Genomic DNA, 121,896 nt, shown 5'->3' with positions numbered 1-121,896 from the left:
AATAACACTCCAATAACAGGATATTTACAAGATGATAACCTTTAATACTTGTGATGTAAAAGATCCCTCATCTACCACCAACACATTTTAAACGGGCAGCAGGAGACGTCACCAAACCAACTGGATACAGTATTACTCAGTTACTGTAACAGAATTACTCACACCACTAATCAGTACACAATTCCTACTTGTTTCCTTATCCATCCAAACCAGGAAAAACTATTTCACTACAATTAGTGTATTAAATTATATGCACCAGCTTAAAGAATGTGGAACAAACTATCACACCAATAGCCAATGCATTAGGGAGTATCTTCACTATGAAGAACACATGTCTATGCTGGTTCAAGGCATCAAAATACCTTTAAAGGCTTTGGCTAGTGATGCCAAAGCTATATACGTTATTTACAATCTGGATACAGGCGCCAAATGTATCAACTGTTACCTACATATCTGACAGGGCCAAAGACATATTCAAGAGATCCAAAATGTACGCATCATAATCTGGAGTAAAAACAACTTGCTCATTTACATTTGTACTTCGATCTATTTAAAAGGTTTCTTCATAGTACAAACCTTTATTATTAGCAACAAATGTGAACCAATTCCTTTTACATCAAACATCTTATGTGAACATTAATGGAGTGTTTAGTCTCCTGAATATGTTTTTATTGTGGAGAAATTGTTGCAAAGGCCTAAAAACCTGCATAAGGAAGATCTGTCTAAACTGTATAGCACAGCAGTCTTTCACTTTCAAGATCTTCATATAAATCTGACATTAAATAAGACTTTTAGAAAATATATGTATGTATATAATATATATACAAATATAGGAGCCATTACAAGAAAGCAAGAGGATGAAAATAATGCAGAAAAATATTACAATATTTCTATATGGATGGGGTGCCATTACACAATATTACTGTATTCAAGAAATTATTATGTTTTCCTATTTACACTAAAATTTTACCGATTACAAAATGTATGAAAATTAATTACAAAACCAGCATAAAATATTCTAAATATTTGTAGGCTGATAGCACGAAAAACAAATCTGACTTATTCCTTTACCAGTGACTCATACATACAGCAATTTCAAGATTAAGTATACTGTACTGTATTTGTATATGCTATAAGATTTTACCTGCAGAACTGAATATTATATCAAATACATTACAGTACTTTGTTCATATACTGTGTGTATATACAGTATATATACAGTACACACACACACACACACACACACATGCATTGGTATACAGTATAACTGAATACAGATCAAATTTGTTTGTCTTTTCTTTAAAGATAGGAACACTTTTTTACCACATGATTATAAAACTCTTAATTTCAACAAAGAACATCCAACAAAAGATCAAATGGAGACAGCAGTAAGTTCATGTATTATTAATAGTAAATAAGAAATGTTTAAATAATTTTTGATTGATATAAAGTACTTTTGCATAGTAAATATATTTTGTATATAAAAATCATAATTTCTTCTAAACATCAAAGCCAATTTTCAATTACATAAACCATACCAGCAGCTGTACATTTTAATGACATACAGTTCTTTGCAATTATTTTTATGAAAAAAAAAGTAAGAGAAGTATTAATAGTTCATTAGTTGCAATATACAGTATATGAGAAACAAAACAATACAAATTTCAGATGCTACAGGATCATATGCTGGGTACAGTATAAAGCTGTTCTATTTCCAGCAACATTACACGAGACAATCCCACCCAGTAAATGTAAATTTCAAAAGAATATTGAAGAGATGGTTGTGAATTTCAGCTTTTTCCTGAGTAGAACTAATTAGTGAGCCTTACAAAGGCATGTACAAGTAAACTTAAATGGTGTTATTCATATCTTAGTACAGCACTAGCCAAGTTTCTCTTCATCTACCAAGTACAGTATATTGTGTAGGCAAAAAAGTTTCACACTCAGTGTGGCTGAAGGTTTGATAAGATTACAGGATGGTAAGCATATCTATGTATTTTTTCATGAATGACGAGGCATGCCAAGCCAATAATAAACATTCAGTAACTCACCTTCACATTCTCAAAAGCTGATGACCTATAATGCTAAAGTCTGCAAACTTGGCTTGAGAATTAAATACAGTGACGCATAAGGAAAATAGACTGCCTATTACCCGTTTGACCTCAATGTGAGATGCTTATGTTAACAGGGTGATGAAGGACAAAGAACAAAGTACTAGCAAGTCATAGTTAGTGGGGTGTATTGTATAGGTGTGGAATGCAAAAAAAGATACTCGAGAAATATCTAACAAGTTGATCCAAACACAAAATATCCGTAATAGGGTAATGATAATTGGAGTACAAGCTAATATAAAGCAATCCATGCTTTACCCAGCCTTTAGTCACCACTCAATTCCTTCATGCCCCTTTGCTGTCTGAGTTAATTCATCTTCAGTTATACAATCATCAACAAGGTTTTATTTTCTCATATCGACATACTTACAACCTAAACATCGCTTGTATCTGCTAATGTACATCTTCCATGTATTACAGTTCTTATACTTCATGGTGCATCAAATAGTCAAACAATAAAAAAACACCACCTTTCAAGCACGGTATCCAATTATCCTTGCACTACTGTATGTTTTTCCTCTTAATATGGCACTGTGTATTACTTTATTACTATATCTTATTTTTACAAAGCTTACACTCTTGATTCCTGCCACTGTGCAACATGTAGAAAAAAGGTTGCAAGAGTGAGGGAAAAAAAATCAACATATTGCCTGAACTACAAAAAATACAGTACAGTACTGTACTTCTTAGGATCTCGAGTACGGGTATGTTGAAAAAGTCAAGTCCAGGTGACAGGATGCAAAATATTCAGTTACGTATATAATTATTGGCAGATATTTTTCCTTCAACTACCAACTATTTACAGGTAAAAAGAAAGAAAGTTAATATATACACAACATATACCAGAAACAAATAACATGCAGCAGTAAAACGTCAGCTGACCAACGTGTGTCTTTTATATTTCACTCATCACAATAACAGTGAGTCTTTAGTTGTGGGGAAAAAAATAAAAAATCTTAATTGTAAAACACCCAAAACACATTCAGACAATAATCAGAAACAAATACAAGAGGTTCATTGAGCCACCCAAGTCAGCATGTCACCTTGAGATAACCTATGACCATGTTGGATGCAATTCTAATATGAATGAATAGACAACAGATGGCTGGTGGGCAAAGCAGAGATTTGTGTTTAAACAGAGAAATATGGAATAATGTGAATAGTATAACAGAAATAATTAATTCGAGAAAAGAGTAGTGACATTACCCACGATAATCATACCAGTAGAAATTCACGGAGAGCCCGGGAAGAAGCGGTGAAGAAGTGAAGAAAGATAAAATTGAGAGAGAGAGTGTCATCATCATCATCATCATTAGTAAGGTAGTCCACCCGCTTAACTGTTGAACTTTGAACTGCACAAGCAACTAAAATCTCTCCCTATCAGTCATTTTATGAACCTCTCCTCATCTATGTTCATCTGTTCTTATGAATCAATTTTGAGTTGGTGAAGAAGTTATCAGAATGAGGATGATGTGCTCGGATGCTTTCAAAAACATGCGACAAAGTGGGTGATAAAATCCAGTGGTATAGTTAGGCTTGGCTAAAACAGCAGACAACAGGCAGGAAGAGGCACACTGACTAACGAAAGTCCTGTTGTCTTACCTGCCTCTTCATGAACCCAGAGATTCAGAGTCCTGTGAAGTTTCTGAATCTCTGGGTGTAACATAAAAATTAATATTTAAACATTGACAGGTTTAAGCATAATGTAATTGTATGTTTAGTAAAGTAGTTTAAATTACCTGTTAATAGTTACCTACAAGCCATGAATTCTAAGGAGAGGTTAATTTTGGTAAAAGCTTAATGTGTACAGTCAGCAAAGAGTGTGTCATATTGTATACCTAGTTTCCCCAGACTAAACCCCCAGCATCAACCATCAGCAGTGTCCATCCTCCAATAGCCACACAACACCAAGGTCTCTGATCAAGTACGTATGGTACAATGACTTCTATTTAATTGAATATATTGAGAGGCAAGTCAGTTATATCGAGGGACAGTTATATACGATGCCTCCATCTAACGAACTATATAGAGATGAAAGTCCATTTTATAGAGGGTCAGTTAGATGTGAAACCTCTATCTAACAGATTATAGGGAGGTTTCACTGTAAAGGTGTATTAATGCTCCTTGGTCAACAAGTTACAAGGGCAGTTTGCAAGATTCTTAACTCAGCTTCCGGGGCTCTACATGTGGTAGTTCATAAATGAGCACAATAGCTAAACTTTAATTTTTCTCACTAGTTGTACCATTTCCTCCACATTACTTAAGAAAGCAGTAGTTTGGTGCAGTCAATGTAATCGAAAAGTAGGTACTATTGTACTCTGTTAAACTTGAGAAAAAACAATTTCACTGTACTGTACGTAATGGAAAGCATACTTTGTTGATGCTACAGACTGTGGTCTTTAATGATGACCTCTGTTGTGCATTGAGGTAAACTCATAGGGGACATTATATTTGTAGATTTTACCATTATTTCATCATTTGTCAGGCAATGCGACCACAGCAGTGTGACCAACTCATAGTTCTTGTTTTTTTCTGCAACATTTCAAACATTCTGAGAGATCTCCAAGAAATTTGCTGAAATATTAAAACATCAAATTTTTTAACAACGTAATGTAAAAGTACATGGGGTGGGGGGAGCCCAAGACACTGCATAGCAAAACTTGGGACACTTCTGGTCATTAAAGGATACTGCAGACTACAGTATTTACCAGTCTGCTGCATTCATCTTTCAAAATTTGCTGCTATACCTAAATATTTTGGACACACTGAACTAGAGTAATTCACAAAGTATAACTGCAACCCCCCCTTCTCCCACACACAAAAAAAAATGATAGGGTGGATGAAGAGAACTTTAAGGAATGGCAATCCAATATTAATGTTGTTCATAGTCGTTGTATTTTGGCTGAATATTATTGTGTACAGTACAGTGGTCCCTCGGTTAACGAGCACAATCCGTTCCAGCAGGTTGCTCGTTAACCGAAAAACTTTTTAACCGAAACCATTGTTTCAATGAGTTTTTGGGTAATTGGTTCCAGCTCACCAAAAATTGCCTAAATTCAACAAAAAAGGTAGAAAAGTACACTTACTTTGAGGTGTGTATGTAGAAGGCTCCTGGATGATGATGATAGGAATTAGAATGGGGGTGGAGGAGAAGGGAGAAGAGAAGGCATTGGGGTGGAAGAGAAGTCACCCCATGGCACCATTTCACCATTAAATTTTAGTTCTCTTGGTGTAATTCAAGATTATTTTCTTTAAATCAACACTGCACTGCATTATATATTGCCAATATGTAAAATAAATTACAAAATGACCAATAATTTGCTTGGAAACACAGAAAAAAAGCATTTAGTTGAAGAGAGTCTCAAGCAAGATGTTACCTCCACTGAAAACAGAGAGACTAACGCCTGTCTGGTGCGTTAACAGGCTGGATGGCACGCCAGAAACTAGTTTTTTTACCTTCAATTATGTTCAATAATTGTTAAAATGACTAAAAAAGTTAATATTAAACTTTTAAAATTATTGAATAGTATAAACTTATTGATATTTACTAAAATAGTAAGGAATTTAAGCCCTAAAACCGATTACTGTATTGGCGGACTAATACTACAGCTGGTGGACTGCCAAATGCAAGCGAAAACATGTTGAAGTCGGCTCGTAAAAAACTCGTTAATCGAGGGATTGCTCGTTAACCGAAGTTAAGAATCTTATGGAAGGTAAATCGTTAACCGAAATCTCGTTAACCGAGGCGCTCGTTAACCGAGGGATCACTGTACTGTATTCACATCCCCTTTTTAATTCATGATGTTGGTGGTGCAGTGGTAGTGTGCTTGGCTCTCACTACTGTGTCCCAGGTTTGATCACCATGTTGGATGTGAGATGATGATCTATTGTGAACTTCACTACCAAACATGGCAGGTTTTCTCCAGGCACTGTACTCTGGTTTCCTCCTGTACTAACACTGGACAATAAAGGTCAGAACAGAGTACAGACTGATGAGTAAGCTAGTAAGAGATGTAAAAAAAAAATGCACTGCTCACAGTGAGTGAATTAAACCAGACTGCAATAATGTACTTGGACACCCTTTTCAATATGTTACTCATTACCACTACCGGGTACTTAAATAATTCTTCTTTATGTATTCTCACAGTTATCACAAGCTTATTGTTTCAATGTTAAAAAGAATGGTAAAAATGGGTGTAGTTGATGGTGGTGGCTAGCGGGTGTAGGGTGATGGGTGGTCGGATGGCTGAGAGGAAGAACATGCACACAGCTCTCAATTGTATGTAATATTATATTTTATGTACAGGTATGTATGTATGTATGTAATTTATTTTTTTATCAAGTTTTAAGTGTTTCTGTATGAAAAAAGTCAGCCCAGCTGGAAACATTTCCCTGCCTGAATTTAGTGATTCTTATGGGAAAATTAGTTTAGTTCTGTATATTAAAATTTTTACACACCACAAGAGCCTTTCATGAGTGGAACAAACCATTGCAATAGATGAGGACTACCTGTCATAATTTCCCTACTATGATATTTAGCATCTTAAACAAATAGCATAGTCCATAGCAGTGAGTTTATTAAAAAAAAATTCTATAATTCATGCAAACTTTGATATATTCCTCAGCACAATAAAAAAATATAAACAATGACACATTCTCAGTAAAAAAATAAAGTACCGGTAATTAAAAAATACAATAAAAAATAGTTCCTCACAATACAGATAAAACACGCAAATAAAATACTGTACAGTTATATTCGTATTATAAAAAAAATTAAAAATGTACTGCACTCATCCTAAGATAAAAGACTCGGCACCAACATGTATTCTTATTAAAGCAGTTTACTGACAACTCTCATAGTTCACACAGAAAGTTTTATCAAATTTAATGAATTATACAACGTATTCACTATTTTAGGTAGCTTCCATACACACAGTACCGGTACTTAATTTCAGGCAACTTACATGTTTACATCGTGTCAGTCAGTTTCTATGTAGACTTTGTTTCAGGTAGTTTCCATGCAAACTTTATTTCAGTCAACTTTTTGAGAATTTCATATATTTACATGGCAGCAAATGGTAGGAACTGTTCTATAGACTTTCATGACCTGTAATGAGAGCAGAGTGTAAACCGTATCAGGTGATCTTATAATAGTTTAGCAATTTAGGAAAGAGAGGAACAGAGAGCAGACACTAATGGCTTAGAGGTGAGACACTACCATAGAGACTACAGGATAAAGCTCTGTAGCGTAGGAATGGTTATGATCAATAGGTCAAAACTGTAAAACTCTTATGTTTCAAGATACAGTACAGTGAAACCTCCATATAATGGACTTATCTTTCCATATATATACTACTGTATTCTGTTATGTGAGGGGGGGGGTTACATCTAATGGACCCTTGATATAATGGAGTTTTGTCTCTATATAATTCATTAGATGGAGGTTTCACATCTAATGGACCCTTGATATAATGGATTTTCCTCTCCCTATAGTCCATTAATAGAGTTTTTACTATATGTTTATAAGAAGACTCATATAATGCTATAGTGTACTGTATACAGTACATGAAATATGAATACAGCACTGCCTAACTTTAGCTGCATTATGGAGTACAGTACTGCATTTTCATCTCCAAATTAACAAATGCGTATAGTGTAAACCAGACAAAAATAAATATGTGAATACCAATTTGTACAACTGAGAAACATCACAATTGACAAGTACATGACGTGTTTGTAGACTCACACACTACTACCAATAACACTGAGTAAAGTGTGAACAATTACTGGATGTCATTGCAGTTCCACTTTCTCAAGTTTTAGTGCATAATATAGGAGGCAACTAACAAGAGTATAATGGAAGAATCACTATTGAAAGCAGAGTACCATTGTTAGGCAATTTATCTGACATATTCAGTTACCATTGGGTTCACCGGTTCTGTCCACCACTCAGATCATGAACCCAGATTGTAATGTAACTGTTATGTAAACATGGAGGGCCCTGCATCATGAAAATAACAAAAAAGCTCCATTAAGTATTATATATATGAAATACTGTATTGTACTGGCAATATATCCGAACAACATCAAGAAATCTAGCCTTTGAGCTTCTTATGTTACCTAGTTTGTAAAATGATAAAATAGTTTTCAAGGAGTTGAAACAATTTATTCTTTACCTTCGAAGAAAAATAAATAAAAATAGCTACAATGAAGGTACTGTATTCCTTAATAATTGTTGTGGAGTAAAATATATCTAAGACAGCAGCAGGTATTGCAATGGAAGAAGAACCCACAATCTGACAATTTCAGTCATAGAGTGAATATAAAATTCATCTACACTAGTTTATATTAACTTTGTGGCTTCATTAAAAATTTATTTTTTTGTTTGGTACAATATAAAAAAATAGGTGGGTGGTTGGAGAGAGGATGTCTGAGAAGGAGATGGAATAATGTAGTGAGGGAAATACTGGATGGGAAGAGGATAAGAGATTTAGGAAGTACAGTATTAGTCTTTGGAGACATATATGCTGATGAGTGTTGTATAAAGTGCTAAAGGTGTACCAGATGGCTATCCTTAGGCCTTGCTATGAAAAAGGAACAACATAGTAAGACATGTCTGGTCAGGCAGCATAAGAGAATAACAGAGACTGAGAGGAGAGCGTGTGTGTTGCTCTTGATTCTGTCCACCATTCGTTGTTGTGGGTGAAGCCTTACAAGTGAAAACACACCAAGAGCTACATGCTAGAAAAATATCTAAAGATCACCCACCAAGCAGACACTGAAGAATAACTCAAGACATTATGAGGAAAACAAAAAGTGATAATGTAATCGTGCACAGTCACTTGGCAGATAAAAGATAAATTATTTTTCCCACTCTAGGGTGAGAAGTGATATAGTTATCCTACACTTGCTTGGGCATTCCACTACTCTATTCTGTGTAATTATATCACAGAGGTAAAGAGGAGTAATCTTTAGGTAGACAATGAGTGACAAGTAACCCAAGTCGGGTATTCTGAGGTACAGTAAAGTGATCTACGGTTAATTCTGCCAAGGACGGTATTGCCCAATTTCAAGCTTAACAGCTAAAGTGGATCACAACATAGAAGACTTGTTCCATTAACCCTTTAAGGGCGGCAGACATCAAATGATGTTTAGGTATTTTGGCCATTGTTTGGGTGTGCTCGTAGCTGTATTGTTGTCTGGTTACTATGACGATGCTGACAGCTCGACCCGGACACCGCCCACCCACCTCCCAATTCAACTCGTGATTTCTCTATGAAATTATTAGTGTTTTCGTATTTACTGACTGATTATGTTTTTTACGCAATTTACTCTGTTTTCTACATAGCGAAATATACCCTGTCCTGGACGGACAGTACACGTAAAAATACCCACCAATAAAGGTTTAACTATTGGTTAATGAGAGATTCTGTCTCCAATAATCTTGGTCGTGACATGTCACCTGAGAAGGATTCATAATTAGATGTAATACACTTTTTTTTTTTAAATTACTGGACAAACGAGATGTTAATTTTCTTAGGTTTAACAATAACCTCTATTGCTGTTTTACAATACTGTACTAGGTGGTATACTTGTACACGAGATGTAATAACATACCCTAGGTCTTTACTTGATGAGAATCATTAATTTCTTGGCCAATTTAAACTTTGGTCAGCTTCCACTGCCCAAGCCTGGTAAAGTAAATACTACTGTTTAATCTGGATGATAAAATTTTAGATATAAATGGTTGAGTTGGTGAAAATTAACAACAATAGTAATATTAATAATAATACACTTGTAATAATAATAAAAATAATAACAATAAGAAAGAAGTAATTTAATTTTTTTCAGTTACCATTGAGATATATCTTGTGAGCATCAGATGATCTTTAAGTTTAGTTAACATTCACTAATTTTCTCTGGCAACGGTGTAACAGTAAACACCTAAATCCTAAGCCATCCCTCATGTCTGATCTGAAACTCATTATAGTTTTCATTATCCTCTAATTCTTGTACTGTACTTTATCTACCTATACTGTAGTTCTAAATTATATTATCATATATTTATAATGTATAAGTGAATAGGGACAGTGTAGTTTGGTGAAGTGAGAATGAAACAGACGGTGTAGTGAGCTATGCTGTCTGTACGGTCCTTTGGCTGATGTAGACCTGAGGATAATTTTTACAATGCTTTCTATCAATGGTCCTTCCTTAGTCCCAACTCTACATTAAACTTAAGTAGATTAAGTTGTATGCCTATTAATAAAATTTTCCTCGATATAGCTTGTACTAATAAAAAGTGACATGTAATTGGGAATTTTAGGCAAAACTGATATGTTATGGTATATGGCAAGATCAGAAATGAACCGAACATGGAAAAAAAAATTGGGGCATGTGTTTATGTGTTTGAGTATTCCTGTATGTATGATCGTGTGTGTGTGTGTGTGTGTCTACATTTGTGGAATAGAGCCTTGCAGTTTCTAACTTTAAAATTTAGGACTTAGGCTCACCTAGGATACTTTGGGGCCATCATACAAATACTGTATCTGCTGGCATATAAATCAACCTTGGAAACTTTCTCTTCTCCCGAATATAAAACCATAAATTCCAGGTCAATTTGAAGGTGAGAGACATCAAAGTTAATGATGATGAACCCTGCCGGAAATATGCCTCTGATGGCATCGTCGGCTATCACTGACCAAATTACCCAAATACCAATCATTATCATCATCATCTCTGGTATAAATGGTCGCTATTTAGAATCCTCCATTTCCGTATTTACTTTCTATTGATATTATAAGTTCTCCATGAACAGTACTACAATAGTCTGAACTAATTCTACAACTATTAATTTGAAACCGCCTTTTGTAGTTCATTCTATTTACTTGGGGTGTCATGAGCAGTCTTTGAGAGGGTCAGGTTAGTGGAGTGATGATAAGTCAGGATCCTGGCTGTCTGGAGGAGTGGTGATAACTGGGAGGAGCTTTTTAACCCTTTAAGTCCAGAAGGGTTAAGACATCGTCATTAAAGGGTTAAACCATCATCATCATCGGGTTAATCCATCGACATCGAAGGGTTAACACATCACCACCAAAGGGCCAAACCATCGTCGTGAAGGTGTTAAACCATCATCATCAAAGGGTTAAAGAGGCTAGAGAACAGGGACCTGACATAACAGCAGCCTCTGATTGGTTCTAAGGGGAGAGAGAGTTCCTTTATAGCTCATACCACTATACAATACTCTACTGCAGCTTTTTATTATAGTACCAGTATTTATTAAAACACTGCTTAGGTAGTGTTTGGGGGTTGACTTATACGCTGATATTGAGATCGATATTCATAATTTGGGGAAAATCTAAAATCTTAAGACATGTGGTATGAAATTAAGATGGTCTAACCTATGCCATAACTAAATCATTGTTTGTTTACCTCCATCTAATCTTGGAGTGGAGTCAGCAATATTTATTTCTATCCTGTTTGCATTAGTACTGTGCATGGGCTGCGTGACATAGCTGCCAAAGGTAAACCGTCCTGTGCCGAATTGTGTTCCAATATACGTATCTCAGAGAAAAAAAAATGCTATATTGGTGTGTATTCTGATCTGTGCTACGTGGAATGAACCACTGAGTGTCATTACAATTAAGTCTGTAGTGCAACGCAATAAATATATGTACAGTATGTGTATATACCATGACTTTAGTTTTTCCTATTTACATTTTGAAAGACTGAATATTAGAAAAAATACAAATTGACCACCCCTAATATGACCTCACCAAAAATAGCATTCGTCAGCCTCAGCAAGTTAAAAGTTTGTCAAGTACAGTGTATGTAAATGATAAAATGGAATCATGAACTGAAATAAATGAAACTAGAGTATACTATAGCCTACCATCCAGAGAGCTGGACCATGAAGAAAACAGATGAAGGTGTGGATATACAGAACAAGAAGCCTTCGTCCAGCATGTGCCAAACTAACCTAATTTGAAAAAATAAAATAAAATAAAAATAAATCTCACTGAAATTTAATATTTTTTAATTTAATGATACATCCAAATATGGTGGGAAGGTGGCTGCAGTGCATAGAACCCAATGAAGATGAGAAATGCTCCACATATCCATTATTTAGTTATGTTGTGGAATTTGCATGTTAAATGTCTCATAGATAGATATCTTATGTGTTTATCATTTAATGTCTTTAGATTTTCCATATATTCTTTTGTTTACTTATCTGACAAAATTTTTTTCAAGTTTTGTCTCATCCCAAAATGTGTTAACTTGGCGTTGGTGCATCAATTACTGACTCCACATCCAGCAGCCGGAAAGAGGGACATGGGGTCTTTGCTGCTAGGACATACTAATCATAATCTTAATATTATGGATTTTTCAAAGGTAATTTATAAGTGAAACTTCTATATAACGGACTTCTCTCTCCATAGAATGTGTTAGATGGGGGGGAGGGGTCATATCTCACGGTTTCTCGATATAACGGACTTTCTTCTCCTTATAATCTGTTAAATACAGTTCTAGATGTTTCACTGTAACATTATCTAAATCCAGTCTTTTACAAGTTTTCTTCATGCATTACCATAAAAAAATTAAGTAAATGTCATACATACCAAGATATTTCGAACTTATGTTAGAAAAATATATAATTAGAGGACCAGCATCTTTTTTTTTATAGCAAACATGATGCTGGTTGACTCATAAGTACAATCAACACAAACTAAGCCATTTTTGTGAAGTATCAATTGGTAAAGCAGTGAAGTTCTAGTGAGTGTGTTGATACTTGTTCAGTGGTATAGTTTGTGTCAATTTCCCTGATGAATCAAACTGCACAGGTTTGCCCCCCAAAAAAATTATCTACAGGTGTATAATTTGTATTTTTTTCTAGCAAATAAAAAAAAGCACACGCACACATAATACTCCATGAAAAAAAAAACCAGATCCTCTATTCCTATAATAATTAATCCAGTTTAGCAGTAATTTACTGGGGAACTTAAGCTCTATTTAACAGTTCCAATTAAGTGTTATTTTCGTGCCGTACTTTTTTTATGTTTTTGTCGCTCATTCAGATCAGGTGCTATGGAAAGGTCTATAGGCCTCAATGGGTATCTCAAGACATGTATGGGATATGCGCAGCTGAGGTACTATCAGTTCCCATGCACCTTACTGTGTCACTATGCTTTATGGACCCCCCATACACACCTGCCTTGACCACCAGAGGCAGTGTGTAAGTTGACCAGCGGGTGAGTCTTGATTGTTTGGCATTTTTTTATTATTTGCTCACTATGATTACCCAATTATACTGAAGTTCTACTCTGTGTGTGTGTGTGTGTGTGTGTGGTATATTTTATTAGGACATAATGATATATATTGAGGTTGTCCCAAGATTTGATTCCTGGTGTAGGGAGGATTGGTAGAGTGCTTGTTGCTATGAAGTACAGTACAATATGAGGGTTAGATGGATGTTAGTATATGGTATTAACACTTTTTATCAGCTTGAGGATATTGTATACACCACCAGTACTATACAATGGCCAGCTGTCAGGTGTCCTTTAGTTTATGACCAAGTGGTTTGTCACGCCTGAATTTCCAAGCAATATCTTAATCAGAATATCTACAATTTACATTACACATACAGTACAGTACAATACCTTAAAAACACAATTCTTTATCCTGTCATAAGAAGGCTCATCTTATCAACTTTCTCAGGAATTTTTTTTTTCAAATATTGCATGAAGACAGATGTGTCACAGTTATTGTAAGTTCTACTATTCTAATTCATAATTTTTTTTTCCATTACAGTAATTTCACTTTTTGAAAACAGTTATCTGGGAGCCCAGAAAACTGCCATTAAAAAAATAATCAACAAACCACTGTTTTGAATAATCTGTTGCACATGCTTTTGTTGTAAAAGCTATCAGCTGGATTTATGTGTGGCAGTGCTTGCTCTGTGATTCTGCGACCTCATTTTAAGTGAAAAGTGCCCAAAGTTCATATTCAAAATTCATGATATCTTTATAATTCAGTGCTAAAAATCCATCATCAAATTTTCACTGTTTAGTTACACAAAGGTTTGCTTTAATTATTAAATATTGCAGCATGTACCAGCCTCTGCCCCTACTCACAGGCCAAGTCAACCTTCCTTACTTATTTACTGAAGTATATTCTGTGTCGGGTCTTATTAGACAACAATCAGTAATGGTGCTACTCCATATGCTCAGGTAACAGAAACTACAGTTCACACTTTAATCTGCCCAGTGCTTCTCCAGTAGACTCTTGAAGCTTTATATTGTTAATGGTCCCTAGTGGTTCCTACGACACGATACTTTTCATTCATCATGTATAAATATGAAACTTAAAACTCATGATATGTTTAAAATACAGAACATTTAGTCATCTAATTTTCACGATTAATTTAAATAAAGATTTCATGATTTAATTAAATAGTTACATTTTCGTTATACTGTACTGTGAAACAATGCGGTGTACCCCAACCTCCATAGGCCAGCAACATCCTCTGTTTCTTTGTTATTAGACATCACGACCAGGAAGTCGAATTAAAATAAGAGCTTAAAGGTTTATTTATTGTAGTGCCTGTGTTGCATTACTGATAAAAGAGCCAAGTTGAACGTACTGACATGTCAACCTAACTGGAACCCTTTTGGACACGTGGTCAAGGCAGAGGCTGGCTGGCTGCCTTCTTAGCTTGTCAGTGCTGTGTTTCAGAAATTGTAAACGTTCAATTTAGCAATGCACACCTGCTGATAATAATTACCTTAAAAATTCACACAGTATTCCCTGTTACTTATAAAGAGAAAATCACCTTGCAGCAGCACTTTGTAAGCCTGTTTCATCTTATTTTCATGTTTTGTCTTTCTAAACTGTTTTGTTAAGGTATTTTTTATGAAAAGTAATAACCAATACTGTGTATGACTTATGTAAGAAAACTCGTTTCATAGCTCTGCAGCCCTACACTGAACTGTAATTTATCTTGGGATCTTTAAGAGAGAAATGCTTCACGGATTCATGGAGAAAAGGCAGAGAGAGAGGAATGACTTTGTTCAGACAACCAGAAAATTCATAAGTCAAGAATGCTCTAATTCCCAACATTTTCAAATTTCTGAGATTGTACTGTAAAAGTGCTGAGCATATTTGTTATTTTATGTTCTACTGCTGCATCCTGTATACCAGACAGTACGGAGATGGATAATAAGATAGAAATTGGGGAAGAAGATTTTTCTAATGCCATTGCCAACTATGACAATGAAAACTGTACTGTACCTGACTTAAAACAGTACACCAAAATTCAGAACTTTTCCCTTTCAACATTGGACTATCAATCTTTTTTTAATTTTGAAAAAATATAAAAAACTTTTTAGATGCAGTCAATTAACAAGGTTTTGATAAAAATTGGCAGATAGCATCAAGTCTAATTCTGGGTGGATTAGATTCTAAAATTTTCATTAAAAAAAGACTAAACTTTGTCAGTTATTTACAAATATATTATAATTCATTAAACATAACATTTAGAATAAGAGGTATTGCACTCTGAAAATGAGTGCAGCAAAATATTGTAATTTCACATCACTGAAGTTCACAACAAATCATACATGTCAAAGGATACTTTTGAATTGTCACAAAATAAATTACCATTATCGTATCACCGGTTCACGCTCTCCTGTGGAAGATGATTCCCCGTGTGTTGCCTCATAGTAGTCCTTTTTAATTAAGCGTGCCCTTACACTGTGCAGCACCACATAAACACACAATCTTCTCTTCTTCTATTGGGAATTTGTAATCGTATGTTATTTCTTCACCACACGCAATTGGCTGCTTGGAATATATTACAATCTTTTTCTGGGTTTCTACTGATATAATTTTTGCATAGCAGTTTGGCTGAAATAGTAAAGGTAAGGATTAGTAAATATGAACATGAGAGATCCTTTATACTACACAAGAAAAGCTCCTTTAATGGTCTACTTATTCATGTACAGTTTTAAAATAATAACAGGTTGAACCTCCTGGTCAGCCACCATGTACAGTACAAACTGGAAGGGTACATACCTGTACTGTACATTTATATACTTATAGTACTGTACTGTATACTGTATGTGCTCATATTAGAGTAAAGGAATACAGGTATATATTGTACATTTATTAAATAATGATTGATAATTTCTATACTGTAATGAAATTCTATGAGAAAAAACCAAAAACCAAAAAAACAATGGTATACCTGGGAGATCAAATAATGTACAAATGATGATAAATTCCTTTTTTTTCTACAATGATTCTGTGAATGATTTTTAGCAGCAGTTATGTCTTCTCAAAAATAATAAGACATCATGGTCTCTGATCAGTAAAGCACACTGCTACATATTGGCTATCCATGACCCCCAACCCCACCTCACTTTAAGGACATTCACTGTTGTTCTCTCTTTATTTCGATCTCTTCCTCTTTTTATCTCTATCTCTTCATCTGTCTATTTCCTTTACTTGTACCTCTCACAACTAGAAAAAAAACAAGAAACAAACTTACATTACAGGAGTGGTTAATAAAGCGGGCTAGATTGCCACACTTTGTAGCATCAATGATAGTTTCCATATCGATACGGAAGAGGTACGACGATCCAATGCCAATTTTTTCGTATTGAATTTCTCTCAGATCTGCAATTATGGATCGTATACTCTGGCCGACGTACTCAATAACCATTTCGTCCGATCCTATTGCTTCCATCGCGAACAGTCCCCAGTCGTGAATGCGTGATTTGCCGAATCTCAGGAGTTTCTTACGGAACTGGGGGAGAAATAATACATCTCAGGCGTGGGTCAAGAAAAAAAAAAACACTTCATACAACAAATAGTTTAGGGATAACTGAACTATTTATCACTGACTTTAAATAATAACACTTAGCCATCACATAGAAGAAAGATGTCACTCAGTTTTAAATGCGCATAGAATAATGATCCAACTGAATACCGTACAAATTCACAAAATAAAACGATAAGAAAAACAAAAACAATTTTCCTTACTTTGAGCTGATTAAATTTGAGCAAATCAGAGTCTGTTTCATTGCCAAACGCTGTGAGTAGTCTTCTCTGGAAGGACCGCACTTCTCTGCTAACAGCCATCTGTGTGAGCTTGGCTTTACTGGATTCCAATACGGCAAGACTCTGCTGTTGTGGATCCTCCGCTGCCCTCGCTGCATGGTCTTGATGGAATGTAAACTGAAAAGAAAATATCTTTGTTAAGTCCAGGAAAAATACTTAGGAGTAAACAGTGAAACCTCCATTTAACAGACTATAAGGAAAGGAAAGTCCGTTATATTGAGGCTCTGTTCGATGTGAAACCCCCAATTAAAGGATTATAAGGATATTGAAGCCCGTTATATGGAGGTCTCACTGTATATTCCTATTTGAATCAAAATGAACAATATTGACAAGAATTCAAACTCCTGAATGAGTCGCTGGTTCCCTGATATCTAAATATTTAATTTTTTCTTTTAAATGCAATTTATCCTTTGTTACAGAACACAAACAGGCTATATGTAATCCCTGGAAATGTAGTCCAAACCCTGACTCACTTAGGGTACACAGCATTACAAGAAATCAATGAAATACACATGAATTCCACAATACTGTATCTTCACCAGTCAAGAGTAACAATAACAGAGAAGCCTGAAGGAACATAAGAGCATTAATGTTCTTGTCATTACCGAACTATCAATAAAAAAAAGGGGGAGGGGGTGTTCAACAGCGTCCCACAGCTCCTTGCGTGTTCTATTTACAAGATTTTTAATGTAGTTTAAAAAAAAGAGAATTAAGAATGATTTGGATAGGTCCTATGAGTGGGAGTCATGCTTATATGATGGCCAAAATACCATGTACAGTATTAGTCTATGCCATAAGAGTATAAAATGTTTGGGAAAGACTCATGAGTATTTATGTAACTACAGTATAATAAATTACTTATAATATAAAATAAGACACTAACCTTATGTTTCTGTTTCTGTTTGGAGTCAACTTTGTAGATGCCTTCAGTACGAGCACAACCAGTTTTATGTATGGGAAGATCATCCATTCTACGCTTTTTTCTAGGTGGGAGTGGGATGTCCGTAGGTGGATGGTCAACCCAGTGAGTGTCATTCAGCCAATAGGACTGACTATCATCTGCCAGCATTCCTTCGTAACTTCTTTTGAGAAGTTCAATATCTTCCTGATCAATGCCTGTATAAAGAAAAGAAATCATTGTAATTTGTTGCCTAATGCATATCATTGAAATAATACTTTCAAGATTGAGGATACCCTTCCATTAAGCCAACATATAGGGGAATTTATTAAAGGAATTGAAGCTGCTGTTAAATAAAAATCAAAAGGTAAGTGAGGAGAAGAGGAACCTTACCAGCAATAGGCCAGACACAAAATATATTAATTGGCATCTTCAATCACTGCTGGGTTGAGAGACAAATGGCATAAAAAAATTTCTAAACTGAACCCAGGACGATTAAACTCTCTTGTAGTGAGGCTCTCTGAATACTGAACTGCAAAGAACTTCATTCTACAGTACACCCTCACTATTTACAGTTCTATCATTCATGGTCTTGATGACTGGCAGGGAATTTTTTGTAGCACAATTTGTGATTCTCAGCCATATCACCACATCCAGCACGACGAGTATGTCACATCTTTTGGTCAAACTAAGTTCCCTGTGTTTTTATGTCCCATTTGGTTTACCCCTTTGTTTTTGGTACAATGGAGAGCCATGGAAACAGGAGACCTGCACTAACTTTTGCTATGGCTCCTAAGATGATGATGATGAAGAACAAGTATGCCACAAGAGAGCTGATGAGTGTTCTCAAGAAGAGGTTGACTGGCACAGCAAGGGGTGGAGGGTTTGCTTGTACATGAGACAGCATACTGGCGAGCGTTAATTTTACAAAAGATAGTTTTAGATTTTATTATAAAAGAGATCATGTAAAGAACGTGAGGAACAGTGTGATGTATATGTACCCTTGGTGACTAGTAGTTAGCGGTGGCGGAACCAATCCTGCTCTTCCCTTGGACTTAATTAAATGAAGTTTGCAAGATCTCTAGGTGTCTAACCCCAAGACTTCTAGAATTTACATAAAAACTGTGTAGCAGCAAGTATACCAAAGAAATCAAAAGCATGTGTTATATGGGTCATCTCCATGAATTTTGGTTAAGATTTACTAAACAGAATTGAAGTTACTAGATGAAAAGTTGTATGATGGAATGGCATACTGAAACAAGTGTAAAGAATGACAGGAAATCAAAGCATAAATGCAATGTCCTTCAATTTTTGTCATCTGATGACGTTACCATAAAAATTCATTTCTCTTGTTCTATACAATTGCCATCTTACCTCGAATGAGAAAAGAGTAGAGAACATTGTATTCTTCCATCTGGTTGCGTGGCTTGAAGCTGGGCAAAGCAGTTGATTTGGACAACACCTGAGGTAATGCTTTTCTTTTGTCAAGAGCCTCCTTCTTGTTCTGCAGTTCTCTATTCTCTTTGCCTCGAGGCTTGGGAGTGGTGAACTTTGTGGCTGTCTTAGAAGCTTTACTCTTGTCAGTTTTAGGCGGTGTTCGGGTGCGGGTGTAGTCGTGATCTGAACCTCCCATGATTCTGTGACCCCTCCTCTGTACATCTTCTATAAAGGAAAAAATATAAAGGAATAATTAGTAAATACTGCACAGACTAACAGCCTTTGCTCCTGAAAATGATGATGTTTTACTTCTCAGATGTTAATTCAGTCTAACGCCCGGAGTTTTAAACACCCTGTTCCGTTGAAGAGGGTCGTCATGTTTCAACCCGAGTTTTAAAAAAAATGAGTCCTGAAGGATATTGGTAAACTCTATACAGTAATAAAATTAATCATAGTCTGACCAGTTAGGGAAAAAAAGTGCAAATTCTTTTTTTTCCTGAAACAAAATAACTTTTTAAGTATCATCATTATCAGCCTTTCTGAGTATATTTTCCCTAAATATGTAAGGTTACCTGGAGGCAAGAATGAGGCATCTGTTCCATCCTTGGGTGCCCATGGTAAACAGTAGCTGTGTTCCATGAGGACGGGCGATCTCTGCTCCTCCCCGGTGGAGCCAGAAATTCGACTGGAAGCCGAAGAAGATGAAGTGCTGGAGGAGGAGGAGGAAGTAGATCTGACTCTTCCATTAACATCTGCACCAGCTAGGGCCATGAGAGCCTCAGCAGCTTCTGCAGATTCTCCCAAGCCATCGTCCAGATCACTCTTTTCATCAGCTGTGTCAGTCTGCACAGACACAAGATGAAATCCGGTCATTATATATACAGTAACATAGATACTAACTTACGATGCATAAAAAAAAAATTTATGTATAAGGACCAGTGACATTAACAAATTCTATTAACATTTTACCGACAATAACTTCATTAGGTAGAAGAAAGAAAATAGTGGGAGATGCAAATCACAATGAGAGTAAATTACGAGAGAAAAAACAAAAACTTGACAAACAGGGAGTAGTAAAGGCCATACCTCTGAGCCCGAGTCATGTACATGTAAAGGAATTTCGGGCACTTTTTTAACTGGTTCCACTTCTTTTCTTCTCTCCTTGGGTTTAAGGGTCTTGATTTTTTTCTCCGCCGCTGGGGGTTTAGTCGGCTTTTTAGGTGTGGCAGCGACTGGCTCTGCTTTCTTTGGCAACTTTTTACTCTTGGGTGGAGGAGGAGGTTTCTTTGTTGGAGTAGGAGTTGGTTCTGACACCTGGTGATTATTTGGAAAAACACAGATTACAGTGTGATCGCAGTAGACAGATTACACATAAACTAACTCTCTGGTACTCAACATTTACAACACCGCAATACATAAGGTCTACCCCATCTGTGAGACAAATGTACTACAGTCTTTTTATTTTCAGATCTAACCACCACAATTAAAACTTTCTTAATCCAATTCCCAAAGTTTTTAAAAGAATTTTGATGTGGTGTGTGACCGAAGAAACCTCGTCAATATTCTAAGTGACGTAAATTTACTTCTTTAGTCACAGCACGGAGGCATAATCACAATCTTCCTCAATGATTGTGGTTATTTTGACTTCTCTAAGAGTTAAGATACACACCTTGGGGGGAGCTGGAGGTGGAGCTGGAGCAGGAGATTCATCCATCCAGGTGTCTTCCAGCTGGTCAGGGAGGAGGTCAGGCAGGGGGGTAGTCGGTCGGTCATGTTCTGGCGTTCGCATGACAGACTCCACTGCTGATCTGACATGAGCATCAAACTCTGCTTCCAAACGACGCAACTCCTGTTCATAATAGAGAGATTTATTATGATGTAAAGTATAAAATTGTTTCCTCTTTATTAAATTCATTTCATTTATAAAGTCTGATGCAGAGAAACACACACACAGTAACAGGGGATAAATAATTCACTCAAGCCTGATTGAAAGCCAATAAAAAATCTGGCTGGATTAAAAGCCATAGTACAACAATTACTGTAGAAATATAAAATAATTTTCTAACACTAAACACAGACCTTAAGCTCCTCCAGTTCCTCCTCCTCCTCTTCACTCTCAGATGACTCAGACTCTGACTCCGATGACTCTGAACTTGAAGACGACGAAGACTGCTCCTCCTCTTCCTTCTCCTCTTCCTCATCCGACGACACATCACTTCTGACTATAAACCAAATTATCTTATCAATCATTTCATACTCAGTAATGATTAAAAAAATTACTTTATGTACAATAGAGTTTATATCATTAAGACTTCAATAATTATCTAGATATTCAGTAATTATCTAGATACAGTTGGTTAATTAAATAGAGAGACAGGTGTTATAATAAGATTCTATAAATGCCAATTAGTCAATAATAAGATTAATTTTTTTAAGCCCCCTTCCATTCTAGTGATATTTCTCATATGTGTATTATTCTTGTTACATCCAGAGCAAGGAAGCAGTTGCACCCTCACTAATCCAAAGCATTTTGATCATTAACTATTTCTACAGCCCTTTATTATTATTGTTATTTATAATTTTTATTAACTTTTATTAGTACAGTGAACCCTCACTTTACGCGGTTAATTCAACCCACGGTGGACCGCGTAAAGTGAGAAACGCGTAAAGTGAACAACATAACATCTGGGATTAATTGAAATAGAGACCGGGCCGACCCCCAAACTCCACTTTTTCAGACACAATACCTACGTTGTAGTAAAAATAACTTCTTAATTTTATGATGGTATGCACACACAATTAATAATTAAGAGAAATATCAATAATATTAGGTTTTTTAACACTTACATTAGTAGAAAAGATGGCTGGGCACATGGGGATGGGGGGTTGGTTCCGAGGCAGAGGGCAGATTATTGGCCCTCACCTGTATCACTTGTATCAATTGTATCACTATCCACCACAGAGGCTTGCAGGGCCTCTTTGTCAAACCCCTCAAAGTCCATATAAGTCCATATCCTCACTATCATTATCACTATCACTGACTTGGGCCGGCTGTGGTGGGTGGCGGGTGAAGAACTCGGTAATGTTTTGATGACTGGGTGACCTTGTGCGCACCCTGCTCGCGCCGCTCTCCGCGTAAAAGGGTACACACACCGCGGAAAGCGAGCATTCCGGTTTCGGCAGGGTACCGCGTAAACGTGGAAACACGTAAAGTGGGACCGCGTAAAGCGAGGGTTGACTGTATTATTAATATTTTCTTTATCATAATTGTTATTTATTTTCATTGACTTCTATTAATATATTATTCTTCTTATTAATATTTTATTATATTTTCACCCCCCAGGACATGATGCGGGTCATTATAAAATGACCTGTGCCTGGGCGGGCTAATGACGGTAAAAAAAAAAAAATTACCAGTTACTTTCTTTAATTCTATGCTTCAGGGTGGCTAAAATTAAGAACTAAATAGAGGTCAAATTTTTAAGTCCCGTTTTCTTGCACACAAACACAGACACAATTTCTAAGCATCTAACTCAGACCTTGTATGTGAGAAAGGAGATACTGTACGGTAATGGCAGCAGAGAAAGAGAGAGAGAAATTTCTGACCTGAATCATCGGACGACCACTTTTGTTTTCTTTTAACGGAAGAAGGCGACGGTTTATTCTTTAAGGGCACAGGAACAAGATCATCTGGTCCAGAATCAGAATCGGTCTCCTCTTCTACTTTCGGTCTGGATTGTTTACTGTCCTCGTCTGACACTATTCCTCGACTGTCTTCATCCATACAAGGGGGAGAAGGCGGTTTGATTTTACGCTGCAAAGAAAACAATGAAGCATAAAAGAAATGCAATTGTATAAGAAATGAGTTATAAAATTAAATAAATATCATATACTGCATACCCAAAAATAAATAAATAAATAAATATATATATATACAGTATATATATATATATATATATATATATATATATATATATATATATATATAATATATATATATATATATATATATATATATATATACAGGTATATATACATATATATATTGCTTTACAACTTTTGAGATATTTCATAGTACTGTACAGTACTGAGTTATCTATAAAAACTGGTTGTGAAAACTTAAGAATGAATGGACAAGAAATACTTACAATTTTTCTAAATGAAGGCAATTTGGGCATGGCAGCTCGGAAACCAAGACCGATGGTGCCCAAGGAATCCAGCCCAAAACCTTCTCGGTTCTCTAATAATGTTGATATCGAGTTTATTTTTTCTATTCGGGCTTGAGGACCGGCCGTTTCTAAATTGGTCTCCTTTGCTTCTGCCTGAGCCTGCAACTAAGAGACGTGATCAACGATGTAAACCAGTACAAATGTTATCTAAATTAGCTAAACATTAACACATACCAATACAGATTTATAAATTAGGTACAGGCATCCGTAGGGGTCCCAGTCCCAAGACTTTGAGAAGTTTTTCTGTAAAAATTACGAAGACATAGAATTCAGCTTATTTGCATGAGTTTACTAAAACACAAATACAGTAATGCAGTGTATTTCAAATTACTAAAGTTTTCACCCAATAGCATTAAATGATTATAAAGCCTTCTAATAACCAACTCAGGCTTACTTAAAAGGTCAAAGGAAGGCACTAGTTTATCCTGAAAATACTATATAGTTTAATTTATGGATAGGTGTCTCGGGGGTTAATGCTAACTACTGTTTCCCAGGATAACCATCAACATATTTGAAATTATGAACATACCTTGAATTTTCTCTCCTGTTCGTCCCACCAAGCTTCAAATGTTTTAAAAGCTGTGGCTTCAATCATTCTCTTATTAAAATCTCGTTTAAGAATATTCTTTAGTTCTTCAATAACAGTATCAAGAACCGCACTGAAAAGAAAGAGTAATTTTTAATTTCACTGAAAGATTATTATTATTATAAAAATAAAATAATAATAAACGGTTTATTAATAGAGTTGCAGCCGGTGGCTGAAAATACAGTATACAAACTTACATTTGATTTAGACATAATGATATGCGTTCAATACATTTACAGGGCTGTGCAGTACATAAATCAGGAGTTGTTTATTATTTTAACAATAGATGGGATGGTGCTATTCTTATATCTATTAGTGCGGGCTCTTATGGGCTGAATTTTGTTGTAGTGGCAGACAGAGAGTGTGTGTGTGTATGTGTATGCGTGTGTGTGTGTGTGTGTGTGTGTGTGTGTGTGTGGAGCTGTTACTCTGGGTACAAAAGAGGTTAACACTGATTATAACTTCAGTATATAGGAACACCTCGGTTGATTTACAAGCAAGATTTACTCCTATCATAATGAAAACAAACCCCAATGATGCAGAAAATAAATATATATAAATCTGTGAATACCAGTACAGAATGTGGTAATAACCATTAATTACTGTATTCACAATTACTGATATAAGACTAAGCATCAATGTTCCATGCCTGGGTACTGACCTGATTACAGTGGGTTAGCAGACATGCAGTCATAAGCAAATATGTTTTTTAATATCTTATTTTCTTATCTAATAACAAAGCAAGTTCGAAAAAGCTTTATTGTCTGCACATATAAACCATTAAGCATCGATGTTTTTTTTTATTTAAGCTGGAGTAAGCTGTGTGAAATCCTTGCCGTAATGTCATACTGTATATGGTACAGCAGCAAGGGCAAGATTCGTACTCTCTCAACTGATGTGGTGTGTTTTGTCAGGCTACAGTTTGTTGCCAGAAATACTTGCAAGTTAGAATGTCAAATTGTAAAACACAAATTAATGGTGCTGGGCAATAACAAAACAGCTGACTACAGTAGGCAGGCAGAAACACTGGCATGAGCTAAACAAGTTCAACAAAGCAACATTTATGCATAGAAATACAATACTGGTACATATTGAATAAATAAGAATTTAAAAACCAGCAGAGACGGCAGAGAATTTTTGGGGGGGGGCTCCTCAAAGCGGTGATTTTGTAAGGAATGCACCGATAAACATAATTCTTTTAGTAAACACATGACTTGTGATAGGTACTGTACAGTAGTGTGAAAGGTCCCAGTATAATTGGTGTTTTGTGATGTGGTTCAGACCCTCTCTTCCTTAAGTACTTTGTCCCTATGGGGAATTAAATTTCAGGTTCTGGACAACTGCCTTATGAGCTGGTGCCTTGATCCCTAACTTATTCGCTAACCAGGATGTTCCAGTACTGTGCCAAGGTGTTAAAATCTATTGATATTTGTTTTAGTCAGTGTTTTCACAAAGTTAGATTCACACTCATAGACACCTGATATTTGTCCCTCACTGTAAATCTGGAGCAACAAATATAAACAATATACTTGATGTACTGCAAAAGACATCCCTACATGTTCAGACAAAGTTCAAGTTTATTTGGAAGTTACAAGAACGAACAAGGAGTTGGCTTGTTCAAAAAGTCTGCTGACTGAACACTTACAACATGTAGGTAACATACTTTGCTAATTGAATCACTTTTACTTTATTACCATTTCATTAATAACCAAATCCCAAGATCTACCAAAAGATGAGCCGGATGTGTTCACCCCAGTCTAACAGAAGAAATGGCCCTACAACACAAAGTTCTGTGCTTAGCTATCACATGGACCATCCTATAAAAGTGTCAAACATAACAAAAAGAACACTTGGTTGTTCACAAGGTCAGGGCAGAACATCCATGTTGAGTAGAAGATGATTCGAGATCTGAGGTGGGTTGGTCAGAGGTACCGGTATTGTATGCGCTTCGTAGGTGATATCACCAAATGACATTAATGGGTTGAAGCACCTCACATTATGATTACAACACAGCTCTCAAACCTCCCTCTTTAGAATACCTTTTTATCCCCTGGGAACCTGGTATGAAGATGAAGGATAAACTACCTATTAAATTTATTTGTTCTTTAGATTCCAGTCACAAGTTTGGGGCCAGGAACCTGGGGGTCTGACCCCTAGACTTACAGACAATACAAAGAAACTCAGTCCTGACACATTTATAAAATCAAATTCACATTTTAAATTATGAATGCAATTTTCAGTTGTCTGCCAAATACAATCAAATGCAGTCCCGACACTATATATCAGGAATAAGAAGATTTATTTGTTAAGATAGTTTTATTCTAAATTAACCTCAACTTTTACCTTAAATCCATTACTCAGATTTTAACCACTGCTGATATTTAAACTAAAAGAAAAATTGGTAGATTGATGCTAAAACCTCTTTTCTTATCTACAGGTACAGTTACATGCCTTCTAAGGAGTCCTGGAGCCCTCAGAAAGGACCTCATAATGTCAGTCTCAGTTAATCTAACAATAATTTGAACTGACCGATTATCCTTCCCTTCCCCAATACCATCAGCCTCAAACATGGGGGACAAGGCATAGCTGTTGTTTGGAAATGCTGAAGATCTATTTAGAGCCATGACCATCCAACTGAACAATATCTTGTGGCAAATGGTTTAGTTACCTGTGAACCTTGGCAAGACTGACCCAACCAAAATGAATCTGAGCAAACCCAAGTCTAGGAGACCATCTATATTTCAGTTCTTGCCAACTAGTCACAGAACCAAGGGAGATGGGAGGGATTCTGAGGTGTCCATTCAATAATTAAAAAATTATTAATAAATAAATAAATACAATCAGCACACAAGTTTAACGTTCCCCTATCACTTGGTGGCAATACAATACAAAAGTGTCCTCACTACAAAAAACAATTCTAAAGAGATTGCCCATGTTGTTTATAAAGAGGTCAATACTCCTCCCATGAATGGATTCTCCCACACACCAATGGGATATGAGAGGGACACAAAACTTCCTCAAATTAATATGAAGATTCTATAATTATAGAGGGCACTTGCCTTAAATTACTTACAGAATTACTTTATGTCCCCAAGATGCCTTAGGAACATGAAAGAGCTTAGAAACAAAACACTGTACACTGTTTTAACCATTGAATAACAAGCCTACTCAACACCTCTTCTGAAAAGTCCTAAAGGACTTTGGATTAAGAATTCTATGGTGGGATAAAGTACTGTATCTACCCATCTCCCATCTTCTTCATGACAGAACTCTCTGGATAATCAATCCAAAATTTTGGAAATGGGAAAATCTACCTGCAATCAGGATCAAGCCAATTTTGTATTTTTTGTGAGGAAGAAATACTTTCTATTTTACTTGCAGAGCACAGAAAGAAACAGAAGACTCCAATTTATTTGTTTTAGAAAAATGGGCCACAATTCAGTATGAAGTTTCACAGCCTGAAGTCACTACCTCATCCATACCACAATGAGGAAATAACCCTGAAATCCCACTTTATACTTCTTGCACATATTACAGTGCCTCACATTGCTAATACTTATGGCAATATGCTTATAGGTTTATCCCCAAGGTCCCACAAGTCCTCCACTCATGTGACATGGATAGTTTAAAAATCCAGTAAAACTTGAGAAATAGAAAGAGGATATTTGCCAGTTCATCTGCAGACCCTATGAATGGGAAACAGTTCTAATGAAGCAGCTACCTGATGGCTGAAAGGTGTGAGTGTATGTCATGGCACTTGTGTTACAAGACCTAAGCAAGCTAAACAAAAAGAAACTCAAACATAATCATCCTTTAGATCCTAAATACTGTACAGTACTTAATGTTCCCTGAGAAGGAGAAAGGATCCAAGATTGCCTGTTCCATTATCATTATAAAACGGGATTACAGTACATGCATACTGGTGAAACCCACATTGGATTCAGCATCCTAACAACAATGGTTGTGCTTCCAAAAGTTTTTAAAATGTCTACACTAAACTGATAAAATTCAAGCCAGATAAGAAAACATATCTTAAATGGAGTACTCCTACGGACAGGTGACATCAGTCTCCCACATAAAAGAAAACCAACTCCCAATAAAGCTTGAAAAGCCAGTTTGTTATTGCACTTTTAGTTAAATAAGATAATACCAAGTCTGATCTTAAATCATTGTTGACATGCAGGTGTATGGTAATGAATATATAACTGTAGTATTTCAAACAAATTTCTCAAAATAATAGGCAAGTTAAGGTAACAGCACCAAAAAATTTAACAATATTAATTTCTAGACATGATAAAGAAAAAAGATGATGAGAGCAACACTTACTTTATAGTTGGGTCGTGATATTCTCCACTCTTGTGAGTAGAATCACCATCTTGAGGTTGTGGGTATCCAGGACCAAAGTAAGGAGGATAAGGACTTTGGCCTGTTAAGGTAGTCCCTGGAGGAGGTTGAGTAATAGTTGAGTAGCCTGGAGGAAGGGCCATGTACCCTGGATTATATCCTGGATACCCAGCAACAAAGTTAGCAGGATAACCAGGGGGTGGCTGCCATGGATACGTAGCTTCCTGTGGTATGGCTGGAGGAGGATACCCAGGTGTGAGGTAAGACTGATACCCAGGTGGTGGTCCATAATGTGAGTAACCCGGAGGAGGAGCAGAAAAAGGTGTGCCTGGGGGAGGTACAGTGGTGCCCGCTGGAGGTATGGGCACGTCTTGATGGAGAATTGGATCCTCCGTCGAACTTAAACTAGATAAACTCATTCTGTCGTCGTCTATACCGTTCACTTGATTTTCTTCCAGCATAGGTTCCGTTTTCACTTCACTTTTTATATCTTTACTTTTATCACTCACTTTATCTTTCTTTTTTACTTTCTTTTTCTTTAACTTTTTTAACCTCTCCCTATTTTCCTCTCTCTCTCTTCTCTGTGCCTCCATTTTTAGTTCATTTCCCTTTTCATGCCAATAAATGTACTTTTCTTGCGAAATAAACGGAGACGGAGGAGTAGATAACGGTTCTAAAACATTTTCAAGTATAGCCCACTTAGATTTACCCTCACCACCACTAGAGTCTTTCGAGCCCTCCCCAACTTCACTCTCACTACCAGTGTCTGAAGAGGAGTCTGTGTCTGAATTTGAAACACTACTACTAGAGGTTGTTTGAACACTAGATTCCTTGTCTTTAACTTTCTTTTCCTCTTGACTTAATCCTTCCTTTTTCTCCTCCTCTTCGTCACTTCCCAGTCCAAGAGCAAGGAACGGAGGAGCCATGCCACTATCTTTATTTTGCAGTAGCATAGCAATTCTTGTATCCAAGTCCAAGTTAGATTTATCTTCCTCCTCCTCAGACTCATGTTTAGGTTTACAGTTAATGGCAGCCTCAATCGTATCAAGCCTCTCCTCAAGTTTTGGTCGAGCAGGAGTAGCCTTGTTTTCAAAAGGACTGTCGTTGTGGGAATTACGCTGGTATTCAAGAGAATGGTACCGAGAAGCATCCCACGAGTGGTGTGAATTGGTCGTGTGATGGTCGGCAGCCGCGTGAGTAGGAACATGAGTAGAGGGATGGGCAACCCAAGTCTGTGGAGGAGGGGCAGCAGCAGTGCTTCCAGTGTTCCAGTGATGACCAGCTGTAACATTTGTAGGAAACCTGCAAAACAAGAGTTCATTAATTTATACATTCACCACAATCTTCGTCTCCATAGTTCCTTTCCATTATTCTTTCTATTTAATTCTGTTATACTCTCTTTCATACTAATTAATTCACTCCTACATAAAAGCCTTACAAACAGCCATGTAAACCTTCTACTTATATTTAAACTGATAAAATCTTTCAAATCAACTGTGTGTGTGTGTGTGTGTGTTTGTTTTACTGTCAATCCTTTTCCTGTTTACTCCAGTGTAGCCAGAAAGGAGAGAAAATACCCACACCCATTCTCTGTTTATTCACTGTCACTTATTCATTTTCACTTTTGTTATAGATGTGTTCTTCTATGGTATCCCCACCCCCAACAAGGTCCAAAATCTGGTTAACTGGGATTACTTTGACACAAGCCGGTACCACCCATCAGCAGCAAGTTCCTTCCCCACAAATCACACAATGCTATGCTCTCCATTCATTCACAAAAAAAAGAAAAAAAAATAAGAAAAAGAAATGTAGGATTGACAAATATAAATGTAGTTTTCTGATTATCCCAAGAAAATAAATAAAAAAGCGTAAATAAATACATACATTATTACCACCTTACCATAACTATGGTATATCACTTGTATCTAATATAAGCTGCATACATACAGCATTACCAGTAGCTGCACACCTTAATTAATCACATTTTCAAGTGGGGACAGACTTACGTTCCTCTGTACTCTTGGTATGAGTAGCCCTGATAATGGTGATACTGTTCATAACTGGTGAAGTTCTGTTGCTGGTACGCATACTGTGGTGGTCTCTGTTCCTGGTAGTAGGAGGTGGGCACAGTTGAACTGACTGATGTGGAGGGCGGCTGGACAACACTACAGCTTGGCTTTCTACTCTCTTCATATCTGAATAAGAAGAATCACAACAGAAAAATAATGTGATGGTTACTTATTCTTCCAAAGTTATATATATACAGGTACTCCTCGACTTACGACCGCCCGGACATATGACCGCCGCAGTCGTATAAAATATTTTTCAAATTACGTATTTTCTAGTACCGAAACGTTTCCGTCCCGTACGACAGCATGGGCTGGGCCGCCTCGTGGTGCACAGCATCCACGCCGTAGCCCGCTCAGTTGGTGTTTGGCCGTCGTTGTTGTTAGTGATCGCGCTGTGTACTGACAAAATTTTTGTTTCTAATTCCCTTTAAAATGGCTGGCAACCATAAAAGTGATAGTTCTCGTGGTGCTGATAAGAAAAGGAGACAGTCAATTACTTTTGAGATGAAAATGAAAATAATAATGCAATATGAAAATAGAAAAATGGTAGCAACCATTTCACGTGACCTTGGCTTCTCTCACTCGACGATATCAACAATTTTGAAGGACAAGGCAGAGGCATTTCCTACGATTAATAAGGAGATGCAAATCTTTGAAAAAATGGATCAAAATGTTGAGCGTTTTGCAAAAGTTGACAGACTGATCCAAGATGCACTTGCTTGCTCCAGGGAGATTTACAATGAAAAGAAAAGGCAAACTATGCAACTAAATTGGACATATATTTTAAGAAGTCCCCCACTGCTGTCTCCTCACGCCCCACCACTGCTGCCTCTTCACTCCCTAAAGATGATCCAACACCTTTAACAAGCAAGTATGTTAGCCTGTCTGAAGAAGGCAAAATTGATGACCCACCCAGCCCTGTCTCCTCCTCTGCTGCATCCAATTAATGTTGTCTCCATGTTTAATTAAAAAATTATTAAGGCCCTGTATGCATTCAACTGACTACATTTAAGGTAAGTGCACAGTAACACTTTATTCATTTTTCATTATTGATTACTTTTACTGTACCGTATTTCATTATAGATTTTCTATGTATTATTTTTGTCTTTTCGACTTACGACCTGGTCGTCGGTCCGGAACCCCGTCATAAGTCGAGGAGAGAATGTGTGTGTGTATATATATATATATATATATATATATATATATATATATATATATATATATATATATATATATATATATATATATATATATATATATATATATATATATATATATATATTATATATATACAGACCAAGCACTACCATCACCTCAAACTAAAACCTTCTGAGGTGTTTAAAAATGCAGCTTCTTACTACTTAACTCTCACATCCTTAAACAACAAAATTTTCATATTAAACTGTACTATATGGAATTAATCAAGAGCATTCTGTATTTTATCTCCCTTGTGTGTGTAGTTTGAATACAGTAATGTACTTGTATATTCAGACGCCATCAATAGTGTAAGGAGTGTACTCTACATAACCATCTCTCCCTCACCTCACTGCCTTATGTTATCTGTCACCCTTTGGTAGACACAGCCCCACAATAACTTACTACAAACGTCTATACAGATAAGATTCGAGTGAAATCATCTCGGGTGAACCAATGTACGTTCTGTGTAGGTTAGTAAGAGAGAAAAGAGCTCATAAAGAACCTAAACAGGAATTGAAAAGACCCCTTACCCTCTAACACACATTTTGCTCTCCTTCAAGCTTAAAGCCACTAAAAACCTCATCCAGTCTGACACTTAAATTAATGAAAGGTATGAGACAGGGTTTTCTTTTCCCTGTTCTGGTTAGTCTCTCACCACATAAAGTTCAGTAACAGGTTTCAGACAGACCCAAAGAAGGACAGGATACCATTCCTGTTCGGTCAAAACTACATTATGAACCTCCAGCAAATTGGGAAAATCTAGGTTCTTCACATTATACAGTGTTCTCACCTGTTACGATCAAATTCTTTCTCAGTATTGCGCCTCTCTCTTTCTCTGCTGGACTGACTGTCATCATCTGAGGCTGGAGGTGGGGGCTTGGCAGGTGGTGGTGGTCTTTTCTTAGCTTCTTTAGCTTCCTCCTCTCTCTTTGCCTCTTCCTCCAACAACTGTCCAACTTCCTCAACTCGCTTTTTACACTCCTCTCCTGTGGTGTATAAATCCAGTTTTTACTCTTGGGGATAAAGATGGTACTATATATACAGGACAAAAAGGAAACATATTTCAATCATCACTTATGAGTGAAAGTAAACTAAATAATGAAGAACTGATGCATGAAATCCCATTTTTTTTTTTTTTTTGCCAAGGGAAAGGAACAAGTAGTCCATTAGATCTTAGCCATTAACTCACCCCCAGACAGAGCCTGTCTTTTCCAGAGGGCCTTGACATGTTTAATGGAAGGCTAAATCATCCAGACGGCCATTGTTCTTTGCTCCAAGCAGCCTTATTACCCAATCGTTGATTCATCCCATTTGATCTATCAACAAACTGAAGTCTGGAAAATCAACTGAATCCCCCAAAGGAATCCTTGCAAAGGGGTAACAAACAAAGCCTGTTTAATGAGAAAGGTAAAGAAAGGTCAAATTTCCAGTCACCAACCCTTGAAAAACTCTCTTTTCAGGGCCCCCACAGTTTGTTCTCAAGAAGGTATAAGAAGGTATTCAGGAAATGATTGACTTATGACACACCCACAAACTCACCTGTAACCTACAGTTATGTAGTGTTGAGTTGGATACCATGGGAAAAATCAATGTCAAACCTAAACACAAAACCTCCAGCTTAAAGTTACAGAATGCCCAATTGCAAGAACCTACATTATATAAGAGTTACCGAACTGTACAGGTGACAGATGATTAATAATCCCTAAGTCCGTACTGGCACCTGAGAAGCTTCACTCTCAGATTTTTATTGAAATCCAGAATCCTAACAACCAAAGAACGAGAAATATACCAAAGAAATAAACTGATGTAATCATAAACATACCTGGTAGTCCTTAGAAAACTGACCAACATTCCTAACCTAATGGACACTGAAGTCATAAAACTGAAAACGTGGACATGGAAGCAATTCTTATCCGTTCTCTAACTCCGAACCCCCCAAAGAAGGAGCATCTAAAGACAAAAGTGGGTAACCAGATAAAACCCCCAAGACTCAGTGAATTCAGGGTGGATTTCTATGCAAGAGTCAGGACCCAACACCAGTCTGGAATGGTGGAGAGTCCATTAGTCAAGAAAGTAGGCTTAATCCTTCACTTTACCATGTCTGCCTAGATTCCACATTATCTAACCAGACAGATAACGAATTTATTTCCCATGAAATAAAAACTGTAGAAGCTACCATGCAATATTCTAATGGTAAAGAAGACCATGCATAATTAAAATCTTCTTTTATCCAAATATTCATAATTTTCCACACATGACAATTTCCAACCATCACTTTCTCAAAACAATGTTCCTTCTCACATTCGAGGACTAACACTAACTCACAATCTCCGAAACAACACACCTACGTCGACAGCAAACCTCGTATATAAATTAATTCTATGTTCAATGAGTATTCCTAAATTTCTTCCTCTCCGCCACATACCCTTCGTAAAAGTCAAGTCTCTCTTTACTCAGTATAACCATCTCTCAGTCAAGAGGTACAGTGAAGCCTCTATTTAATGGACAACAGTACAGCATGCCCTCAAAATTCACAGGGTTAGGTTCTAAAAATGGCCGGGAATAGCCAAATCCATGAATAACAATTACTGACCAGAGGGGGGTTTGGGGTTACATTTTTTACTCGTGCAAAGAAATGTAGATTCCCTTTAAGTGTTTGCCCTTAGGACAATTATATCTTTTACCTGTGCAGTAAGTCCTCGCTTAACGTCAGGGTTACATTCCTAAAAACGCGATGTTATACGAAACAACGTTAAGCGGATCAATTTTCCCCATAAGAAATAGATAAAATACGGGAGTTACATTCCCGAGCCTCCCTTTGTCCCATGAAATACATTACATATACAGAAAGTCAATGCCATTTCTATAGAAAATAGTGCATACATATACAACTACTAAGTTTGTATTGGTACTCACCGATGGGCGGAGGTGGTAGAGCGAGTGTGTGGTGGGTAGTGAAGCAGAGGAGGCGGATGGTGGGAGCGGAGGAGTAGGGTAGGAGCAGAGGGTGGTGAGTCACTGAGACAAGCCAAGAGAGCGTAGCGTGGCCAGACGATGGGGGTGATGCACTGTAGTCCGCGACGACGCAAAACGACATAGTATCGGATCACCAGGACGTTAAACGAATTTTTGGTATCTAAAGTGTAGCGGCATAGTACCGAAACAACGTTAAGCGGGACGACGTTAAGCGCGGACTTACTGTATTGTATATATGTGTGTGTATGTCTGCGCACACACACACACACAAATATATGTACAATACAGGTAAAAGAAATTACTGTCTCTAGAATGAATGGCTCCCTGTTCCAGCTGCAAAACTGCCAACAACTTTAAAACTACCCTTAGACATTCTTGGGTACATCCAGGGTGTCATCCGCGAATAATCGAGGTCCTTGAATTGTCAGGGCATACTGTATATGGAGAGGAAAGTCCATTATATCAAGGGTCTGTTAGATGGGATCCCCCCCAACCTAACAGTTTACTTGGAGAGCGAAGACCGTTATATGGGGGTTTCACTCAGCCTCCTGCCTCTACCTCATTTTACTGATAAGATAATAGTCGAGGTCTTTCAAAACTCAAACAGCAATTCTTTCCATCACAGCAATGTCTCCCTCCTTCTCAGGTTTTATTCCAAGCTCTTCAGAACACCCAAGTCCCTCCCTCCCTCCCCCCATATGACCATCTCTTTCCATACATTCAACAGGTTTTCAAGAGTAGTGCATACCATCACTCATCACTTTTACATTATAATGAGACCTAAGATTTACCTGGGAAAAGTAAGACACTGGAAAATCAAAAAGACTGTGGATACTTTATCTTAGCAGTAACTTAATTCAAATACATTACATTCATTAACCCTTTCAGTCCTAAGCTCAGTCTAGTTTTGCTTTCCACCTGCAATACTGTAATGCCAGAGAATAAATTTTTCAGGATAAATCATTACTGCTACTGACATGGTATCATTATTTGGCTCTTAGCTACTCCCAGATTTTTTTAAATGGGGCAGAACACATCAGAGCATGTACAGCTCCTCCCCGACTTACGACCTACTCGACTTACGACCTGCCTCAGTTGTACCAAAATTTTGTCAAATTACGTATTTTCGAGTTCCAACGTCAGTGGTTGCGCTGTGTACTGACAAAATTTTTGTTTGTAATTCACTTTAAAATGGCTGGCAAGCTTAAAAGTGAGAGTTTTGTGGTGATGAGAAGAAAAAGAGACACCCATTTTAGATTTTCTATGTATTATTTAAGCATTTTCGACTTACGACCTGGATTTGGATCCCTAACCCCGTCGTAAGTCGGGGAGGAGCTGTACTGTACTGTATCTCATATGGGTGTGCAAGACTCTGGCCCAGAATGAACAGTAGTATACGGTTGAAAGGGTTAATACCAGGGATTTCTTATTTAACTAATATATATATATATATATATATATATATATGTGATATCCAGAAATTTCAGAGTAATTTCAAATGCCCCGCCATGAGTGATACTGAGCATTCAAGGTCATCTGAGGGGAGGGAGCGCTGCCTGCTCGTAGCGAGAGATTGCGGAACTAGGCCTATATGATATTAAATGTGATTTACCGAATTAATAATGATGCGATTCATGAAGTTAAGGGACTATTATTGAATTTGAAATTATTATAGATCGTTTAGCAGTCTGAATAATGTTACGGGTGTCCCAAGGAGTTATTAGTTAGGCGGTAAATATATCACGTAGGCCCAAGCTAACGCCTTGAGAGGACACGAGGCGGGTTCTCTCCCAGTCCCGGAGAGCATTCACACAGACAAGACGTTCGCGCGTCCATCAGAACCCACTTGACTGGAGTTGACCGGAGTTTGACTGCGAGAGATTGACTGCCGTTTGAGACTGCCGTTGATGATTGAGGGTGGCGATTGTCGCCATTGGACCGATCAGAGTAGGCCTGTCACTGTTTAGCGGGGTACCAAAGGATCTCTTGAGGGAATCTAGCCGTCTGGGTGCCCAGCTGACGTCGGCTCACAACACCACATGTCCAGAGCCGCTTAGTGAAACCCTCTTGCTAACGGGAAGCTAAAGCTCCTCTCAACTGCACAGGGTCTGATTGGCTCACTCTCTTCCTGCCCATGGACGCACTGGGAGTACACTGAGGCTATCTGAGTATATTAATGGTCACACACTGAGACCGTGAGTCTAGGACTCTAGGAGATACCTAGAGGAACATTTTATCTTCCTTATCACGGGTGTAGTTAACACCATTCCTCAGACTGATATTATCTTGACGTGTGTAGTTTAATATTTCTTAAATAATTTTGATAGTAGTGTTTTTTTGAATGTTTGTGCCATTAAGTGGAACCAGAGTGATACTGTGATTTGATTCTTTTAATGCCTCTAATTCTTCATAATTCTGATCTCAGGTATAACCTTGTTCCCCAGAGCAGTGGTTAGGTTAGGTTAGGAAGTGTACACCTGTTGGGGTGCTATAATTTTGTTGAGTGATATTATTTTGCTGAAAGCCCTTAAGGCCTATTCATTGTAGAGTAGTTAATTTCTTATTTTTTAATACCATTTCCTAAGTGACTGATATTATTTTGTGAAAGCCCTTAAGGCCTGTTCATGTGTGCAAGCAACATTTCTTAATACTTTAAATTTATTGTTGCCTGTGTTTCTAATAATTTCTATGTCATGTATAACTTTTATTCCCCAGAGTAGTGGTTAAAGTTTAAGTTAAGAGGTGCGCATATTGGTGTACCATTATTTGATTGTGTTTGTAGTGTTGGAGGGAATATAAGTGTCTAAATTTTACAGTGTGTCTCATTCATCCCAGTCACAGACGCTATCCTTCCACGGGTCACGGACAGTTCATTTTGTGTAGTAGATTTAAGTGTTCTTGTGCTGGTTCGGGATTTTTCTCAAAGGGGCGCTTCCACTGCCTTTACCATCTATTAAATTTTAATAAACCCCAAGTCAAGTGAGAAATTAAAGTCCAGCAAATTCCGACCGGTTACAAATGGTAGCAGAGCGTAGTTTTTAATGTCGTGACTGATAGTACTGTGGTTGGGATAATGAACGCCATCATGTGTTGGTTAGCAATGGTAGGGATTGAACTCGCACTGATGCTCATCCTTGTGCCCGGACTGAGTTGGTTAGGCTTGACAGTAGAGATGTGTATGAGGAGGAAGAGAACTGACACATGAGTTTTATTGGTGCCTTCGAGAAGGGTGGGAGATTATCACTTACAAATGCGCAGGTTCAGTAGAGTCTCCGAGCGCACATTCAGGTTCAGGGAGAAACAAGGGGGTGAATGTCAGGCACCACGTCCAGCAGTCAGGAAGTGTGAGGTCAGGTGAAATATAGAATGCGTGAAAGTAGTTCAGAGGTTGTCGAGCCCTCAGCTGAAGCAAAGAGCGGCGACCGATTGCAGTTTAGGGTGCATGGTAATGAGAAAAACGGGTTGTAGGGGGTGAGTTGGAGGTTGGCCGGAGTAGGGCAGAGGATTGGAAGATGGTTGAGTCAAGATATGCGTTGAGTAGTGGTTTGCTGTCATGGCGAAGTTGAGTTACTGTCATGGCCGGGATTGGTCTGATTTATATCCAGGGCTTTCTAAGATGGACTGGTACATTATCCAGAAATTGTCTGCGGCATGAGGTTCGAGCGTGGGCTGAGTATTTTTTGACACTGGTACCTACTAGCTCAAAGGAGCCAAAACAAACATGTTTGTTTTGGACTAGTATTGTTTTTGACCTTTCTGGTTCCTCTTAGTTCAGGCAGAGCAAGGAAACATGTTGGAGATGGACTGAGTATTTTTTTTGACACTGGTTCCTCTTGGCTCAAGGGCCAGGCAAGAAACATGTCTTGTTTTGGACTGTGTATTTTTGACACTGGTTCCTCTTGGTTCAAGGGGGCCCAGGCCAAAAGGAGAGCATGTTTGTTGTTTTTAGGCTGAGCATAATTTTGACATTGGTTCTCTAGTTAAGGGCCGGGCAAAGAGATGATGTTCTGGTTGGATTGAGGTTGGGCTGCAAGGAAGAAATGGAGTTGCTAGCTACTGAGTGGGAATAATTACAGAGTTGAAGGTAGTTTGATTGTTCTCTCAGCACATGAGGGCAGTGCTGTCTTTAGGGTGAAGTGGCGGGAGAAAAAAGGAAGCGAATGTGCATTGTAAGGGGTGAGTTGATCCATAGAACTCTTTTAGGGTAAACATGCATGTTTCTCAGCACATGAGGACAGTGCTGTCTTTTAGGGGTCGTTGGCGATATCAGAAATTTCAGAGTAATTTCAAATGCCCGCCATAGTGATACTGAGCATTCAGGTCGCTGAGGCGCTACCACTTTCGTGCTTGAAGGTGCGGAACTAAGCCTATGATATTAAATATGATTTACGAATTAATGATGCGATTCATGAAGTTAAGGACTATTAGTGAATTTGAAATTATTATAGATCGTTTAGCAGTCTGAATAATATTACGGTGTCCCCAGAGTTATTAGTTAGGCGGTAAATATATCCACGTAGGCCCAAGCTATGAGAACTGGCGGGTTCTCTCCTCCCAATCGGAAGCACTCACTGAGCAAAGGCGTTCATGCGTCCATCGACCCACTTGACAGGTTGACGGTTTGACTGCGAATTGACTGGGTTTGAACTGCGTTCGATGATTGAGGTGGCGATTATGGCCAAGTGGACTGATCAAGTGGCCTCATCACTGTTTAATGAGGTACCAAGGATCTCTTGAGGAATCAACGTCTGGGTGCCCAGCGGGCGATAAACTCTAACACCACATGTCCAGAGCAACAGTGAAACCCTCTTGCTAACGAGAAGCTAAGCTCTCTCTCAACTCTTGAGTCGATTGGCTCACTCTCTTCCTGCCCATGGGCACTAAGTACTGAGAGCTATCTAGTATATTGGCATGGTCACACACACACTGGGAGCCGTGGTCACAAACTCTAGGAGATACCTAGAGGAACACATCTTCACTTATCAGGTGTAGTTAACACATTCCTCCAGACTGATATTATCTTGGCGTGTGTAGTTTAATATTTACTAAATAATTTTTGATAGTAGTGTTTTTTGAATGTTTTTGGCTTGCCATTAAGTGGAACCAGAGTGATACTGTGATTTGATTCTTTAATGCCTCTAATTCTTCGCATTCTGATCTCAGGTATAACCTTGTTCCCACAGAAGTGGTTAGGTTAGGTTAGGAGTGTACACCTGTTTGGGAGTGCTATAATTTTGTTAGTGATATTATTTTGTTAGAAAGCGCTTAGGAATATTCATTTGTAGAGTAGTTAATTTCTTATTTTTTAATACCATTTCTAAGTGACTGATATTATTTTGTGAAAGCCCTTAAAAGGCCTGTTCATATGTGCAATTAACATTTCTTAATACTTTTAAATTTATTATTTACCTGTGTTTCTAATAATTTCTATGTCGCCTTATAACTTTATTCCCAAGTGAGTGATTTAAAGTTTTAGTTAAGGAATGCGCCTTATTGGTGTACGTATTTGATTGTGTTTGTAGTGTTGGAGAGAATAAGTGTCACATACATATATAAAATAATATATATATATATATATATATATATATATATATATATTTATATATATATATATATATATATATATATATATATATATATATATATATATATATATATATATATATATATATATATATATATATATATATATATATATATATATATATATATATTATATATATATATATATATATATATATATATATATATATATATATATATATATATATATATATATATATATATATATATATATATATATATATATATATATATATATATATATATATATATGTGTATATATATATAGTACTGCCTCATTACAACTACTAAAGATCATACCAAAAGGATCGAGGAACACTTGTAGAACTTTGCCCATAAGAGTGGCATTATTGAGCTTCTTGACACAATGGCGGGCAGACTCGGGCTCCTCAAAGACGAGCCTCGCCACTCCCAGGTGCTTCCGGGAGAGTTCGTGTGTGAAAATGTCGAGCTGCTGTATAGAACCACACTGGTGCTTATTAACCTGTGAGAGAAACAACAGGTGCAACTGATGAATATAAACTTTGCTCATTTAAAGTAGGGTCAATCCTGAAAACTATTTTTAACAAAGTCAGCAGGGAACAACCTGCCATTATTTGTAAAAAACTAGGAGGGTTTATTCTGTAACCCTTAGGCATTATGTAACTGGAGGCAAGCTGAAGATCACACAGCCCTTCTGTGACCATTATTAGTCAAAACTGAAAGACAGGTGAAAATTTGCTCATAGAATATAGAGTAACAAATCATGATGCTGCACAGTTGTTTCTTTATCATCTTAAGTATCAGGTACAGTACTAGTGCTGCCAGGGTACCTCTTCCTGCCTTCCCTCACCAATGTGGTAGTGACGGGTTTGGGTATGCAAGCATGACGAGGAATTGTGACTGTGTGCTCCTACCATGACAAATGAACCAAGATAAATATTCCATGAAACATTACAAAGGCATATTATTTCCTCTTCCAGGTTCTATCATCACTTCTCTTGATATTATTCTTTATCCAGCACCACTCACCCTTACCTGCTCCCCTACCCTGTGACACCATTACACTTCCCCTAACCTCCCACTCACTGTAATGATTTCATTTTTTATTTTATTTCTGGGTGATTACCACATTACACTGTACCCACCTGTGCCAGATTTTTCCAGGGTTCAGACTCACAAGGGTTCATACAATGAATACTCCTGTTGACTGGGAATGTAAAGATGTACCTAACTCATTGATGAAAGTTAAAGCTCAATATTAACATCCAGAAATTAGGTAATGAAACTCTTATTTAACTGGATATATTCACTTAGTACCAGCTAAGATACTGTATTCAGGTATCACCCTTAGCCAGAGACACAAGTTCCCTACAGGGATAAGTTTAAGTGCCAGCAGTCTTGTGGATTACTATCGGTTTTAGAATGGAATCCTGTTTTTTTTCCCACTGGATTAAGAGCATCAAGTAACACTGTCAGCTCTATCACAGCATTTTGCTGGGAACATTACTGTTACAGTGGTAATGGTAGTACAATAGGTATTTCTATTATACTAATTATATTCTGTGCTATAAGCTTATTACACTAAAACTGTACAAAAAATAAATACTGTACATGCATTCATTATCGTATGAACTTACAATTTCATTATGAAGAAACTGCCGATCTATGTTATCATTGATATTAAAGATGGTGACTTCTAAAGGAGGTGGTGGGCCAACATAATCAGAATCAATCTGAAATTAACAATTTTATTAGAAGGTTATCACAACGGAGGAACGATCTTAATATCCCACATCATGATTAAGTCTGGACTAAGTGGTTCATATAGTAACCCATCACATTCATGTAGCCAAAACCCATTTAGCCCCAAGAACACAGGAGACTGCAACTACTTCACAAATGTCACTGTACATCTTTCTACTCAAACCAGACCTCTTAAAAGGGGTCTTGTAAACAGCAGCCAAAGGTTAATAAGTCATGAACCTACATCAGTTGTACACATCTCACATGATCATCACACAATACTATAATGTAATCATTAAAAATTAAAAAGTTAACACACACACACGATACATACAACTATATCATACAAAATTAATTCACTATACATTAACTGTGATGATATGGATAATTAACAGTCCATATTAATCAAGAGACATAAATCTAAACTACCTTAAAGCGAGGAACAGTAAGGTCCATAGTCTCTGGTCGAATCCATATTTTTGGTTTGCGTGGATCCCGGAGCACAACAGGAGGATAAGTGGGGTCTCCCTCTACGATACCCTCAAATCTGAATAACATAAGCAGTAGAGAACTCACGTAAGGTTGGTCAGTGTACAAGCATATGCCTGAAATTCCTATTACATACCCTGGACGTTTTGGGTAGGTAGACAGGGAAAATATTTTACTTTAAACATTTTTTACTATTTTGTATTCTATTTTTTACTGAGACATAGGTTGTGTGGATTCTGAGCATCTGATTTTGACATCTATAGAATCTTCACAATGATATTCTTTGAAGATTGGTGTAAAAGATCTGTGAGGGCCAAGACACGTTAGATTACTGTTATCCTTTTAGTGTCTACATTTGTCAGACAACACAGCCAGGACAGATGCAGTCATGTTTCTCTTGTACAGTGTCATGTAGTCTCATCAGATTCAAGATGGCCGATCCCATGTTTTAGGGAGAGTTCTTTATTGCACAACAAAATATGAAATAAACTTACACAGATCCTAAAAAAAAATGTTTAGAGTAGGCCAAAAAAACAAAGGGTTGGTCAGAATACTTGAAAGGCAGGTATATTTCATTTCAGTCTTAACCATAAACTATAAATAATGACTATTAATATTGCCACTCTTACCTATAAAGTTTATTGGCACCATTAACAAGCACTGGGTCAATGAGCAACTTGTAATTCCTCTTGGATGCATGTGGTGGAGGAGGTGCATGTTTCTGTGGTCCCCCGTGCTTTGTCGGATGATGAGATAAAGGCCGCTGCTCCATGGTATGGTGCCAGCCCCCTAGGAGGAAAGAATTTAACTTACAAGAGACAATACTGCACTTAAAAATAACAAATTACAGTACAGTATGTAAAAGGAGATTACGTGCACTGTATAATATAGTTGCTGACACATAAAAGTATAAATGTAATCCATAGATCCAGTAAAAATTAATGTTACATAATGCTGTAAAAAAATTACATACATGAACACCCTTTTCTATTCACATGTTTGATGTTTGTTAAAAAATACTTTACAACATAATAATAAAATAATACAGTACTGTAACTATAAAGTTAAACATAGTGAACCTTGATTATCATAAATCACAAAAAATTCGAGTACATGTACAGGACATATGGAGGCTTGACCCAAAGATCTCTTTTTATGGCTGAGCTCAGACTAAGGGACTCGCATGTTATAGCACTAACTCTATGGGTAGATACACCAGGCACATCCCAGGACTAATTTACTAATTACTATTGCTGTAGCTACTCCCTGTCACTACCAAGTTCATATGATGGATCTTCATGTGTATTGCCACACTCAGCATGTACCGTATCCACTGCACATTTGTCTGGATTGGCCATACAAGGTATTTGAGTTCTAAACTTCACTCCTAACCATTCGAGCAGAATACTGTGACTTCCTGTCCACTGGGAGGAAGGAACAAACCAAAATCTGAGCTCAACTATAAAATGGGGTTTCTGAATCAAAACTTCATTTATGACCTAAATTCCTCCCAAAGCACTTCACTGGGGGAGTTAGCTACACTAGTTTTCAATCTTTGCAATTTTCATTTATGGTAACTAAGCACAATGAAGCTCTACTGCATTATGCTGGGCAACGGGGTGACTAATGTCAAACTGATGACCCAATGCCTCTCGGAAATTAAATCTGGAGACCCCCTACGAGGGTATCAATTTTTTACAGTCCCATAAAGCCTAATCCATATGCTTTAAGTGCATGTGTGTCATGATCAAGTCCATACTGACACCAAAAAGTAGGTTATAAGTTATTAAAAGAAAAACCTTACCAACCAAGAGGAAACTTTGAATGTTTCCAAACAACTACAGGTACAAACAACTTCTCCCACTAGAAGTACAAAACTAGGGCAAAAAGTAATACAGTATTAGAAAATCCAGTCATGGGGTATAAAAAACTGAAGCACTGGATACTGTATAAAACTATTCCTCCCCACACACCTTCCTATTTAAACCCTGAGCAGGAACTTGGATAGGCTCTGGATAAAACAATAAGAAAAGGAGAGCAGGTCCTACTTGGCCAGGCAGACACTACCAAAGATGAAAAGGTAATCCCCAGAACCACTTCATCTTCTTCATTGCTAGGATATGGGAACAGATAAAGAGTATTTGCTTTCCTGGATGCCAATCCAAGGAAAATAGTTTCAGCCTTAAAAGAACGTTCCTGAGTGACAGATGAAATAAAGGCTGGCATTTGACAAAAAATTTTCAGACCAAATGGATTATCATTAATACAACTCCCAGCATAAACACACACACACAAAAAAAAAGACTAACATTTCATAGGGTCACACAGGATAACACTCTTCTCACATGCATCCAGGCCAAGCGGGACTCAAACCCTTAATATATTTGGTGAGATACGTACACTCCTGCTGTACCATAAGAGGCCGATAAATGAGGGAGCTACCCTGATATCCTGTTTTATAACTGAGCACAAATGTGACTCAGGTACCTGTATAGTCAACAGTATAAACTTAAAAGGTTATAAACAAATAGTGTTCAATAATGTGTGTGTACCCCGGGTCAGTGACGTACCCCAGGTGGAGTGCTAAACCACCTGCTCTACAATCTCATTCATTAACTAATGACAAATCTAAAACCTTTTTAAGCTTAAAAATTTATATATATATATATATATATATATATATATATATATATATATATATATATATATATATATATATATATATATATATATATATATATATATATATATATATATATATATATATATATATATGCTGATAACCACAAGGAAAGAAGAAAACACGAAGTTCCCAAGCGCTTTCGTGTAATTCACGAAAGCGCTTGGGAACTTCGTGTTTTCTTCTTTCCTTGTGGTTATCAGCATATACCTAGATCACGCGCACCTACAGTGATTTACTTGCATATATATATATATATATATATTTGTATGGATTTTCCAAATACACTGTAGCCACATTTTAGTTCCCATCATAAAATCACCATCTCTGCTCCCCCCCCCCCCAAAAGATGTGTTTTTTGGCACGGATGCTTCTATGAACAACAAATCAGTTGAAATCACTGACCTGTAACAAGAAAACCATAGCACATCTGTATAAGATGATTAGACTGTTTTCACAGCTAGAAGTCAATTCAACTGAAACTCAAGACTTGTGAAATGAATTACCTTTTGGGAGATATGTACAAACAGACAGCTGTAATACCTAGCCACTATGTGCACCTGTACAAGATTGTGAGATGTTATACAGGTCTGAAGTTATTTCTAGTGAAACTACGTATAGGACTTGTTAACTATACATTAATAAACTTTTGGTGAAGGATGTACAGCTGGTCAGACAAGAGTAACTCTATGTTCCCTTTATATTACTATATACTTATATAAGAATATTATTATTAACCCATTCCACACTATTTACTTCCCCCACGCCTCAAGCTCATTGTTTCGTGAATGTATTTTTTTAGTTTATAAAAAAAAAAATCTTCTAAATCTACAGTTTAACCCCACAAATATGGAAAAAAATTTGAAAAAAATTATGTAATTACCAGGTTGGCTGTGGCAGAGTGTGGAAAACGAAGATTGAGAAGCAGTTTGTTGTGACAGATCCATGCACTTACTCCCGGCCTTTCAGTCACTCGTGACTTTGGTCTTGATTTAGTTGTCGCTTAAATGGCTCCTGGTCCCATCTTTCCTTCCCTTGCCCCTTTTGCAATTACACAATATAAACAACTTGATGCCAAATCTATGCCTCTTGCCAGGTATGCATTGCTTGAACACTAAGCGGCCAAGTAAGAGCATAAGAGACTCATCAATCACAAGTTTCTGGTTCAGTTTGTACAAATATCTAAATTTCTCAAGCAATTTGTTCATGACTTCCCCGATCTTGTAAATTCTATCAGTGCCTGGTGGAGGAGATTGTTCAATATCCATGAAGTGTAAAAATTGACGAATATTATAATACAGTATGTCATCAGGCATATTACTTAAGAGAAAATTGGAGTTGACAGAATGATTATGTAGCCATTAATTATTCAGATAATTTTTTTCACGTTTCCCATTAGTATTGACAGTCCATAAAGCACACACATTTCTCCAACAGTTGTGTCATACCACCAGTGAGATTTGTGATGGAGACGGAGAACTTTGTGTCACAACATATCTCTCGTATTTGTTGGTTTTGTACACTATAAGTTGTTCCAATTCTTTATCCATATATTCCATGAAAAAATTTAATTCACTACTTTCTTCTGTTGCTGACACTCTGTCAATAAGATAACAGTTCGTATCATCAAAATTGTAGTCATTAGGGATGAAATCATCACCGTCAGTCCACACAAAAGGTTCAGGTACTGTAGTTGGTGAAGTGCTGTGGCTTGGTGTACCGTACCCTCTCCCTCCCACTCACCTACGCCAGTCATCACGCGCTCGCTGTGTGGGGTGGGGGAGTAGGAGGGGTGTCAACCTCACTGCTTCTATCACTATCATCTCTCTGTTCAGCATCACATGCAGTGATTTCGTAATCACCACCATCACGATCAACACTATCAATGTCACTGTCACTTATCACAACACGACGCCTCCCGTAAAATTTTCGTGGCGTGGTTGGTGGTGGGCAAAGCTTCACCCACCTCACTAACTTTTGGCCCACTCTCATCGTCAAGGCCTGTCACCATCTCATGTTGTCTATGACTGCACCTCAGCAATATCTCAAGCACTTAGAAGGACGATGAGGAAGTGAAAGTGCTATGAACAAACCAATTCTCAATGGCTCATGGGAGCATTAAAGCATCTTTTTGGTTTACGTAATAGCCACACCGCCTCTGTATCATGATCTACCTATACAATCAATGCAGACAGCAGCCTTGCCCCCACCCCCTCATTACCCCCCTAAGCACCAAGATTTAACTTGCACCTGATTGGCCCATGTAGCCTCCGAGCAGCCATTACAGGATGTGATCCCACCAATACAGTTCGAATTGATGGCACGAGAATTGGTGAATCATTTGCTGCCACGAGCGTGCTGGGCCATTAGCCATCCATGTCCTCCTCTGATGCCCTGAGCATGGAGTGGGTTAATAATAATATTAATAATGTAAAAAAAAATAAACAGAATTTACAGATCTTGCACATTACGGTATAAGTTCATCGATTTTGCCTTTTTTACTTAAATAGCACAGTGGCTCCTTCCCACGAGTCCAACACCTATAGCATTACCATGAATCCTCCTAGAATTCCTTTACCTAACCATCCTGGCTAATGTTAACCAAATTAACCTAATAACTCTTAACATAACTCAACCAATCTGCACTTTACTCCTTAAGTTAAATATCTTGTCTAGTGATACTCAAGAGACAATATCAAAGAGATTTCCTCCTACACACTTAAGCTTTGAATAATTAATCTACTTATTTGCTTCACTACACTAACGCCAGCAAAGAACTTTTCATTTTTATTTAATTTTCAGCAATTTGTGATGATGATGAACTCTGCTCAATCAAAACATAAAAGAATAAACTTCTCAGTGGTTTTTAAGTATCCTTCATTTTTTTCAACAATTTCTCTATGACACCGTAGACTTGAAGAGTTTAATACTGTAGTTACTGGAAATAAATATTGAAACATCCTGTGAATCCATTATTCTCCCGGCTTTCCCAATGTGGTCTTGATGTCTAGTTAAGCCATGACACATACAGTACAGTACATACATATATTATGGTTCTCAATTCTCCTCTCTGTAAGTCTGTAATGATACCTCATAAATATTTTGTTCCTCATTTTCCATTAATGTTACCATGTGTCATCCTTTCACCCTCTAAGACTCACTGAGATACATTACCCAAAGCAAAACCATTACAGCACATGACAATAACAAACGGTAATGTTGTTGTTGATGGTGACGAATAATATCTTGCCGGGTAATGACAAATACTTCATCATTTCTTGAAACCATCTGTCATATAGACCAATTCAATATCTGTGAAGTTTATCAAATTCTCCTTATACACGGTATAGGCCTAACTAAACTCTGTCAGATAACATTAACCAAATTTGTAAACATTCTACACCCCGAAACCCTTTTGTCAGTGTGGCCAACATGACACAGTAAACAGTACATATACCATTCATAAAATCATTTCATCATACATTCGACATACAGTACTAATACCTTAAGAAATCATTTATGGTCTTGAATATGATAATTACATCCAAAGATAATTGATTAACTCTAATATTGTACATTACGAGGAGTGACAACATATTAATAATAAAATCAGGATAACTGCAACACTGCCACCATGAAGTAACAGGTAAGCATATATTAACTTTGTTTATATTACATTAATTTATGTAATGTTATGTCTGTATTTCTTTTAGGGCATTTAATACACAGACAAACCTCCTAGATATCCTTAGGTATTCCTTTAAAGGGTAATTATAACAAAATAATAGTAGACACATCAAATTACCAGGTGTAAACAATGTAACTAAAGATACAATGACATGTCACCTAAGGAAGAAAACCAACAGACATAAAAGAACCTGGTGATATATAACTTTATCTCCCTAACAATAATAAATTAACTTAGGTGGAATAACAGCACTATAATGAATGTTCCTCACACCGGCCCTAATCCTACTCACTAACTCTCTCAAATATGGAACTTTAAACCTATATACGTAAAACTTGATCTAAAAAAATGTCAAATAACAATACCGAACAAAGAAGAGTATTATTATAAAACCTCATTAATATTATTTAACAAACCACTCAAAAAGTCTTGAATGTAGCGAGTGAGTCCATGTTATGGCTTTGGGCTCATATGAAGACTTCCATCATGTTAAACGAAATAATTCTCTTGCCAGGGTATCTAAGAACATGATAACTAAAAGGGAAACCACTTACCACGAGTCAGGGCTTACAACTTTACATAAAATGTTTGGTTTGCCATCTCACGCAGTCCATGTCCGATACAAAACACTTCCTAAGCTTGGTGAGCAGTCATCGTATAATAATAAAGTTGACATCTTCTATAATTACACTAAAAATATAACAAAACGCTGTCTAAATTATTTATATATAATAATAAATAATAAAATTTGAAATAGATTGTAATATTTTATTTGATACGAAAACGAGTATATTAAACACAAACCTAAACAATCATTCTTATTGGTTAGGGGAAATACGATGCACCAATCACATGCGAGGGTTGATGAGAGGGGTAGTGACGTCACCAAGTGGGAGGTCCTGGGTGAGGGGGGAGGTGAGAACTGGGGGAACCTCGGACTGAGAAGCACAAGCAAGTCCCTGGCTAAGAGCACATGGGGGGGCATTACTGACTCACCCGGGACTCACACCTCCAAGGTCTCGCTGGTTATCTCTTCTCAAAATCGCGTCTCTGTTTATTACCATCGACTATTTAACATCCTAATGGCTAATTCAACTGAGAGAGAAGATCATGAAATGGATATCAACTCCCCAGAACAAGCTGCAGAGATGGTATAAATTAGCTTTTTTTTTATATAGCCATTTTTTTTTCTTGTCTGTATTAAAATTAGTTGCTGTAAAATGTTGTTGTGAATTATTATAGGGTTATTAGGCCCGGTTAAGAGGGGGAAGTTGTTAGTAAATCAATACAGTATTAACCAGAGGGGGAATGAAGAGGGTCTTGTGGTATGCCCGAGGAATGATTTATAATTTTATACATACTCCACATTGACTCGTTGAGATTATCTATTTGTGATTTACTCAGGAATATTTACATTATATGGACCTAGCTATAGAAATCATCTAGTGACATGTATATTAATAGACATTTTTTTTTTTTAGATTTATTAACGTTTTCTGATAACGGATAATTTCAGGACATAATTTCCTTTGAATTTGGCCAATGTCCGTTCTATTTTACACAAGCCGAGTTGATGATGGTGAAATGGACAAACTTTACAGTATCGTCTCATTTGCCTTACAAGTTCCTAAGCTAAGGTTCACGTTATACCATGTAAATTTTGATGGTATTTTAAAACACAATTGAGGCCTGGCTGGCTATGTAAGGTCTGGTTAGCAGTATAGGGTGTGGGAATGGTAATATAGGCAAGTACAATATAAAGTTGAGTACAGTAACATCATATATGAAGGACTCTACCCTAATGCAACACTTGTAATGTTACAGAAAGGATCACAAAGTGAACCCCTTAACAGAAGATGCTATGGTGTTTTTGAGTGATACCTAAATGAGACAGACAGACTACCAGCAGGAGTCAGTGGGTCAGTCCTGCCAAATTCAGACATAATTGACAATTTAATTTCAACCCCCTTCACTATGGCGACACCACTCTTAATGTTCTAATGCCAGACGATTTTATTCAGCAGAGAGAGGGCCCGTACACAAGTGGTAAATATGCAGTGTTTTCACACCCAAAATTTTGTTGTTAAAAGTCTCTTCATAAAAAATATCAAGATAGTGTGGTGTGGGGAAAAGAATGGAGTAGATACCAAGCTTGTGGTTACCTTCCTGCAAAAGTCAAGAAGCCTGAGCACTGTGTAACAGCACCAGCATTTATCCTGCTTTCCTTACCCACAAGCTTAGTCAGATGCTAAGTACTTGGAACATATGCAGAATTCTATCCTGGAGAGCTTCCATTAACAGATGCTTAACTTTAATGGAATAAAACTTACACATGCCTGCTGGATCACGTGGAAAATTTTATAACAGAAAGTATTTCTTGCTAGCGGATCTTTCTGTCGGTGGTTCCCTACTAGCGGACAACAATAGTGCATTGTGGCCCATCAGCTAATTGGAGAGTTCACTAATTACTGGAACCGGTGCATGCCCAGTACTTGCCAACAGTGCGTAACAGAGACGTGACCGATAGCCAAAGCGGCTAACGAGCCGATCAGTGGTGAAGAGAATAAAAATAAAAGCAGGTAAACCACTGCCTCTGCACAGTGTCAAATGTAAACCCCTCTGAATTACAGTACAGTACTCTACAGGGGTAATGTCTGTTTTGGTTGGAACGAATCTAGGTTTGGTAATGTTCAGTGGTTCATTCCTGCCTAGACCATATATTTCATTTCTTGGAGCACACATGAACAGTGGCATACAGTACATACCGGTACTGCTTGTATTTACAAGTAAATTCATGGTACAGTAGTTTTCTCTTGCTTTTTCACAAGATTTACTCTCCATGCTGTGAAATAAACTTACTAATGGAGCACCTGAAGAATAAAACATTAATGTGGAGGTAACCTAAACATTTACTGACCGATAAAAGTTATAACAAATTAGGTTGAGTAAGAATTGGTCTCGTTCTAATGTGGTTTAGTCATCAGTGGCAGATTAAGAGACTTACTTGGGGATGGGAGTGAATACACCAGTGTACTGTACACTAATGAATAAAACAATTGGAAATCCCCAAAATCTTATTCATTCAATAAGGCACCTGAGTGAGCATTATCTGATCTATATTAAGACTTGTCACATAAGGTCATAACTCCTGTCACCTCACTTCTACAGCCTCTCAGCTTGGTGGTTCCATTGAAATGTTGACACGTTGATTCGAGCCGGGTTGGTGGCTTAAGGATACCATCTGGCCTAGAACTTTGCACCTGACAGGTTATTAATCCTGGTACACTGATGACCTCACTGGTTAAACGTGTATGGGGAGGCACATGAACATGAAAAATCCTGCTAATCTACACAGCCTGTTACAGACATTTTCTTTTACTAAATAATTTTTGTGCACCCTGTAGTGTATTTCTTGTTGGTGAGCAAATACTTTTAGCTTAGTTTAGGAAAGTTAATGATGTGTATTGTGCATTTATGAAATTTTATGTTCTTGGTGTTTTACTTACTGTATTATCAAACCCAGAGAGTTGTGGATGTTGGATAATAACACTCAATATTTTTATATAGTATTTTAAAATAATTTCATTTGAGAGACAAAAAGATAGACAGAAGAGGAATCACTTGTACGAGTAAATTTGATGTGTTCGTGTTCATGTGCTCAGACCAGTGATTGTGTTTGTTTACTCAGCAGGATGTGGCTGTTTCCCCAACTATGGTGAATCGGCTTGACACAACTCCCTGCCAGGTGGACAAACATCTGGATTTTGTTGTTGTTAACAAAAGTTAGTACTTGTGGATTTGTATTGCCTTTGTTTTTTATTAATCATTTACATAGCTTCTTGTTTGTGTTGTGCAGGTTTTAACTTTTAAACTACAGTACTGTACTGGTTATATTATTACAATACTGTATAAGTAATCTCTCCATTAGCCAGAATAATTGGTGCCAAGCGGTTCTGGGTTTGAGAGATTTCTGGGTACCGTACCTGTATTGAAAATATTGCACATCTCCGGAATTTTTCTGGGCACTAATGATTTTTTCCGCATCAGACTGTAGTTGGACAGGCACTGAGCTGTATTTATTTGTGCAGACACTTACAATATACAGTACTGTATTGTAAATAAACAAAATATACCACTGTGTCCACTATACTGTACTCGCCAGCAGATGCTGTCATCTCAAGCTTGTGATACAGGTAGGCCAAATGGTGATATGATACTACAAGATGGCCTGCCTTTGTCCTGTACCATCGACTGTAGCAGGTGTTGCTAACTGTCTCTCTCCTCTCCCTCCATGAAGGAGGGATTGTACACACACTATACTGAACATAGACCCTCAACACAGTAGGCATACACTGTCCACTCTGCTATGTACAGTACTGTACATGTACACTCACTAAAAGATTATTCTGCACCTTTACGGGGTTATACAATATGACACACCAGACCAAGAAATCTAATAGCATTCACCATGGCTTCTGTCGCAGTGATCGTTGCCGATGGTTTCAGAGCCAAGGGTGCAGAATATTTCTATTGTGAGTGTACATACAGTACATTCACACTTACTAGATGCACAGTACAGTATAGGATTCATAACTGTAATCACTTTTTATGTCTTTGAGATTGCTTTAACGGCTTTCTTGGCTGATTATATCCTGGTACAGTAATGTACAGTACTGCTCCACACATCATACATGAAAAATGTGAAAATAGTAGTGAGCTTGCAAACAGGCTTGTACAAATGGCAGCAGACAGTGAGCTAAGAGGAGATTGGCTGCAAGATACATTTGCTTATCATAGGCATCCCATGCAGTCACAGAACTCATGAGTACTCTGAACCTATCCATCCACATGCTTGAAGATTCATTTGAATGCCCAGAGCAGAGATTTTTTTCCTAGAATTTCTCAGAATGCTCACAAAAAATTCAAGGCAATGGAGAGTTCTGGCTAACAGAAAGATTACTGTACTTGGGATTATTATACAGTACAGTACTACACATAATAGTTATAAATTATTTACATAGCTCCTTGTAATTTTATATACTGTACTATCTTTAGTCTTGTTATGATTAATATACACTGATTTAACTTTGTGTAGATGTGAATGGAGTGAAGATTATGAACAGATTTATTAGTTTTTCCCAGTGCATTCATAATTATATTTCTCTTTGATCCAGATGGGCACCTTCTCATGGGAAGTAGTAATCTGAATGGTCGGTACTGGGGAGGATCCCTTTGGTATTACGATGATGCTGCACTTGCCCCGAACGTGGAAAAATGTCTTGTTGGATATGAAGTTGGCTCGGGTGTTGCTGATGGAGTATTTCTTGATGACGAAAAAACAATTCTAATCGGACAAGTAAGAAATTGTGCTTATTAACATTCCATATTCCCTACTTGTGCATTTTTTCCCCTTTACGCTGTAGGGTGGCTGGAATCGAGAGAAAATGCAGTACAGTTTTTCTATTCATTGATGTCATTGTCTTTTATATGGTAGTTGCTGCAACAGGTGTCCAACCATAGTGTCTTGGTTGTTGGGGTCCCAAGATTTAAAATACTGTTTCATCCCTGTTACCCTTACAACTTAATATCACACACCAGCTTCAGTCATTTCCAAATATTTCTTATGTCTTTTCCATCCAGTCTTTAAATATATATATATATATATGTGTGTGTGTGTGTGTGTGTGTGTGTGTGTGAGAGACCTAAAAGATACCCTTTCATTTCTCTCTGGCTGATGTTCATTTCCACAAGTCCACAAGTACAGTACATATTTCACATTCATATAATAACTGCATCTGGGTAGCAAATCTGATTGTATACACTGTTCTTTTCATATTACTGTTTTAATATACTGGATATTTTTTTAGAATGTTGAAATATGACTTTTATTGTCGAGTTATGTACAGTGTAAGGAAATGTACATTTTTTCAGGGTATTGGCTGATTTGAGAGTAGAGGATTCAGTACTCATGAAATATTTCTCAATGTAATAAATGTCATCGCTTGTTTGAATATAAACTAACAGCTTATTTCAGGACTGTGGCTCTGTAGAATTCTTGAAAATATCAACCGAGGAGAACGAAACTATGATGTTAAGCGTTTGTCGTGTGGAGGAGCACCTCGATGCCATTACCTGCGTGAAGGTCACATGCAATAGAAAAACTGCTCTGACTGGATCTGCAGATATGAGGTGATTTGAAACAATGGTAATGGATATATAAAGTAGTAGTACTGAAGGGGCTATACAGTACGGTGAAACCTCCATATAATGTAATTCTTTCTCCATGGAAACAGTAACTGGGGGGGGGGGGTCACATCTAACACCCTCATTATGAAAGACTTTTATCTCAATATAGTTCATAAGATGGTGGTTTTATATCTAATGGACCCAAGGTATAACAGACTTTCATCTCAATACAGGTATACTGTTCTGTAGTTCGTTAGATGGAGGTTTTATGTCTAACAGACCCTCGATATAATGGACTTTCCTCTTCATATAGAGTCCATTAAATAGAATGTTTCACTATGTGTTAATTCTCACATGGAGGGTTTCATGAGGAATATGGCAGTAGTAAGTTGATAAAAGAATTGAAGAAAGCAAATATAATGTACAGATAATTAACAAAGACTTAAGGAAAAATGGACAAAATTTTATAGGAAAGATATGGGTTAGAATTATAAATGTTCAAGCAGGATTTTTTGTTATGTATCTGTTTTAATGTTTGTTTTATGAGTTGTGTCTGGATGAAATGGATTTTTTTTAAGGAGGTAAAGTTTACATAATTTAGGTTGAGTAATGTTATTATAGCGTTGAAGAAAATGTATATAAGAACAGTTTTGACATAGGGAAAGAAGTCTGTGTAGGGGAAAAGCAAACAAACTAGGGAAGAAATCGGTTTGTTTGTAAGAGTCACGCTAATGTTAACGAAAAGATGGAATTTTGTAAGCAACTGCAGTACGTAAGATAATTTATGTGTACCCAATACCATCAAATAAATGTAGAAAATTGCGTACTCATAATTTTTTATTGGGGCTTTGATTAACATTTATTATTTTTAGGTTTAAAATGTATTTGTTTCAGATGATTTCTTTTTTGTTTCCAGCGTAAGAACATGGGATTGCGAAACATCAGTTGTTAGCCGCCTTCTGTCACCAGCACACTCCCAGCAGGTGACTGGGGTTTCTCCTCATCCATCAAATGACCAACTATTTCTCTCTTCTGGAATGGATGGGAATGTTCTCCTTTGGGATTTAAGATGCCAGAAGCCTGCCTCTTGTAAGCCTATACTGTATACTACAGTCAAACAGCCTTCATACACAACTGTGTAGTTTATAATTTTAATGCCAGATGAAGTTGGAGATAAAACAATATCTTTGTGGTGTAAAGTTGTCTAATGAACACACTGAATAAAGAAACAACACAAATACCTCACTCTAACCTCAACTTATTGAGTAGTAATAATTCTCTAATGTTAATTTCTGTTTGCTCTGCAGGTGTATATCGTGATTGGGATGACAAGCCAGAATGTATAACATGGATAAGCAATGGAAATCCTGGCAGCTCTGGGGAAGATCATTTCTTGATAGGCCTACAGAGTGGAAATGTTGCCCTGCGGTGTACAACAAATTTGAACCACAGCATTAATACATTTCAAGCTTTTAATAGACCACTCTACAGACTAATGGCAAATCCAACCAGGTATGATTTTAAACATAAACTATTAAGTATATGGTACTGTACTTGAAAAGCAATAACATGGGTTATCTTGTCTTCCTTGCAAATAATTAAATGCATTAGCAATAAGTGTTGCCTGTTCGCCATATCCTAAGTCGAGTTTGGGTCATATAAAATACCCCCCAAAAAGGGAATCGTCAATAATCAAGACTGTCTGCTTTATATATTCAAAACCTAGATTGTATCCATAGCACCACCTGTCACTGTCAAGGAGCTTCAATTTTTATCTTTGTGGTCATGTTATTATGGCCAGTTCTATTACTCTTGGTCTTAGTTTTAATAAGTTTTAGCTCGTGATTAGAAGCAAGGTGAGCTTTTGCAGTGAATCTACATCTGTCAAATCAAATATCTGTTTTTTTTTTGCTTGTCAGTCTGTCGTTATTTATTTATTCTGAATTTCTGGAGTGATTATCCATTTGATGCCCCACCCCCTTTTTTTTTTTATTCAGAAACAACAAAAGCGGTACATATTCAAGTACAAGTATAGATACTGTACACTGATTTCAGAATAACTGTGTACAAACTCACCTTGGGATCAGTGTATAAACAGAAGAAAAAAATCATGACTTGTTTAGATTAAATTACATATACAGTACAGTACTGTATAGAGAAATGATGCTTGAAGCATTTTGGATTTGGATTACTATGGAGGGATTAATTTATCAAGGTACATATCATGAGAGAGGGGGAAGAGAGATTTTAATATGCAGAACTTATTGTGATGCACAGTACTGGGAGAATGAGATGAGGAGACGAGTGGGTGAACGATTTATGAAGCATTATACTTGTACCGTAATCTGTGAAATTTTATGATTAACTTTATACAATACCCTACACACTTTTCTTGTAAACTAAGGATAGCAATGTGTGTGTGTGCAGTGTTTTTATTTTTTAAAGGCATTTCTAGTTATTTTGTACTGTATAATTCTCTCTCGACTGTTTCATCCCAGTCTTTAGGTTTCTGCTTTGCTACATCTACTAAATATGTATAGGAGTGGGTAGAGAAAGTGAATAGGTAAATAAAAAGATTAAATAATGTGTGTGGCATTGCATGTTGCTTGATGATAATTTTTTCTTTGTTTACTCTTTTCAGACCATCCCAAGTGGCTGTGTGTGCAAATGACAGTAAAGTTGTGGTTATTGATATTGAAAATGAAGAAATAAAACATAGGTAAGAAGAAGCCTGTATCCTTTTTTTTTTATAAGGTACAGTACTTAAAAATTCATAAATATCTGTTGCACAATCAGCAGAGATGTGTCAAGATATAATGTTTGGATAAGTTACAGGCAAGAGAAGGCAAATAAATTAAGATAGTGTGGTTGTAATGATATAGTGTTATGTAAGATAAATCAATTGATATTGGGATAATTTTCCAGGTACGAGGATGACCGCCACAGCGACTTTGTCCGAGGACTAACCTGGACAGATTCCACGTCTCTCGTTACATGCGGATGGGATAAATCAGTCTACATTCATCAGTTATAAAACCATCTTTCACCTGCATTATGTTAAGAGAAGTATAATTTATGTTTACTACTTTCCCATGAAGGAAGGCTTCATACTGGTATGTACTGTATCTCTCTTAAGGTGTACTGTAATAACCACCTAAAAAATTTTGGGATGGATGTTTGACACTCACAATATGGAAAGTGAAGTGATACTCAGGATCATATGTATCTGCGTTTATGAAGATACAATTTCACACAATGAAGTGTAATACAAAAAGATACCCGGTGTGTACTGGTATGAAACATTTAATACACTAATGAATCGCTTGAAACAATAGATTGGCCTGCAACCAATTTCAGATTTGAAATTAGTTTGTTGAACAATGGAAGATATAAATGGTTATAGTACTGCTGTGTTATGCACTATACAGTATTGTACTTTATTCTTTCATACCAAGCTAAATTGTTTTTGTACTATTAAAGAGGAATTTCTCATAATCATGCATACATTTATTAAAAAAGTCACTTGATTACCTAGTCTGATTTATTTAAACCATATCTTATCTTAAGCACAAGGACCCCAGTGAAGTGATTTATTCTGAACCTGAACTATAGTAATATCCTCGTTAACCTGAACAATTGGTGCAGAGCACTTCCAGAAATGAGAGATTTCCGGGTAACGAGAGGACTCTCTCAAAGCAGTTAAAAATTTCCTCGTCCCCGGAATTTTCCAGGTAATTGAAATTTTTCTCAGAATTTCCAGAAAATGCACCTGATTTTCATCTCTCAAACCCAGAAAAACACTACATCCCCGGAATTTTCCTGGTATCAGAAATTTTTTCTCGGTATTTTGAGAAAATTTCAATTCCGGCTATCGGAGAGTTCCGGGTTTGAGGGATTCCGGCTAACGGAGATATTACTGTACTATATCAAAATTTTCTCAATCATACTGTAGAACCCTGTGTAGTGCAAGTCACTGTCCTGTAATACAGTATAGAAAACTGCTATATCCTATGTGAAGTCTTAAATAAATGGGAATAATTACATTACTAAAGCCTATTTTGACCATTGTGCTTCTTCCAAATACTGTATTAATAGAAATATGTTATGGTAGACAAGCCTTAGAAATATAATAATACTTTTCACAATAAAATTATAAGACTATTCTACTCAGTTGTTGGTGGTGATAGAGACTCAAGGTGACAGGAGAAGGGAGTCATACCCTGGTAGAAAATCTGTCAACAATTATGTGGAAACACTGTCTAGTTTTCCATACTTATTAATACCTTACCCAGCGGAAGGGAAATTCTGAGTCTTTAATTTAGTATATGTACCGGTATATAAAAAGAGCAATCCTCACTGGGAATAGTACAAAAATATTTAATCCCCAGTGTGATTACCAATTAACAGTGCATATGGGAAGTAGAACAACATTACTGGCATCCCTTGCTTAACTTCACTAAATGTAGTAACATTCATTATAACTTAGTTCATGAGTCACTATTATGGAGTAGTAAGTGTGTGCAAATAAACTAAAGAAAAAACTAATGAGATAATCTGACAGCAAAGATGAAGATTTTATATCTGCTGTATAACCAACACTTCCTTTAACATTTGAACTACTGACTTATCTATTGTCTCTACAGGTGTTGTTAATATGACAGTAGAAATACAAGCTTATATATCATAGTTTACCTTATTACTTGGTTCAAGATTAATGCAGTGGTCAGACATGTAACAAGGCAATGCAAACTTATTTCATCTGGTAAAAAATATTCTCATAATAGTAAACCAGATATTGCAGTATCCTATGAGGGAAGACAGCAGATGCATACCAGAAGTAAAACTGTCATTCAAGTACTGAGCTTAAGCAGTGATCCTTCAAACTAATGCTGAAGATGGCATCAAAATTGCAAATTGAGTTGTTGCCAGAAAGTGTACCCGAGAGAAATCAAATGGCATTCAGTCTGATTAATTACGAACTCGGAAGATCAATTGTCTTAGAGTTCAATAAATTTCACTGTATTGCAAGAATAGTTCATGTCCACTGTCTTTCATTTCTTTTAATCTAATGATAATAGTTCAGCAGTGTAACTCGGTTGTCTGGCTCGGGACAAATTGGTAACTGTAATGTTAATCACCCTGAGATATTGATTTTGTGATTCATGTGGAAGCCATTACTCTGAAGGGTACTGGATAAGTTACCAAATTCAACAAAAGCTGAGAAACACAATATATCATTGCATACCTGTGGGCCTAAGTGTTAATGGGAAAAAAGGTTGTAACAGTTAGCACTAGTTTGGCCAGGCAGTGAATGGTAGGGATCTCTGTCTTCCTTAACCTACACAGTAACTGACCAAGGCTTGGTAGTCTTGTGAGTTGGCAGTTTTACCTGAAGTAAAATAAAAAACAGATTAATTTGGTAAAACACATACACAAACAAAAAGCCTATATCATAAATATACCACCCATATAACACAGGACATACAATCATATTTATTGTACATTCACCAGAACCAAACATAAATATTTCCTGCACACACACAGACATACAGTCCACTCAATTCATATACATATACTGTACAGTACACAACCTCATTCACACATACACACCTCAGAGCAATAAAATCTTAACTTCTGAGGTCAGTCAACCTATATCTAGTGTCAGGTGAACCCCCTTCCCTTGAACAATCTTGGATCCACTTTTACACACAAACATAGACAAGAAAGAGAGAGCACCTTGTGAATGAGAGGATCCTGGCAGGCTAGACGAATACGTTCAGCTGTTGCTGGGGAATCTAGACGGAAAACTGGATCAAGGTGGTGGTCCTGGCGTGCTGCCCCCACTGCCGCCTTGATGCTCTGGAACACCGATGCTGCCAGCAAGAGTGGCGGCTCTCCCACTCCCTGTCCCAAAAACAACACATCTGCTTTATAGGCTCTTATATCTAAGCTGCCCTACACATATACCAACAGCAAAACTCCAAGCCTCATTAAATAACTTTAAGAATAATGTCTACAACTAATGAAACCATTTTTGAAACAACTGTGAATCCTCACCAAGAAGCCATAAGTAGATAGGTAGATAATTTATTGACCACAAATTATGAATAAAGAGCTTACATGAAGTTCTATCTCTACAGCTTGTAGTTAAAAACAGATATGAAAACAAAATACCCAACTTGGAGAATACTACCAATAATACATTATCATCTCACCTTAGAGGAGAACACTGCCTGTGGGTTAGGAGAATCCTTCAGTAGTGAAACATGAAATTCACAAGGTATGTCTTGAAACCCTGTGGTAAAATTGGAAGTAAAATTAAACACTGGCCTGAATTTTACTAGCCAATCAACTACCAAAAATACCACTTGATCCTATTACTGTGTTGTATTATCATTATATTCTATTTGTAACCCCCTCCTCAAGCCTTTTCCTGCTTCCACTCACTTTATCCATGCATTCTAAAGTTGTCATAATTTAAACTTCTAGAATATTAGTGTTCCTTGTGTGAATTTTATGAACTAGGAAAATGGGAAATGCTCATGAACTTCGTGCAAAATATTTGTGATGCATTAAATTACAGAGTTATGGTGGTGTCATGCCAGTTATGCATCCAAAAGGTGATGCTCTAGTAATTTAAACAGATATCAATGCTTTCTGATCATTAAATACTGTAATATATTATAGTAAAATAAATGGTACACCTATGAACCAAGAAAATCTCATTTATGATATATCAATGAACTCTAAGTATATAAAGATGAACTTTGTAGTTTTGAGTGAACTAAACCAAATGAACACTGCATATATGAGCAGCTTATGTAAGATACCCTATTCAACACTCCCTGACTAGTAGTTATGCCACACTAAATATTTTTGATGGGTTAAGTATTTATGAGTAAATATAAATGTATGGAGGAGATTCTAGGAGATATCTACTGTAAAGAATGGAGGGGTGTACAAGATATGTTTTACCTGGGATCTTGTATGCCCCAGGGCCTCGCGTGAGGAGGACGCCTTCGGGGGAGTAGCATAGTTCCTCCATGGTGACCAGCCCTGTACCCTGCACAAAAGCTCCCTCCACCTGCCCGATGTCCACTGCTGGGTTTAGGGAGTTTCCCACATCCATCACGATGTCTGTCCGCAGGATCTAAAAGAGAAAATGATCAATACCCAACATGATTTACACCTCAGAGGACTTTACTCAGTAGCAGGTTGGGTCCCATCAAGTCTATGGCACAGATTCTAGACTAAATTTGGGTAATAGAACAGCTCTCATTTTCCATACACTGACATCCCTCTCACCTTGCAGACACATGTTAAACCCTTTGTTTCCCTCAATACAGTACTGTACCTTTAACCCAATGATTGAGCACAACCTACATTTGTTTCAGTGGATTCCTGGAGTTGGCTGATTAATATTATTGGAAATTCATCACATGTACAATAAAATAAGTGTAAAAACAACATATAAAGTACTGTACATATTATACTTAAAGGATTATATTCTTCCCATCTACAGACTGACCTCATATTCTGTTCTCTTATATCATAATTCAGTTCTCTTAATGTATTAGTATTGTGCGAGACACGAAATGGGGCAAACATTAATGAGGTTGAGGGCTGGTGATACAATACTGATAGTGAGGATGGGACAACAGTGTGGGTGGAGACTTTACCAAGGATGGGGAATAATGTTGAAGAAGTGGAAGAATGATGATAAGGAGGCAATAGAAAAAGAGAATTGGGGTTATCAAGGTAAATGGGTGATGACTTACTGTGTGGTCGCCAGTGAGACAGTCCACCTCCACCTTGGTAACAGCAGCACCAGCGGCATAATAGTTGAAGGGTCGACCTGTCATGGTCTCAAAGTCGAAGTCTATTATGCATGGATTTCTGAAAACAGAAACAAAACAAAACTAAAATATATTGTATAAGAAGTATGTTAATGATTATTCTATTAGCATTAATTATATATAAAGTATATCAGTAATGTTTTATATAATTAATAAGTACCTGTACAGTATATATCAACTGTACCTGTTGCATTTCTCACCACCTCTCTATGCTTTTGTTGTCAAGTTTATTTTATATTCTGTACCTGCTCTGTACTTTTGGCTGAGTACACTAAGGTTAGATTAGGGTGTTAATATTTCAGTTTGTATGGAAAGGTTGCTGGGAAACAAGAAAAAAATATGAAGAGTGTAATTCCTCTGTCCGATTTGATTTATTCTTAAGATAAGGAATAAATTTTCTTGTATAAAAGCTTTCTCTTGGTGGCTGGTTAACCCAGGCCCCTGTTCTCAACTGTTACTACACAGTTCAGTATAAAAACTGCAGTAAATGTATGAGGCATTGCAATAGTGACAACAAAGTGGTAACAACTGTACATTACTTGTAAAAGCCGGTGGCAGACAGTGAGACCTGGTCAAAGTATGCAGCATTCACCCAGTCCTTCCAGGTGCCTGCAGGGTCCTTGTTTACATAGGGCTGCAAGCGCGACACCAACTCATTACACGCCTTCTGCAGGTGCAATATGTGTCAGCTGTAGTGCTTGGCATACTATATACGGTACATCACACAAAAGCATTTGAAGTTCTTGTAGATGGATGGAGTTACAGTAAACCCTCGATAACTTGGCACATATGGGGCTCTGGCCTTGCCGAGTTATCCCAAATTCCAACTTATCAAGGCATTTAGCCCCTCCTACAAAAATACAACAATGAAAAATTATCAACCCATATATGTGTGCATGTAATTACTAAATGTAAAAAAAGTAACACTTACCATCACTGCAGGAGCAGAAAAAAGCCTCATAGTTGGAGACACAGAGGCATGGTAGGTGATGCAGGTGGCCAGATATGCTAAAATTTTCCCAGCTACAGTAATTTTATATATCTCGGCATTTCCCGAGTTATACTACTAATACCTGTACATTCCGAGACCATATTCATGCCTAGTTATATGAAATACCGAGTTATCGAGAGTTTACTGTATACTATACCCCTGTACTGAAGATGAGCAGTGTTTGACTCAGACTATGGTGCTTGATGTAGATACAGTATACGGTGCTTGGACCTATATTATAAATACAGTACAATAATGTATTTGGTATTTGACAGAGATATGTGTAGTTTGAACAGGTGTGTGATGTCTGAAGTGGAGGTAAATGTGTGAATATATCGAGGACTTTCTTACCATGACGGCCATGCCAAGGAGGTCGGTGGAGACGGAGGCAGCGGTGGCGGTGGTGTTGGGCACCTTGTCAGTGGCAGTCTCACTCAGGTAGATGTTCTCAGCCGACACACCCAACACCCGGGATGCTATCTGCTCTCCACACACACGGCATAGTGAGGAAAAATTTAAAGCTTGTGAGTTACAGGGAGGGAGGGACAACAAGAGACAAACAAAGAGAGAAAGAAAAGTAAAGGGAGAATACAGATTTGCAATTAAATGACAAGTTAAACAAAACATTATTGTGATTTCAGTAAAATTGTGGCTCAAACAGCACAGCCTGGCCATTAAATACTGTACTGCCACCTAGCCACTGACATCATCACTAACACACCATCAAGACAGATGAGGGTTACCTGGATCATCTTTGTATGGAGTCCCTGGCCCATCTCGATGCCACCGTGGGTGAGCAGGATGGAGCCGTCGGTGTAGATGTGCACCAGCGCCCCGGCCTGGTTAAAGAAGCGCTCAAATGCTATTCCAAACTGTGCTGGAGTGACTGCCAGTCCTTGCTTCCTATACGTGTTCTCACTATAATAAGTTGAATAAAAAATAATGGTTAAAGATTCATGTGCAAGAGACTGACTGATAATAGCAAGACAGTAAGATACTACTACAGAAATTAGTTATTTAGCAGTTAGTAATAGTTAGTTGTACTGGAGTTAGAACTTAGTTAATAGTAGTAGTAAAAGTAGTACAGCCTGTAGTAAAAGTAATAGTAGTTACTGGGTGAAACAGTATATCTCCTTCAACAGCCTTTGATTAGGGAACTTAACATTCAGGTGAAAAGTAGGATAAAGTGAGTTACAGATGTGTCTTAAAATATCAAGTAAACTTAAAAATCAGAATATGGGTTAAAGTGAGAGAAAAAGCTAGAATCAGAGACAGTTAATATCAATGAATAATGGGTAAAAGTCAGACCTACCGGTTGAACTTCTGGACAGAGGCTTTGAGGACGTGGACAAGGGAAGTGTCCATAACCTGACGCCAACAGCGAGTGATGGTGCAATGGTCTAGTCTGTACCCTACGATGGTCTTATTCCCTGCCTGGTACATGTTCCTCTCCTGTATCTGAGGTAAGTGAGACAGGTTAGGTTTTCAGCTAAGATAGGATGTGAGTAAATGTTCACCTCCGAAATATTGTTTTTTAGAATACATTTTTTCTCCTTTTCTGCATACAGTTCATATCCACGAATAAAGAAATATTTTCACATGAATATAATCTATATACTGTATTGCTTCCATAAGGTTTATTTGAGATTAAATAAGAATAAATCATTGTAAATATTAATGTTTACTACCATGCAGTAAGCTGGCGATAGATTACTGTTAACAAACATCAGTTTAGGAATTCTTTTTCATGTGTTCAAGACATAAAGTACCAAACTACAGGGTCTACTGTGCTGTATCTGGGTCGTAGTAATATATCTGGTTAGCAGGAGCAGCTACAAGGGCCATGGTGACCTACTTGGCTAGGATCTACCAGGATACTTAATGGCAGCTTACCTGGACAGGGTCCATTTTGAGAAAGGCTGCCACCTGGGATATTATGTCTTCGATGAACATGACAGCCTGTGGTGCCCCAAAACCCCTGAAGGCGGTGTTAGACGGGAGGTTTGTTTTGCAAGCATAACCCGTCACACACATATTCTGGATGCTGAATATAAATACTTGTATTAGTCAATTTATAAAAACTGCTGCAAATATTTTATATTAATTAATACTATATAACATTCCATTCAATAAATCCTTTAAACTTCTTTCCACTAATGAATTCCCTCATACAGGTACCGGTACTTAACATAATAAGAATAGTTAAATACTGTAAATGGACGAGCGAGACCATTCAAGATTAAATATCATGTGAACAGATGTAAACCCTGCCCCTGAACCATTACCATGCTATAAATTAATGTAGTCACCGCTAGAGACTGCCTCATGTCATCATTTTCTCTAACACCCAAAAAACCTGAACAATATGTGTTATTATTGTGTGAACCCTTACCATTGCAACACTTGGTCATTTTTTAGTAATTTACACCAAAATTTATCATATGGACCTTGTCATATGTTAACCAAACCTACAAAGTTTGATGCAAATTCACAAACCTGTTCTTGGGTCACTCTAGGGACACCGACAAACAGGACCGAAAACGATACCCTCCCCAAGTTGTGGACAGGGTAAAAAATAAAAAAAGGACCTAAACCCAAATTTTTGCTGTTTTTACTTTTCTGTGAGTTTTCTTATCGTACAATATTACTTTGGGTTCCAACCTTCACAGTACTTCCGAATTTCTAACAGGGCTGCAAGAAGTTTTTAATGAGATGCCTCTAAGTTTTATACCTTTAACTCATCACAATACAGTAGTACGAAAAATCATCAGCTTTTTATTTCGTTCATAAAGATGTAACGACAAAGATTTTAGACTATGTAATCTCATTCTGTCCTGAATCATATACTATATTGTAAAAATAGCAAGTAAATTAAGAATAGGAAATGGAACAGCTGTGGTGGACATTAATCACTGTAATCAGACTTAAGTTGTAGCTGCACACCACAGAGATCTCACTTCAATTTAGCTTGTAAATGTGATGCTTACTGTGGGAATCTTACCATGCTGACCCTAGTGGCAGGTGGAGTAGTACAGGGTATAATTTTTTACTTCAATTTATAAAACTATTACAAGTGATATAAGATGATTCACTCTCATGAGGTTACATTTTGTATACTAGTATTTATCTTACAGTAGTACAGTGCCTTTGAAATCTTAATACTGTATTAAAAAGTCAACTCACTTGTAGGCATTGTCAAATGTAAACAGAGCCTTTTGCACAAGGAAGGTAGACAGGTCGAGAGTGCAGCCAGCATTAACGTAAATGTGAGCTTGGAGGGCGGTAAGACGTCCATCTGGAGTGAACCCTACTTTCCACCTGCACAGGAAGGGATGCCGCCCTCCTGTCACCAGCGTGTCCTCATGACGCTCCAGCCAGATACGCACCGGCCTGTTTAGCCTAGAAGGAAAATGATACACAGACCATTTTTTTTTAAGTTTCTCTATTTGATTCTTATTTGTATTTAATTCTGAATTAAAGTGAGCAAAACATTGCACCAAGCCAACACCACCATATTCTTTCACTGTAATTGTTTCCTCTGACTTACAGGATCTATTGTACACACGATCAAAAAACTATCTGCACATTGGGTCCGATGATTTCCGAAATGATCAATACACCTGTGCCACAACATAACCACGCCACACATTGTTCATAAGATTAATCTATTTTCTTCTGAATGTGCATTTAACAATACAGTACTGTACTGTAATATATTATGCTCAAGATGTAAAGACAGACTCACCGAGCAGCAGCCACTGCGACAGGTACACTAACAACACTAGTTCGGGTTTCCTTGCCACCAAAACCCCCGCCAAGCCTCTTCACTCGCACCACCACCCTATTGGCTTGGAGTCCCAGGGCCTTTGCCACCAGTTGCTGGGTTCCAGAAGGGTTCTGGGTGGACGAGAACATCTCAAGCTCGCCGTCTTCACCCTTAGGGACAGCGATGTGAGAATTCGTCTCCATGTAGAAGTGTTCTTGTCCCCCAATGCGCATCTCACCCTCCAGGGTGTTAGTGGCCATGTTGAACCCGTCCTCCATACTGCCTCGCCTGATGGTCCACGGCCCCCACCACGACTCCTCTTTAATAGCATCCTGTCCAGCACAAGCAAACATTTATATTTCAACCATCTATTCTATCAATTTATTCATATTTGTTAACTCTGTTCCATCCTTAATTAAAGGTAAAGAGACACAGGTGTATGAAGCCTTAGACATAAATGCCACATATGCTCTTCTATACACAACTAGAATAAATAGGAAATTTTATTTTCTTGAACAATTACTGTATTCAAGAAAATAACATTCAGCCATTTTTGTTTTTCGGTGATAGGTAATAGATTAATAGTAAATATTTATTTCAAATAAGAAGTTTCCTTATGCAGTATCTACATAATATCTATAATCAAAATGCATTTTACCTCAATAGTAATGATGGGGGGGCTGAGGTCTTGGTAACAGATACGGACAAGTGAAGCAGCCTGTCGTGCCCTGGCGTGGTCCCGAGCCACCACCACCCCCACCACTTGCCCCACGCACTCTACCTTCTCCTTCGCGAACACCTGGTCATCCATGGTCGCCACACCCGTCACATTCATTTCACCTGGTCAGTTAGAATTGTTGATTTAATGGAGGAAAATTTCTCTCCGATAGAGTACATAAATGTCTTCCAAGAGTTTCGTATTTAGGGTTAACATTGGTTCATAATAATGAATATCCATTTTCTCTATCATATACGTTTATAAGCTGTGTATACCACCAACAATGTTTTTTGTCTTTAATTCATCCCTGTATGTTTTCTTCACATTTCCAATAGCATTTTTTTTTCAACAAAACATCCCCTTTTATAGACCAAATTGCCTAAACATAAAAGAATTGTAATTTTTTCCACAACCACGGTATACTCTACAGATAGAATCCTCATCATTTTAACATTTGAAAAAGTCACCCACCAGGTAGGTCTCGGGCACAGAAGAATGCCTCCACGCCTTCCAGCTCGAGGGCGTGTGTCTCGTCAATACTGAGTATCTTGGCGTGGGCTCGGGAGGAGATAACGAGGGCAGCATGTAACTCATTCTCCAGGCGGGGTAAGTCGTCCACATAAACAGCCTCTCCTGTCGTCTGTTTGTAAGCGGAGGTGTGAACCACTGGCCGGCCTACGAGGTCATGCTCCTTTTGGTCCTCTGGCACCTGGTGGTCCCCAAGACACAAGAGTTAAATAATCTGCATCAGTACAGTACTTCAACACTCCAATACACAAGCTGATAAGTAAACACAATCCTTCATAAACTCAAAAGATACAATGAACAATCTTGGAAAGACTAATACTGTATTACTAAGGCCTTTTTGAGTTTGTTGCATCTATATTTGTTTAACTGAAGTACCTTGTTGAGTCTGGGGTTGCAATGAGGTCGAACTCTTAGTAATCCAGGTTCTAATCCTTTGTAATCCAAATTTTATTCCCATTTACCAACAAAGAGTAAATCAAAATACATGTAAATACAATCTATAAAAAGTCAATTATATAAAGACTATCTTCGATACAGCGAAACAACCAAGTTCTTAATTTTGCAAGTCACGTTGTAGTGCATAGCTCCAACATAAAGAAATGAAATGCAAAATGTACACACAAATATTTATACAATATATCTATATTCACTTACAGTATATAAATCATCAATATAACAAACTAGAAATATAATCACACAATCTACTTCACTACTAATCTACAAGTTAATGAAACATGTGGATGTGCCCATACAATGATGAACATACAGTAGGCTTTACGAAAGGAAATAAAGGTAGAAATTCCCAACCACTACGAAGATGCAACAAGCCGCCTCGCTCTTCCGCCTCTCGACTAACATTTGATGATCAACAGTCACTCAAGGGCAAGGGCGGATCCAGGGGGGGATCTGGACTCTCTCTTTTCATCAGAAAATTTCAATACTTTTTCTTTAATGCACTATTGTACTCAGTCATTTTTGTATAGTAAAAAGTATTTACTACTGACTTTAGAGTATCTCCTAATATCAAGGGCACATGGCTTCAGAATGGCATCAAAATGCCCATGATATTGGTCAGATTTAAAAAAATTAGCCGGGGCTTACAGGACCCCCCAAATCCCCCAAGCTGGGTGGGCTCACTGCGCTCACCTTGTTCCCCCACCCACAACTTCTTGGACCCCCCTTTTGATATCCCTGGATCTGCCCTTGAAGAAGCACTGTGACTTGCACCCAAACAAGTCCACCTTACAAATAGTGGTGAAAACTCATCAACATAAACCTTACACTTCCCCAAATCTGCATACAAGTCTTCAACGAGTTCACTCTTAGCAGGACATCTCGAGAGTTCACCTGCAGGAACGACTAAAATAAAACGTACCCACCTGCTTGATGGACCAAAACATGCTCTTACCTGCTCGTACAACTATCATAAGTATAACTAAGATATAGCCCCCAAGCCCCCCCCACCTGCTGGAAGGTCTGGGAGGTAGAGGTGGCAGGCCTGTGGTAGAGCCTGATGGCGGTCAGCTGGTCTTCAGTGAGTGGGTCTACCTGGGCCGGCACACACTCACTCAGCCACCTTCGCACGCTCAGGTAAAATTTGAAGAAGAAGCTGCACAATAAACCATTTAGGTTACCGATGTGACATACAGTACATATACAAAAAAAATAATAATTGTGTGATGTGTTCTACTGTATATCAAGAAAAGGCCAACAGAATAAAGGGCGTAGATTAAGTAAACATAACAATATAATACTGAATACATAGTAGCTAAAAAATTTAAAATATCTCATGCATAAAAACTTGATATATTCTTACAAAGTTTCAGACAGATAAGCATCGCATTAACTTGGGAATTAAGTAATCCGTTTGTCCTTCAGGAGGTTATATAAAACTCACTTGTGTGAATAACAATGCTTGATAGCCCTTGGTGAAAATAATGAGTTACAAAGACCTTCTGAAAGGTGTGAGCCAGGCCTTCAAAATACTACAAGGGATAATATACTCATGAAGCTGGCTATCACAGAGATCACATGATGGTAAAAGTTTTAAGCTGCTCAAGACACACACACACTACTACTATTACTACTATGTACTACTACTTTGGTGTCAATCAGAATCGAGTATGACGATCATTCAGCTATGATACAATGATATGAGTTATTAAAGTTGTCACCTTCGTTGATAAGCCCAGAGGTGACTCGAGAGGCCTTACGGGATTGGCAAGGTCGTCCACAGATGTTGCACATGTGGAGGGCTACATCAAGTGTGGGAGGGGCGGCGGCAGCGTCTTTCCAGCAGTGGCGCTTGACTGCCTCAATATGCTGTCAGACAAACTTGAAAGTATTGACACCTTGTGTCGTACTCCTCCAAGCATTAGGGTGTGGAGTGATCACCTTCCAGGTGAGGGGGTCAATTTGGCACATTTTCAGGTTTTTCTTAAGACTTTCCTTATACATTTTCAGTTGCCCGCCAGCATTACGTTTACCATTAGTTAGAATGTGACAAACTACGTTGGTGAAATTTTCAAGTGCCTTGAGGTGCCTCCTGTATGTGACCCATGTCTCGCCTTCATCGACCTCACTAAGGCCTTCGTCTCAGTCAAAATGGAAGCCCTCTGGCGGACCCTCAGCCATTTTGGCTGCCCACCAAAATTCATCGTCATTGTGAGTCAACTCCACAATGGCATGAACAGCAGTGTCCTGCCCAGTGGCACCCAGTCTAAGTTCTTCCCCATCCAAACGGGGGTAAAACAAGGGTGTGTACTGGCACCAACTCTCTTTTACATTTTCTTAGCTGCCTTCCTTACTCGTGCCAGTGCAAATTTAGCCGGCGGGGTGGACATCCAGTACTGGATGAAGGGCCTTTTCAACATACGATGACTCGAGGCAGGAACAAAGGTGTCAGCCGCTTCCATCACCGAACTTCAGTATGCTGACAACCTCACCCTTGTCGCTCACATTGAATGCAACCAACAGAAGATCTTTAACTCCTATGCAGATGTGTATGCACACTTCGACCTTAAAGTGAATGTACAGTCTCGTTCAAGATTCTTCAAACATTGCTTGAGACAGCTGGCAACTCAAGGTGTTTCGTTTACTATAGTACGTAGTATAATATAATACAAAACAACAAAGCCTAACCATTAATTAAGCAACGGGGTACGAAGTAACCAATCACCGATCAAATTTTATATTCATTCATAATTTTTACTACGTACTATAGTATACAAATGGCCTTGAGTTGCCAGATGTCTCCAGCAGTGTTCGAAGAATCTTGAATGAGACTGTACATTAGACTCAGATTCTCTTTCAGAGTGTGGCAACTACAACAGGATCTACCTGCTGTCCATAGCTGGAAAAATTATCACCCGAGTTTTCCTAAGCAGACTTCTTCCTGGGGTGGAAAACTTCTTCCCAGAATCTCAATGTGGCTTTAGACCATCACCTGGCACCACTGACATGACCTTTCTTGTCTGCCAGATACAGGAAAAGTGCAGAGAACAGCATCGTGACACACACACACACACACCAAGATGAAACAACACAAATTCCCATAATGTTGTATGAGTTGTTAGTCACATGGTCATACAATAATAAGTAGCAGTCTGTGTCAACCTCTAGGAATAGACTGGACAAATGCCGGGCAGTTCAAGATGTCCATGTCACCAGCAGCCCGCCCGCTATAAAGTAGAGTAACTTTAGGGAGCCTTCGTCCAGAACACTACTAAGCATACTAAGTTAAGACGGTAAGGTGTTCTTGTACCTCAGAGTGAGAGCTTGACGATATTCCACCATCCCTCCTGGAGCCGAAGGGTCAAGGGGCAGGTCCTCCAGTAGCAGCTGTGTCGCCTTCGGCAGTAGTGAATCATCCCAGGAACAACCCACCAACTCCTAAGAGAACATGACTGTTATATCGAGGGTCCGTCAGATGTGAAACCCTCCACCTTATGGAGGTTTCACTGTACTGTAGGTGTTTATGAAGGAAATACAAACCAAGATCAAGCTTGCATTATGTGAAGGTTCATTACACCAGAATAAAACCAATTTGAAACCTAACCTAAAAATGTGAAGTAATGCTTGTTAAAAATATAATACGTACCAGTGAGTTTTACCGTAAAAAAAAATGCACAAAATGTATAATCTTCACAAGACATGTTATTTCTTACTTCCTGGATGAATAAAAAGAAGAAATTTTGTATAAATTTCTTGAAATGTACGAGTAACAATTTATTTTCGAATATTCTTTTAATGTCTATGCGCATTCAACAGTTTGGTGAACTGGCGAGAAACTACCGCTGAATTATCTTTATCAGGAACGAACCACATCCTTCTTAATGGACCAACAACCTTTATAGTGGACCACAACCTTTATAGTGAACCAAGAACATTTCTAGTGGACCAAGAACATTTCTAGTGGACCAAGAGCATTTCTAGTGGACCAAGAACCTCTACAGTGGACCAAGAACTTTTATAGTGGACCGAGAACATTTATAGTGGACCAAGAGCATTTCTAGTGGACCAAGAGCATTTCTAGTGGACAAAGAACCTCTATAGTGGACCAAGAACTTTTATAGTGGACCGAGAACATTTATAGTGGACCAGCAACCCTTACGGTGGACCAACCTTCATGGTATTAGGGGCTATGACGGTGGTGGCAGCCATCCCACCGAAGACGAGAGAGAGATGGTGGACGGTGGTGGTGTGTGGGATCATCCTCACCTTCATGGCAGCGTTAACGATGGCAATGTCGTCATCACGTCTACGGGACTGTTTGTAGGACTGAATGTGTTCCTCCTGCAACCATCCAGAGTCACTTTAATATGCTGGTACACTCCCTCACTCACCTCCCGAACTATTATGGTGTGTGTGATGTGTACAAGTCCGTTCTCCATTCTTCCCCTGAATTGAACCACGAACCCCGAGATTCAAACTCTTGAATCCGAAGCATTTATGGACAGCATAATGTATCATTCTACTGCTTCAGGTTCACAAGTAAGAATCTTGTTGTTCGTGGTTCAGGTGGTCGAGACGAATGGACTTACATTAGTTGACGTGCTGTACTAACCCAATTCTCGTATACTTTAAATAACCATCATAAAATGCAAACTTGGAATGTTTTTTTTATCTCATTATGTCTTTGAGGTCATTGGGTTCAATGGTAAGTTTCCGATATCAGTCCTGAGTGAGTAGGTGTAGAGGAGCTGCGTCGTACTGTACCTGGCATGTGAAGGGGACGTGAACGGACACCAATACTTCTGTGGGACGAACAGCGTTCCTCCTGTAGCCTGTGAAGAACTTGTCGTCCATCACTACCCGCCGTTCTCCTCCCTCTATAACACCCAGAGAGCCCAGAGATATCACAAGTTTAATTCTATCTTTATAATTTTTAAACGCATCAGTAAAGGATAGATAGAGACGGTAGACTAATGACAACCAAATCAAAATAAAGCAGTTTCTATTCACAAGGCATCTCTACTACCGCTGTATCACCGACATAGTGATTTTTTTTTATTATTCCAATAATGTGAACCAGAACTCACGGAGACTGGTGAAGTTTAGGGACGCCCCGCCAGCCAGCAGTATAGGGTTGAGGTCACTGATGGGTGAGCTGGTCATGATGTTACCCCCGAGACTCTGTAAGACAAATATATGATCTTATTATTATTATATTGTCTTAAGGCTTGAGTACTTACACCAGGTGACCTTAGATTAAATCACAGGTACAATATGAGGGTGTTCAATGATTTTATACTTCAAGGAGTTTATATTTGAGGTCATTTCCAGTCAAAAACGATTCTATGAATTAATATGGGTCAGATTCTCAACAGCTGAACATTTTAAAGTGATTTACACACAATTACAATGTTTTATTGAATAAGTGTTGTAAGTGTGTATAGTTTATTCTAAAAATAAATGTTCAAAATGGCCACCTTTAGCTTGGATTCACATTTTTAGCTCTCGGTAACATTATGGGTAGTAGGCAGCTATCAAACAGGGAGGTACTACCGCCTGGGAAGATATTGGGAGCATAATGTGTTGACCTTATTTACTGCTGTGCCCTATTTGTTTACAAATCTATCAATCACTTGCTTGACAATAATTATTTCCAGTTCCGGAATAATCAGATACAACTTAAGGCACCCAGAGCTACTAAGACCACCCCCATGCACTCCTCTCAGCCCCAGACCTCCATAAAATATTATGGTGTAAGGGTGTGGAACAACTCACCCCAACACATCCCAGCAAAGACTACGCTCCCTTCCTTTAAATCATCTCTAAAAAAATATCTATTGTCGAAGTATTAATATTTCTTGTAACACTTACTATATTTACAGTACCTGCTTTTATTGTACCATCAAAACCGTTTTATCGGAAATTATCATGAAAATAAATAAGTAATTACCACCGCAATAAACATAATTGCCAACTAGACATAATCCTGAAAGATCTGTCCTCTTGTTCAACCTTATTACTGTACAACCCAGGTTGTACTGCTCCCCCATTATACTTATGTTTTAAAATTTCACTGAAATATATATATATATATATATATATATATATATATATATATATATATATATATATATATATATATATATATATATATATATATATATATATATATATATATATATATATATGCTGATAACCACAAGGAAAAAAGAAAACACGAAGTTTTCGTGTAATTCACATCTTCATGGGTGAGTACAGACTAAAGAGAAGTACAAAAGAAGGTGTGGAATGTAGTACCCATATTTAAAAAGGGAGACAGAGCATCAGCGTCAAATTACCGGCCGATCAGTTTGACGTCAGTTGTGGGGAAATTTCTTGAATCAATTATAGCAGATAGCATCCGATCGCATCTAGAGAAAAGCAAATTAATCTACGACTCTCAACATGGGTTTACAAAGGGAAAATCTTGTCTAACAAATCTGCTAACGTTTTTTAGGAAAGTCTTCGAGGTAGTAGATAATGACGAAAATTACGATGTTATTTACTTAGACTTTAGCAAAGCATTTGACAGAGTACCGCATCAGAGGCTTCTGAGAAAAATTAAGGCTCATGGTATCGAGGGGAGTTTTAAATTGATAAAATCATGGCTCACCGATAGAACGCAGAGGGTCAGCGTAGATGGTGTTAAATCTGAGTGGGGCCGTGTAACCAGTGGGGTTCCCCAGGGGTCAGTACTAGGCCCACTCTTGTTCATAATCTACATAAACGATCTAGATACTGGGATCAGCAGTGACATAAGCAAGTTTGCGGATGACACCAAAATAGGGCGGCAAATTAATTCAGGGCAGGATGCAAATGCATTACAGGAGGATCTAAATAAACTGCAGGGGTGGTCTGAAAAATGGCAAATGAAATTCAACACCAGCAAGTGCAGCGTACTTAATATTGGAAGAACAAATACTTATAATGTATACAGCCTGAACAACATCAACCTAGAGAAGTCGACTTGTGAAAGAGACCTAGGGGTACTTGTAAGCCCGGACCTACGGCCTAGAAAACAGTGCGTTAATGTTCGAAATAAGGCAAACAGAGTATTGGGTTTTATATCTAGAAGTGTAAGTAACAAGAGTGCAGAGGTCTTATTGCAACTATATCTTGCGCTAGTTAGGCCGCACCTCGATTATGCGGTTCAGTTCTGGTGCCCCTATTATAGAATGGATATAAATTCACTAGAGTCGGTGCAGCGAAGAATGACAAAAATGATTCAGGGACTTAGAAACCTTCCATATCAGGATAGGTTAAAGAAACTTAACTTGCATTCCCTAGAAAGACGAAGAGTGCGGGGAGATATGATAGAAGTATTTAAGTGGGTGAAAGGAATCAATAAAGGGGATATAGATAAAGTTCTTATAATATCCGAGCAGGATAGGACTCGGAGCAACGGATTCAAGTTGGATAAGTTTAGGTTTAGGAGGGAGATAGGAAGAAACTGGTTCACAAATAGGGTGGTGGACGAGTGGAACAAGCTTAGCAACTTTGTAGTAAGTGCGGGAACTCTGGAAAGTTTCAAAAGGAGGCTAGATAGATTCATGGATGATAGAGAGTGGTAGTAACTCTCGACAGGAGCTGCCATGCACAGGCCAACCGGCCTATTGCAGACTCCTTATTTTCTTATGTTCTTATATACAGAGGAGGGTGAGATCGGGTCCACAATGGTCAGGTATTAGGTAATGACCCTACTAATTTTTAAATAGTACCGCAACGGTCGGTAGTCAGGTCAGAGGGTAAGGTGACCCTCTGACCTGACTACCGACCGTCAGATGCGATACGTGTTGTCTGTCATTCGGTTATGAAATTTGTCAAATAGTTGTGTAACAATGTCTCAACAGATATGTGTAAAGGTGTATTATTATTATTATTATTATTATTATTATTATTATTATTATTATTATTATTATTATTATACCCCCCCCCCCCAAGGCCCTGATGTGGGTCAGTGACCTGTGTGTAACACCACCATTTGTATTATATAAATATTTACCCAAATGTATAATACCAAATTATTCACCAAGTTATTCAACTGTGCCTCAGCTGTTGATGTTATGCATGGCTGAGGTTGTAGTTCCTTTGGGGAGGGAGCGAGGGCAGGCTGAAGTCAGCGCATGTTAGCACAACAAGATATCTGACGCGTTTCCTTAATCACACTCTCGAGGCCTGCTTCTCCCTATCTCTCTTGGTCAGAGAGATCAGACTCATATTTTTTGTTACCCAGAGAACACCTCACTTAAGTGTTCTCCTGTGTACGTACACTAAGACATTTCCCCTAGACGAGAAGGTATAATATATTCTAAACTGAACTAAGGACCTGTGGAGCTATATTTTCTACAATAAAGAAAAAACAAAAAGTGTTTACTTCAGCCCTGCTAATGCCCGTAAAAAGGAAAAAAAACATATACTGATGATACTCACGCACCTGTGTTCATCCACTCATGCACACATGTAACTTCAAACGCCCATTGTATCCCAACCACTGTGATGCGGATCCATGTCCAGAGAGTCAAGCAGTGGCGGACTGGCCCACCGGGATACCGGAAAAATTCCCAGTGGGCCCCAAAGTGATGGTTCCTTTGACTACGTTTTGGGATTAAGTGGGCCCTTTTGGACCCTTTTGAATGAGCCCTTTTATAAGTTTTCCAGGTAGAAATTTTTGACCCAGTCCGCCACTCAGTCAAGGTAAGGTATATCCTATTTATTGGTCATAAGTTAAAGACTGGATAGATCAATGATGACATAGTGTATCAACCAATCATAAGCCAGTTAATAACGGTGTTGGAGCAACTCACGGCAACATTGCGGATCTGCTTCCCTGCAAACCAGTTAAGCATCTCCAGGATGGCTGAAAAGGTCCGTGTCTTGTGTTCTGAAAGCAAGAAAACTACTGTAAAACTCCCTTGTAAATATAATCAACGTTATACAGTATACGTGACACTAGGTACTAGGTAGTAGGCAGCTACCAAACAGGGAGGTACTACCGCCTGGGAAGATATTGGAAGCATAATGTGTTGTCTAATGGTAGACCCTGCTGCCTTATGGCATCACGAAAATTGTGACCAAGTCCCAGGTTGCTGATCTGACTTTCTGCCTCATTTACACACAATTGCAGGGTCTCAATTGTTTCTATTACATGACAAGACAACATACATATACAGTATAGCGTTTCTCACTGTTGATTTTTTTTCATTCTTCCCTCCCGACACCGGTGTCCAGCTAAGCAGAGTCTCCCATAGAGACAACCCAGAATCACATGCTAAGCCTCCCCCAGGTCTCGTGAGTTTTTGTCAGAGCTATCCATAGGATGAGTTACTTAAGTGGGAAGTGTATTCATTTCATGTTGTGTCCGAGAATCAGTGTCTGGTAACGTAAATATAATGTCCTAGTAACTTCGATAGAAGGTGTTAGTGATGTGTCCACGCCATTGTCGTAATTAATAAACAGTTGTAACGAAGTGGTGTTTGAGAAGTCGTCCTTAAGAACGTAACAGATGTGTATTGACGTATAAGATAAGTGTATTGACAGTGTAAATAACTAACCGGCCACGCTACCAAACTCTTCCTCTCTTTACATCCTCCTACTAAATATTCTACCTATATGTAATCTTCTTCATTTGTGAGTTACGTCTCATTACACAGTTAAGGTTGAGCTATTTTGATATAGAAGTATAATTTCTTTTTACTCTTATTCTTTCGCCCCCCAGGCCCCGCTGTGGGTCGATGACCTGTGCCCGGGTGGGCTATTCCATAAAAGTATTTATGGGGATTTATTTCTTGTGTTGTCATCGTCCAGGGCGTCTCACATGACTGATAACATAGATAACCAGAGATATATACAGTCCGGGTCAAAAGTTCGCTCCCTCCCAAAATGAAGGCAGCCTCGACCCCAAATGAGATACGCTACATCAGTTAAGAGGGTAAGTCCGAACTTTTGTCCACGACTGTACATCAATCAACTGATCAAACACTTATGGTGTTCTACTTCAGCTTCTAAAAACAGTTATGTGAATTAATTTATATTTCTTATATTTTGATCATCTTATTGGGGTTAAAGGTCACCTAAATGTATAATTCATGGGTTAAACCGTCAAAGGTCACCAAAACTGTACATTGCACGCCGCTTTCAACTTGTACACTACAACCCTCATTATTTCCAAGTTAGTCTCCTATACCATGGTTACGTAACTCTTCTTAATTAATATTTTTTTCCTTAATCCAAACAGACCTGGCTGAGTTTTGACTTGTTGCCTGAGCACGTCGTATACGGCGGTGAGAGTGACGGACGCACCGAATACCACTCCTGATCCTTGCACCACCACACTCGTCAGCTCGGGAACCTTACTTGGGTTGATAAGGACTCGGTACAACTGATTCTTAAACCTGACTTCAACACCTGGAAAAACAATTGAATAAATTATTATTTTTTTTAAGTATTTCATAGTTGAGACAGGAATAAATATCAACATTGTAACTTGTAATACCAACAGTGCATCTTCATAGAAAAGAAAACTGTTCCATAAGCAGTCTCTGTTCCGTTATGTCCGCTTGTTTTCATCCCGTTCTATCAGTCGAGTCTATACCCGTCCCAAGATCTCATCCTCCGTCATCCACTTCAAACTACATCCCAGGCTTCTATCCCATCTTTGTCCCTTATACACCACACCTCATCCTACTGCCTCTCTCTAACACTACACTCTAAGCTCATCTCCACCCACACTGCTTAAGTCCACACTACACTCTCGCCCTGCCCTATCCCTTTTAGCCTTGGTACACCCTGGTACTGGCACACCCTGGTCCTGATACACCCTAGCCCTGCCACACCCCTTCTAACCCTAGAACACCCTAGCTCCGGTACACCTCACCCTGGTACACTCTAGCCCTGGTACACCCTAGCTCCGGTACACCTCACCCTGGTACACCCTAACCCTGTTACACCCTAGCACTGGTACACCCGAGCCCTGGTACACCCGAGCCCTGGTACACCCGAGCCCTGGTACACCCGAGCTCTGGTACACCCTAGCTCCGGTACACCCGAGCTCTGGTACACCCTAGCTCCGGTACACCTCACCCTGGTACACCCTAACCCTGTTACACCCTAGCCCTGGTACACCCTAGCCCTGGTACACCCTAGCCCTGGTACACCCGAGCTCTGGTACACCCGAGCTCTGGTACACCCTAACCATAGTACACCCTATCCCGATCACTCACCAACTTCAGTGTTGCCAACGATGATCTTGGCGTGTGGGTGATGGTGTTTGAGGGTGACGAGGTGGGTGAAGGAGGTGGGGCGCCAGTAGGTGACCCGCGGACCTTGGAACATCAGTGTCTGTCTATCCAGGTCGTCACTCACCTGTCCACGACACACAAATAGCTTTCAGACTAAGAAACATGCAATCAACCCACAAAGAAAGAAGAAGGGAAGATGAAACAGACTATTGCAGTACCTTCCTTTTTCAAATTATGCAAAATAAATTGTACATCCTTATATCAAGATCTCATTTGTTTGGTTTAATACAGAATCAAAATATATGAAACAAAAGTCAAACAACAATGTGGAGAGTTTGGTCTAGTAACGTCATTCTGGGTGTAAACAAACAACACGTTTCCAAACCTTCAGTTCTGGTGGGAAAATGACCTCTTGGGTGGGATCGTAACGCCTTGGTGGAGTCGAGTCCAAGCGGCCAGTGTTATTGATGTTACCGTTGGTCTTGAGGCTTCCGTTGACTTTACCGTTGACCTTGGGGCTCATGTTATCATTATCACCGTTGATCTTGAGCGTACTACTGTCAGGACAACTGTCTATCACAAAGTTGTCCCTCTCGATCAAGCATTTTGTCTCAGAGTCAGTCTTGTCGTTACCATCACCACCTGTTATTCTCTCGAAGCAGCCGACGTCATTACCAGTCATCTGAAGACCTTCCTGACTCACGTGAACATGTGTCTCGAAGCTTACGTTTGGTTTCACGGCTTCCCTTGGGTCACACCGAGATGTTTTGAACTCCTCGTCAACACAAAGTCCATATCTCTCCACGTCACATTCATTGGTCGTTATTTCTCTATTAGTAAGATTTTCACGTTTCTTGTCTCTCTCTTCCTTCTCTGGGGAAAAGGGGAACAAATTAGTATCACTATCTAAGGTTTGTATTCTGTCTTTCTTTTTCTTTTTTCTTTTTTATTAATTTGGATCATCAGAAGCTTGCCCTTACAGCTTACTTCACTTGGAGACTAATAACCCTAACTAACTTAACCTAACCTAACTGACTTAACCTAACCTAACCTAACTCCCTTCCAGGTAAGTTTAGAGTGGTTGAGATTCTGATGAAATGACAAGGTGGGGGTCGAATCCTCAGATGATCCATTAATTCTTCATTGAATAGTTATGTTGGAGCACACCTTGCATAACCTGGCTGACACAACTATGGTAATTGATGAGGCGTCTCGATATTGTAAGCAGTTTCTTCCGAAGAGGGAAACAAATGTACTACTAATCTTTACATAGCCTACCCCGATACATGAGCTACAATACTGTAATTTGTTGGGAAATGTCAGTCTATTGTTGAAGTGCAGCACCGTTAATCTTATCACCGATTTTCTCAATATTCCTGTTACTGTCATCGTTAATCTTGAGTCTAATATTGTTTATAACGACTGTCTGTTTTAGTCGTGGCTCACTCTCGATCAAAATATTTCGTCTCGGAGTCGTTCTCGTTTTTACCATTGTCAAATTTGGATACGAATTTTGTATACCAATCTCGTTAAAATTCGCTTCCGATGCCTCTTGTCTCACAGATGCTGACTATGAATGGGTTGTGAGGATGAGTAACCACTGTATTCATTGCAGTTCGTGACGAGGAGGTGGATATGTGCCATCTAGATACGCCTTCTCTCATATAGGAAACGTGTTGAGGCTAAGGTACACAGCATTAACAGCCTATAACTGTACACCCGCTTTTCCCCGTAATTATTTACACACTCACCAAGCTCCAAAGAATGTATTTTATAAGACCATGACACGCACAAGCATTGTTTGTCAGGTGACGATGGGCGATGACAGTTCTGTTGATTTGTGCACTATAACTTTATACAGTGTTGACAATCTACAACATGATATAACCCGTAGCAGCGTAGCGCTGCATCCTATGTGCTGTCCGACTAGAAATAACTAGACACAAAAAATTGCACTGACTTGCACTACGTCTCCTGCTGTCACCTAATGTTAACAGCCTGCACTAGTATAACCTACAGTAACAAGGTAGTGACTTACCTGTGGGTGGTGATTTAAACCTGCAGCAGTTGGTGTTGCCACAGGGAGGTAATGGGAAGGAGTTGGTAGTGAGACTGGCAAGACCGTCCAGAATAGGGCGGTATCCGGTGCAGCGACACAAGTTACCTACCAGAGAGACAGTCATGCGCCCACTCTTTGATCAACCCCCTCAAAGATTAAATGTCTTGAATTAGAGTACATCTTTAATTAAAGAGATGAAAACGTATTTTAAAATAACCGATTACTGTAACGTCATAAAAATAGTGGTGAACGTGGCACTGAAATTAAACTGAGACTTTTTTTTTGTAAAGGTATGTTCCTTCGTCTTCAGATAAGGGATCCAGGGTGCTTACACACTTGGCTGGGTGGCCGAGCAAAAGCAAGAGGAACAACAGGGAGGTCTTACCAGTGAGGTAATGGTGAAGGTCATCCAGGCTTGGGACTGGGTTATTCCTGAGGAGGGTGTACACGGCCATCACCATCCCTGGAGTACAATAGCCGCACTGGGAGCCGTGGGCCTTGGCCAGCTTCTCCTGTACTACATGAAGACGTGTCCTCAGGGTTCCCACGCCTTCCACAGTCGTGACCGCCATCCCGTGCACGGCAGCCACTGGCATCAGACAGGCGTTGACGCAGAAATGGCTGTAGGAGGCTAGGCCATTGGGTAAGGTCACCTACAATCTTCTGTTCTTTTAATTCTGCAGCGAGTCATAAAGAGTGGTTGTCATCCACAAGTTATCATTTCAACATAAAAGTATGAGACAGAACTGAGTCAGCCAGACGCTGGAAGGATGAAGGAAATAAAAGCTACAACTGCAACGGGAAGGTAACTAAACAAGTTGAGTAAAGTAAAAATAATACTTTCACTGACATCCCGAAGTCACATAATCAATCTGCGTTGTGTTCTCAGTGAGCGTCAAGGGTGTGGTGGTGACTGCTCCTCAGAGAAGCTGGTGACGACTCCGATGACATCATGATCCTTCTCACGCAGCGTGATCGTGCCAATTCGGTGATTTTAACCATCATATTCAAATTACACACATTAAAGAGTTTATGGCAAAAATGATCTATAATCTTAATATAAGATTTAGCTGCTTTGACTGGATACAGAGTGGTGAGACCTATGTTTATATTTCTAAGTTGAGATGCAAGAACAACCAGGACCTACCTGACGGTGTGACGATCGTGGTGGTAGCAGGAGAGCATCACCGTGCAGGCACCACAGCCGCCCTCACCACACGCCACCTTAGTGCCTGTTAGCCGTACTGCTTAAAAGTTAAGGAAACGTAACAGATGCCCTCAGTGTGTGACAGCATAAATGTAAGTTAAGTCAGATGGTTTTTGGCAGCTAAACTGTAGCCTATGACGGCAACTAATGGCCCTAAATCTGGTCATGAGCATTTTACATATCACAAATATCTAAATTATATATATATATATATATATATATATATATATATATATATATATATATATATATATATATATATATATATTGCAAGTAGAATCTGCCACCTGAAAAGCGAGAAACAAAGTGTGGTACAATCTAGTAAACTCTCTTCAGCGGCGTCACTGTCAGGGTCAACAACTCGCGCCGCTTCAGTTTCATTATTCTTCGCCCTATCACTGTTGGTGCAATTCATAGTATACATTTTTTCATGTAATAGTTTAAGCATAATACCCATTAAAACAACGCGCTAGTACTTCATCAGTATTGTCTGCCGTATACTCTCCGATGACAACTGAAGCCGTCCCAAGTAAAAATTTCGCTTCAACAGTTTTATAGCTGCTACTGAAACTTATATGAGACTTGAATAATGTTTTACAAGTTATAATTGATAACCTGCAATAACAGTTGTGTTGATCGTGGACCTACACCCTCTGACAGCCTATTTGTTACCATGGTCATGCTGCCACACTCCTACTTTTACAAAACTTACATAGAATTAAAACGATAAATTAGTTATTTGGCATTATTAACATTAGGTAAACAGGTGACTTTGTTAATAATAGATATAACTATTTGTAATGATTGAATATCAGACCATAGCTTACAGCCCAGAGAAGTACAACACATATAACAGTGAGTGTGTAGACCTCATGGTCCCTGACATACCGGTTTGACACACCCTGGGCTGGGTCAGGACCCAAGGGACCTGACCTCGTCCGCTAAGTACTTGAATTAGCGCGTGACTTGACCTACAACCACATCTCCAAGACACACCTGGGCATGACCACACCTGGACACAGCTGTCCAGATCTAACCAGTTTAGTGTAAATTGGCGAAGGTCAAACGCCTGCTGTTCCAGGCCCATATAAAGGCCCTGCAGTCCCGTCCACGGCGTCATTCAGGTCATTCGGCTGATTGTCATTCTGTCACTCTGGTCATTCTGATTCTCCCGTTCGGGTCGTCATTCTGCTCACTCGCGCAGAGTCACGCTCTTCCTCCCCCCAGGTCGGGAGGGAGACTTCCCGACCAGACCTCAGCCTCACCAGCTAAACAGAGTCTCCTACAGGAGGCAGCCCAGCCAGCACCCACTGGGCCTACGTCAGGTTGCACGTGAGTCTTTGTCAGAACGATTCCTAGGGTGAGTTACCTACTGTGGGAAGTGTATTCCTTTCATGTTTGTGTCCAAGTCAGTGGCGAGTAACGTAAAAATAATGTGCTAAGAACTCCGATATAATATTGATATTAATGTGTCCGTGTCATTGAGTGAATTAATAAATAGTTGTATCGAAGTGGTGTTTAACAAGTTGTCCCTTAAGAACGTACTATGTGATACATAATATACTGTATGTGTATTGACATATAAGATAAGATAAGTGTATTGACACATATTGGAGAGTGGGAGTATCTTCAGTAGGCTCCCTGGTTCTGTTGACGGTGTTGTAACCGCTTGTTAAAATGAGTGAAAATACTGTGGGCTGTCAAGAACCTAGTAGTCAACAGCCTTGAAACACTGATTTTTTTTAAGAGTTTGATAGCGTCATAACTAAATTATCTATTATATTTCCAACGAGAAGATAAGAACATAAGGCAACTATAAATTTCGATCGTCACAAAACAAAACATATACTGTAGGTCTATGTTAGTTAAGGACATAGGTCTACTAAAAGCCATCTAGGCCTCCCACATAAATAATTAAACTACTATAATCATAAATCCTACAAGAGACTCCTGTTTGAGGAGGTGTCAGTAACAGGGTGAACCACAAGGCCGGTAAAAGGATACACTTGTCACGTAGGTAACACACCAGGGTACACTCGGGGTCCACCTGGTCCTCTATCAACTGCAACACACACACTTGTTAAAACTCTTATATATTATCCCTATATCTCTCTCCTTTTTTTTTTAGTGTTTCTCTGGTAATTTTTTTCTGTGTGGTTAAAATCCCGGATCCCTCCTTAAACTAAGACAATAATCGTTATCCTGAGTTGCCACAGTCCCTGATAGACGAAATGATTTATAAGGTAAATTACTTCCCTAATTCTCAAGAGGACACAACTAGAGTGAGGATTGTTGATAACATATTTAAAAATAAACATTAAAATACCATATTCGTCACAAGCTCTGCATTGGTTAATACATTCTGAAAATTAGGCAATATATTTTTTATAGTGTTTGTTTACGTTTGATCTGCTGGAGAAGTCAGGGCTATCAACCGCACCTCTTTGATGTTCAGGTTGGTATGAATGTTTGAAGCAAGAGATGGTAGAGTCACTTAACGATCAAAAACATATATACAGACAAATTCTCAAATACGTGCAGTAAATTTCAGGGTTTATTACTGGGACATTTCTACAGTGAGGTTGGTGTGGAACAACCGTAGACTTTTATGTAATTTTATGCACATATAACAATGTGATTCCGTTTCGTGACAGTAACTAATCAAACTTCCCTCCCTCTGTTTCTGTATTTGAGAGTCGCCTTGTATAGACACCTGGAAATAGGTATGTGATGATGACAGCACATCACTCTCACGAGAGACGTGTTACAGAATAACCAAAATAAATGGCAGTCTTACCTTCCTGCCATTGACGAAGAAGATGACCTTTGTGCTGACGTTCAAACACCTGATTTCTTCTGACCCTCCACTATCAGCTGACCTTCCACTACCACTATCAGCTGACCTTCCACTACCACTATCAGCTGACCTTCCACTACCACCATCAGCTGACCTTCCACTACCACCATCAGCTGACCTTCCACTACCACCATCAGCTGACCCTCCACTACCACCATCAGCTGACCTTCCACTACCACCATCAGCTGACCTTCCACTACCACTATCAGCTGACCTTTCCACTACCACCATCAGCTGACCTTCCACCACCATCACCCACCACCATCACTCCTCCACCACCACCATCAGCTGACCTTCCACCACCATCACCTGATTCTCCACCACACCACTCACTGACCTCCACTACCACCATCACTGACCTCCCTACCACCATCACCTGACCCTCCACCATCACCTGACCTCCACCACCACTCCACCCACCACCCTCCACTACCACCATCACCTGACCCTCCACTACCACCATCACCTGACCTCCACCACCATCACCCTGACCCTCCACTCATCACCTGACCTCCACTACCACCATCACCTGACCTCCTACCACCATCACCTGACCTTCCACTACCATCAGCTGACCTACTATCAGCTGACCTTCCACTACCACCATCAGCTGACCTTCCACTACCACCATCACCTGACCCCTACCACCATCACCTGACCCTCCACTACCACCATCAGCTGACCTTCCACTACCACCATCACCTGATTCTCCACTACCAACATCAACTGACCTTCCACTACCACCATCACCTGACCCTCCACTACCACCATCCTGACCACTACCCACCATCACCTGACCCTCCACTACTCCACCTGACCTCCACTACCACCATCACCTGACCCTCCACTACCACCATCACCTGACCTCCACTACCACACCTGACCCTCCCACTCACCCTCCACTACCACCATCACCTGACCCTCCACTACCACCATCAACTGACCTTCCACTGCCACCATCAACTGACCTTCCACTACCACCATCACCTGACCCTCCACTACCACCATCACCTGACCCTCCACTACCACCATCACCTGACCCTCCACTACCACCATCAGCCCCACTACCACCATCACCTGATTCTCCACTACCAACATCAACTGACCTTCCACTACCACCATCACCTGACCCTCCACTACCACCATCCTGACCACTACCCACCATCACCTGACCCTCCACTACTCCACCTGACCTCCACTACCACCATCACCTGACCCTCCACTACCACCATCACCTGACCTCCACTACCACACCTGACCCTCCCACTCACCTCCACTACCACCATCACCTGACCCTCCACTACCACCATCACCTGACCCTCCAACCACCATCACCTGACCCTCCACTACCACCATCACCTGACCCTCCACTACCACCATCAACTGACCTTCCACTGCCACCATCAACTGACCTTCCACTACCACCATCACCTGACCCTCCACTACCACCATCACCTGACCCTCCACTACCACCATCACCTGACCCTCCACTACCACCATCAGCCATGTTAGCAGAATCCTCTAACATCTTAGTTATGCTGATCTGGTAACAAGACACTGGAGAACAAGTCAGAATACTTAAGAACAAGTCAGGGTGCTGAAGAACAAGTCAGAGTACTGAAGAACAAAGGATTGCAGAACACAGGTGAGCGTGAGTACGGTAGAAGACAGTCTTCGGATGTGAATGATACTGGCGTCAGTCAGCCAAGTCCCAGCTTTATACTCTCATCCCCCTCCCCCCTCCGCTACCCTTGTTCTGCCCTGTCCCGCCCAGCCGTCCCGCCCTGTTTCGTCACGCTCCGCCCCGTCCCGCCCTAAGGATTTCTCCCCCGTCCTTAGGATCCCAGCCACCTCTTCCTTCATCTTCAGAGTTTCCCTCACTTCTCATCCCTCAACTCCCTCACTATTGGGTCTCTGTCCCCCACTCTCCCATACCTCTCACCTATACTCTCTCTCTTACTTCTCCCTTGCCTTTAACTTCCCCATTCACTCTCTCTCACCTCACACACTCTCCCACTTTCCAGTGATGACCTGACCACCGTAGGGTCAAGACCTATTTAGGCGCTGCTCCTGCTGAGCAGCTCTCCCCCTTGGCCAATGCTCGGCCCATTCCCCACGTCCCTCTCCCCGACCCATCCTCACCACAGGGATATCAACATAATCAAAAGTGACATTTCGTTTCGGAAAGAAGTGGAACCAGTGTTGAACAGTTATGAACAGTGTTTAAGCCAGTGAATTCAGTACTAGACGGTACCAGTGAGAGCCGTGACTCACCAGTGAGATAAGCACCACTGGGTACTGACCGCCATCTCCTGACAAGGAGGTGCTAATCAGTCCACCCTGAGAACAACAGTGGGTCGGCTTCACACATGACTTCGAAATAACACAACGCCACCCAGTAGGGTGGGGATAGGTCAACAACTGCAAATATGTTGCCTGTATAACAAGTGAACTACCGTGTGTTGAGCACTGTGTCGTGTGTAGGTGGAGGTGCCTGCGAGGCAAGGCCTATACCCTTGTGGTCACGCTGGGCCATGTGGTGAGGGTTTGTTTACACAAACCCCCCTCCTCATAGTGTGCCAAGCTAGTTAGTTCTTTTGAAGCTAAAATTGACTTTGATACTGTATCTAACCAGAAAAACAGAGATACTATTAAGAACAAGTGGAGTGTAATAAAAGTGTTTATAAACTGAGAAAACTCCTGTTACCTTAGTCCCCCTGACACCACACTCCCTCCGCGGGAGGCCCGCTCATGGCCTCCCCTCACACCTCTAATACGCTGTAGATGCCAGTCTTCTTTGTCCTCTAAGAGGGTTATGCCTCCCAACCACCGCTGACTTCCTGAGAGTGCCAAGCAGTCCTCGGCCCTCTGACGTAGGCATATAAGTCGAGCCCTATAAATCCACCATGTCTGAGTTGACTGGAGACCCAGCTACTCGCTTTAACTCTCCTGATACACTGAGTGAGCCAGGCGACTGTGGTGTTGACCTTGACACCAACGGAGAGGATGGCTTTCAACTAGTTCAGTCCAGGAACAAGCGGAAGACCGAAAAGGCAGAAAGACTTATAGACCATCAACTACAACCACAACCCCCCATGAGAGTAAGATTATACTTCCCTGAAGGTACATCACCTGAAGACAAGTATCTCTGGCTGAACGATGCGGAAGACAAACACCCAGAGGCTGAGTTTCAGTTCAGAGTCGGTACACAAGATCATGTTCTGATTAGGAACGACCCAGCAGTCATACAGGATCTCCTCACCAATAGCATAAGGGGAATAACCATAGAACAATCATCCCAACCATCGAGCAAGAAAACCATCTTAATCATAGGGCTCGACCAGTACCAGACCCCTACACTACTAGAAGCTCATCCCTACATCAGAAGGACGAAGCGACTCAGGGGCAAGAATGCAGTCATTGCAGACTGGGTTGGCTCGGAAGACCCACCCATGACCATTCGAGTCCGTGGTGCCTATCGGACTCTGAAGGTAACTCTCTATCAGCCCCCTAACCGGAGGTGTTACAACTGTCAGCACTGGGGCCATGTGGCCCGGTTATGCCCCTCGACTAAGCCGTGGTGTGGTCTCTGCTCAAGGCAACATGCAACACAGGTTTGCAGAGATACAGTTGCTCAAGGGGGTGTCATCCAACAGAAGTGTATTAACTGCAAAACAGTTGGAGTTCCTGTATGGCACCCTAACTGTTCTAGAGCTCCTACACCCCTTCAGCGCCCAGACCCGCCACCCAGGCAGGTCTCAAGAAACACTAATGCTGCTAGGGTACTCCCTACGGCCAACCCCTGGCCCGCCCTCCCCACCAAAGCTCCAGGATCATCACCAGCAGTCATCGAAAGATCAGCATGGGGCAACACAGACGTACCGACACAACAGGTAGCTGCCAACACACTCCATGAACACGCACAACGTGAAGAGATCAATGATTTGAAAAATGAAATTAAAAAACTCAAAGCTCAGTTTACAGCTCAAACTGAAATGTTAAGGAGCCTCTGTGATACACTAAAGGAAAAAAACACCACCAACACAGTGCAGCAGCTACGGAAAAATTACAGTCAAACTGAAGACATTCAGATGTCAGTACCAGATGTGGAAACTCAAGACCCACAGTGAAGATGAACAAGCACAAACAGAAAATGGTGGTGATGTCGAGTGTAACCAAAGTGTGTTGTTGTCTGCCACTGACTTACAACAATTGTTGAGCCGTACGTGCTCCAGAAATGTTTCAAAAAGGTTAACTGGCCTTCTGCCTGCTGAAGGGACAGGCAGCGCAGAAAAGAACAGTATCATACAGTGCCTTTTGCTTCTTTCCAAATACATTTCATAATGGCCAGTGTTAATACCAGACAAAGATACAGAGCGGTGAAGGTGATGAGTTGGAACATCTCATCCCTTAGAAAACGATACCCTGACCTACTGTACACCACAAAGTTGTGACTGAGGACATCGATATTGTGTGTCTGCAGGAGTGTATCACACCTTATGGTAAGCCCCCACCCAGTCTGCCCAATTATGTGTATTATGATCCTAGTTCTACTCACACATGTTTGATGTATGTTAAGAAGTCACTCCCGCATGTACCTTTTGTATCCAAAAAGACTACCAACCTTCAGTACCATGGGATCACTATCCACCTGGGCAACTCCACACTCAACTTGCTAAACGCCTATGCTCCCTCAGATCAGCTTCAGTACACAGATCTCCCAGACTTTTTACACACTGAGCCCACTGTCCTGATGGGTGACCTGAATACTAGACACAAGAAATTAGGTGACTCCACCACTAACACCAATGGTAGGAGACTTATCTCACTTCTCAGCGCATATGAAGATGTTCAAATTATAGGTAATAATGAACCAACACACATCTATGGCGGGGGGTCTAGACAAATGTATTGGCTTTAATCTCTCATACACAACTCATAGCTCTGATGTTGTCACTGATCTTATGTCTGACCACAGCCCAATCCAAGCTAGTATACATGTAGCCAATGACACCCCCACTGGTGGTAAACTCAACAGACGTAGAATCACAGTCAAGCAAGAACATGAAAGCCAGTTCATAGACTTCATCCATGACTGGTACAAGGACTACAAGCCTGACAACTACCAAATTTTCCATGACGATCTGATAGATAGGACTTATGCATACTTCACCAACAATGCCTCCACCAAAAAAAGGAGAAAACGTGGTCAGCATAATGGGAACAGGCAACAGCAGTGCTATAATGACCCTGAGCTGAAAAAACTCAGGGCTAGGGTCAGGAGGGTGGGTAAGGGTTACAGACAAATTAAAACACCTCAAATGTTACAATTGTATCAAGCTTCCCTTGCTGCTGTCAGGGAACGTGTAAACGAACTCAGACAAAATGCATGGGAGACATATGTCAACAGCCTGAACCAACACACATCCCTCAGCAAAGCCTGGAAAGACATAAACATAATCAGAGGTAAAAACAGAAGACACGTCTCCCATCCAAACCCTCTGCAAGAGTTGAATGAGCTAATAACATGGGCTCATGTGTCGAGCTATGGCATGTTACCAGCTAGGACTCGGGGACTCTTGATGCGAAGTCTGTAGAGAGAAGTAATCTTATTAGCTTTATGCTGGGCAAACAGCACGATGAGTGTGATGTTCCATATACTGAGTGGGAGCTTGACGCCGCCCTCGCCAGGGGTAGGTCTACTTCCCCTGGAGAGGACGGAGTCACCTACAACATCATTAGACTACTAAGGCGCGTGCCAGGCAATCCATTGTTGGTATTGTACAATATGAGTCATGCCGAGGGCCAACTACCCACATCATGGACCAGCAGTATTGTTGTACCAATACCGAAACCAGGACAGCCTGATGCCTTTCGTCCCATATCACTAACCAGCTGCCTGTGTAAAACCTTTGAGAGGATGGTTCTTGGCAGACTCTTATATAGAATCAGAGAACACATGTCTCCTAACATAAATGGCTTCACCCATGGTAAAGGTGTACATAATTGCATCACCACATTCCTAACTGTGCATGGTGATGAAAGGCACAGATACACCACATTTCTTGACCTAAAAGCTGCATTTGATATTGCCAATAGGCAACTGATATTGTACGAACTAGCCAAAATGGATATAGGAGGTAGGCTGTTACACTGGATAAGTGGTTACCTAACCAACAGAAGGGCTGCTGCACTGTTTCAGGGTTACAAAAGTGAAGTTAAAGATATGCAACTTGGTACCCCTCAAGGTGGAGTACTTAGCCCCACTTTGTTCAATGTTCTTATGAATGCATTATTAAATTTAATACCAGACAACCCCAGCAATATCTCAATCAGCTATGCTGATGATATTCTTATACATACTAAAACTCATCGTGAAATGCAAACCACCCTGAACCATGTATACGCAGCCTGTGAACACCTCGGTCTTATTATCTCCACTGACAAAACTAAGGTGTTCAACAAACAAGCTGGTAACCGCAAACGCGGCCCCGCCAAGTTCAAGATAGGTAACAACACTATTGACTATGTTTCTTCTTTTAAATATCTTGGTGTTTCCGTCCCTTGTACCCTACCTGCCATACAACAGCTAACCCGCCAATGTACTGACAGACTGAGACCTCTTAGAAGTGTAGCGGGGTACAGCCCGCACTATGGTGCTAATATTAGAATTGTTAAAACAATGTACCTAGGCTATATAAGATCTCTGATAGATTACCACGCACCAGCCCTGGTCATTCGTGACGGGAAAGGCGTTGACAAGAAAATGCAAAATAAAACTCTCAAAATTATCCTAGGATGTCCCATGAGCACTAAAGTACTTAATATGAGGAAAGAACTAGGTATACCCAGTGTTCAAGATAGAATAATTGAAGTCAACCTCATGATAGCCCTGAGGCTTCTGCGTGGTGATCCTGATAACATTGTTTCCTTAAAATTGCTAGAATGTATGAACCATGGGACTACTGAGTCTAAATGGATCCAAACTACAGCTACACATATGAAGATGTTTGGACTAGACCACCTGTACAAAGTTGAGACACAACAGCGCTTCCTGCCACCCTGGCGGACAGTTCCCTTCGATATCACAATACCGACATATCCGCCTAAAAAATTAATTATACAAAGCATTTATCTCCAACACACTGCCAAATTGAGAGCTCTTGAACACATACACACTCTACAGACTGATGATAATATCTCACAGACCATCTACACTGATGGATCTCTAAACACCGCCTGTGGGAGGGCTGGAAGTGCTATTGTTGTGACTCAACCTGACGGTAATATAATTGAGAAAGGAGTTAGAATTAACAACTGGGCATCCACTCTACAAACTGAATTAGTTGCCATGCTCACAGCTATTAAATTCATTGAAACCACTGTTACTGACAGTCTCATCATCACTGACTCTCTATCCTCACTACTTGCCCTTGGCACCCTCGACACAGGTTGTCACGCTCTTGTCTCTGAAGCCAGACACAAATATGCGTGCCTTGTTGACCGGGGTGTCAGGGTCAAACTGTTGTGGATCCCTTCTCACACAGGCCTCATAAAACATGACAGAGTTGATGCCCTCGCCAAACTCGCGTCTAACAAAGACACCGTTGAATACAATTTGGGTCTGTCAAAAAGAACCCTTAAAACTGTAATTAGGAAAGAACTTATTGATGAGTTTGATGCAAGTAGACAAGTGCAAACAGGCACTAGTCGATCCATAGGTTACCATGATGAGATGTATCAAGTAAAACATGTATATGGAGCAAGTAACAAGATCACTAGATTACAAGATGTTGTAACCGCTAGATTAAGGTTAGGATATAAGTACCTTTGGCAGTATGTTCCTCAAGCAGATGTAAACAAAACTAAATGTAAAGTGTGTGGCCATACATATGGCCACACACTTGAACACTACGTCCTCGACTGTGTGAAGATAGAACCTTTTAGGGACAGGTCCAAGCACACTGTGTGTGAAATGGCACAACACCTCATCTCTAATGGCAAGATAGCCGACATATTAAGATTGTATCCACTTTTTTGCACTTAGTAACTATATCAATTCTCATGTACAGAACCAAATACGCAATGTGCTTGAATACCTCCCACGTAAATGTGAATAACAAAGTGTGAGGCCAGACATACTGCCTCACACGCCTGTTCTCACGCATTTGTGAATAAGTTACCCTTTATGTATAGAACTAAACAAATAATGTAAATGAAATACTGTGTAACATTCAGTGCCATAATATCCTGACAACGGGGGTTAATTATTATGACCCTTTGTAAACCCTACTCTGTAATTCTTTTGCGCTACCGCTCACAGGATGAGTGTGGGGTGCACAATAAAGTAGCCGCTGCAAGCGGCAAAATCAAAATCAAATCTCCCACTTTCGTTGTTTATTTATCATCTAGTCTTCTTCGAAATTATTTGAATAGCTTTATTTGCAGGACTATGGTGCAGTACAATTTGGCTAATCTAGTCAGGTCTTAACACTGAGGGGTTGTCACTGATCACTGTCACGCTGGACAGAGGTTCATACACAAGAGGAGATTATACAGAAGATGATAATCTTTAGTGTCATATAAGCCGTGGAGGAGGGAGCTCGGGCTGCCCTCTGTCAGTTTCTCCGTCTAAACCCGTCCTGTCGCGTTTCCTCCTCCAAACCTCTCACGTTACCTTTCCCACACCCAAACTAATTCTGTTGCCTTCCACCACATCCACCACATCCTTCAGTTATTGACATGGAAACAGATCATTTAGCCAGAAATATCATCATTAACATGGCTGAGCCAAGTGAGAGCTTGAATCCTCTTAGTGGGACCTCTTATATACTGTACATTTATTTCAATAAATTATCATATAACGTACAGTATCATCTGGAACACGACATTTAACATGGTGTTGGTAAATATATATTAGAGTTTATTACTTTTAATTACATTTATTATATTATTTTACATTTATACTATAAACATAAACAAATTTTTTGCAGCAGAGTATAGATGATAATCAGTAATCTGATACGCGGGTGGAAGCATCGACGAATGTCATAGAATATGATAGAAGAGAGATATGATAGAAGTATTTAAGTGGGTGAAAGGAATCAATAAAGGGGATATAAACAAATTCTTATAATATCCGAGCAGGATAGGACTCGTAGCAACGGATTTAAGTTGGATAAGTTTTGGTTTAGGAGAGAGATAGGAAGAAACAGGTTCACAAATAGGGTGGTGGACGAGTGGGACAAGCTTAGCAACTTTGTAGTAAGTGCTGGAATGCTGGAAAGTTTTAAAAGGAGGCTAGATAGTTTCATGGACGATGGAGGGTGGTTGTAACTCCAGACAGGAGCTGCCATGCACAGGCCAACCGGCCTATTGTAGACTCCTTATTTTCTTGTGTTCTTATGTTTTTATGTGTGTAAACTAAAGAATTGTAGGGTATTATTGGTGGCAGTTTCTGTAATACTATTTTTAGATTACAGTCCACTTCCAATAATAGCAATTAGTTTTTAATTTGTGAAATTTCAAGACAGAATGAGAAACCTGGTGGAATACACTCGATGGACTGAATGAGAAGAAGAAAAAAAACAGGATTGGATACAAAGTCTTAGGATGTACAAAAAAAAATTAAAACAAAATTTCTGCCTCAAATTCGTCAAATGAGGATTGAAAACTTAAATGCAGCACCGCCGTTGTAATTTGGAACCGGGCAAAGCATCGATTTTTAAAATAATCAAAATGGTGCAGTGGTATTGCAATGAAGCAGAAAACTGTAAAACCGAACCAACATCTAAAGTTAAGAGAATGATATGGGTAAAATAAAGATAGAGAGACAGTGTGTAGAGGTAATGAAATAAGTACGCTGTGTAGACGGAGGTAGTCTAAATCGCGAGAAGAAAAGATGGAACAATTCATTTAGGAGATAGACAGAGGTGAGGATGAGGGAATAAGAATAATAAAGGAGATATTTAGTGATGTGGATGCCTTTCCCGTCGTGGCCATCCCGTCAGCTCCTCTGGGAATAAGAGAAATAAGGTGCCATGGATAAGCCTGTTCGCGGGTATATCATCAAAACTGTCATAGAATACGACAAATAACGAGATACATTGGCGTAGTCTTCAAACAGACCACACCTATAGTTCATAAAAAACAGTGATATAGAATTATGAAGAATATATATTAAGGTTTACCCCGTTATTATACGTTTTCTTTGTTAACCTCAATAATAATAAGAAAACGAAAATAGTTCTAGGTAAGATTGTAGAAAACTCGCTAATTTATCTTTTAAAAAATATTAGTCTTAAAAGTAGGGTAGCTGCAATTCCTCCATTTTTTTCATAAGATATTCGAGAGATGAGAAACATTTTTTCCTCTATAAAATATTTTCCTAAAGTGGCTCCTTCTAACAGGATAATGATGTAAATTATTACAGCTGCCTCGTGTAATGAAGACTTCAGTACGCAACAGAAATAAAAGGTTTACCAGACCCAAAATTGTTGACCAGGATATTATTGAAATAGCTGACTCAAAATGACATTGAAATATACACGGACTCGAAGCTGTCCTCCGAAGTGCATATATTGACACAAAGGTTAACATTACTAACAGGATTGTGGGAATTATATCCGAAGAACATACATACACACATTTGTATAAAGAGTTTTTTCTGATACTTTTTAAAACTCTGGTAAGACTTTATTTTGAATTTGCCTAATGCATATGGTGCCTCTAGAAGAATAAAGATGTGGTAATGGTCGGAAACGTACAGCGGAGAGCTACTAGACTTATCTTGCCAAATTTAAATAAGAAATTTCTCCCTTTATTTAAGAAAGAAATGAACCGGGCTTAGTGTATCTGAAATTATGAACCACAGTGGCAAGTAGTCTACGTCAGTGCTTTTGATTGCTCTATCCAGCTAATTAACATAAACTATCATTGAACTATGTCTGGTTTTATCAGGAACGAACAAGTTAAATATTGTTAACTTTCTTGTGTGGTAAGGTTTGCGATGCACAGACGGTATATACTCGTGGTACGAATTCTGGCTCGCGTTTTTTACATTAAAGCTCCTTTGATATTATAATGTACAGTCATTAAAATAACTACCGAGCACCCCAAGGTCAGTGGAATAGAAAATGGGCGTTAATAACCAAATGTCGCTGATAACCACAAGCACATGCTTTCAGTTTTCGCACAATTAGTTTCATATTGCTAAAGCACGGCGGGGTGGTCGATAATTTTTTATTAACTGTACAGCGGCGCTTCAGCAACTAAGATCTTTAAGCGCGTCTTCAAGAAGAGTCGTTGGTACTAAACCCTCTACTATTGGTCTAGTTAATTATGAGGTTTTGAGGCCTAGCTCACCCAAAACTGCATTATTATAGTAAACTGCACAAGGGGGGTGGGGGTAGGTCTCCGCCACCAGATTTTGAGTAAATACAATAAAACCAATATTTTGGGAAAGTTTCATGTTGAAATTCATAGCAATAATAGTCGGTTCCCTTCTTTGCACATGAATAATAAGCGTAGGTTCAGAATATATAGTTTATGGCCTAAGGCAGTGGTTCCTAGAGGAAGATCACAGCGTTATGTAGCAATTACAGTTAAAGCATCAATTTACCCAAAAAATCGTAGTGTTTAGAGCGGTTATTACAAGGTAACTGGTAATAATTAGCCATGACGCGTTGTGGTGTATACATTAATCATTTCACGTGTCGTCATTTCTATTCACATCCCATAATGATTAGTAATGTAAGGCGCAGGAAACCAGCTACTTACATACAGTGCCGGATTTAGACCTGTGGAGGCCCATGGGCAGCCTCTTTGTGGAGGCCCCCCTCATTGTAACTAACTACCCAAAAGGGTGGGGTGGGGAGTGAAGCGAGCCTAAACATCTGGGAGTTCCGGGTGTCGCTGTAAGCCCCCCGGGAAAATTTTGAAATTTGAACACTTCTTTGGAGAATTTTGAAGCCATATGCAGTTATATTGAGGAAATTAGAACATTGAGAAATTTTTAATTAACTGTATATTTATTGATAGTGTACAAATTCCCAACACACACACACACACAAAAGTGAGACATGACTGGAGTCATTCATGTGGTTTCAAGTCGACCAGCCTTGATATGTGGAGGCCCCAGATTGTGGAGGCCCCTGGGCAGCTGCCCACTTTGCCCACTCCCGAATCCGGCCCTGCTTACATAAACATCAACTGTTGTCAACACAGGATTCCATGTTTTCGTTGTTTTGTAAGTCTTTATTATGATGAAATGGGATATGAGATTTTTTCTTAGTATGTTGTGGTTAGTATTATATCACCCACTTGAATAGGTACCATCATTCACTTATTATTTTGGTAATGTACTAGTTTAGAGTCACCAACCTTGATAATATCAGATGTAGGTTTGTTTTTCACACCCGAAGGCTCGTGTATAGTTCAACTCAACAAGTGGTCCAAAGATTGTTGTTGTTGTCGTATATTTGCTGGGCGCCAACTTCAAAGGTCATTACGGCTGTTCCAGATGTTTAAATAAATAAATATACTTTTAATGCCAAAAAATATTGAATTTGAGAAGCCCAGTGATATTATATGAAATTATATGAATGTAAATCTAATCTTGGCAAAGCGTAACGTTATACTAACACAAGAAGCTTAAGAAAGAACTGAGAGGTGCGTAAATCAATAGTCAAATGAGTATTTAATTATTCAAAATAGCACTGAAAAATATTTTCATTGCATGCATATTTAATAAATATCATGCACACTCACAATATTCCAGTACAATGAATGCCATTTATAGATAAACTACAATATTTGTAGTACTCATTTGACCAGGGACTCACAGACGGAGCCCAAATTTCAAACAGGAGGAGTGAGCGAGGTGATCCCCAACACCTTGTCCCGCATAGTGCCGTGGATTAAGGGCTCCTTGAGTGCACTCGTTGATTGAAAAAGTGAAACTTGGATGAGGGAATAATTCCCAGTGTAAACGCAACCTATAGTACATTACCCAAATTTGTGTTAAGTGAATTATGATTTGAGAGTGGAAAAAGCGAGTGAATATCTTACATGTCAAATAATATCAAGCGTCAGACCCGAAGTGATTAAATCGACATACCGGCGTTACTGGTAAGTGTAATACGTACTTCATCAATTCAATTTCAATTGTTTATTCCTTGATAAAGGAAGCGGTATCCTAGTGCTGTCACTAGGTACCCCTGTACAGTGACACCAGAAGCATCTGGCAAGTGTCACAAGTACAGTATATACAGTATAACTATTATAAAGGGGCTTACTAAAGCCTAAGGAAGGAAGGATATTCCTTTAACACATAATCAATATTATTTACAAAATATCTGGCCAGTATGGGGAGGATCATCGTGTCTCCGTCAGGGGTCTGTACTTCATCTTTATCATAAAATTTTATCAGGACTAATTACTGGTCAGATGAGTTTGACCTAGTCTTGCTGCTAGCCGGTATTGACCACAATTTATAAGAGACGGTAGAACAAGGGTAATTCACATTGCAGACTGCGGCACAATTTCTTAGTTTGGTATAATGTTACGATTATTTTAATTATCGTAGTGGATATTTTATCGTGACCGGCTAAGTTCCTTTTAACACTATTTTCCCGTGAGTGCACTGTGATTGGCTAATTACTTTCTGTTTAATATGACAGTGGGGTGGGGTCCACCCTCCGGCTAGGAAGTAAGAGTGAATTTTCGATCTTGCACCGGTATTTCTCTCGGTGTTATTAATGTTTTTAGTAACGTATAGACAATTTTAAGACCCTATTCTTCTGTGATATTTCCGCCGGAAATTAAGGATAACCGAGATTTTAATTTTTCAATATTATTAGATTTGGTCAGTCACAAGTGTCGCCATTACGTCTCGCAGAGAAGGTCTGACCATCCATCACGCAGTGCTCCTTACCTCCGTGTTGGCTTCTTAGGCGTCTACAGGGCATGTGCAGGGGGTGGTGTGGGAGTTTCTTATTGTCTATAGCGTAGGAGACTTATAATTGGGCAAGAGTTTTTGTCTTAGCCAATGAACAATGCGTGGGTGCGTCAGGAGCGGAGATTTGATTTTTCAGTACCAGAATAACCAGATATGGTTGAACAGGTGGAAAGAGCTGTGTCGACATTGTGATAGATTATTTTACGTCAACTGCAGTTTCATCAGAAAAATAGTGTTAGGTTAGGTTTGGTTTTGTTGGTTTGTTGTTTTTTTTATTTATGTGATGTACTCGAAAAAATAATTGTTAAGATTGATGGACGGGGGATCTCAAAAACTATTGATTTCCGGCTGAAATGAATATCAAAGTCGTTCTAAACTCATAAAACAACATCGGAAAAACATTTTTAATATCCAAACAAGACCGGTGCATAAGTGAAAATTGACCGAAGTTAAGAAAGGTTAGGAAGGTTTCTTTGGTTGGTTAGGTCAGGTTCTATTAGGTTCAAGTAAATGTCGCCTAATTTACTACATCAGTGTCACTTTCACTAAATATTTCCACATGCTGTAAAGTAGTTGTGGCCTATAAAGTGCAGGTACAAATGTGATCTACAACCTAGCATTGTTCACTTGAAGCAGCTTCATGTAGCATTTGTATACAGTAGTTTGATTGTTCCAACTTAGTGAAATTAAAAATATGCAGAATTTTAGTAAATAGTTCTTTGCTATATAAAATTACCAGAATATCCCGTTGCTGTAGTGTTAACAGAAAAGAAAAGAATATATACAGTATTGTTTACATCAAAATCAGCTTGAAGTGGGTCCCAGCTGCCACCTCCCACATTACAAAATTTGTAAAGGTGTCAAAATAAGATCCAGAATAAAAGACAGAATAGAAGGAGAAAAGCTTTCTCACCATTTGATCTGTAAAGAAAAAAGTAACGGAAACAAGGAATTAATTACTAAGGTTAAGAGAGAAAATGGTGAACAAATTGTGAATACAGAAGGCTTAATCCATGTAATTAAAGAATTTTTTGGGAATCTATATAAAACAGTTGAAACTAATGATGAATACTGTGACAACTTTATAGAGAATTGCAAACCAAGACTAAAGAAATCGGAAAATGAATCTTTAATAAAACCAGTAAATGAGAAGGAAATATGGGAAGCAATTAATAATCTTAACCTTGGTAGATCCCCAGGTAGTGATGGTCTACCTGCAGAGTTCAATAAACATAAGTGGAAATTTATCAGGGTAGAGATCATGGAAGTTATTCAGTTTATCTTTAGCAATAAAGTATTAAGTGTGTCACAAAATGATGGAATAATAAAATTAGTGCCTAAAAAGGGGAATCTGAATTTAATTGAAAACTGGAGACCAATAACTCTCCTAAATGTAGATTATAAAATAGTTGCAAAAATATTGGCAAGGAGAATAAAACCCATTTTACATTCAATATTGTCAAACGACCAATACTGTTGTATTAAAGGAAGGCCAATAATAGATTGTAATATCATGGTTAGGGATATAGTGCAATTTGTTAGTAGTGAGAACCAAAAATGTGCCATGATAAACGTAGATTGGTCAAAAGCATTTGACAGAGTTGATATAAAATTTGTATTTAGGATAATGGAAAAATTAGGCATTAACAATATTTATGTAGACTGGATTAAAATGTTGTATGGGAATTGTGAGAGTAAGGTTTTGGTTAATGATATCCAAAGTAAGTCATTCAGGATTGAAAGATCAGTAAGATAAGAATGTCCTCTTTCTATGATTATATATTTTTCCAAGAACCTTTTTATTTATCAGTAAACAGTAATGCCAGAATAATTCCCCCACAGTTACCAAACAACATAAAAATTCCCATATAGGGATATGCTGATGATTCTACAGTCTTTGTTGTCCACAAACCAGTCCAGAATTGAGGTAAGCAGAGATATAGAAAGGCTTGAGGAAGCAACGGGTGCTAAGTTAAACAAAGATAAAGTAAGTATTATGGGCTTGGGTGAGTGGAAGAAGAGAGATTTATGGCCTGTGCAGTGGATGAGATCAGCAGAATATTCCAGAACTTTAGGCACTATATATTATGAAGATTACGAACATACTGTTAATATGAATTGGAACAAAATCTTGGAAAATATCAGCATTACTGTTAATTGTTTATCAAACAGAAAATTATCCTTGTACCAAAAAGCAATTATTATGAACTCAAAAGTTTTGTCCAAGGTATGGTACCTATCCCATACATTTCCATTAAATAAACTGTACTCACAGAAAATTGAATCATGTATTTTTAAATACATATGGCGTGGTATGTACCAGCCAATTAAAAGACAAACTCTGTATTTACCTGTCAAACAAGGTGGTATTGGAGTAGTTAATGTGTTTTGTAAAGCTGCTGCTATTTTGTGTACAACTTTCATAAAAATTGCTTCAGACCATGAAAAGAGGAAATTTTTAACTCCATATTATACAAGTATAAGGACCAGTTATCTATTAGAAATGAAGCCTACGGATAATGTTTCCTACTTGTTTCCACCTTATTATAGTAATGCGATCAATACCCTAAGAAGGTGAGCAAGGCATCATAACTTCCCAATGTCAAGAATAAAGATGTATACAATATGTTAATGATATGGACAAAACCTGCAGTTGAAGAAAAGTATCCGCTGTTTAATCGGCCTTTTATTTGGGAAAATATTACTTGTAAATTTATGGATCCTCACCAGAGAGTTTCATATATAGGTATATTCATGAAACTCTACCTACAAATCAGAGACTAAAAATGTTAAACATAAAACAAGACGATAGTTGTGTAAGATGTGGTGAGGTAGAATATCCTTTATATGTATTTTACTTCTGTCTCCATAACAGAGAGATAATTAAATGGTTTAAAAATCTCCTGAATACAGTCTGCAATGTCAATAGCAAATTATTTCTGTATTTCTTAATGTTTAATATTAACTGTAGTGATAATAAGGATAAGAATACAATGATCATGCTAATGTCAGATTATATTTACTGTATGTGGCTAAGTAGGAAGGAAAATTATAATGTTAAGGAGACTATAGCCTTTATTAAAGGCAGGATATATTATAATAAATGGATGATCAAGTGATTTTTAAAAGAAAAGTCATCCAAATATTTCACTTACAAATATGTTAATATGTAATATTTAGGTATACAGTAATATGTAAATTGTAAAATTAAAAAAAAAAATTAGAACGTTAAGTACATCTGTGGAAAAAATTAAAGTCGAACAACTCCTTCTGGTTAAGAATGTTTATAGCTACACAATGATCAACTAAACGATTTTTTTCTTACGGGCATTAGCCCACCAGGGCACAGATCACTGACCCACATCGGGGCCTGGGGGGCGAAAATGTAATAATAATAATTCATAATATAAAATTTATAAAAAACCAATAATAAAAAATATTGATAACGATAATAATAATAAAGAAATACAAAAATGAGAAAAAAAGATCAAAAGTGAGAAACAATATTTATATGCTGTGTTATCAAGAGTAGGAGAAACAATTGAGTGCCTGCAATTGAGTGTAAATGAGGCAGAAAGTCAGATCAGCAACCTGGGACTTGGTCACAATTTTTGTGATGCCATGTGGCAGCAGGGTCTACCATTAGACAATACATTATGCTTCCAATATCTTCCTAGGCGGTAGTCGGTGATTAGCCAATCAGAGCGCACACCGGTAAAATAACGTTTGTTGGAACTAGCAGTTCACGGCAAAATATCCACTGCCTTTAATTATAGGTCCCACGATTGTCACATATATGAGTTGTAGCATGAAGCTTCAATTGTGACATCAATTACCTGATCGTTAAAGCGGTCGTGGGGTGGAGGGCTGTGTCAGTAAATAGGTTTTTATTCCACTATTGCCAGCAACTTTGGAAATTTTGAAGGAAAGGAACGTGAGGCTGTTAAAAAAGTCTAGTGTGATAATGCTATAAAGTGTATGGAGGAAACAATACCACTGATGTCTGCAGCGCCACATATGAGCTCATATTGAACTTCTCAAGCATGAAACTAAAACCTTAGAGAGTTCTTTGTTAGTTTAATTTGCTCTTCGCCATAGCTTTGTTAATTATTTCTTAATAATTAAAACCGGGATGGGTATCTGAACTCATCCGGTATATACAAGATACATGTTCGGTGCTACTGTATAGTCTTCACTTGGGACTTTTTAACATTGATCAGCAACCACGAAGTGCCCGCTGTTACTCTAATTACGTGGGTTTATGGTCAGTCCACCGAAGTTGTGTGTGGTAAAAAATTTGAAATAACATTTAATACTTTTTATGAACAACAGTCAGCCCTATTTAAAACTGTAGCCTTTTCATCCACTACAGTTCCTGCATCATAGGATTGTCATTTGACATCTAAAGATTCGTGATGATATCAGTTGTTTAAGTTTTACAGAAATGAGCAGTAAAAATAGTTTGTCTTTGATGACTGTGCCAGATCTAGATAATATCCATCGCTGTATTTAAAGAAATTTCCTTCTGTAAAAGCTTGTAGGGGACTTGAACTCTGTGCCATGTCATTGGCCTCGGGATTATGAGTTGGCTATATAATATTTATATGATTTAACTGTTTTTCAAGCCCAAATGTGGAGACTTCACTATAGAATCTCGCGTATTTGTAGGCTCGCTCACACCACTTTGTTTAGGCTAGGCTGTTTTGGTGGGGCCTAGTTCAGAATAACACAACTACCTGTACAGCATTGAGTTTATGAAAATTATACAGTTACAAAACTCCTTTTTTATTTTAGTCGAAAACACCGGAAATCTGTTGGAAAATTATTACAGTTGCTCTGGTGGAAGAAAATTTAAGTTTAGTTCTGATGTGAACTTTCATAAGTAAAAGATTATCTTCTGAAATTCTCCATGTAAATTATTGTGGAAATTTTTTGTTCGTTTCCTAATCTGTATAGCCGGAAGGGATCTATAGGAATTTACCCCAATTAGCTGGTAGTCATCATGCAAAATTGGGTGAATATAGCTTACTGTATTCTATGTAAGGGGGTGTGGCAGTGATTCACACGCAGCAGTTTATGTAATAAGATTGCTTTTTAAAGGCTATACAGATAAGTATCAGGGAATTTCTTACAGTACGAACTGTTAAGAATATTACAAGAGTATTTGCTAACGATTCTGGGTGTTGTACGGGTTTAAAACAACAGTATGTGATCATGGCTCGGTCACACTCAGTCTTTCAGTGTACACAAGAGGTCACGAATACTTCCTAGGTTAAAGGTCGAGTAAGAGACACCGCAGTGCATTATGTAGATTTTTATAACAGTTTGGTGTGTTCGCTCATATTTTAGAAATTCACTTGTGTTGAACACTGTGATAACGTGAGCCCACCATACTCATATACCGTATATGTACCGGTACTGTAAAATTTCAAGAGAATGTAAAATATTCATTAATATTTGGTAAAGAAAAAAGATCAGACGAGTGCTTGTCATTTGACTTTTTATCGTGTGCAAATTGTTAATCTGGTTCTAAGAAAAGTAATGGGGAGGCAGTTAATCTTTCTGGTCACTGTTCAGTCTGTGACGAGATGGGGTTTAGACGTCTAGAACTTTCTTCCTGGTCTTGTAATATGAAGAACGAAAATTGCTTATTTACACAAATCTCCCAGTAAAGAAAATTGTCTAAAATAACTTAGAGACAAAATATCAGCAAGAATTTCTAGTGAAGCTTTTTTTTTTTCTGTATATACTGAACATTGGGGGAAGCCTAATAAATTTACATAGCCATTTCAATTGATATTCTGTCGTGACTGAACAAAAATTTAGTCCACTTGGCAATTATATGAGTCGGCCTAATATTTCTGTACTTAAGCTTTATTTCACATAAGTCTTGTCAAGAATCAACGATGCACTGTGATTTTTTATTTAATTTTTTTTGGTTGAGTAATGAACAGATTTACGCTTGAGTAAAATCTTTGTACAGATATATACACTTGATCAATCCTATTAAGACTTTAAAAAACAATTAACTTTGTTGTACAGATGTGCATTTAAGAGACGTCTGTTTTAGTTAATTGCTGACTTGTTATGTGTGATTAATGGGTTCAGACCGAAATTTTTGAGAGGAATAATTGCAAAGGATCTGATACGCTATGAACAATTAAATAAACCAAAGAAAATACAGGGTATATACAGTATACCTTATAAATAACCACGTGTATTCGATCATGTTTCACTCACAATATGGCCAAATTCAGAGCTAAATATCATTGTTAAGTGTCATTCAGTATGCTTTGTTATAACCATAGAGGTCGTTAATGAAATAGCGGAAAAATGACTAAGTGACAACTTTTTTTTTTTTTTGCAAGTCCAACTGGAAAATGGATGGCAGTTATATGTATTTAATGAAAGTTCAATGTATTCTTCTTTTTTTGTAAGTGTGACTCTACATACGGTTTTTTTCCCAGCGTAAAATGTGATTTTTTTAAAAACCTTTTAACGTGAAAATGAGTCAATTGACAGGCAGGAAAAAAATCGATTCTGCGGGTGAATAGCCCAGGTAGGGGGAGTGACGTCGAATGGATAACTCAAACTTTTTGTTTTTAAATAATGTACATAATTTATTGCATCCTTTCTTGATGCAGGTTTGAATATATAGTAAGTATACTGTATTGCATGATGAAGTATTGCGTGGACGATGCTGTACTGTACTTCAAGTTCTATACTAAAATTATTAGCCCAGACAATGAAAGAACCGAAGGGAAATATTTTTATACTGTTTAAAGTCGAAGTTCTGTACCATCACCTGGTAAACAATGCACTGTTGTCAGAGGAAAATAATACGTATAAAAACATAAGGTCTTTTAAGTTAGGGGTATCTATATGTCTCTTACACACGCATTATATATATATATATATATATATATATATATATATATATATATATATATATATATATATATATATATATATATATATATATATATATATATATATATATATATATATATATATATATATATATATATATATATATATATATATATATATATATATATATATATATATATATATATATATATATATATACACTAACACCAGTAGGATGTAGGCACGTAAGTAATTAAAGCATTGTGTGGAACTTTCTTGAAAGACAACGGAGTGAGTCAGGAGGTGGTGCGCCCTGGTGGCTGGGAGGGAAAGTGTGAGTGATCCTGGCGGTTAACAGATGGCGCTGGTTCCTACGCCAGGAAAAGGATGCCGTCGGTTAAGAATGTTTAGCTTGCACTAATGACCCACGGCTAGATCGACTCGTATCAACTTATCCCCTCCCTTTAATGGAGGATTTTATCAGAGTGGAGGAAAATCTTGAAAATCGATGAATCGCCGTAAGGGATCCATCGGGGGAGATGTTCTTGGTTCATTGGTGTAGTTGAGGGGGGTGGGGGGGAGGGGACGAGGCTGGGAGGCGGAGCGGTGTCGGGCCAGGCAACAATCTTGTACTGGGTAATCTTATCCACACTATTAGTGGGCCGCTCAGCCACTCTGACAAATTGCTGGCCGCGGGGACTGCACTGCACCTCTTAATGTGGCGGAGGGCTGCTGCCGCGTCGTGGGGGGAGGGGAGGGAGTGGTGAGAGGAAGGAGAGGTGGTAAAGAGGAGGTGATGAGGGAGTAGAGGGATGAAGAGATAATGGCGAAGGAGTGAGGAGGTGGTGTTGAGGGGGGATGAGGTGTTGATGAGGGATTACAGATGGTGATGAGAGGAAGAAGAGGTAGTTATAGAGAGAAGAAGAGGTGGTAATGAGTGAGTGAACGAGGTAATGATGGGGTGAAGAGGAGGAAAAAGATGGTAATGAGCAGAAAAGTAATGATTAAAGGACAATAGAATGGTGTAAAAAAAAGCTTAGACAATATCACTGTCTCCCTGTTGTATAGTGAGGGAGGCAATGTATAGTTAAGATCAGGAAAGGGAAGGTTTATTTATTTTTATTTATTTATTTATTATATATATTTTTTTCGTGGGGAGGTTACGATAGCCACTTTATATGATTCTTATTCAGACTTACGATATCCGCCAAAATTAACAAGTTGTGGGTGACTCAGGTCACCCACGGCAGTAATGCACAAACAAGTGAGTGTACTGGCAAGATTCTTTTTTTTTTTGGTGGTGGTGGGGGGGTAGCACTGCGGCAACTGGTATGGTGGTTCAGGGCAATTTACCGCCTGTATCTCTGTTATTTCAAGCCTGAACGGTTAGTTATCAATGCTGTGAGAATTACGCAACCTAATGCTTATTTGTTTTTAATGTAACTTTTATTTGGGCAGGGATATGTATGCAACCACAAATATAGTTCATGCCTGTGTTTATGGGTGGTCTACCGTGCATGTCAGCCTCGTCAATTTAGTTTTGCTAGAGAGCCGAGAATAAACGGATATTTTAAGTGCAAAACTAACGCCGCCCTTTTCACGACCCAAGCCTCAGTGTGCGTCATTAGAATACTAATCATACCAAAGATAATTAGGTTGGGTTAGGTTAGATTAATTTAGCTCAGGTTAGATCGAGTCTGATGTCATAGTTATTGCGTACACAGGCTGGGCATACCAAGCTCTCTAGCAAAAAATACACCGATAGACAGCCAGACACGGGTTGGTATGGCAATAGTCTGCTGTGAAATACGACACAGGACTGCACTTGTTTGCTGTCAGCTCGGGATCATCATAAAGCGTGGATTATTCTACTGACGCCTGGATTATTTTTATTAATTATTTTATTCACGCATATACCGTTTTTTATTCATCGATTAATTTATTCAGGCGCGAATCATTTATTGATTAATCATTTTGCTCACAGGTACAGCATGTTTTTGTTGATAGGTAATAATATAGTCTGTAGGGGAGTTATTTATCGAGGATTCGCTTCTGTGATAATACTTTAGCTAATACTTGTTTACAGTCACTTTATTTATTGAGGGTTATTAATATCATGTGTGGGTTTTTTATTTAATACCTTATTTGTGCGTGTTATTCTTAATTAATTAATGAGTACATTTCTTTTTTTCTAATTATCTTATACATGTGTGGATTATATACTGTTCATTACCTTATTGATGGGTGTTCTGCTAATGACCTTATTCTCTGGCGAGGCGAGAAAAAAAAATCAGTCCCCGACTTTTTCTATTTGTTTTATCATCGAGCCTAAATTTGTCTCGTTATATGAATAACTGAATGAAGACAGTGATGCGGGTCTTGTCGCTTTCCTTCTGTTTGTGAGCGCTTGGTTGTTGGAATGCTCAGATGTTTAAAGCATAAACACTAAACACGCCCCAGCGAACACGCCTAGTTGAGAGCTGGTTGTAATTACTCGTATAAATTGGTACCATCTTTAAGGTAAACAGTTGACAATACGTTTACAGGACACGTCACTGATTACAAAGAACCAATGACACTTCCAGTTCGTTCCAGAAACTCCTTGTCATCGTGAGCGTATACTGGAGTTCAGTGTGTAAATGTGTTTAGTAGTGTAGGTAAGGTAGAATTCCTGTGGCATTAGGAATATTGAGGTTTAAACTTCATCTGTAGTTCTGACTTTGTTGTAGACCTGTGATAGTACAGTATATAACGTTTAATTTTTTTTATCGTAGCGCCCTAAGCGGCTCAAATTTGTACAGCATTGAAAATGTTTTTATGACTAACGAATGATTTTTTTACCAAAGTTTGACATAATATTTTCGCGGTGTTGATTGTTATTCACATTAATATTGAAAGTGCAAGTATTTATTTAGTGATAAATCTGAAACATATATTCTGTCACTACTATTAATGCGGAATTGAATATCGTCACAGATTTATTATACAGTATATAACAATGTTGCCGGGAATGTTATGGTAATTATTGTGGGAGGAAATTTCTCTGGACAGGTTTGTTTAAGTGGTCCATGTTAACTTGTCTTGACGTATTTTTTCCTTTTACAATTATTGACTTAATTTTTTCCCCACCTTGATCTATAATTGAGATAAAGATAAAGGAAAAAAATTATTTGATGGAATATATATATATATATATATATATATATATATATATATATATATATATATATATATATATATATATATATATATATTACTGTTTATTCCATCGTTATGTAAACACTATAGAGGTGAGCATCTGTACTATATCCATTTGAAAACATATTACGCCAGAATTAGAATTTATCGAATATTTGAAGAACAAAATCCCTGCTTATACGTACCTAATTTTTATTTTCATTGAATTTATTTTACTGGTATCAGGCATTTTGTTTTATTTTTGTCCAGATTCGGTTTGTCAGTGATCTCAAAATTATGAAAAGTTAGAAATTGAAAAGACGAGATATTGAAATATTTTAGCAATTTTGATGTGTTGAGTCTATGAGATACTGGCGAACGGTGGATTTTATTCTTGTCTCTTGAATTATAATCGTATCAATAAATCATAGAGCCAGATAATACGTGAGGAGTTGAGAGAAGACAAGAGTGCAGGATGAGGAAACAAGACAATGATCGGAGGAATCCATTAGAGTTTTTACCACTGGAATTACCGGTATTTTGGATGACTCAGAATCAAGTGACATAACCTACGTGGTATAGTATAGTAATTAATTTCGAAGTCCTAGCTTCTGCAGTATCAGGCGAAGCGTAACGTCCTAGCTTCTGAAGTACTAGAAGCACCACGTTCTAGCTACTGAAGCACCAGTAGAAGTACCACGCCCTAGCTATTACATCATCAGGAGAAGCATCATTTCTTAGTTACTGAACCACGAGAAGCACCTCGTTGTGGGTATTGCAGCACCGGTAGAAGCACCACGTCCCGGCAACAAGGACCACAGACTGATCACTGAGCTGCGATATATTGCGATCCTCCCAGGAGATTAACGTGCCTTGTTAGCGCTGTCTCTGCAGGTTCTCTCATGCCTTTGTAATGCTGTGCTGCTGTAACCTATGCTGCGCCTTTCGTTGGATAGCATCTTTCCTCCGTTGTAGTGTGGTGCTGTATTTTGTGTTACAGTGTTGTACCTTTCTTAAACTGTTCGTCTCGAGGGATGCTTATACATGCCTGTGTAATGCTTACCTTTGTGGTACCGTACCATCTGTTTTACTGTTATACCGTGTGTTCTGTTGTTCTTCTGTACCTTGTGCTGTACCCTCTGTTGTAAAAGATTAACTTAAACTGTAGTGCTGGTGTACTGTTCTCTGTTTGACCCGACTATTGTAGTGCTGTTGCGGTATTTTGTATGGCAGAGTCTGATACCACTGTGCTTTACCCTTTCCCTATACCATTGAACCTTTACCTCAACATTTTGTATATTGTAGCAACTGGCTCTCCCCCCAACCCCCTTTCTCCCTCCTTCATTCCATCCTTCCCTCACTCCCCCCCTCCCCCCTCCTCCCCCCTATACCATACCTGAACCTCACACACCCTACATACGGACGTCGTCGCCCCGGCAGGCAGCAGCAGTATATTTACCGTCGTATACAGAACATGCAAAAGGCGGTGTTTTCGCAATTTACCCGCGCGTTTGTTGGTCATATAAAAAGCTATAATTACATTTTCATTCATCAACAAGTTGCATTATGATGGTCCGGCGGACAAAACAATAGAGGGGATGTTTTATAGCTGAAGCCTAGTGTCGAGTTGAGGTGACAGAAGGAAGCCTGGCGCGGGCGTTCGTGGCTGAGGTGCTGCAACGCTTCATATATACTCACTCACTCGCTATTTGCCTCACTCTTGTTTGATGACTTGCTCCAATTTATCCTCTCTTTGTGTCACCTAACCTAACCACGGCACCTGCGACCTTTTTTGTCCCAGAAGCTAAATTGTCCCATTACGGTCCCCGAGAGGTTTTGTCGTTTACAGAACCGTGAGTGACATGTTGTTCTGTGCTGTTGAACGCCGCCGTTACATTACATCTTGTATTTTTTTTATTATTTCTTTTTTTATTATCATACCGTCGTTTTATTGGTTGGTTTATTGAAATGGTAGAACAAGGAAGGGAGTGAAATTTCCTACCTTCAAAGATGCCTATACTAGCTCCTGTAAAACTTGAATCAAATACAACGACGAGATGAAATTTAACCTGGGGAATGAATTTGGGTTTGATCATCGTTCACTGTGGGGAAGAAGACCCTGTTTGTGTGTATACGTTTTGTCTGTTTCTGGTATAGTCACAGCGACGGAAGCCAGAGTTTATACAGAGAATCACTGGATGTCACCTGGTTTAGACGAAGGTAACATTTTCACCATATAATCCTATTTTATCGTTGGCCAAGTTTGTATGTCAGTGAAATTATAATAGTTAATAAGTACTGCTGCTGCTACTACTACTACTACTACTTTTTTTAAATGGCCTCCAGCCTCCCCCAATAGCCATTCCTTCGCCACCATTTTATTACCTTAATATTAACTATCCTAATACATAAGTAGCTACCCTAGCTGTGTTGAGTTAGTTGAGCCGCAGATCTATGCGGCATTCAGTGACTGTAGCCTCATAGTCAATATCTGCAACTGTTGTAGGCTTTGGGGCCGATGCTCTCGTTCCCCTGAGGCAGAGCAAAGCCGACCTGAGGAGAGAGGACAGTCGACATCTCATCCAGGCTGTAATATAACTTCTGGGCTGCTGCTTCTGTTCGGACATCACCTACTACTACTACTACTACTACTACTACTACTACTACTACTACTACTACTACTACTACTGCTACTGCTGATAATACCGGAGTGAAAATAATAATAATAATCTTTGTATACTGTTGCAACATATCTTCCTTCCCCAGTACCAACAAGCTGCTTCCTGTGGTAAGGTCAGCTGAAACCCTCTTGTCAGTTGAGAGCCTCGTGTGGTAAGGTCAGTTGAGAGCCTCATGTGGTAAGGTCAGTTGAGAGCCTCGTGTGGTAAGGTCAGTTGAGAGCCTCGTGTGGTAAGGTCAGTTGAGAGCCTCGTGTGGTAAGGTCAGTTGAGAGCCTCTTGTGGTAAGGTCAATTGAGAGCCTCGTGTGGTAGGTCAGTTGAGGCCTCGTGTGGTAAGGTCAGTTGAAGGCCTCGTGTGGTAAGGTCAGTTAGAGCCTCGTGTGGTAAGGTCAGTTGAGGCCTCGTGTGGTGGTCAGTTGAGAGCCTCGTGTGGTAAGGTCAGTTGAGAGCCTCGTGTGGTAAGGTCAGTTGAGAGCCTCAGCCTCATGTGGTAAGGTCAGTTGAGAGCCTCATGTGGTAAGGTCAGTTCGTGTGGTGTCAGTTGAGAAGGTCAGTTGAGAGCCTCCAGTTGAGAGGTCAGTTGAGAGCCTCGTGTGGTAAGGTCAGTTGAGGCCTCATGTGGTAAGGTCAGTTGAGAGCCTCGTGTGGTGGGTCAGTTGAGAGCCTCGTGTGGTAAAGTCAGTTGAGAGCCCCTTGTGGTAATGTTAGTTGAGAGCCTCGTGTGGTAAGGTCAGTTGAGAGCCTCATGTGGTAAGGTCAGTTGAGAGCCTCGTGTGGTAAGGTCAGTTGAGAGCCTCGTGTGGTAAAGTCAGTTGAGAGCCTCTTGTGGTAATGTTAGCCGTGACCCTCGTGTGGTAAGGTCAGTTGAAAGCCTCTTGTGGTAAGGTCAGTTGAGAGCCTCGTGTGGTAAGGACAGTTGAGAGCCTCGTGTGGTAAGGACAGTTGAGAGCCTCGTGTGGTAAGGACAGTTGAGAGCCTCGTGTGGTAAGGTCAGTTGAGAGCCTCTTGTGGTAAGGTCAGTTGAGAGCCTCTTGTGGTAAGGTCAGTTGAGAGCCTCGTGTGGTAAGGACAGTTGAGAGCCTCGTGTGGTAAGGACAGTTGAGAGCCTCGTGTGGTAAGGTCAGTAGCCGTAACTAGTGTCCCCACAGTTATTAGTGAACATTTCAAACCCTCGCCAACAGCTGGGGATGGTTCTGAAATATCTATAACCAGAATGAAAGCACCACTACCTTCATTATGCACAGTATCACGTAAAATTAGATTCGTGTTAAACAATAGACAAAAATAATTATCCAGGCATACTTTTAACTCGCGGAATTTATGACTGGTGAATAAATTACTACTCGTTCAGTGTTTATTTTCGTAAAGTCGTTTAGTTAGCTGATATGAATTGGTTTTTTTTGGACGATGTGAATGATTTGATGTTTATTAAATACAAAGGTAAAATAAGAATGGTCCGTAAGCTGTTTTAGACGGGAAAAGTTAACGCCATTAGTTCTATCGAACGAGCCGGTGGGGGGGTGTTCTCAGTCAATCGGTTAGCCAGGGTAATGAAAAATAAAATCACTTTTGTTGGTATTCTAGAAAACTTAGAGCATCGATGATGAAGAACGTTGCAAACTGTTTGGTCGTACGTTTCCTGTTGGTTGATTTTTTTTGGGGGGTAAATAAGTTTTAGAATGAAAAGTTAATTTAAAACATGAACACTCGACAAGTGATTCAAAAGTTCATGAAAATCATTAATGCTTGCAAAATATTTTGGGGTGATAAAATTTTATTAGCCATGTTGGCACAGTAATGACACACTGCGTTGATGGAGTTTAGATATGTTAAAAAAGTGATTGTGAAAAAAATAAGTGGCTTTACGTCAAGCCTGCAAACATAATATGAAAATAAAGGTGACCGAGTTTTTTATATCTTTAATTCTTGTAATGTTTACTTTTGTGGTAGTCTGTTGTACTGCTATACCTTGTGCTCTGCTCTGCTATACCTTGTGTACATTTTAATGTACAGCTGTACATCATACTGTCGCGCTTGTGTACTGTTCCCTGGGACCGGTCTACAGTGCAGCCATCTATAGTGCTGTATTTTGTATCGCAGTGCCCTCTCTTGTACTGTAGATGCACTGCACTCTGTTTAATAAGGCTGTTTCTTATGTACCACTTTACCTACTATATCTTGTACCACTTTATCTTCTGTAATGCAGAACCTTTTAACTCCCCACGCTCAGTTTTCCATCTATATTTACACAGCAATTTATACGTTATTTCTTAATACTGGATAAATGTACTTTATATACCAAATTGAATATTAGTTTATCTGGAGAACCGGCGTGTTTGTCATAACCACTGTTAATTATTTTTATTACTGCTACTGATAATGGAGACATGCTCGGTGAAACGTTTTGAAAATGATAAATATATAGTAGCATTGGTCTCGCTCTATACCGTGTTTACATAAGGTTCCCACGTCACTGTTGAAATGTCCTGCAGTATAACCTTCTCTCCACCGTGTTATTATATAGGTATATCATATTTGTATCACTTATGTCACTTGTATATTATTTGTCAATCAAGAAACCCATTCCCCTATTATTCAACTGTATATTTTCAGGCTTCCGGCTGCCATGCTTTCAATAAACCGTTAATTATTATTATTATTATTATTATTACCATTATCATTATTATTATTATAGTTTATGTTTTTAGAAGTGAAAATGTTCTCAGTATGCACAATAGTATCCTGTATTATTTAACGCAATATTTTCTCATGACGTTATACACCGAAATTCAATGTACAAGTCTCGACTGGTGAGCGCGAAGCAGAACAGTTGCCTGAATTCTGGTACACAAGTTCAAATATCTGTTTCAATTCGCTGGCATTGCTCTTGTTTGGAATATATTTACTTTGAATATAGTGACATTACAAACCCCATAATAACCGCATTTACCTTCACTCACATATCTCACTTAAGAATATACAGTCTTAATAAAAATGACAATGTGAAGTTTGCCTACGCTGCTGGCCGACGTTGCTGCAGTCTGTCGATATTGGGCGGTCAATAACGCCATGCTCTCTTCTGACCCGTATTAGACGCTAACCATTTTAACGGTAGGCAAGACTTATAAGACCTGTTGTCCATCGTTCGTTTTCATTTAAGCAGTTGTCATTACATTATATATACTCAGGGTAAAAGCCAACAACTTTAGCATTTTTCCCGCTTCTGACAATCTTTGGGAAATCGATGGAAGAAAATGACGGAAAAGTGCTAGTGTGACTCCGCCTTTACTCGCATATAACCGTATATCCACCCATGGTCTAAATGCACCCAGCTTGTTGTAAAGGTTTTCTGGTTTACAAATATCCAGTCAAAAAGGAAGCTGTACCTTACCTATCCTGTTTCAACCTGTCTGTGAAACTTGACGCCACGCCAGGCCCACACAGTTCACTTCGTTAGGTTAATTCTTCTGTTTCTGGTTAGTATAAATCGCTGTCTGGTGTGTGTGTGTGTAAACAAAGTGACGCGAACAGTAATATAAAACACCTTGACTGCCTCCCATTAAATATAATCGTTAGGTGTGAGAGTTGGGCGAGGAGGATTTTTACTACATCTTATTTAGGATTAATTACCAGAGACTTTTGTTAGTTTTGTTTGGTTAAGTTTAATGTCGTTTACACCTTAATTTATAGTTGGTGGGACCGGGAGAGCTTCAACCCCGTTCTAGACTGTTGTTGTGGTGATCTCTGCTGTATCCCGTAAAATCTAGCGTGTAGATTTATTATCCTGTAGTGTTACCTCTTTCAACACTGCACAATTTCTAGTACTCTGTGACTATCAAAAAATTTATATTACTTTTAGCGTTTATGTCCTTGGCGGGGTGGCGCGGCGGTGTTAAGGTTGGCTTTCAAAATTCATTCGCCCGAGGTTGAAATTGTGTTTATAGCTGGCGGTGTGACGTGGTTGTTGTGTTTGAGATGTGAGCGAACACCTCCCCCACGACAGGAGATTTGTCCCCGTGAGAGGAGATAAAACTGAAGCTACAGGATAGGATCATTGTGGATATAGTTTAGCATCCTCCACTCTTCACGTTTTGACTATTTCACCAGCTACGCAGGGTAGTATATATAATATATATATATATATATATATATATATATATATATATATATATATATATATATATATATATATATAGGGTGACAATATAGACGAAAACACAGGGTGACTGACGTCTTATCCACCATCACCGTCTATTACCCAGAGCCAGGTATTCTATCGTCTATTGGGGCGTGATGTGTTTCCTGTCGACAGCCGCCTCCAATTTAACCATTTGTTGCAAGCGTTGCCATCGCCACTCCTCACATGACCCCATGCTTATAGTACGACCAGGGAATTATGTAACCTAATTTGATGTGTATTTTAACTTCCATTATTTATTTATCGTATAATTTCTCGTAGTTGAGAACAAAATTGAATTGCATAGACATATACTGCTGTTATAAAGATGATGCGCGTATTACCACAACTATTAAGAAGGAGAGAGAGGATGGAGGGCGGCGTTGACAACACTGCTCGTCACTGGTTTCCTCTATTAGACGGTTCATCAGGTCGGCTGAGATGCCAGATGTCGCCCGATGCCTTGTGTCGATGGCTACTAAGCTCTATTTTAATCAATATTATTTTAAATGCCTCTTCCATAAATCACACGATATTAATACCCAGTTCAATCGCATTTACCTACTGACGTACAAAATTTAATTGCATATATTTGAATACTAAATGTAAATGTTTACCCGAAACGTGCCGACAACCGAGGACCGCTTCAGTCACAGGGAACTCCAATCAGGCGGGAATAATTGTCGGCGAAGAGACAACAAGCGTATAACAATAATGACCGTCATTATTCTTTTTATCGGCCTTTCGCTCTTCTGGTCTTCGTTCAGATTGTCTTTGGAAGGTGTTATATGATCTAACGTCTTCAAAAGGGTGGGGCGATCTCACTTCACTATCTGCCGCGGAAAGCTTTGGTGCGAGTGGTGTAGTATTTGACGATTTCTCTTCCATGAAGTTGTACAGTATGTATCACTGTTGGAGTCTGCTGGGGTTTAGAGGTTCGCTCTTTAGTGTAGGGGGTCGAGATAGTTGAGCCTGTGAAGCCTTGGGTTATCGTAGTCTATTTCATTATGTGTGTGTTGTGTAAGCGTTATTTTATGTGTTTTATGTTTGTGTTTTATGTACGTGTGTGTAATAATTCAATAACTCAAATATACATATGCTTCATCAAGGAGAAACGGAAAACACAAAGCGGTGAAATGCATTACGAGATTACATATATTTTTGTGGCAGTTGTCGGTCATGAAGGAGAATGACTCGCTATTCTGTCATGACATTTATGATTCTCTCCCAAGTGTTGAAATATTACAGAGGGGAAGAATAGGATTAGCGTTTCTCAAAATAGAATGTTATTTAGAAAAGTACAAATAACATTTTTTATTAGTTTGCACAATAATATGGTACCAGAATTCATTTTTGATACGGCAAGTTACAAATTAGAATGAGGCAGCTGGGCAGACATTCACTAGCCCGATTGCTACTCTCGTTTGCCGCGAATATTACAGCACTATTATATCACTAAATAGTAATTACATATACATTTTCGCTCATATTTTCCAACAATAAGATCGCTTTATATTTTTCTCACTGCGTAAATATACTTCGTCGTGTTTGTGTGATGCTGCTGCCTATAGTCTTGACTTGAGTAACTCCCAGTTTACCGTGGTTGGGCAATCCACGGCTCCGACAGACGCGACACCCAGGTTTACAAACAACTCATTCTCCCGGGATGTTGACGGCTTGTTCTGAATATTTGAAGGTGCAGATTCCCAAGGAGGACCACAGCTCGTGCTTACAACACTGGGTGAAACTTTGGCCACTAAATGTTGATTACGGGAGAGAAACTAATTCCCGTAATGTTGAGTATGCGCGCCGGATCATAGAACACAGTTGGGTACGATTCACTGTCAATTTACAGATTAGTCGATGGGAAGAACGTCATTTACGTTACCAACCACAGTTGAGGCGTATCTTTTATGAAGGATGAACAAGAACAGACACAGGTTATGGTAAATAGGAAATGTTTAATAAGATTTGTCATTGTATCAGGTATACACAGTAGAGAATATATATAGAATAGTTGATCACAGTGATGAAAGAAGCGAGACAGGATTATCAACAACCGCCCCCGTTCTCACTAGGGACAGATGCAGCTTGATATTGTGGGGAGCAGAGGGGAGGCGACAAAGTGGCTGCGGCGAGTCAGCAAGCAATAAGGGCGCTCGTCAAGGAAGAGTGGGAGCTAATGAGGCGCCACTGCTGCTCTCTCTTAACACCAACGAGAATCTCAAGAAAAGACGGAAAATAAATGCCAAGGAGATAAACTCATGAGCTATTTGTACTTTAAAATATTTTTTTTTCTCTCACATTTTTTTTGCCATATTTTTTTTTCATTATATCATGATTTTGATTGTCAGTTTATTATACTAAAAACAGCAAGACAGTGAAATAAAACACAAACAAACGCGTTATCACTTGAAAATTCGTCTCCCAGTTTATTTCACTTAAAGATTAACCACCCTACTGCAAACCTAACCTAACCCCCTCAGGTAGTGTTGGGGTGGTTAATCTTTAGGTGAAATAAGTTAGGAAGGAAGGGCGAATTTTCAGGTGTAAATAATAATGAATGCAGAATTAACAGCCTATTAATTATAAACGAGCTTTGATGTGATCTAAGGTAAGGACGATAAACTGTGAATACTTATTTGAATTAGATTCATTCATGAGTTTAACTTGAGAATGAATATAGTTAGGTTTGAGTAAGTTTAAATAAATTTGGCTAAGTTGGAAGATACACCAGGTCATAGCTAAAGATATAAACGAGTTGATAGTGTGGCGGGGGGGGGGGGAATCTCATCCTGTCAGTTTTAGCGAGAATGAGCCAGGAATGGTAAACAAACACCTACCGCCATTCTTTGGGTCTTCACCCCTGAGCAGCGTAGCACCTGTCAAATAAACCAGTGTCACCGTGGCCCGGAGAGATCATGGCAGGTTAAACTGGATTATCGCGAAGGCTTGTGTCAAGATCAAAGTATGTCCTGGGCTTTACGAGAATAACGTGTGTCCGGGCTCAACAACACCACAAATCCCGCCAACGCTCGCCCCCAGCCAAGGGCTCTGTGGTATAGTACCAGATACTGGTCAACAGACACGGTACACCCACCCTCCCACCAAAAATTTTATTCAGTTTTCTTACCTGGTGATTTTTTTTCCGATTTTTCAAGATTTTTGTATTGTCTCTTGGTTAAAGTTTAGCTGGGAAACTCAAACTGTTCTGTTTTGATAGAAATCTAATTGAAATACTTTATAAATTTGAGTTGCTTGAGCTCTGAAATACGTCTTTATACTAAAACACTGCGGTGTATCAAATAGAAAAACGTGTACCTTTAGATTTAACAACCAAATAAACAGTTGTAGTGGAAATGAAGTAAAAATTACTTAACAACATTATTCCCCATTTGTACGTGTTTAATCCTAAATATACAGCAGTGAATTGCATGTTGGCAATCACCAAGTAGTTAAACAGTTATTGTTGCCTTAACAACTTAAAAATGCCGTCCGTCCCTTCATTAAACGGCAGGTTACCATGATGATGCTTTAAAATTATGGTTGATTTTGTTACCCTGCCGAGTTCTGCTTTGTGATTATAATAATTTATGGACGAGCTTCCATCCACACAACATTCCAAGACGCGAGTTTTTCCCCTTTACCAACCAGTTTCGAGTTTAATTATTAATATAAAAAGTAGTGAGAGATGACGGTTGGTGATCAGCGTGTGTAGCCCGTCAGGTTGCCTCATCTTATCATTCTTTAAACACTATGTGAAGTATGTGAATAATATCTGCTTGTTAGTTGTGTGTTTAATAAGACCAGCACAACTAATGGTCCACTGCCGACTGTCATAATATGTTACCCTCAATGTGATAATAGGCTGTGGGATACGTATTCGTGTATATTAGACGGTTAAATGAGTCTGGTTCACGGAGAAATGTTATCGTTTGCGGGGTAGAGAGGATGGGTGAGCAGGAGTGGTCGGATCAGGAGAGATGTTTACTTTAGTAGTGAGTTTACGAGG

The 121,896-nt window shown here is 38.8% G+C and overlaps 5 protein-coding genes across 7 annotated transcripts; 1 reads left to right on the top strand and 4 right to left on the bottom strand.

Moving 5' to 3' along the window:
• Positions 1-13,122: 13,122 nt before the first annotated feature.
• LOC121873314 (histone-lysine N-methyltransferase SETD1-like) lies at positions 13,123-49,759 on the bottom strand. 2 transcript variants are annotated; one of them, XM_042376863.1, is made up of 20 exons: positions 49,681-49,759; positions 43,388-43,547; positions 42,699-42,816; positions 42,164-42,259; positions 40,845-41,028; positions 32,776-32,971; positions 30,726-30,914; positions 28,702-30,021; positions 24,319-24,448; positions 23,709-23,894; positions 23,167-23,374; positions 21,640-21,782; positions 21,230-21,409; positions 20,647-20,874; positions 20,133-20,403; positions 19,498-19,785; positions 18,109-18,341; positions 17,148-17,342; positions 16,654-16,911; positions 13,123-16,010 (listed from the first exon to the last, which is right to left on the bottom strand). In XM_042376863.1, the coding sequence occupies exons 2-20, from the start codon at positions 43,528-43,530 to the stop codon at positions 15,837-15,839; spliced, it is 4,740 nt and encodes a 1,579-aa protein (XP_042232797.1). In that variant the 5' UTR covers positions 43,531-43,547; positions 49,681-49,759; the 3' UTR covers positions 13,123-15,836. The 2 variants fall into 2 exon arrangements, with proteins under 2 accessions (XP_042232797.1, XP_042232871.1); XM_042376937.1 differs by having other exon boundaries at positions 23,709-23,888.
• Positions 49,760-50,041: 282 nt separating this feature from the next.
• Positions 50,042-58,842, top strand: LOC121873223 (methylosome protein 50-like). Of its 2 annotated transcripts, none has more exons than XM_042376730.1 (8): positions 50,042-50,277; positions 52,818-52,908; positions 54,301-54,482; positions 55,161-55,315; positions 56,229-56,401; positions 56,620-56,824; positions 57,954-58,031; positions 58,238-58,842. In XM_042376730.1, exons 1-8 carry the CDS (start codon positions 50,209-50,211, stop codon positions 58,344-58,346), a joined length of 1,062 nt encoding a protein of 353 aa, XP_042232664.1. In that variant the 5' UTR covers positions 50,042-50,208; the 3' UTR covers positions 58,347-58,842. The 2 variants fall into 2 exon arrangements, with proteins under 2 accessions (XP_042232664.1, XP_042232572.1); XM_042376638.1 differs by having other exon boundaries at positions 52,815-52,908.
• On the bottom strand, positions 58,529-81,773 carry LOC121873153 (xanthine dehydrogenase/oxidase-like). The gene is made up of 23 exons (XM_042376508.1): positions 81,286-81,773; positions 80,883-81,024; positions 79,900-80,067; positions 78,468-78,544; positions 74,712-74,805; positions 74,389-74,501; positions 73,795-73,965; positions 72,935-73,062; positions 70,636-70,780; positions 69,115-69,352; positions 68,584-68,765; positions 67,905-68,257; positions 67,343-67,558; positions 66,053-66,203; positions 65,472-65,617; positions 64,903-65,077; positions 64,511-64,639; positions 63,708-63,835; positions 63,091-63,208; positions 62,288-62,462; positions 61,528-61,607; positions 61,049-61,216; positions 58,529-60,701 (listed from the first exon to the last, which is right to left on the bottom strand). The coding sequence occupies exons 1-23, from the start codon at positions 81,580-81,582 to the stop codon at positions 60,651-60,653; spliced, it is 3,645 nt and encodes a 1,214-aa protein (XP_042232442.1). The 5' UTR covers positions 81,583-81,773; the 3' UTR covers positions 58,529-60,650.
• Positions 81,774-82,704: 931 nt separating this feature from the next.
• On the bottom strand, positions 82,705-83,577 carry LOC121864912 (aldehyde oxidase 3-like). Its single transcript, XM_042364140.1, has 3 exons — positions 83,345-83,577; positions 82,939-83,064; positions 82,705-82,730 (listed from the first exon to the last, which is right to left on the bottom strand). The coding sequence occupies exons 1-3, from the start codon at positions 83,553-83,555 to the stop codon at positions 82,705-82,707; spliced, it is 363 nt and encodes a 120-aa protein (XP_042220074.1). The 5' UTR covers positions 83,556-83,577.
• Positions 83,578-84,102: 525 nt separating this feature from the next.
• LOC121864824 (keratin, type II cytoskeletal 1-like) lies at positions 84,103-87,254 on the bottom strand. Its single transcript, XM_042364023.1, has 3 exons — positions 86,964-87,254; positions 86,171-86,228; positions 84,103-84,203 (listed from the first exon to the last, which is right to left on the bottom strand). Exons 1-3 carry the CDS (start codon positions 87,252-87,254, stop codon positions 84,103-84,105), a joined length of 450 nt encoding a protein of 149 aa, XP_042219957.1.
• Between the last annotated feature and the right edge of the window lie 34,642 nt (positions 87,255-121,896).

This window comes from Homarus americanus, unplaced genomic scaffold, assembly GCF_018991925.1.
Source record: "Homarus americanus isolate GMGI-L3 unplaced genomic scaffold, GMGI_Hamer_2.0 scaffold51859, whole genome shotgun sequence".
NCBI classification, from domain to species: Eukaryota; Metazoa; Arthropoda; class Malacostraca; order Decapoda; family Nephropidae; genus Homarus; species Homarus americanus.
This window is presented reverse-complemented; position numbering and strand designations above follow the sequence as displayed.

Excerpts from the sequence above, each read along its gene's own strand:
- LOC121873314 (XM_042376863.1), bottom strand. The coding sequence starts at position 43,530 with ATGGAGCAGCGGCCTTTATCTCATCATCCGACAAAGCACGGGGGACCA. Across the intron at positions 19,786-20,132 it reads TGCCTCATTCTTGCCTCCAG|AAGATGTACAGAGGAGGGGT; the intron begins GTAACCTTACAT and ends TTTCCTTTATAG. Across the intron at positions 17,343-18,108 it reads AACAGAAACAGAAACATAAG|TTTACATTCCATCAAGACCA; the intron begins GTTAGTGTCTTA and ends TTTTCTTTTCAG.
- LOC121873223 (XM_042376638.1), top strand. The coding sequence starts at position 50,209 with ATGGCTAATTCAACTGAGAGAGAAGATCATGAAATGGATATCAACTCC. Across the intron at positions 54,483-55,160 it reads AAACAATTCTAATCGGACAA|GACTGTGGCTCTGTAGAATT; the intron begins GTAAGAAATTGT and ends AGCTTATTTCAG. Across the intron at positions 56,825-57,953 it reads CTAATGGCAAATCCAACCAG|ACCATCCCAAGTGGCTGTGT; the intron begins GTATGATTTTAA and ends TACTCTTTTCAG.
- LOC121873153 (XM_042376508.1), bottom strand. The coding sequence starts at position 81,582 with ATGACTGGTAATGACGTCGGCTGCTTCGAGAGAATAACAGGTGGTGAT. Across the intron at positions 64,640-64,902 it reads TCCATACAAAGATGATCCAG|ATAGCATCCCGGGTGTTGGG; the intron begins GTAACCCTCATC and ends TGTGGAGAGCAG. Across the intron at positions 63,836-64,510 it reads TCCTTGGCATGGCCGTCATG|AAGGCGTGTAATGAGTTGGT; the intron begins GTAAGAAAGTCC and ends TTGCACCTGCAG.
- LOC121864912 (XM_042364140.1), bottom strand. The coding sequence starts at position 83,555 with ATGCCAGTGGCTGCCGTGCACGGGATGGCGGTCACGACTGTGGAAGGC. Across the intron at positions 83,065-83,344 it reads CCTTCACCATTACCTCACTG|GTAACTTGTGTCGCTGCACC; the intron begins GTAAGACCTCCC and ends TCTCTCTGGTAG. Across the intron at positions 82,731-82,938 it reads GTTTAAATCACCACCCACAG|AACTGTCATCGCCCATCGTC; the intron begins GTAAGTCACTAC and ends ACAAATCAACAG.
- LOC121864824 (XM_042364023.1), bottom strand. The coding sequence starts at position 87,254 with ATGGTGGTAGTGGAAAGGTCAGCTGATAGTGGTAGTGGAAGGTCAGCT. Across the intron at positions 86,229-86,963 it reads TCTTCGTCAATGGCAGGAAG|TTGATAGAGGACCAGGTGGA; the intron begins GTAAGACTGCCA and ends TGTGTGTTGCAG. Across the intron at positions 84,204-86,170 it reads GTGTTACCTACGTGACAAGT|TACGGCTAACAGGCACTAAG; the intron begins GTATCCTTTTAC and ends ACTTTTAAGCAG.